At 34.8% G+C, this 121,896-nt stretch overlaps 6 protein-coding genes across 13 annotated transcripts in view; 3 read left to right on the top strand and 3 right to left on the bottom strand.

Moving 5' to 3' along the window:
- Positions 1 to 2,275, top strand: part of LOC106063737 (calmodulin-A-like) — a 7,975-nt gene extending 5,700 nt beyond the window's left edge. The window contains exon 5 of the mRNA XM_013222190.2: positions 1,692 to 2,275. Coding sequence (XP_013077644.1) covers positions 1,692 to 1,804 — 113 coding nt within the window. The 3' untranslated portion in view covers positions 1,805 to 2,275. The remainder of the gene's footprint in view (positions 1 to 1,691) is intronic.
- Positions 2,276 to 3,966: 1,691 nt separating this feature from the next.
- LOC106063736 (uncharacterized) lies at positions 3,967 to 7,787 on the top strand. Its single transcript, XM_013222188.2, has 2 exons — positions 3,967 to 5,861; positions 7,262 to 7,787. Exons 1-2 carry the CDS (start codon positions 4,337 to 4,339, stop codon positions 7,588 to 7,590), a joined length of 1,854 nt encoding a protein of 617 aa, XP_013077642.2. The 5' UTR covers positions 3,967 to 4,336; the 3' UTR covers positions 7,591 to 7,787.
- Positions 7,788 to 35,746: 27,959 nt separating this feature from the next.
- LOC106063735 (legumain-like) lies at positions 35,747 to 58,631 on the bottom strand. Its single transcript, XM_056022182.1, has 13 exons — positions 58,328 to 58,631; positions 55,703 to 55,800; positions 53,396 to 53,477; positions 51,800 to 51,891; positions 51,371 to 51,446; positions 50,300 to 50,362; positions 45,029 to 45,098; positions 44,786 to 44,904; positions 43,752 to 43,841; positions 40,677 to 40,766; positions 40,231 to 40,344; positions 37,709 to 37,876; positions 35,747 to 37,096 (listed from the first exon to the last, which is right to left on the bottom strand). Exons 1-13 carry the CDS (start codon positions 58,442 to 58,444, stop codon positions 36,977 to 36,979), a joined length of 1,299 nt encoding a protein of 432 aa, XP_055878157.1. The 5' UTR covers positions 58,445 to 58,631; the 3' UTR covers positions 35,747 to 36,976.
- Positions 58,632 to 65,848: 7,217 nt separating this feature from the next.
- LOC106063734 (nuclear pore complex protein Nup133-like) lies at positions 65,849 to 92,724 on the bottom strand. Its single transcript, XM_056022183.1, has 34 exons — positions 92,410 to 92,724; positions 91,042 to 91,172; positions 90,842 to 90,948; positions 89,880 to 90,098; positions 89,526 to 89,591; positions 89,280 to 89,390; positions 88,792 to 88,923; positions 88,633 to 88,692; positions 88,462 to 88,523; positions 87,960 to 88,027; positions 87,771 to 87,850; positions 82,459 to 82,564; positions 81,895 to 81,954; positions 81,670 to 81,748; positions 81,504 to 81,555; positions 81,259 to 81,363; positions 80,987 to 81,146; positions 80,767 to 80,876; positions 80,577 to 80,683; positions 80,342 to 80,441; positions 79,447 to 79,566; positions 77,610 to 77,738; positions 75,940 to 76,153; positions 75,642 to 75,775; positions 72,657 to 72,696; positions 71,447 to 71,571; positions 71,067 to 71,126; positions 70,858 to 70,930; positions 70,015 to 70,076; positions 68,647 to 68,703; positions 66,944 to 67,024; positions 66,770 to 66,831; positions 66,183 to 66,268; positions 65,849 to 66,075 (listed from the first exon to the last, which is right to left on the bottom strand). The coding sequence occupies exons 1-34, from the start codon at positions 92,499 to 92,501 to the stop codon at positions 65,942 to 65,944; spliced, it is 3,384 nt and encodes a 1,127-aa protein (XP_055878158.1). The 5' UTR covers positions 92,502 to 92,724; the 3' UTR covers positions 65,849 to 65,941.
- A 4,869-nt stretch (positions 92,725 to 97,593) lies between these two features.
- Positions 97,594 to 113,082, bottom strand: LOC106063733 (uncharacterized). Of its 4 annotated transcripts, XM_056022189.1 has the most exons (9): positions 112,975 to 113,032; positions 112,152 to 112,190; positions 108,826 to 109,400; positions 107,189 to 107,279; positions 104,259 to 104,356; positions 103,846 to 104,026; positions 102,527 to 102,684; positions 101,928 to 102,105; positions 97,594 to 101,322 (listed from the first exon to the last, which is right to left on the bottom strand). In XM_056022189.1, the coding sequence occupies exons 3-9, from the start codon at positions 109,030 to 109,032 to the stop codon at positions 100,928 to 100,930; spliced, it is 1,308 nt and encodes a 435-aa protein (XP_055878164.1). In that variant the 5' UTR covers positions 109,033 to 109,400; positions 112,152 to 112,190; positions 112,975 to 113,032; the 3' UTR covers positions 97,594 to 100,927. The 4 variants fall into 4 exon arrangements, with proteins under 4 accessions (XP_055878164.1, XP_055878165.1, XP_055878166.1 ...); XM_056022190.1 differs by lacking the exon at positions 112,152 to 112,190 and having other exon boundaries at positions 112,975 to 113,082; XM_056022191.1 differs by lacking the exon at positions 112,975 to 113,032 and having other exon boundaries at positions 112,147 to 112,171.
- A 28-nt stretch (positions 113,083 to 113,110) lies between these two features.
- Positions 113,111 to 121,570, top strand: LOC106063732 (uncharacterized). Of its 5 annotated transcripts, none has more exons than XM_013222182.2 (10): positions 113,111 to 113,259; positions 114,139 to 114,428; positions 115,546 to 115,668; positions 116,082 to 116,140; positions 116,240 to 116,343; positions 117,158 to 117,237; positions 117,382 to 117,403; positions 117,510 to 118,834; positions 119,316 to 119,408; positions 120,943 to 121,570. In XM_013222182.2, exons 2-10 carry the CDS (start codon positions 114,212 to 114,214, stop codon positions 121,086 to 121,088), a joined length of 2,169 nt encoding a protein of 722 aa, XP_013077636.2. In that variant the 5' UTR covers positions 113,111 to 113,259; positions 114,139 to 114,211; the 3' UTR covers positions 121,089 to 121,570. The 5 variants fall into 5 exon arrangements, with proteins under 5 accessions (XP_013077636.2, XP_055878161.1, XP_055878163.1 ...); XM_056022186.1 differs by having other exon boundaries at positions 113,112 to 113,259; positions 114,049 to 114,428; XM_056022187.1 differs by lacking the exon at positions 113,111 to 113,259 and adding an exon at positions 113,504 to 113,814 and having other exon boundaries at positions 114,049 to 114,428.
- Positions 121,571 to 121,896: the final 326 nt, after the last annotated feature.

Below are 121,896 nucleotides of genomic sequence, written 5' to 3' on the forward strand. Positions count from 1 at the left end.
AGAAAACTGAGAAAGGCTTTCTTATTAAGCTTGTGGCTGTCAGCTGTCAAAATAATGGCTTTGAGCTAGAATCCATTGACGACTAAAAGTTTGAATGGAAACGAGAATCCTGAAATGAATTACTTCAATGGATGCCTAGAAACAAATGAAAAAGAAAAAGGAAGAGGCTAAAAAGGAAAAAAAAAGTTGGCTACAGAAACGATTCATTTCACATCATTTTTTTTTTACTTTGAGTTTAATTTTTTTTAAACCATTAGTTATGCAAATGTGTGTGGGTGTGGGGGGGGGCTAGTTCCATTGGAAAGTTGGGCATTAAGATGGGTATTGGGAAGAAACACAAACGAAAGTTTTATTTCCTTTTCTTTTAAATAAATGTTATAATGATGTCATAACTATGACATTGTTATCATAGTTTTTTAACCGAAAGCGAATAGCTATGACAAGTATAACAAACTATAATTGAAAATGTTAAGCTGTAATGAACTGAAAAAGCATAGATACTGGTCCAAGATGGGAAAATGTACAATCAAACATTCCACACTACCCGGAAGAAATTAAGATAATAATAGGGAGTAGAATAACAGAGAAATGGACCATCTCTTAGCCCAAATTTTAAGAAAAACGATGCTATTACTAATTGTCCCGACACGTCTTGTAAAGTTTCCTTTTCAGACCTTGTGGTCTATAGGGCAGATGATGTAAAGGTCAGATGTTTCTGTGGTCCATAGTTAACAAGGGTGCCATGTAGCCAGCACAACGCCCAACCACCTTAACTTTTCTCCAGTGTCAGGTACCCATTAAAGCTGGGTGAACTCAGAGGCGCCCTAAAGATCCCGAAAAAAAAATCAGAGTTTTCACCAGGATTTGAACCTTGGACTACTCGGTTCAGAAGTACTTTACCACTTAGTATTCTGTCCAGACATAAATGGGGTATATTTTTTTTTCATCCCAGAATAGTTACGCAGATTCAGAAAATATTTGTTCTGGAAGCTACAAATTTGGACTAGTGAAATTTACACTTGTGGAGCGTCCAAAGAGAATGCTGATCGTGTCCATCAAAACTAGATACTCTAACAAGAGGCCAGGGTTAAGGAGGAATGCAATATTGAAATTTGCTTAATATTGCATTTCCTCCAGGCTGCGCTCAGTATTTTTAAAGCAATGATTGGCTTGCGCAGGCAATACCACTCTTTATACTAAATGTCATTGACAGTGGCACAGAAGTCTGAGACGGCTATGAACAAAGAGTAGTTGTAGGTTTTATTTCGGAGTTTCCATTTCCTAGACTGGCTGCCGACCAAGACTATACACTGGCTTGAAACCCTCTTAAAGGAGCAACACTATATTAGAGCTGCCTCATCTGGACACCACTGTTCAGTTCATCTCAGATATATGACTACTCGTCTGAACTCTCCAACAATAAAATGAGAAGAAGCAATAGAGTAGACAGGCAAGCGAAGAATCTTATTGCTGAAATAGACCACAGATATATACATCTTGATGTCTGCGCACAGTCTTTAATGTGGAATTATAGCTCTACATGTGTGTACTAGTCCTTATAGCTTCAGTCTTCTAGGGTCGTGAACGATGGTTTTTCATCATTTACTTGTGTACAAGAACCTAATTATTGATCTCAATCATTTGCATTAAAATAATTCTAAATAATGTCTTGTTATTACTGAAATCTCCAGGGGTCAATCTGAGTACACCGGAAGCCGAAGCAATGTTAAGTCCTTTCTTCAAGAACAATGAGAAAAAGATTTGTTACGACGATTTCCGAATTTTGATGCAAAGATTTATTTGAACATTGACGTTTTTAGTAGTAGGAATACAGACTTGTGATAGCAGTAGGAATACAGACTTGTGATAGCAGTAGGAATACAGACTTGTGATAGCAGTAGGAATACAGACTTGTGATAGCAGTAGGAATACAGACTTGTGATAGCAGTAGGAATACAGACTTGTGATAGCAGTAGGAATACAGACTTGTGATAGCAGTAGGAATACAGACTTGGGATAGCAGTAGGAATACAGACTTGGGATAGCAGTAGGAATACAGACTTGTGATAGCAGTAGGAATACAGACTTGTGATAGCAGTAGGAATACAGACTTGTGATAGCAGTAGGAATACAGACTTGTGATAGCAGTAGGAATACAGACTTGTGATAGCAGTAGGAATACAGACTTGTGATAGCAGTAGGAATATTGACTTGATTTCGTACGGTTATTTTGTTTCTGACCAATGCAAAGCAATAAAATCGTAGACTGCCTGTATCTTGCCTTTTTTATATCTTATTTGTGTTTGTAAAGCTTATTTGTCATGCTCAGAGCTCTCTGGCTGTTTGTCATGCTCAGAGCTGTCTGGCTGTTTGTCATGCTCAGAGCTCTCTGGCCCAATCTCTTGTGTGAGCGTGGGACGGGAAGAGGTATCTGGGAGAAGGTTTTGGAGCTGACTTTGGACGCTCAGCAAACAGATCTGCTGGAGTTAAATTTCTATTTAAAATTCACTGCCCTGTATCGGGGTTGAACTCGAGCACCCTTGTTAGTTAGCTAACGATCTATGCTATGCTCCCCACACACAATAAAACAGAGAGACATTTTGTCAGAACATCTTTAATACCAGACCATTGTTTTAGAACATCTTTGATACCAGACCATTGTTTTAGAACATCATTGATACCAGTCCATTGTTTTAGAACATCTTTGATATCATTGTCAAATGTCAATGAAATCTTCTTTTGCTCTTTAATGCGACGCTTGATGTAAACTATTTTAATTGTAGACATTTATAAATCGTTTATCTATAAAAACAAGCGACTTCCTCTCACTCTGTGTGGGTGGAATCTTTAACGCGTTTTTTTTTTCTTTCACTTCCCATTCTAGGATCAAGTTGAAATTTCGCACAATTATTCATTATCGATGACAACCCATAATTCAATCATAAAATTAACCAATTAGTTAATCAATTAGTCGTAGCCAATTAATTGAGTTTTATATTTAAAAAAAAGGTATCAAGCTACGGGGAGATAAACCTTGCAATACTTAGAGACAGTAAGCAATGGAACGGTATTCTCCATTCACTCATTATATGATTTGTTGTTTTTTAAAGTTGTTGTTTTTTTATTTTAATTGTTTAATGGCATGTTATTTCCTTCAAATAAACTTTTTTTTTGTATAGGTATGATAATTTTTTTTTTACATTTTTCTTATTCAGATTTCTGAGGTACCCGCATAACACACTTTATTGTCTGCCTATCTATTTCATTGGAAAATTAGTTACGATACATTTCAGATTTATTTAAACAATGCCAAGAACACTATTGAAAGATAACTGCTGTCAACTAAATACCGGTATACAAATTAGTTTACGCTATAGGCAGAATAGTTTAGAAATGTGATTGTCCAGTGCTAAAAAGTTCACACAATGTATCTTATACCTACTAAATTACATCGCTAATCAACACTACCTATTTTCTGTACACTGGATTCACCAAATAGCTAGCTATTTATACATATCAACCATAGATTTTTAAAAAATCTCCAATTTTATCAATTTCTATGTATAAATTTTTAAAAATATTTCTTGATGTCATGTATGTTTCATATTCTTCTCATGCCCTGCACTGCACATATGTGCATTGTAAACATTCTGGTTGTTATGTTTTAACTTGCATCAAGATGATTGGATTCGATCTGGAAATGTCAAAATGTGTTACAGAGTATCAAATATTTGTGTACAGGCTCGTGTTTATGTTGGCGCCAGTTTTACAATCTCTTAACGTTCTTCAAAATAAACAATCTTTTCTTTCGTTTATTTTTTTTTTTTTGTTTATTTGTCCTTTCTAGCAGAAGCAAAACAACAATATATTTTACGGATGTGGATTTTATGATGTCAGATTAGTCACTGGATAGCCCAGGCTAATAGAAAACAATGTCACTGGAGATCACATTTCTGTGATTGGCGCGACGGAAATGTTTAGCGGAAGTCAGCTTTTTTTTTTCACAGACGTCTAAAATGTAAAGAAAAATTCCCAGCAGTCTCTGGGCGATTTCATGAATATATAAGAACAGGAAACATGCTTCAGTCGTCTGACGTCTGCTACCCACCACTTTGTACATTGCACCAAATTATTTGTCAGAATATTTGTTTCTGCATTCGTTTGCGTCGAAATATTTTGCGTGTGGGACAGTTTCACTTGAAAGATGTCTGAACATTCTTAAGTTACTAGACAACAGAACATTAACGTAAAATATAGATCTGCCATTTGAATACAATCTTAGTTTCGGAGTTTTGTGATTGTAAAATTCTTTAAGCATGGTCAAAATTAAGTTATCATGTATATTTCAAAGGCGTTAGCTTTTCCGTTGACATTATTCTGTTGTGTTCAGTTTCACTTTGATCAGGTTGACTCTACCAAAGTAGCATTACAGTACAAGTGTTGGAAGACTTGTGGATTAAATAATGATACCTCCTTGCTCTCTCCTATCGCTTTGGTGAGGAGGTCGCGCCTTGACTGCGCCACTTCCTGTTCCAAGTCTCCTTGGTGCTTGAAATATGTCTTCGCCATCCCAGGAACATGTCTCTTGCTTCTCTCACAGGACATTCCTTGCCCCGCGAACGTCGCTGCTCTGCCGGGCTCGCAGGTCACCACGTGTGTCAAGCTTCTGCCTGCAGCTCTCGCGCCATGTAGAATGACCCGGAAGCTGATCTCTGACGGTGGCGCAAACGTCGTTGACTACGAGACGATCCTTCAGATGCTTATCGTCGGGAGTAATGTGAAACTCCGGTACAGCCAGGGAGACTCCACCTACGTGGCTAGCACGAACTCTTTCACGCTGTCGTCCACCCTGATGCCTCCTGTGTTGGCCACTGTCCCTGTCTACATGACAGGTATGTATAGCGCCAAAGTGTCGGTGCGCACTTTCTATTCCAACACAAGCACGCTATTGGAAGAGCAGTACAACGACGGCAATTTACCCAGCAGTACACTAGTGGCCAACATTAGCCAATGGCTAGTGCAGCTCAGGTGTGGAAACAGCTCTGGAAACAAGGTGAAAGTCTTATCAAAGTCGTCCAACACAACTTCCTTGACGGAAGCTGTCGATAATGGATCGACCATTAATATTGTAATGGTAGACAGCACTATCAGGTTCCTCGCTGCCAATATCATTATCAAGTCTGGAAGTATCGTCCATGCCCAATCCTTATACTACGAAGGCAAGAAAGTCAAACTCCTTACCGTGCGCTCATCTGGTATGCCTGACCTCGCCTCGTGGGATTATATAAACAAGGTTCGCAATGAAAATGAATCCGTAACGACAGACTTCATCTGGTACGCTGATCCTTGTTGGGCCTTCATCGCGTCGACACCTGCTGGAAATATGGCGGCGCTGAAAAGCGCTATTCTCTCTGGAAAGAGAGTGCGAGTCGCTTTTAATGCAACTCCATCTGAGGTCATCTATGCCAACCCAACTTACATCGGCGTCAACTCTTCGGACATCATCACCGCCCATGTGACAAACTACATTGACCGAAAATACCCCGGCAGCTCGCCTGTCTCCTCAAGATCTCACTATATCATGTCGACGGATGGATTTTTGCAGCAGTTTTCGGTACAGTTTGACTCAGAAATAGTCCAGGCCACTGACAAACCGACCTCAATCATCACGTGGTTTACCGACCAGCAAAACTTTACTCTTGTCCACTCCACCGTCGCCCCGTTGATCTCTCCCAATCAGACGACACTGGCTCGGCTCAAGGACAAGGTTGCTAACGGAAGTGAGATCAGGGTGAAGGTCTTTCAAAATTCGAGCTCACTGCATTTCTTCACATGTGAAAGTCTGCAGATTTCTTACGATGGTAAGTTTGTTGTTGAATTACCAGACGTTTGATACTTACATTGAAACAGTCAAAATGAGCAATACTATTTCACAATGCATTTGTTTTCAGTTCTCCAGTCAATGAAATGTCTAGACGATAAATACGTTAGAACTAAATACCAATGGAACAATGGCATGCCAAGCGAGGAGTGCGAAATACGCACGTACGAGACGTTTTGGTGCGAGACGTTCTGACGATAATTTATAAAACAAAAAAACTTTTTTTTTCACTACACTATTAGTATACTTTAGTCATTGACATAAAATATAACTATAGTACATACATTATTTTTTTACATAGATAGTACATTCTCCTTCTACGAAAAAAAAAAACAAATTAAAAATAAATTTGACGGGGTGGCTGTGGCTGAGTGGTTAAGCGCTTGGCTTCCGAAGCTGGGGTCCTGGGTTTGAGTCTTGGTGAAGATTTGAATTTTTGGGCGCTCCTTAGTCCACCCAACTGTAATGGATACCTGATTTTAGTTCGGTAAAGTAAACCGGTCGGTCGTTGTGTTGGCCACATGACACCCTGCTCGTTAACCGTTGGCCAAAGAAACAGATGACCTTAATATCATCTGCCCTCTAGACTGCAAAGCTTGAAAGGAGAACTTTACTTATATGAACGCATGTTGCTAACTATTGATATGGCTATCTAATCATTTGGTATGTGCTCGGGACATGTCTTTTCGATGGTCCCTAGTTTGTACCCCGCTAATTGTAAAGCATAATGGAATAAGTTGACTACCTTCTGTTTCTAGGCTTAGGCTTACTAGTTGATAGTTTTAGTGCTCAAAATTGACATTACAAATAAATTCGAAGTTAGTCAAATCTATTTTAAGAGGTGTAATTAACGCATGCGGTTAACAACAAATCTCTTTTTTATGAAATATTATGGTAGACCACAGAAAGCCAAATATAAACTATGACTGTACATAACCAGAGGTCCTCAAATAAATTTAACTCTCAGCCCTGTACTAATTATACTTAAATAAACGTCACTGCCCTACACGCTATTGTACATAAAGTTCAGCCTTGTATTATAGATGTGTCTAATATATTTAGCCCTATGTAGGTATGTCCCTTATAGAAATCAATAACGCATGACCAATCTGGATGAAACTTGGGACGAATGCTTCTTAGACCATTGCGGAGGCTATAAGATATATTAAAATCCTCCACCTATTCCCGGTGAGTCCAAAGTTAATGAACATTTATTTACGTCAGTTTTTATTAGTATTTGTTTTGGCTTTCAGAATAATCCCTGGGGCGCCGGGTATTTCTGCTAGTATTCGAGTAAAATTAACTTGCAACCTCATATGACTGAACACAGTTCTGCTCCATCCAAGTTGCTGATGCTACTCACTGCTTTGTCCTTTATAGGCTCCCTAGTCAAGTGTAACGTGAGCGGACAGCTAGCAGTTGACTATTTTGAAAGCGCCATGACGGTGACCCAGTCCAGCTCGGGCACGAGCGACACATTAATCATACAAGGGGTCTTCTGCAGCATCACGAGCTTCTTGAATCCTTGCGCTACCACCACTACCACCACCACCACCTACAGTCCCACGGTGAATTCCAGTTGTCCACAGTTTTTGTCCATCAGCAGCGATGGAAAGATGACCAGCACCATCTCCTGCCTGGAAAGTGGTGCCACGCCAAAGAGCTATAAGGAGATGTCTGTATCTGTCGACTGGTTCGCTGCAGAGTAGATTCCCTTAGAATATCTTGAGGATCTCACTTAGGCGTAATCTGTTCTTTGTTGATATTATATATTACTGGGCGCCAACAAACTAAATGTTCAATGAAATAATAAATATTTTTAAAACTATTGAATTTAACCAATTAAAAAAAATTAAGTAGCATCAATGTGCGTTTCTTTTTGGTGAATTTTTAGCATCATTTCAATCTTATTATTAAATTAACTGTAAGTTATATATTTATCTTATTACCAGTTTTGGGAAAGAATTGCATTTAAATAATAATAAACACATAAAAAATACTCTAATAGATAGATGATAAAAGACTGTCTTTAGGTAGCTTAATAATGTGTTTTGTAAGCATTATCTATATTATATTTCTAAGTTACCACTAACTGACTGATTGATCAAGAGATCTCTTAAACTGTCGTACGGATTCGCATGAAATTTCGTACATTTGTTGTTGTGTTTTTTTTTTTACCTCCTAGGCGCTTGCTAAGAACCGGTTTTGATAGATTCAAAACCTGACCACCGCAATACACACACAAAAAAAAACGTAAGCTTTCTATCATACCTTTTTAATTTTTTTTTTTTCGGTATTTTCCCAAAAGGACGCATTCTATATAAAAAGCATAAAAAAAAAAGAAATAGCATACAAATCCGTATTTTTAAGCAAATTCCTTCTTTTTCGTTAAGTCAACTTACTTTCAAAATGCCTTGCGTCCTTTTCGCTTCCTTTTAGACGCGGTGCGAATTTAAACACAAATACTTCTTATACTCCAAAATCATAACAAAAAAAAAAAAGCTAGACGTAGAATCTTTTTTTTCCGAGAGAGACAGGAAGGAATGATACTTTGTAGCACTGTCATTTCTCTACATTGAAAAGGAATAAAATATATTATGCAATTCATAAAATAAAATTGAGATTTCTCTATATTTAGAAGACAACATAAATACATAAATGTAGTGTAGGGAACTGGAATGTGCTGTTCACTTGGGGCCTTAGGAAAACGCATTCCCCCCCCCCCCCCCCCCCAGGCCTGAAATTGATGATGTAAAGAAATGCCATTGCTTGTTTTATGATTAAATGATGTAGATAAAAAAGGGTAAAACTAACCAAAGGTGCTATATACACAGAGAATTTACAAGCTGAAAAGTGTGTGGTAAAGGGTCGATCGATCGGAGGTTACTTAAAAAGTTAAGGGCTAACATTGTAGTAATAAAGAAAAGAGCCGAAAAGTGTGAAAGCAGATGTGTATGTGAAGCTGGGGGGGGGGGGGGGGGTGAGGGGGGGGGCAACAGAGGGTACATAGTAAATATTGAATTGAAAAGAAAAGCAACAGAGGGTACATAGTAAATATTGAGATGAGAAGAAAAGCAACAGAGGGTACATAGTAAATATTGAATTGAGAAAAAAAGCAACAGAGGGTACATAGTAAATATTGAATTGAGAAGAAAAGCAACAGAGGGTACATAGTAAATATTGAATTGAGAAGAAAAGCAACAGAGGGTACATAGTAAATATTGAATTGAGAAGAAAAGCAACAGAGGGTACATAGTAAATATTGAATTGAGAAGAAAAGCAACAGAGGGTACATAGTAAATATTGAATTGAGAAGAAAAGCAACAGAGGGTACATAGTAAATATTGAATTGAGAAGAAAAGCAACAGAGGGTACATAGTAAATATTGAATTGAGAAGAAAAGCAACAGAGGGTGTAGAATATTTGTATTACACAAATAACAAACTAGTGTTTAAGAGGGAAGACATATTAGGAACTCCATTTATTACGTAAACACAAGCGGTGTTGCACTGACGCGCTAGTGTGCAAATGTACATATAATACTATTATGTTACATCTCTCTTCTTTAATTCAGAAAATCTATTTATCAGAATAACTAACAAACTAGTCAACTAAAAAGTCAATTCACAAATCAAGTCTCTTGGGTTTGTTAACTATTCTGCCTGAGCGTGTAACGTAAGGTTCATGTGGTCTAGCGGTGTTGGAAGAAGCAGTGTGTAGTGGCGGCTCAAAATCTAGTGTAGTTTGTAATCTTGGACTCTCTAGATCTAGTGGTTCTGGTTGTGCTGAGATGTCATCTGGTTGTTCTGAGATGTCATCTGGAAAGTCATAATTATTGTCAAATCTGTTTGCTTTCTCAGAAGACTTTCTGATGTGTTTTCTGTTTCTTCTGTAGACCTTATTTCCACTTTTGACATTATATGATCTAGGCTTAGAATGCTTCGAAACTACTGTTCCTGGTTTCCACTTAGAATTAAGTTGCATTCTGACTGCCGTTCCGTCTTGTAGTGGATTATGACTCTTAACTCCATTCCTCTTATCATAATAATGTTTCTGAGACTGTTTCTCGGAGTCAAAGTGTTTCTTCACCACCTTGAGATCTGGTGTCTTAGGTGTGAGTATTTCCTCGCTCGAAGGTAACAAATTTCTCGGTCGGCGTCCCATGAGTAATTGTGCTGGCGACAAATTAATATTACTCAGTGGAGTAGTTCTGTAGTCTAATAGCGACAGAGATTTGTCTTCGCTTTTCTTCCAAAGTTTCTTCACTGTTTGAATAGCTCTTTCAGCCTCGCCATTAGAACTCTGAAAATGAGGACTCGACATTTCATGCTCTATTCCGTATGATTTACAGAAGTTCAGGAATTCCCTTGAAGAGAACTGTGGCCCGCTATCTGACCTTAACTTTCTAGGTATTCCATGGCATGCGAATATACTCTTCATTGCTTCGATGATATCTGATGTAGTTTCCTGTGACAGTTCTTTGACATCAATAAACTTTGAGAAGTAGTCAACTAGAAGCACATACTTTTTACCCTCAAAGTTAAACAGATCACACCCAACCATGCTGTATGGAAGGTCTGGTGTCTTGGTAGGCATTAGCGGTTCTGACACATTTTGATTCTGATGTTCAGCACACCGGCTACAATCCCTAACTGTCACTTCAATGTCTGCATTCATGCCTGGCCAATACATGACTTCTCTGGCTCTCTGCTTACACTTGACTATTCCTAAGTGAGACTTGTGAATCAGATTTAGCATGTATTTACGTAAGCTTGGTGGCATGACTATTCTCAGACCTTTGTATATAATACCATCCGAAGTTGATAACTGGTCTCTTGAATCCCAATATGGCCTGACTTCAATTGGAGTCTCGCTTCTTGTGTCTGGCCAGCCAGTCATAATTACTTCCAGAAGCATTGAAAGTTCCTTGCTTGTACAGTCTTTAATTTCACTGTATTTCGAATCACTTACAGAGATCATATGCACTGAATCATCTGTAAATTCACATGTCTGTGTATCAGTATTTGGTAGATGTGCACGAGAAAGTGTATCAGAGATAAACATTTCCTTGCCTTTTCTATAACAGACTTTCAGATCATACCACTGCAGTCTTATTAGCATCTTCTGTATTCTCATTGGTGCTGACAATAGAGGTTTCTTGAAGATTTGCTCCAGAGGTTTGTGATCATTATAAACTGTTACTTCTTTACCAAATATGTAGCAGTGAAATTTGCTTGTACTATACACAATTGAGAGCATTTCCTTCTCAATTTGAGCATATCTTGTTTCTGTATCGGTGAGAGCTCTTGATGCGTATGCAATTATACGACCTTCCTGGAGTAATACTGCTCCCAGTCCATCTTTACTTGCATCACATTCTATCTCTACGTTCTTGTTGACATCATAATATGCTAAAACTGGAGGGTTTGTACAAAGATGTTTCAATTCTTTGAAACTCTTGTTTTGTTCATGATTCCATTGAAATTCTATATCATCTTTTAGAAGCTTTCGTATTGGAGCATCTGCTTGACTTAGATTAGGAATAAATTTTGCTAGGTACTGAATTAAACCTAGAAATCTTCTGATTCCATCTTTGTCTTGAGGAGCTGGCATGTCAATAATTGCCTTTATCTTTGCTGGATCTGGTTCTAAACCTTTCTCTGACAAGATGTGACCCATATAAGGTACTCTGTTTTGCCTTATCTTGCACTTGTCATAGTTCAGCTTTAGATTGTACTTCGTTGCTCTTTGCATGACTTGTTTCAAAATGTGATCATGATGCTCAACATCTCTACCAGCTACTAGAATGTCGTCTATGATGACATATGCTCCTTCAATTCCTTGAAGCATTTCATCCATAATTCTTTGGTAAATTTCTGGCGCTGATTTGATTCCAAAAGGTAATCGTAACCATCTATATCTTCCCAGAGGTGTGTTGAAAGTTGTGAGAAATGAAGATTCTCTTTCAAGCTTTATTTGCATAAACCCTGACTTGGCATCGAGAACTGAGAATATCTTCGAATCTGGAATATTAGTGATCACATCTTCAATAGTTTTCATCGGGTGATGTTCCCGTCTGATTGCTTTATTGAGATCTTTTGGATCACTACATATTCTCACTTTGTCATTCCTGAACGAAACAACCATGGAGCTAACCCATTCAGTAGGTTCATGTACGGCAGTAATAAATCCATCAGCTTGCATTTCTTTAAGTTTTTCTTCAACTTTATTGCGTAGTGATGCTGCTAAGCGACGTGGTGGATGGATAACTCCTTTAGCATTTTCCTGTAACTGAATCTTGTATTCTCCTGGCAGTGTTCCAGTTGTTTTAAGCATTTCAGGGAACTCTCTTTGTAACTCGTCTTCTGCCTTGGATTCTATGCTATCTATCCGTTGTAGTAGTCCTAAACATTCTGCTGTGTCACCACTCAAAATGTTCTCTTGGCTAATGTCTACTACCTCAAACCTTGCTTTCACCTCTTGGATATTATTTTTCAAAGGTAGCACTACTGCTCCTAAAGTCTTAATAACATGATTAGAGTAAGACTTGAGCGACTTTGCTGAATAAGCAAGTTTTACTTTGTCTTTGAGCTTTTCAAACTCTGACTTGACAAGAATGTTACATCTTGCACCAGTGTCGATACGAAAAATTAATGTCTTGCCATGCACAACTAGTTTTACAGTCCACTTGTCTTCAACGACATTGATGTTCTCAATATTACCCTTTCTATACTGGCTACTTGCAGTGCTAACAGGTATAATATTTTCATCACTGTGACTGTCATCTTCTACTAGATTGACGTTGCGTCTTTTTCTGCACATTTGAAACCAGTGGTTTTTCTTCTTGCAGAAATTGCATGTGGTTCCTATTGCTGGACATTTTCCCTTTTCGTGGTTCTTGCCGCATTTACTACATAATTTATCTGAGTTATCTTTAGACTTCTGCTTCAGTACATTGTGTGACTGTCTCTTGATTGCTAGAACTTCTTGGCCCCTAAACATTTTCACTTGGCTTTGCGACATCTCATATTGTTGTCCAATTTCAATAGCCTTGCTAAGGGTCAACTTCTGTCCCTGATCAAGTAGTCTTAACTGTACCTTTTCGTGTATGACTCCACTAATAATCAAATCAATAAGCATATCGTCTGGGTTGTCATACTCACAGTCCATAATGAGAAGCTTTAGGTCTTTAACAAAGTTATCAAAACTTTCTCCTTCTACCTGCTTTCTCTGATGTGCTCTAAATCTAGACACTCTTTTATTTTGTCTTGGCCTTATGTAGTCTTCTATTTTCTTTAATAGAAATTGCGGATCTCCCTCTTCACTATCAGTAATATTTAGAGTTTTGTAAACTTCACGGCCTTGTTGACCTATCCACATTCCCAGCCATCCGGCTTTTTGTTTACTATCGGCACCAGCTAACGGTCCTTTGAAACAAAAGCTCACCTGCTGTTGAAACCTTAAAAACTCTTGATACAGATCTTTAGCATTCCAATTCAAGATTGGTTGCTCAAAATAAAAAGAAGCCATGGTAATAGGCGATATTATGCCGCCCACGCCTGATCCGGTTCTTTCTGTGGTCTTACTGTAGACAATAAGCTCCTAAACCTACCCTCCAAAGCTGTACCATCGCAAATTAATATTAAGCCGAAAAAAAAAATAATTAGTTTTCAAGTTCTTTTATCATTGTTGTAATGAAAAATACGCCATTTTGTTTACTACGTTCTTAAGATGATGTAACTCTCCATCCCAGAAGTTTAAAAAACAATAAACTAAGAGCAAGTATCACTGAACTATATATTATTTTGATGGAATTTAGTATGATCAAAATTTAGATTTAGTGCTAGCTTTAGGGTTAGGGTTAGAATTAGGTTTAGGGTTAGGTTTAGGATTAGGTTTAGAATTAGGGTTAGGGTTAGAATTAGGTTTAGGGTTAGAATTAGGTTTAGAATTAAGGTTAGGGTTAGAATTAGGTTTAGGGTTAGGTTTAGGATTAGGATTATTAGGTTTAGAAGTAGGTTTAGGGTTAGAATTAGGGTTAGGGTTAGCATTAGGTTTAGGGTTAGGTTTAGTGCTAGGTTTAAGATTAGGTTTAGAATTAGGGTTAGGTTTACTGCTAGGTTTAGGGTTAGGGGTTAGGTTTAGGTTTAGAATTAGGGTTAGTTTTAGGATTAGGGTTAGGTTTAGAATAGGTTTAGTGAAACCTAACCCTAACCTTAAATCTAACCCTAAACCTAGCACTAACCCTAAACCTAACCCTAAACCTAGCACTAACCCTAAACCTAAATACTAAACCTAACCCTAAACCTAGCACTAACAATATCCCTAAACCTAGCACTAACCCTAAACCTAAATACTAAACCTAACCCTAAACCTAGCACTAACCCTAAACCTAACCCTAAACCTAGCACTAACCCTAAACCTAAAGACTAAACCTAACCCTAAACCTAGCACTAACCCTATCCCTAAACCTAAATACTAAACCTAACCCTAAACTTAATTCCCTAAACCTAGTACTAAACCTAAACCTAAATACTAACCCTAAACTTCATTCTAAACCTAACCCTAATTCTATACCTAATTCTTATTCTAAACCTAACCCTAAACCTAACAGTAAACCTTTTATTTTGATCCTACTAAACCTAATCCTAAACTATAATATAGTGCTCCAAACGATATATAGTTCAGTGACATTTTTTTCTTTACTTCCTCTCCAGAACATCATAACAATATGGCGTTGCCTCTATTACAGCAATAATAAGGAACCGTAAAAACTAAATTTTTTTTTTTCGGCTTAATATTAATTTGCGATGGTACAGCTTTGGAGGGTAGGTTTATGAGCCTATGGTCTACGGTAGGACCACAGAAAGAACCGGATCAGGCGTGGGCGGCATAATATCGCCTATTACCGAAGCCATTATTAGATTAATAAAAACCTTTGTCTGGACAGCTTTTTAAGTTTTATTCTGACACCATGTAGAATATTCGTATTACACAAATAACAAACTAGTGTTTAAGAGGGAAGACATATTAGGAACTCCATTTATTACGTAAACACAAGCGGTGTTGCACTGACGCGCTAGTGTGCAAATGTACATATAATACTATTATGTTACAGAGGGTACATAGTAAATATTGAATTGAGAAGAAAATCAACAGAGGGTACATAGTAAATATTGAATTGAGAAGAAAAGCAACAGAAGGACATAGTAAATATTGAATTGAGAAGAAAAGCAACAGAGGGTACATAGTAAATATTGAATTGAGAAGAAAAGCAACAGAGGGTACATAGTAAATATTGAGATGAGAAGCCGAATAAAAGTCAGAGATTCTACGTAGGACTAGCTTTTTGGTTGTGGTGAAAAAGAAAACAAAATCGTGGTTTCAAAGAGAGAGAGAGGGGGAGAAAACGAAAAGGAGGAAAAAAAAAGAGAGAGAAGTGAAGAGAGCGGACTTTTTCATTTCATGCGACGTAGGGGGTGTTCCGCCACAATATTCAATTTAAAAGCCTGGGAACAAATCGATGGGCGTAGCCGGTGTGTACTGATAGTGCTACATAGACCCCAAAACGATATCACAAACTAATAGTAGGTGGGATTTTCATAGTTAAGTTTAATTACAGTGATCAGCTCTTTGTTTACATATTGATTGGCACATTCCGCTTTACATTCAAAAGACATCACTTTAAGCAATAAAAATATAGCGAGATAAAGAAGAGAGAGCGATGTGGAGAATGAAAAGAGGACGATTTCAAAAGATTGTTGAAATATCACTGTTCGCAACTAACTAAAAAATGACCAAATGTTACAAATTGAAGATCGAATTCTACAATTCTAAAACGATTGAAAAAATCTTCTTCATAGACTGAAAAGTTAACATAAAAAGCTAGTTATTTATAGATATGTATTGTTCTTTCTAGCCTAAGCTTTCTAACCCTTGTGGTGCGCACCAGCACACCGTTCAACGCGAGGAATAGGCACTGGCGGATCCAGAACTTTGGAGTGGGGGGGGGGGCGATTTTTTTCCAAACCCTAACCCTAACGCCCAGTAAACCCTAACCCTATGCATAAACGTGCGTACAGCATATATATATATATTCGATATATGAGAATAAAATAAGACTGTTTCTCAATCTTCGGCAAAAAAAAAAAACAGGAAAAAAAAATGTTGAGGCCTTTCTCTTGCACGCTTGGGGGTCTGGGAAAGCGCTGTAAGTTTCCTCAGTGGGGTTCGAAGCCCCGACACCCAAAAGCGCTTTCTTGCATTTTTCACTGCAGAAACGCATTCTCCTGACATCTACAGCTCATTATTTATCAGTGGGTTCGGTCGCCCCGACGCAAAAAGCATTTTCTTGCATTTTTCACCGCAGAAACGCATTATCCTGACATCTATAGCTTATTACTTATTAGTGGGGTTCGGGGCGAAGCCCCGACGTTTTCTTGCATTTTTCACTGCAGAAACGCATTATTCTGACATCTACAGCTCATTGTTTATCAGTGGGGTTCGGGGCGAAGCCCCGACGCAAAAAGCGTTTTCTTCCATTTTTCACGGCAGAAACGCATTCTCCTGACATCTACAGCTTATTACTTATTAGTGGGGTTCGGGGCGAAGCCACGACTCCAAAAGCGTTTTCTTGCATTCTTCACTGCAGAAACGCATTCTCCTGTCATCTACAGCTTATTATTCATCAGTGAGGTTCGGGGCGAAGCCTCAACGCTAAAAGCGTTTTTTGGCATTCTTCACTGCAGTAACGCATTCTCCTGACCTACAGCTCATTATTCAATCTATTATAAAGGACCTTTTGAATAATGTGGAAAAATATTCTAATATGAATTTATAGTCCCTTAATACATTGAAAAGATAAGATACCCAACATATTTAGATTAAGGCTTTGAGGATCGCCGCTGAAAAAAAAAATTCGATTAATAATATTCAATAAAATGTAAGTATAAATTGTGAGTTATAGTCCTAAATTTACTTAACTAGAAAAATATGAGATAGAGTAAAGGTTGGAAAAAGTCGACTAGGAGAAGATTATCTGGCTTTTGAACTCATCTCAACCGTTACTGTTATATTGAAAAATTTCGTTTGAATTATAACTTTTCCAAAGCAAAGTCTTTCTTAAAATAGTTATGATAAATTCATGTGAAATTACACAAACTCTGTCTGGAAAGGGGAAGGGCGGTAAAATGAAAACGATTAATCCTCGCTCCTTTTTATAATTTCTGCTAATGATTGCATTTTGCAATAAAGAATAGGGGTTGGGCGACTCGATATAAGAATTTACTTTATAGCATATATAAATTATATTAGTGGCAGATTTTTTTTTATTTTGTAATTTCTTACTATAATACAAAAAGAAAAAGTATTGGTTTGTCCGATGGGGGGGAAGGTGATTGCATGTATCGCACTTCCACCTGTTTATATTATATAGATATTCGACTAATTTTGTTCACATACTATGATTTCTCCATAAAAGTAGGACCGCCCCCCCCCCCACTCAAAGGGTTTAGATGGAAAGGGCAGTAGAGGTATTCGCTCCTCCACTTCCAATCGGCCAAAGATGAACGACATAATATAAAGACCTGTTAAAATACCAATAAAAAGTTTTAATCATATAGATATTTAATTGATTCTGTTAGCACGCTGTGATTTCTACAAATGAATAGGACCGCCCCCCCCACTCGAAAGTTTATGGTGGGGGGGGGGGGGGCGGATTGATGCCATCGCCCCCTCCCGACCCTACCAAATGGGCCAAAATACTAGAAAGGGGGGGGGGCGAAATAATCTAAAAATAGGTTGAAATATAAATAATTAGTATATATTATTAACATAAGTAATAAATTCGTAATAATTGTGTGAATTCTATACTAAAATTCGGAGGGTGGGGGGTTCGCCCCCCCCCCTTGATCCGCCAGTGGGAATAGGCAACATATTGGTTCTAGAGGAAGTACTGTTATAGTGAAGTTATCTGCAGGTTATGGGAGTCTGTGCTGTCTGGGACTAAACGCCGTCATTCGGACTACCTGTGATCTGTATTGAGGACGTGTGTCGGTGATCTGTATTGAGGACGTGTGTCGGTGATCTGTATTGAGGACGTGTGTCGGTGATCTGTGTTGAGGACGTGTGTCGGTGATCTGTGTTGAGGACGTGTGTCGGTGATCTGTGTTGAGGACGTGTGTCGGTGATCTGTGTTGAGGACGTGTGTCGGTGATCTGTGTTTAGGACGTGTGTCGGTGATCTGTAGTGAGGACGTGTGTCGGTGATCTGTAGTGAGGACGTGTGTCGGTGATCTGTGTTGAGGACGTGTGTCGGTGATCTGTATTGAGGACGTGTGTCGGTGATCTGTATTGAGGACGTGTGTCGGTGATCTGTATGGATGACGTGTGTCGGTGATCTGTATTGAGGACGTGTGTCGGTGATCTGTATTGAGGACGTGTGTCGGTGATCTGTATTGAGGACGTGTGTCGGTGATCTGTATTGAGGACGTGTGTCGGTGATCTGTATTGAGGACGTGTGTCGGTGATCTGTATTGAGGACGTGTGTCGGTGATCTGTATGGATGACGTGTGTCGGTGATCTGTACTGAGGACATGTGTCGGTGATCTGTATGGATGACGTGTGTCGGTGATCTGTGTTGAGGACGTGTGTCGGTGATCTGTATGGATGACGTGTGTCGGTGATCTGTATTAAGGACGTGTGTCGGTGATCTGTATTGAGGACGTGTGTCGGTGATCTGTGTTGAGGACGTGTGTCGGTGATCAGTACTAACGTTTAGGTACAAAAAGACTTGTAGAACTTAAGCCAAGACTCCCTGTGACTTGATAACTGAAGTCCATGTCTCACTGTGTATTTATAACTTTTTAAACAAATGTAGAGTAGCCCATTTGCCTTAGATTTACTAAAGTATTTAGAAATACCCCACACACACACACCCCTTACCCCAATGTTACCTAAATCCTGAGCAAGGTATGACCTACACACCACGTGGACCAAAGAAGAGATATGCTTGCACAAGGTAGGTTGACAGAGTTTAGAATTGATTGTGACCATTCATTACTGAATGGATATCATTGTATAACTAGTTTTGTAAAGTAATCAATGGACTAGTATTTAAATTAATTATTAACATGGCCATCTCTCTCTCTCTCTCTCTCTCTCTCTCTCTCTCTCGGTTTAGTTTGTGTAACAGAAAACACTTAATTTAGTAATACAGATATTGTTTTATTTTATAACAATTTTTAGAAAAGCTTAATTTTTATTAAATATTCCGAAACTAGCTGTACACACCGGCTAATCCCTTAATCTGTTTTCAGGTTTTATAATGTTTATTATGGCCGGAACACCATTTCTTTTTTCTTTCTACGGTGTCAACTACCGTACATTGCTTGCTTTAAGACTAAAAAAAAAACCTAACCAAAAAGAAAGGGGGGGGGGGGGAGTGGTCAGGGTTGAAACATGATCTATATAGATTGAATTGAGGAGCCGAGGAAAAGTCATAGAGTGTACGAAGGACTAACTTTTTGTTGTTGCGCGGAGGCGGATAAGTCAAAGTGATACTAGAATGAACGGACTCAAAATATGAGTGCGTGTATGTGTCTGAAGCGCATTATGAAGCGGGTCTTTCCAAATCTAGTCAAAAGTCTATGTCGGAGAAATTACGATGCGCAGGTAATAAAAATGAGAGAGAAAAAGAGAGAAGGGGTAGGGAAAGAGAGAGCCGGCCGTGAAATTTCATATACTCGAGGGCTTAAAAAGTATGTAATGTTGCTTGAGGGGGGGGGGGGAGGATGTGTACTGGTTATATCGTATAGTTGACTATTTCCAAGGATTAACTTCCTGTCACGTCTTATTTTGCTAGGTTCTACAGTCCAGTGTTACGTATCTGGTCAGTTGGCGGTGAACTATTTGGGCAACACGAAGACTGTCACTCAGACCAGTTCGGATCCACTTTTGAACCTTGTCGACTGTCTCATGGGCGGCTGCACTACCACCACTACCATCACCTACACCCCCACAGTGACGTCAGGCTGTCCACAGTTTCTGGTTATAACCACCAATGGGCTTATGACCAGTAGCGTCTGCTGCCTCGAGACCAACTCAACCGTGAAGAATTACACCGCGCTAGCCGTCTCAGTGGACTGGTTCGCTGCAGACTAGTTCGAACACAAAACAGCGCATACACTACTGGTATTTGTCTTCGTAATGAAAATAAACCTAGTTTTTTATATTGTCTCCCCAGGACACGGATTCTGAAATACAAAAACTTTAACCAATGACTAAAAGGAGACAGTGGAAGTGTACTGTGTTCTCTGGGTTTAAACCTAACGTATTGTATGTGTTATTTATATGTTAACATTTGTTTAAACCTTAGCTGTCATGTGTATCATATTTCAATACATATATCTAGGGCTAATTGTAGGCCATCATAGCATTTCTCAGTTTCCTTCTCAGGTTCACACATAGTTTTTTGTGTTCCCAACCGAGGTCCATTTAATATCTAGACTTGAAAGATATAGGAAGTAATGAACGTTTTAGGAAAGGTCCAAAGACGAATGAGTGAAATACGTATTCCTAGTTCCATATGCTAGGACAAATTGGTACAAAAGCTCCTTCTTCCCTAGTGCTATTAGACCATGGAAGGGGTTTCCCTGAACCAGCCAGGAAAAACAATGACTTGACTTGACGTGCGCGCCCCAATAATAAATATCATATAGTCTGCATCCTTTAATCTTCGGAATCGAAGACATTGCCATTAGATAGCACACAGAGCGAAAAGAAAATGTGTAACTCTAGGCGTGAAGAACAAAAAGAAAGGAAGAAATCGGTTGTTTTGTAATTGTAATGTCTTCAAACAATGTCTTTGGTGAACAATTCTGTGAACTTGTAACGCAACATATTCATTCTAAGGTTTCCTCCTTTGAACTCTATATATACTACCTAGATAAAGAAGAGAACGTAGGGGCAATGACTCTCTTAGACAATCCCACCTATTTAGATCTGCTCTTTTCTCCTTACAAGAACCAACTGTTTGAGATTTCCTACTAACGGTACGTATACAATTTCATGTACACGCAGTCTTCCATTACAGCCCATAGCCAGTCTATGTGTTAACACGATCAGCGTGCTTACAATAAAAAGGAAATGGACAAATTTCGATGACTATCGTCAATCCTTACAACAACAGAAACACTACGACTTCTCTTTCAGGGGATCGATCGCGGTCGAATATTACTCAACGATAAACCCAGATATTTTACCCCGGTGTCACGAATATGTTGGCTGTTTGCTAAATTTACAACGCCAAATTTTAATGGTTTTTTTTTATTGACACTAGGAATTGATGGTGATGCTGAAGGTGATTCCAATAATCTGATTACTTTGTCAAAGTACAGTGGTCTAGCAATCTAGACAAAGTTGTCTGTACCAGAGGTTCTCATCCTTTTAAAGAAACACTGAACCCCTTCAATTACTGTTTCACCTCAGAATGTGCAATGCGTCCAGTGAAATGAAATGTTTCCTTGCTGCTCGTCGACAACCGGGGAAAAACAGTGGAACCCAAATAGGTGTTATGGTGTGTGTTTGTTCGTTTCTATGGTGACGGGGGGAAGAGTTTAACGGTTGGTTCTGAATGATGCAACATAGGTGGCATTGTTGTCATTTGATCTTAGTTAGGACAAACGACTCCAGAACGTGAGACTGAAAGGTTGTGTTATTGTATTGAGCTAGATTTTGTTTAAAATATTATTACTAAAGTCTACTACAGTTATTTCACTTTATCACAAGTCGTTTGTGTCAATATTATAAATAAAGTTCTATTTAGTTTGTTCACAAAAGGAAGTTATTCAAGTTATTTGCAGTTTTATTACTTAAGATATATTACGCGCCTACAGCGGTTTAGTTTTCTTGCGGCAGTTTGGTGCTACAGTACAACTACCGGATCTTTGTCCTCTTGAAATAGGTAATTCTTTCATTCAAAGTACAATGATTGAAGGGGGAGGAACTTGATGGCTACATGGAAAAGCTGTTGGCCGAGGTCTTGAGCTGTTATCCAAATGAAAGCTTGGGGGGTTTATTTTTTTATTTCATAGTGTCTCCGAGTTCATCAGTTTCCACCTGACTTGGTTCATCAGTTTCCACCTGACGTGGTTCATCAGTCTCCACCTAACTTGGTTCATCAGTTTCCACCTAACTTGGTTCATCAGTTTCCACCTGACTTGGTTCATCAGTTTCCACCTAACTTGGTTCATCAGTTTCCACCTAACTTGGTTCATCAGTTTCCACCTGACTTGGTTCATCAGTTTCCACCTGACTTGGTTCATCAGTTTCCACCTAACTTTGTTCATCAGACCTTTTGGTGGAGTGGGAAATATTTCTGGTCGTTTTTGCATCTCAGGTAGACATTACACCTATGGTATTCTTGATATTTCAGATAGACTTTAAATCTCAGGTATACATTACACCTATGGTATTCTTGATATTTCAGATAGACTTTAAATCTCAGGTATACATTACACCTATGGTATTCTTGATATTTCAGATAGACTTTAAATCTCAGGTAGACATTACACCTATGGTATTCTTGATATTTCAGATAGACTTTAAATCTCAGGTAGACATTACACCTATGGTATTCTTGATATTTCAGATAGACTTTAAATCTCAGGTAGACATTACACCTATGGTATTCTTGATATTTCAGATAGACTTTAAATCTCAGGTAGACATTACACCTATGGTATTATTGATATTTCAGATAGACTTTAAATCTCAGGTAGACATTACACCTATGGTATTCTTGATATTTCAGATAGACTTTAAATCTCAGGTAGACTTCACATATCAGATAGACTTTATATCTCAGGTAGAGTTCACATATCAGTTAGACTTTATATCTCAATATATATCTGAATACACCCAATGCTTGATGTCCTGCATGTCGCCTGTCTAAATACACCCAATGCTTGATGTCCTGCATGTCGCCTGTCTCAATACACCCAATGCTTGATGTCCTGCTTGTCGCCTGTCTGAATACACCCAATACTTGATGTCCTGCTTGTCGCCTGTCTGAATACACACAATACTTGATGTCCTTCTTGTCGCCTGTCTAAATACACCCAATGATTGAGGTCCTGCTTGTCGCCTGTCTGAATACACCCAATACTTGATGTCCTGCTTGTCGCCTGTCTGAATACACCCAATACTTGATGTCCTGCTTGTCGCCTGTCTGAATACACCCAATGATTGAGGTCCTGCCTGTCGCCTGTCTGAATACACACAATAGTTGATGTCCTGCTTGTCGCCTGTCTGAATACACCCAATGATTGAGGTCCTGCTTGTCGCCTGTCTGAATACACACAATACTTGATGTCCTTCTTGTCGCCTGTCTGAATACACCCAATACTTGATGTCCTGTTTGTCACCTGTCTGAATACACACAATACTTGATGTCCTGCTTGTCGCCTGCCTGAATACGGTCAGTGTGAGCACTGCATTGGACACAGAAGTTTATCACAACATTGATGTGATTAAAAGAGAATAAAGTGTGGGGGCCAAGATAAAGAATCTATTGCTACATTCCTGGCCTCTGGAAGACTACTCTAATCAGGTAGCGGTATTTCCCCTTAAAGAAGCAACTAATAATAATATTTTTAAAAGTATCAAACTTCACATGTTAAAGTCACTTGTAAATGGTAGATCTAATACGTGATAGCTTCACCAATGCAAAATTAAAATAGACTTTCATTTTATTCAAAAATTTGTTTTAGAAAGTAATTGGGAAATGATTCTAGGAGTTTTTACAATGATATATATGTGTTTAATTAAAGAAGATTCTTCATTTCATGCAACTACATAATTTAATTCATACCATTTGTTGTCTTATAACATTTGTGTTTCAAACAATTATTTCATAACAAATTTCGTGACAGACAGACATTGTGACTTAACATAAGATTTGTAAAAATAAAAATAAAACAATTCCTACTTTATCTTGAAATAATACACTAAACATTCAAATTTTTGTGTGTCATTAAAAAATAAAGAGAAACGTAGGCCTAGGAGGCGATTGAACCAACAACTTTTGCTCTATTACCGCGACGTTTTATCAACTTAGCTACAAGGTGTCTAATTTTAACTGGAAATATTTCAAATATTCAATTTTTCACTAGAGTTTTTTTTTTTACTTGTGATATTAATTGGAGTTGAACAAGAGAGTCACACACACGTGCCCCCCCACACACACACGTGACCCCCACACACACACACACGTGCCCCCCCCACACACACACCTGTTGCAAACAGCCCTGATCAAGTAGTTTAAAACAAGCAAAATATTAAAAAAATAATTGTCAAAAGCCCAAAGCTTATCTAAGGAGAAAAATGTCAAATTTACAACCATATATCTCATTACTGAGAGATCTATTTCTTCTAATCGATATCAACATGGTTAATTTTGTTTTTATTGATTGGTGTTTTAAGTGTTTAGTTGGGAACGTTGAAGACTTGTGCAAAGTTTCATTTTGATCCGAGAATGGGACGTGGGAGAAACAACGTGTTCCAAATTTGAACCAGACAGACAGCTTTGTAAAAATACAAGTTTAACGATAACCTGGTCCACCATTGACCCAGAAACAAAAGAATTGTGAATGCTATAATAGGTTTCATAAAAGATTCTTACACGAATAGCTAGTTTGGCAGTATGCCTGTAGAGATAACTCGAGTTAACACTGACTGTTAGTACTTCCTTCATTTCGTCTTTTTGTGGTTTTCAAATTATCCTATGAATGTTTGTCTTATTTGGATAAGGGTCTTCCGTATCGTATTTTGTTCCTTCAAGAGAAACTGGGGCGCAGGGAACCCCTAGCTGCGACTGGTGATATGTATTGATGTAAGAAAATGAGAAAAACAAACATCGTCCGTGCCCTTGGGTAATGAGTGAGAATGGAAAAGAAGAGAATTCAAAAATTCCCGTGCGCGGCTTTCGTGGCATTTCCTTCCCATCTTCACTTATCCCGGAAATGAAAGTGAGTGATTATTTTATACAGGAGTGTGTTTTTTTCTGTAACCTTGACCTCTTGTTGACTGCTTCAAGAAGTAGGGCCAGGTAGACTTTTTGATATTTGATTTGTTTTGATCAACGGAGGCTGCGGTTAGAAACAAAAATATTTTCTGTGATTGGCTTTGAATACTAAGTGGTGTCACTGACTCACTGACACTGATAAATTGTGTGTCAAAAAAGGACGTTAAATCGCCCTAATGATCAGATTATACATGCACTCTGACCCCAACATGTGTGCCAAGCAACAGTTGTTCAGTCTGATGCAGCTCAGAATGCATCTCTATTCTCTGGATGGTGGAAATTTTCACTACAACCTAAACAATGTCAAGGTTGAGGTCCTACCTCAATGTCATGCTAAATTGAATCTCAAGGTTACCAACTATATGAAATTGTGCTATAATTTTAAGTGTAATTTGTTATTGAATGTGCTATCCCATAATTTTAAAATACACAAATTATCCGAGTGCTGCTAATTATCCTATATTCTAAAGCCAGCAATTCTTGTATGTATGTATATATGTATATATATAATATATATTAGGGGTGCACCGGATAGTCGCTCCGGCTCCGGCTTCTGCCGAATATCCGGCGTTTTTTACTATCCGGTGCTATTCGGCTCCGGTCGGATATCACTACCGGATAGTAAACCGGATAGTAAAAAATACACCTATTTAATATGCATAAAGTGGACCTCGTTCCATTAATGTCTGTTGTAGAATGTATTAATGTTTATATTAAAACAAAATAATGTGCTTAAAAATAGAGCCATTATGAATATGTACTAAACATCCTTTATTATAAAGACAAGGCGTGTTAATAACTTAATAACTAAATAGAAATGAAACTTTACATCATTAATGGGCTTTACATACAGAGCTGCAATGGCTGGCACTTTTTTCAATTTGTCTTGACCTTTGAGTAGGTTAGTTAACATGTTAAAATGCTACATTCCTTGACTACGTCATGCTGACCAGACGTCTGTCTAGCTGTGCGGGTATATCTCCAGAGGTAGTGATGAACAACTCCCACCCCTTTTATTTGTTTAGTCCATCACATTGAGTTTTTTTTATAGGTATACGACCCAATGTAAATACGATGGACGTAGGTTTAATGTCAGCGTAATGACACTCTCTAAAGGTCACACCTTTCGAGGGAACTAAGTTTGTTTACTTAGTAGTTAATCTTTATTAGGGGGGCTGGACTACAAGAGCCACACCTCTAATTAACTAGGCATTTTTCCAGATGAACAACTCCCTCCCCCTTTTATTTGTTTCGTTCATCACAATGAGTTCATTGATTGACAGGTGACCCCAAGTCAGATACGATGGACGTAAGCCCTCTCTAGAGGTCACACGAGGGAACTATGTTTGTTTACTTAGTAGTTAATCTTAATTGGGGGGGGGGGGACTGGACTTCAAGCCAAACATCTACACAGGTATCCGGACAAAGAGTTTGCTAATTTGGAGAAAAATCTTAATCACGTGGTTGGGCTAGAGGCCACACCTTTTCAAGTATGCCGAGTTACTTGAAATATAAATCTCAATTATTAAGCTGGACTAAAGATCAAACGCATCTAAACGAGTGACCTTTAGCTACACAGAACACAAACCGCGAGATTATATAGCCCAGTAAGCCAGTAACTAATTATTTTGTAGAAGACACGACCAGGGCTATTTTTAAATGGAGAGCTAAACACCCCCTACTCTTTATTTTATTTCTTTGGTCCTTGACACGCAATTTATTGATAGACATTGACCATTTATAAGCCAGAATGAAAAAACACAACGTGCTAACAAAGGATATTACACTGTCAATAAATATTACGGTTAAATAATTTTTCTAACGTGTTAACTTGAATATTACTCCTGCAGTTAAGTGTCTTGATTTTTTTGTGCCTTGTATTAAAACATTTAGAAAGAAAGCTAATTTCTTTGTTGAATTCTTTTGACTTAATAAATAACGAAAAACCTTACAGTACATTTTAAAATCGCATAAAATAAATTTAATAATTGTACCGCAGTTAGATCTAGCAAACAAAGAAACAATATGCTGGAGCGTAAAAAAAAAAAAAACAACCCTTGACCTCTAACTAGTGGACGGGTATAATTTATCTATACGCTTGACTGACCATGCCAATGTGTTATCTTTTTTGACTGACACCCAACTCTATTGCGTGCGTATGCTCAAGGAAAAAAAACAATGCTTGATGGTTAACACAAACAACTATACACACTACAATAGGATTACATGTGTAGGCTCACTAGGTATATCTGACCACGTTGTTGGTCTGAAATTCATAAACACATACATCCGACCACTATACAAGGCAGATTGTACATTACTTATGAGATTTACATTAGTAACTAGCTAAATATATACTAACATTATTTACATTGACCTTCCTACACACATCCTTTACAGTGGGTGGCATCGTACATACACACAGACACACTTATGCTATACATATTTTTAGAAATACTGTTAAGTTTAAATAAATCAATCAGTAACAGAGTTTAAAACAATAAGGTATATAAAAGAAAAAAAAAACAACCAACCAATATAGATATGTTATTTAACAGTTTCGTAAAATGTTCAGTGATACAAGATATTTACAAGACACTTAGGTATCCGGCTCCGGCCCCGGCCGAATATCAAATTTTACTATCCGGTCATATCCGGCTCCGGTCGGATATCAAAAAGTACTATCCGGTGCACCCCTAATATATATATATATATATATATATATATATATATATATATATATATATATATATATATACATATATATATATATATATTATTTCCAAAACGGCTCTAACGATTTTCTTTAAAATTTCAAGGTATGTGCATATTAGTGAGAAAAAAATTCCCAATTCATTGGCCACATCGGGAAAACTCGAGATCGACCGTTATATTGGTTTGAAAATGTTTCATTATGAATGAAATTTTTTCCATGACGTCAAAGGGAAGAAAACTTGACACCGCTTACGTCACTAGGCTTACAATAGTACACTAAGACATTTCTTCGCAAACAAGAACATGTTTTAATGAATCAATTGACCTAATTAAGCATTTGATCTATTATGTAACTATGGAAGAAAAATAATGAAATTAAATTTGTTGATGTATCAAATGTATGATTAGTTATTTTGTTTTAAAGGCTTTATACATTGTTTACACTTTAATTGTGTAGACCCATAGGCCATAGGTAGCTTTTACTTTGTTATTATTTTGCTGGTGAATTATTGAAATGTGTTCAAGCTTCGAAGTCTACTGTCCCATACCAAAACATAGGAAATGGTCATAACACAGCTTATCTATGCCTTAGTTGCACACACTGAACATGATATCCAGGGCCGGCCCTAACATTTGCAGGGCCCTATGTGAAATGGATTGCGCGCGGCCCAGACATGGTAGGGATAAGGATAATAAATGAAAATTAAGATTTTGTATTAGAAGATAAATTCGTCTTTTCATTACATTTTTATTAAATGAAAGATGATAATGTCGTTTTTTCATCACGCGTAGGATTGGCGTTTACCATATGATTGACACCCTAAAATGACAATTTTGTCTAAGGACATTTTTATGAGTTTCAGGAGATTTCCGGGAGCTCCTTGAAAACAAGGAAACCACAGGAACCCTATTATAAGTTATAATGGTTTAATTTAATAATTTACACATAGAATTAGCGCTGGGCTTATGAAAGTTCGGGGCCCACTGCGGCCGCATAGGTTGCAGTGGCCTAAGGCCGGCCCTGATGATATCCAGCTCGCGGTCAACGAATTTTCATTACGCTGCCGCCCCTCGGTAAAACGGAAGTCATGTTCGAGAAGTCAACCAATAAAACCTACCCAGCCCAAAGATCACCGCGCACAGACATCCCTTAACGTGTTAGATAACTTCACATATCTAGGAAGTATAGCATAAAATGACGCATTGCTATAAAGGGAGGTTGATATGTAATCAGGGATAGTCGTGCTTTTGGACGCCTCCAAGCGAGAGTGTGGCGAAATAAATCGCTCCACCTGCCTATATAAATCAGTGTCTACCAAGCAGTGGTTCTCTCAACCCCTCTTTGTGGATCTGTGACATGAGTACTTTATAGAAAGCAACTAAGACTTCTTGAACGCTTTCACCAAAGATTTTTGCACACCATCATGGACATACGAAGGCAAGACTGCACTACAGAGATGTACTTGCGAATGCCGGCATAAACTTCTTATAATCCGACAGTCACGCTGGGCAGGCCACTTATCTCGTATGGGGGACGAACATATGCCAAAGGCAATCTTTTTTTTTTTAGTGAGCTGAAAGGTGGTCGACGTAATAAAGATGTCCCACAATAACGTTTCTTTAGAATACTAACGCGATGGTTTTAAGTCTCTTAGGTAAAAATGCGACATTTTACTTTGTTACAAGGTGCACGTTTTACACTATAACGTAGAGATTTTGCATCACGTGATGCTTCGTACTAAAGCCATAATGAATATATTAATTTCAATTCAAATGTCAGAACGTAACCAGTTCCTATACTTGTAATACCTGTATTACCTATCATACCTATACATATTTAAGTCAATGACATGATTTTATAACATAACTGGTCGAAAATGAGTTCTTTGTTGATATTTTAAGTTTCTCAAAAATTGTGTGTGTCAGGTGGCAACGAATTATTGAGTACAAAACCTATAAACTTTTAAATCTATTCAATTTGGATTAAAGTATGGGCTATCTATGGACTATATAAGGACTATCTATGGACTATCCATGTATCTATGGACTATCTATGGGTTATCCATGTATCTATGGACTATCTATGGACTACCCATGTATCTATGGACTATCTATGGACTATCCATGGACTATCCATGGACTATCTATGGACTATCTATGGACTATCTATGGACTATCCATGGACTATCTATGGGCTATCCATGGACTATCCATGGACTATCTATGGACTATCTATGGACTATCTATAGACTATCTATGGACTATCCATGGACTATCTATGGACTATCTATGGACTATCCATGGACTATCTATGGACTATCTATGGACTATCCATGGACTATCTATGGACTATCCATGGACTATCTATGGACTATCCATGGACTATCTATGGACTATCTAAGAAGAAAGGGTCTCCACAAAAAGAGATACAAAAATATATCCAAATTTCAATGGGCAAGAAACATTTTTTTTTTTTTTTCTAATTTTATTTTCGCGTTTTTACGGCTGGCAAAAATAGATGCACAAATTGTAAGACAAATTTCCTTATGGATAATAAAGGTTATTATTATTATTATTTTTATTATTATTATTAAGTAGTGCACGCTTGTTCTATGCTCGGAATTAGAAAATACATCTCCTGATTTACGACAGTGCATCTACCAAGAGCCTTACCCTTCACAAACTCAAAATATACACTTTTTTAAAACTAAAATATGCAAATTAAATATTTTTTAAAGGAAAGTGAGATTAAATATACAAATACTCTATTTTTTTCTTCTAAAATATAAAAGGCTTTTAGATAGAAGTATTTTCATTGATAAGTAAATCTTAATTAAAGAGTTCGAAAAATTGTAGGGACCTCCACAAAAAATCCTGCCCTGGGGCCTCCACCCATGGGCGTAGCCAGGATTTTTTTTCGGGGAGGGTTTGGGGGGTGGGGGGGATTTCCCACCCCCCAGACCCCCCCCCCCCCCGCGGAAAAAAATTATATATATATATATGTGTGTGTACATAATTAATCTTTATTACATTCTGACCCTTTCGAAAGACGTTTATTGTTTATTGTAGACTCCCCGCCCTTGCTAGCAAGGGGGTCTGGGGGAGTTCGCAGCGCTCCTCCAGCGCGGGGCGAAGCCCCGCCGCCGAGCACTATTTCTGGTATTGAAAGCCAACAAAATGCATATTCTGAGGTATCTACAGTGCATTATCTTGCTATTAAAAAGTTTTATTTCAAAAACCTAATGTGCTATTCTTACTGCGCCGTTCAGCGCATTTTCCGGCAAGCTGTTTCCGCAACTCTTATTTTGCGTAATTCATTTTGTGTGAGAACATGTCCCGCAAAACCTCATGCGACGCTCTGTCACAACCTTACTAAGGATTCGACTCCCAGTTCGGCATATGATTTCTTTGATTTAGACCCGATCTCTATGACTGACTCCTAAAATCTGTCTTAGCCATCTTTGTTGAGACATTAAATGATTTTCAATTTAGGCAGAAGACTATTCACACTTTATTAATGGAGCCCAAGCCACTGGTAGAAATTTGTAACCTTTCTTGACTACACTCTTGGAATTACATGCCTGTATTTCGCTTTAGATTTTATATCGAAAAGGAAAGTTTTTTCGTCAAATCATCTGTTGAGGGGTTTTAAACTAAGAAATCTCTGGAGTTTTCTTGTTTTGTTTTTAATTCAAAACCCCATTTAGCTTCGATCATAGAATTTGGTGACTGTAGTTTGCTTTAAAATAATATTGAAGAGAGAGGTTTTCAACTCTAAACGCTCTGTATGGGAATTTTAAACTCAAAACCATCTGGAGGGGTTTTAAACTTTAAAGAAAAAGCCATCTGGAGGAGGGGGATTTAAACTCAAAACCCCTTTGGCTACGCTCATAGATTTTATAGTGTGTAATTTGCTTTTTTTATATTGAAGATGGGGTCTATCGTAAATTTTGGAGGGGAGTTTAAAATCAAAATCTCCCTCAACTGTTGGAATTTGGGGATTGTTGTTTGCATTTTTTTTGTTTTGTTTTATAGAAGAGGGGGATTTAACTGCAAAAAACCTCTGGTAGGGGGTTTACAATTCAAAACCCTCAGTAGGGGGTTTTTAAACTCAAAGCCCCCTGGTAGAGGGATTTGTATCTCAAAACCCCCTGATAGGGTTTTTTTAAATCTCAAAACCCCCTGGTAGGGGGATTTAAACTCAAAACACCCTGGTAGAGGGTTTTTAACTCAAAACTGCCTCGGCTGTGCTGTGGTAAGTGATGATTTAGTATTAAAATCTCACCTAAAATAAACAAAATGAAAGCAAAAATCAGTCACTTAATTCCGTTCCTCCCCCCCAGGGGGGGGATTGAACCCCAAGAACCCCCCCCCCCCTGGCTACGCCCATGCCTCCACCTACCTAAATCCGGCCCTGTAGATCTATATGAAGAGAGAAGTTGCTATTTGGTGGTATAAAGCCACGTGACATATTTTAAAAAGCGCCACAATACTTTGCGACAATATGTTTTGAGACGATGTACTTTTACCTCTGCATGAAGCGCCCAATAAGATGAGAGTTTCTTTCTCTCGCTGTCTGCTCCAGTAGATTTTCAAAATTTCTGCAAGACTTTTTTTTTCTTCAGAGGGGAACTCTTGTTTTATGTCGCTTTGTTCAACATAATATTCTTAAATACAAAACCAAAACATCTTTCATTCAAATGCATTCTTATATCAATTGTGATTATAGATCCTATCTATGACTTTGTCCTTTGTATGAAATGGTGAAAAGGTTTCTATTGTTTAAAATAAGAAACTAATGTTACATGTATTGTGAAATACGATCTGATGTATTTAAAGTTGTACATGTCTGGTGCATATTTTAAAGACCGAAATAGTTTCGTTGATTCTCCTGGCTGATTCTATCATTCTATATATTTTATCAATGGTAGGCATACATGATTCTAAATAATTTACCAATAGTACATGATTCTATCTATTTTACCAATAGTACATGGTTCTATATATTTTATCAATGGTACACGATTCTATCTATTTTATTGATGGTACATACTTCTTTATATTTTGTTCTGCCTGGCACTAACAATGTAATCACATAAACACGATTTGAGCACAACGGCTCTTGGGTCCAACAAGTGGGGAGAAAACAGAAAGCCGGAAAATATGAACATGAACAAAGTTTCAAGTCTTGTACATCTAGACATTCGTTTAACCAGGGGGGTAGAAAGAAAGTGGCGGGGGTGAAAAAATGTTACTTTTTTAAAAATATAACATTCATTTGTTATTAAAAGCAAAATACTCGCTCTCTAAGAAACAAAGACTATTGAATCAATTTTGATGTTCTGCTCTATAAGTTTCACTTGTCATTAATCTTCGGACTCGAAGACAAACTGCATTAGAAGTTGTATAAAGCAGTTATTGCATTTTGTAAAAAGTATTTTTCATCCATTCTTGTGTTAAAAGGTATTTAACAATTTACCACTGCAGAATCAACATTTCTCAGCCACTGACCTATATAATATATATATAGGTCTGTGTTCTAAGCTTTTTGTTTGTAGCACAAAATACTGTCAATATGGAGGAAGCGTTAGAATTACATTTTGACGCAACATAAACTTATTTTAAAACAAATGGGCGATTAACTTGCGGTACGCTTGTTATAGCGTTATACGTTTTACTGTTTAAAGATCAGGATTATACCAGATTTGACCATATTTTACGACGGAGTTAACAAAAAAGCTAGCTGTGGTATTCATACTCTCCCGCCTTGACTATTGTAACGCTGTACTATCAGGTATACCTGATGACAAAATCACCAAACTGCAGCGAATTCAGAACAAAGCTGCACGATTAGTCCTACGGAAAACAAAACAAGATTCTGCCACTACTCTCTTGCGCACACTCCAATCGGCTTCCAGTGAAAGCAAGAATCGACTACAAGGTGATCACACTTTGTTATCAGTTCATTTACAATAAAGAAATGCCTTTGTACCTTAGTGAACTGATTACTCCATATGTCCCTCAGAGAACACTGCGCACCATGGACTCAACACTTCTAGGCCACGTTTCTCCCTAAAAAGTCTACGGTCTGCGGGCTTTTTCAGTACAGGGACCAAAGGTTTGAAACTCTCTCTCCATTTATCAGACAACATGCTTCACTACATTCAAGAAGAACATTAAGACCTATCTGTTCAAAACTTTTGTTATTAAAAGCAAGTTCTCGTGTTAATGTTTGTAATGTTATCACAGCGTCTTGAGCCTACATTATGTTTGTTAACAGCGCTCTATAAATTAAATTATTATTATAAATTTAATTATGATTATTAAAAGAGTTTAGCTGAAAGCTTTTCAAACTCTAGGCTTGTAAGCCTCAAATAGCAAAACGCTTTGTCTGGAAAAGGTCCAAACTAATGTCCATTTTATCACAGCTATGTCCAATGGGTCGGACACTCCGCACTAGAATACGTGGTCGAAGGTCGAGCACCCGGGAACAACGGCCACTTTCCTATAGTTTACCAAGCTAACCATGCATGACTCGACATTGATGAAATGGTCTCTTGGGCAATGTCGCCTGGATTATTGACAAGTCGTGGAAGCTCTCTTACAAGTCTTGTGTTGCTACCCATTTAGCTTAACATCTTCCTTTAGCGATCGTTTCCACCAAATTGGAGGCAGGGCAGCGTGCCCGGGATAGTGCTGTCCAGAAAAGAATCTAGTTCTAATGTGAAGGAAATGGGGGATATTACCCTGGTATGTCGAGTGTAACTACTATAATAATTGAAAACTGCAAATGCTTGGTGCCATTTGAAAAACATCAGGATATAATTCTGCATTTATTTTCTAGTGCATTCGTTTAAAAAAAAAACTTGAATAGCACTATTTTTTTTAATTTAGCGGTCAACAGTGACCTTCAATTTGGCGTCCTTGACGTTTAGTTTGCTGTGAAAATTCCTATTTGCCTCAGAGCCGTTCAGAGTAAGAACCCTGAGGCGTATCAACAAAGTGAGGAAGATCTCGATAAGAAAAGGTACAAACCTTTTACTCGCTGGGAATAATTTTAATGTGCACCAGTCAGACAGTGGGGTGGGGGCGGCTTTTTTTTTTTAAATCGGCTTATATTTTTAGATGCCCCCCGCCCCCCATTGTCCCGGTGTAAATCTAGACCTACTATTCTCAATGTTTCAACTAACTTAATTGTGACCTACATTTCAATTTTGCTTTTCACGTGCGCATAAATATTGAAATCAATCTAGATCCATTTGTGGAAGTCTGGTCTTGGTCATGGGCTTTCCAGATTGAGCAACGTTTAAATTAGTCTATTTGAAAAATTGGATGAATAATGTCAAAGCTTTATATAGCAGTAGTACTGTGTACGGGTACTATAGAAGTGACTCAAACCTGGTGGATGTCTAATTAGAAGTCAACAATCAACTTGAAGTCGAAGTAAAGGTAGGTCATGAATCAGATCAAAGAAAGAAGGAACAAAACGCTTCACTTTGGTTTTCATTTGGTTCACTCTCAAGTACAAGGATTCCTTAGTAAAGAGACCTAGCCCACTTATGTACTTTTCATTCTTATATTTTGTGTGTGTGTGTATAAACTGGGAAAATATCACCATAACCTCTAGTGAATTAAATACGGCATACACACACCCAACATGGCGGTCTTTTACATCGATCTCAGCATTTATAAAAACAATTAATGAGAAAATAATTTCAACTTTGAGCAGTCTTAGATGGAAGGTGAAAGCTCCAGAGATGTGTCCCATGCAGATCTCTGTCCCATGACATATGATTGAAACATGGCATTTGAATCCTGAACTGAACAAGTGGAGGCCTTTTGTTTTCTCAAATCATGTCTTTCCAAAATTAAATATTTACACTTTTAATAAGTAGCACATAAGTTTGTTTTTTTATTAGGGTCTAACTTTTGATTGAGTTAGAGTTTTCGGCACATCGGCACAATTTAGGGCCATGTCATGCCCATAATCCTTCAAGGATTACTCTCCCTTCATATCACCAGAGCTAAACTCCATACAGTTAAATCATTAAAAGCAAGGTCTATTCACAGTTAAAATAGTAAAGTTAGTAAAAATTTAATAATTTAGTAAGAATCTTTTGTAATTATTATATATTCACAAGTTCACAAATCAAATTTTGGTAACTTTAGATTGGTGATAGGTCATTGAGCACAATGCAATAGTGTGATGTCTTCAGTTAGATTTATTTATTTATATATTTAAAAAATGGCGAAGCTTATTCTGAAGAAAAGTTATCAAATAATTATTTCAATTTCTTTTTAAAAGCTATTGGCCTCCTTCAGGTATAAGACAAACTCTTGACTTATCTCATGGAAGAAGAAATGGAAGCCTGTGTATTGGCCAATACAATTTTGGGTCAGAAGTGTTGCAGGATCTGCCAGAATGTAGCACAGTGTACAGTGTGCAATAAGCTGCCTAAAGGTGTTTGTGTGTTTAAGGGAGCAGAGGTTTGGATTCAGCAACTTAAAAAATTAGTACTACAAAACAAATGACTTTCAGTTTTTGAAACATTAAAAAAATACAAATTTTATTTACATTGAATTATGACATGAAAAAAAAAAGTACAAAGCTAATAAAAAATGCTTGGGACACAAATAAAAAAAAATACTTTTGATTGTTAAACTTTAAAATTGTTGATTTCAATCATTATTAGAATCAATCCAACATCAACTTGTGAAAGACATTTTACTTTGTAACAAGAATACAGTGTATAGATTTCAACTAGGCCTACTTCCTGAGAGATTAATTTCTATTAAAAAAATTTTTTCTAGAGATGAAGGTTCTCTAACAATAATCACTTTGGTCAATTTAAAATGTGATACCACATCAGTTCATTTCATTACATGAGCAGCTCACTAATCATTTATTACAAAATTACTGCCTACATATACAAATAAAATCAGAATCATGTACTATGATTACAGAAGGAGGCCTACACTATTACAAAGTCTGAACACATTAGGAACATCTTACCTCATAACAAATCAATCATCTTGTTTTGCTTCTAGAAATCCTTTATCATCACAAAGTTTTATTGCTCTATAATAGAATAGCTGATCAATAAATGCTGTATAAAACAGATCCACTGTATAAAACAGATCCACTGTATAAAATAGCAGAGTGAGATTTTGGTTGTTCTTCAAGTAACACTGAGCCTGACCTACACAAATAGCTGCTAGCAATAAAAAAAAAGTTTTTAAAAAATTCAACTCTTGAGAGACTTAAAAAAAAACAAGTCAGCTCAAAATAATTCTAAGGACCTATGCTGAGCAGAAGCTGGATTGAAGGGACACCTTGACCACTGCTGACCAGATCTTTTCATCAATATCACTTTCACATAAATTAGCAAGAACTCGAAGTTTTCTTAGAGCATATTGATTCTGAAAATAGATATTAGCATAAAAAGATATATTTGCATAAAAATATTTGATGCTTTAATGCTAAGAATCCAATTATAAGAGCTCTGTCTGACTGGACATAATGGGAACATGATTTTTAGATCATTTATTGTTCAAGACATAATGGGAACATGATTTTTAGATCATTTATTGTTCAAGACATAATGGGAACATGATTTGTAGATCATTTATTGTTCAAGACATAATGGGAACATGATTTGTAGATCATTTATTGTTCAAGACATAATGGGAACATGACTTGTAGATCATTTATTGTTCAAGACATAATGGGAACATGATTTGTAGATCATTTATTGTTCAAGACATAATGGGAACATGATTTGTAGATCATTTATTGTTCAAAGCTTCTCTTTGTATTTCTACCTCCTTATTAACAAAATCTACACTGAAAACTGATTTTTTTTTCTCTCTTAGCTAAACAGTTTATGCTATCATCCTTTTTTTTTTTTTGATTGACAGTGACAGTCCATTAAGTTAACTCCCCCTCATTTCCTTTTACAATCAAAAAGGTCACAACTCTATAGGACCAGACTGATGCTAGGATGCAGCTTCAACATAAAACTAGATACATACCTGCACCAACTTCATGCCTGGACACAATTTCTGTACAAGATAAATACTCTGTCTGTAACATTTGAAGCTACTGAAGTGAAGTGGAGCACTCACAAAGTAATCATACAAATGAGCGTCAGTCACATTGGCCACAACATTTTTGTAAAACTGTTCAATATTTTTCCTTTGCTAAAAACAAAAATAAAAATTGTTGCCAACATTACTGTAAAAAGTTAGTAAAGTTCCCCTTTCAGACCTTATGGTCTATTACTGTACAATAAAATATTGTTCTTTAATTGAAAAATATTTGCAATAAATTTTGTTTAATTGTTACACTTTAAACCAGTGATGCCAAACCTTATTCTGCCAGCGTGTCATTTTAATTTCTGACACTCATGTCATGGGCCACATGACGAAAATGTGCAAAAAAAAAAAAAAAAACAGAAATGAAAATGACTTGCAACATTTTTTTAGAACCCCGTGGATGTAATACTTGTAACAAACTTCAAAATATCCAGTTACATAAATGAGACATCAAGTTGGAACACTAAAAGTTGGCGTGTGAGATGATTAGCCAGTGTAATGTTTTTACACATTTCATCACAGAAAAGTAGGTTTACACAAGTCAGTCCTTGTAAATACTACAAACATGCTGCAAGCAACAGTAGGAGTAGAATCGATTGTTAGTATTGCTCAAAATCTCGAACTTTTTCAAGTTCTAATTGCATGTCTTTTAGGGTACTGTACTTGACACATTGACCTCAAATGGATTTTTGAAATGTAAAATCATGAAAATCCACAAAGCATTCTCTGAAATGATTTTTAAGATCCACAGAAGTTGGATAATCTTTTCTATGGGTAAAGTTTTATTATACCAAAAGCATATGATTCAATATGCAGAAATGATGCCTTGTTTCACACAAGCACATGGTCAGCTCAAGAGAAAACTTCCAAGAACTAAAAATAACTTCAACTCATCTTGCCAAAAACAAAAAAACGCTGTGTTCTCTTACAAGAAAAAAAAATATTAGAACACCCTTGAATAAAATCCATTTTAGAATGACGAAGAGCCTAAAACTTTAGAAAGGATAAATTTTTTTTTTTTCCACTTTGTATGATATTTCGCCACCCAGATAGCACCTTGCATCAGGCCAGCAGGTCTTCTTCTTCTTCTTTTAGCCAGCTTTATTGCTGCTGAGCTGTGAGCTCTTTTGCAGACTGTGCCAAGGAAAAAAAGTGTGCTGTTTTCTTCAGTTGTTCAGCACTGCCGTACAGGGTGTTGGTTATGTTGGGCTGTAGTGGAAGTAGGGTCTGCCTAAGGTGGATTAGGGAGGGGCATTCAAAGAGGATATGGTTTATGGTTTCATAAGGGTGGGCGCAGTGTCTACAAAGGGGGAGTTGTGTGGAATTTATTTTGTTAAGATGGTAATTTAACAGAGGTGTGTGTCCTGTTCTTGGAAGATTGTAGATTTCTCTTTGCGGGGGAGGAAGTTAATACTGTCCAGCTTGTTTGGCACAGTCATTTCTTTATACATAGCTCTGCCTGTGTTTCCTGATGTCCATTGTGTTGGATTGGATCAGAGTTCTTAGCTTTTTTTTTTTTTGGTTGTTTTTTCCTATTTTTCTGTGTTAGTAGTTTATTAGGATGATCGTCCTCCAACCTTCTGTATCTCTTAATAGATTCTAATGCTGTTCTGTTGTGGCTTAACTTAAGAGGTACAATATTGGAGTCTATTTCACAGGCTGCTGTGGGAGTAGTTCTCATACCTCCACTGATTAGACGCAAGGCTTGGTTTTGGATTGTGTCTAATGATGATTGATAAGTTTTGTTGGCAGCTACTTGTATGGACAGTTATCCATCACAGAACTGACATATCCAGTGTAGAACTGTCCTAAGGTTTTCTTTTCGACTCCCCAGGATGTTCCTTCTAGGTGTTTTATTATGTTTTCTTTTCAGACCTTGCAATAAATGGGGGCAGAAGGTGAAAAGCTTATCTGTTTCTATGGCCATGGTTAAGGAAGGTGTCATGGCCAGCACAACAACTAACAACCTTTATTTCCTCAACATATGTCAGGCACCTATCAGAGATGATTCAGGGGCATCCTAAAAACCCTGAAGTTCAAAATCCTAGTCTTCACTTGGATTTGAACTCAAGGGCCACCAAATCAGAAGTCAAGCGCATTATTACTCAGCTACCATCCCCCCCCCCCCCAAAAAAAATTAAGGAATGTGGCAAAGCAGATCCTATTGAGATCTACATATTTTGTGACTGACACAACAAAGCTGTTGTCAGCAACTATTTTTAGTTCTGCTTTCTTGAATAGCAACTTTTCAATGAATGTTCCAATATCTTTGTAGACACTCTCCCGCGGTCTCTTAGGGAAGCCAAATGCTGGCAGATGCCAACAAAGAGAAAACTACATTACCTTTACACCACATTAATAAACATCATGAAGATGTTTTGTGACTAATTAAGAATTTAAATTTCATTAAACCATACTTTCTAACTGTGAGTCGACTGAAATATAACTAGAAATTTTACCTGCATTAAAGACTCTAATTGTGTCCTGTATTTCAGCTGCTCCAGTCCATTGGAGTCTGAGAGTTTTCTTTTTAAAATCTCAATATCTATGTCTTCAGCAGATACTGCATCTGCCTGATAAAACAACAAGTCACATCAATTAAAAAAAAAAAGAATGAGTTATGGATACTTGAAACTCTCAGAACTATTTTGATAGAAAAAAAATCATATCAGTTTTCCTTTAATAATTGCTTTTTTTTTTTCTTGTGCTCTACTGGATAACTTCTTTTACTTGAAGCGAAATCTTTTCAAGCAGCATTGTACCCATTAAAATAACATTTTTAACTTTTATCTAACATGTTTAATAACTTTTTAAATGTCAATCGTAGAAAATGAAAAGTGAAAAAATGACTTGATTAGGATAAAAGAGCTTTAGATTCTCAATGAAAAAATCTCAATGAACTTACTGTTGGATGAATTCTTCTGTTTGGAATAAATCGCAGGGCACCTTCCGTAAGGTTGCCTTGAAAGTCTGCAACTTTAAGTTTTCCCAAGTCCTGAAATCAAAGATCAAGACACTTGTGTTATTTGAAAAAGATGGTTAAAATTGGCTTCATAAATGGCAGAACTGCCAAATAGATATAAACAAGTATCACCCACTAGATGCACCCACTAATTTGTTCCCAGGCTATGTTTTGTTTTGTTTTGTTTTTTGACATTGTCCCATCCCTTTTTTTTTCTTACTTATAATAAAAATATAAAGGGCCATAAGAAAACACTCCCCCATACATTTCTTTGGCTAGCTAATTCTAGTGTCTGTTACATCAAATTGGACCATCAGATAAATTAATTGGACCATTAGATAAACTCAAGTATCAAATCTTTTCCCGCACCCCAAAGAAATAGTCTTATTTCCATTATCTAACTATTCTTCTTCAGTTCTCATTCAAAATATTTGATAGGCTCCATCTTATTTTTTGGCCTGGACCCTTAGTTTTCTAATTGCATCCTGCAAATCATTTGATATTAGGGTTTTTAGCGCATTGGCACAATTTAGCATCCTGCAAATCATTTGATATTAGGGTTTTTAGCACATTGGCACAATTTAGCATTCTGCAAATCATTTGATATTAGGGTTTTTAGCACATTGGCACAATTTGGCATCCTGCTAATCATTTGATATTAGGGTTTTTAGCACATTGGCACAATTTAGCATCCTGCAAATCATTTGATATTAGGGTTTTTAGCACATTGGCACAATTTGGCATCCTGCAAATCATTTGATGTTAGGGTTTGTAGCACATTGGCACAATTTAGCATCCTGCAAATCATTTGATATTAGGGTTTTTAGCACATTGGCACAATTTGGCATCCTGCAAATCATTTGATATTAGGGTTTTTAGCACATTGGCACAATTTAGCATCCTGCAAATCATTTGATATTAGGGTTTTTAGCACATTGGCACAATTTAGCATCCTGCAAATCATTTGATATTAGGGTTTTTAGCACATTGGCACAATTTGGCATCCTGCTAATCATTTGATATTAAGGTTTTTAGCACATTGGCACAATTTAGCATCCTGCAAATCATTTGATATTAGGGTTTTTAGCACATTGGCACAATTTGGCATCCTGCAAATCATTTGATGTTAGGGTTTGTAGCACATTGGCACAATTTAGCATCCTGCAAATCATTTGATATTAGGGTTTTTAGCACATTGGCACAATTTGGCATCCTGCAAATCATTTGATATTAGGGTTTTTAGCACATTGGCACAATTTAGCATCCTGCAAATCATTTGATATTAGGGTTTTTAGCACATTGGCACAATTTGGCATCCTGCAAATCATTTGATGTTAGGGTTTGTAGCACATTGGCACAATTTAGCATCCTGCAAATCATTTGATATTAGGGTTTTTAGCACATTGGCACAATTTGGCATCCTGCAAATCATTTGATATTAGGGTTTTTAGCACATTGGCACAATTTAGCATCCTGCAGATCCTATTGCTGACATAATACTTTGTAACCCTCCCTTTATTTATTTTTTTTTTCACTTTCCATAAAACAGCCCACATTTCAACAATCCCTGTTTGCCCACATTTCAACAATCCCTGTTCGGCCACATTTCAACAATCCCTGTTCGGCCACATTTCAACAATCCCTGTTCGGCCACATTTCAACAATCCCTGTTCGGCCACATTTCAACAATCCCTGTTTACCCACATCTCAACAATCCCTGTTCGGCCACATTTCAACAATCCCTGTTCCGCCATTGTGTTACGTTTAATTAGAATGAACTGCTTATAAACGCTCCTAAAACAAACTCATTTCTTGCCTGTGAATTCTATATCACTTTTCACTTCCCTTGAATTTGTGTATCTGTTAATTGGCATGGCCACTTTATAATGCTACCCCTCCCAAACAAATACTTTTCACCCATGAACTGAATGATCTATATCACTTATTTTCCCCAACCCTACACCTTAAAAAATAGTTTTACATTAACATACCATAACTGAGTATTCACCTTTTCAGTTATTTATCAAAATATTTGAAAGACTCTCTCACGCTTTTTGTCAGGAGTCTTTTTTATTTTTGCATCCTGCACATTGAACGCTCATATAAAATTTTGGTTGGACCCCCCCCCCCTTTTTTTTACGCTCCCATAACATAATTTTTCACCAATTATTTTTAATTATATGTTACATTGAATTAGAATGACCCATTTATAGCAATCTCCCACAAAAAAATATATACTTTTAGCCTGCGAATTCAAGTATCACTTTTCTATCTTTTCCCCATCACCACCTCTAAAAAAAATAATTTTACATGCAATCACTGGACTTTTCTTGGCTTCTTTCAAATTTCAATGTCAAAGTATTTCATTAGATCTATGTTGCTTTTGGCCAAACCCTTTTTTGTTTTCACTGTGGCATTTGAATGAGGCATCCCTCACTTCAGAATTATCTTATTTTTTTACCTCCACCATCAACACGCAAAATAATAGAGTTATACAAAATAATAGAGTTATACCTACATTTCATTTTGTTCTATAGTTTTAACTACATTATATTTTGTTTCTTTAGTTAAACCTACATTTCATTTTGTTCTATAGTTTTAACTACATTATATTTTGTTTCTTTAGTTATAACTACATTTCATTTTGTTTCTATAAATTTTAATACACAAAATCATGTATTGAGTCAATGTTGTCTTTTTAAAAATAAATAAATAAATAAATAAATGAGAGATAGTCCAAATTATATACAAATATTTGGATTATATGCATAACAATTAATAACTTTTAAAATGGTTTCAATGTATGTGCATACTTGATTTAAAAACTTAAGAGTATAAGGTTAGAGTTAGGACTATGTAAAGACTTTGTACATATTTAGAGCATAGAGTGGATAGTAAAATTGACTTTTAAATAGAGCACATGTTAATAAAAGAAAAAAGGTTTTATCTAAATGTTGTTGGTTTTTTGAATCAATGTTACAAATATTTTAAACATTTTCACTAATGCCAATAACTTACAGCTTGTCCGTACTTGGACACATGGCTTGTGTTGGTTTCTGCTCGCACAATATTAAATTGATCATCCAGTGTTTCTATATTCAAATTTTCCTAATAAATAAATGAAAAAAAAAAAAGGAATTCAAAAAGCTGGTTATTGCTTGATATTTCAAAAATACATTCAATAACATAAACAATGTAAATAAAGTGATACATTAAAAAAGAAACAACTAAAAAATATCTCCAGATTTTTTGTTTAAATTAGGTGTACATTTAAAAATTAAGCTTAGTCAACCGTAGTAACTTAATTATTTTAAATAGAGTTTTTAGCATGATTTTTTTCTTCTTTCTGGGACATTTTTTTAGCTCTACATAATTGTTGTTTGCGAAAAAAAGCTTTCAAACTAATGTTTATATCTAGGAAGCTGTCATGGAATCCCAATATTGATGAAACTATAAAAAAACAACAACAACAACATTAGGATTTATTAAAAGAAATTTCTATGAATCAAATCAGAACATAAAACTAAAATGTTATTTAACCTTGGTTAGGCCAATAATAGAATATGCATCCTCTGTTTGGGACCCATCAACCCAAGAAAACATAAAGAAACAGACACAAAATAGAGCAGTGAGATTCATAACAAACGAATCTGTGTCTAATATGACTTTGACTAGACTAAATTTAGGAAGCCTTCAGGAGAGAAGGCTAAAAAGTAAAGTTGCAATTATACATAAAATGTTGAACCATAATCTCCAAATACAAAAACAAAATCTAATAAAATACTCAGAAAGACACAAAGATAAAGGCACATTCCTCGTTCCATATGCTAGGGCAAATTTGTACAAATACTCCATCTTCCCTAGTGCTATTAGAGCATGGAATGGGATGCCGGAGCCACCAAGGAAAACCAGTGACTTGGCAGAATTTAAGTCATTGGTTAACATGCATGACTAGATGCATGACACATAGGACATAATTATCTTCTTCTTTGAAGTAACGTCTGTATTATATAAGATAAGATGAGGGATGTAACTCCTTAGTTTTCAATTACCACTTCAGAGTCTGCCATCCACATGACACTATAAACATCTCCAAGATAAGTGCTGCGATGACTATCATAGTAACAACCAAAGGAAGATTCTACTGAGTTGGCAGCAGTGGTGACATATACTGAAAGAATATTGGTAATTAAAAAATGTACTAATTGTTAAGAATTATGTGAACTAACTATGAATTATAGTTATTTATTATATTTTATAACAGCATGGATTTAACTGTTTACCATATTACTCACCATTTAGATTTGATTCCAGAATTTTTTCAAACATTGAACCAGACTCACAGGCTTCAACATAAAACACCATCTTCAAGAAAATTTGAGAAATATAGACACCGTTAGTTAGGGCTAATTACATGCATTTTTTATAGACACCATTAGATACAGATAAGTTGATGCATTTTTTATAGACAGTATTAGACACATATAAGTTGATGTATTTATTTATTGACAGTATTAGACACAGATAAGTTGATGTATTTATTTATGACAGCATTAGACACAGATAAGTTGTTGTATTTATTTATACACAGTATTAGACACATATAAGTTGATGTATTTATTTATTGACAGTATTAGACACATATAAGTTGATGTATTTATTTATTGACAGTATTAGACACAGATAAGTTGATGTATTTATTTATAGACAGTATTAGACACAGATAAGTTGATGTATTTATTTATAGACAGTATTAGACACATATAAGTTGATGTATTTATTTATTGACAGTATTAGACACAGATAAGTTGATGTATTTATTTATAGACAGTATTAGACACAGATAAGTTGATGTATTTATTTATGACAGCATTAGACACAGATAAGTTGATGTATTTATTTATAGACAGTATTAGACACATATAAGTTGATGTATTTATTTATTGACAGTATTAGACACATATAAGTTGATGTATTTATTTATTGACAGTATTAGACACAGATAAGTTGATGTATTTATTTATAGACAGTATTAGACACAGATAAGTTGATGTATTTATTTATAGACAGTATTAGACACAGATAAGTTGATGTATTTATTTATGACAGCATTAGACACATATAAGTTGATGTATTTATTTATTGACAGTATTAGACAGATAAGTTGATGTATTTATTTATGACAGTATTAGACACATATAAGTTGATGTATTTATTTATTGACAGTATTAGACACAGATAAGTTGATGTATTTATTTATAGACAGTATTAGACACAGATAAGTTGATGTATTTATTTATAGACAGTATTAGACACATATAAGTTGATGTATTTATTTATTGACAGTATTAGACACAGATAAGTTGATGTATTTATTTATAGACAGTATTAGACACAGATAAGTTGATGTATTTATTTATGACAGCATTAGACACAGATAAGTTGATGTATTTATTTATAGACAGTATTAGACACATATAAGTTGATGTATTTATTTATTGACAGTATTAGACACATATAAGTTAATGTATTTATTTATTGACAGTATTAGACACAGATAAGTTGATGTATTTATTTATAGACAGTATTAGACACAGATAAGTTGATGTATTTATTTATAGACAGTATTAGACACATATAAGTTGATGTATTTATTTATTGACAGTATTAGACACAGATAAGTTGATGTATTTATTTATAGACAGTATTAGACACAGATAAGTTGATGTATTTATTTATGACAGCATTAGACACATATAAGTTGATGTATTTATTTATTGACAGTATTAGACAGATAAGTTGATGTATTTATTTATGACAGTATTAGACACATATAAGTTGATGTATTTATTTATTGACAGTATTAGACACATATAAGTTGATGTATTTATTTATGACAGTATTAGACACAGATAAGTTGATGTATTTATTTATTGACAGTATTAGACAGATAAGTTGATGTATTTATTTATTGACAGTATTAGACACATATAAGTTGATGTATTTATTTATGACAGTATTAGACACAGATAAGTTGATGTATTTATTTATTGACAGTATTAGACAGATAAGTTGATGTATTTATTTATTGACAGTATTAGACACATATAAGTTGATGTATTTATTTATGACAGTATTAGACACAGATAAGTTGATGTATTTATTTATTGACAGTATTAGACAGATAAGTTGATGTATTTATTTATTGACAGTATTAGACACATATAAGTTGATGTATTTATTTATGACAGTATTAGACACATATAAGTTGATGTATTTATTTATTGACAGTATTAGACACATATAAGTTGATGTATTTATTTATTGACAGTATTAGACACATAAGTTGATGTATTTATTTATGACAGTATTAGACACATATAAGTTGATGTATTTATTTATTGACAGTATTAGACAGATAAGTTGATGTATTTATTTATTGACAGTATTAGACACATATAAGTTGATGCATTTATTTATGACAGTATTGGACACAGATAAGTTAATACATTTATTTAGTCCTTCATTCTGCAGGTGTGGCCTGCCGATTGCAAATAAGACTGCATCACTATTGCCAAATATGTAGGTCACAGTAGGGTTTCCGTAACATAGGAATATAATACTTGGCACTATTACTTTGATCTTTGACTCAATTGACCAACCAATATTGTGTATGCATAATTCACATATCAATATGTGTACATTACATGATATCTGCTGACCAAGGGACCTGAACTGTCCAATAAGGTCACTTTTGTGTGTGAGTGTAAAGAAAAGAGTTTATTGCTATACCGTACAATCTAGCTGACCTTGACATAGATAAACGTAATTTAGAAACTTTTAGAACTAGATAGAACTTCAAGGAACTGGAAGAATTCACTAACAGTGAAATAAAAAATCCAGAAAAACGTTTTTGGCATGTTTTCTATACACTGTCCACGTTTCTGAGCCATAGAGCAATGTAGGGAGGATGACAACTCGATAGACCCCTAGCTTTGTGTTTGTGGTGATACCTTGTCTGTTCCAGACATTTTTAGAGTCTGCATTAGGCACTAGCCTTGGCGATACGCAGGTCAATTTCATAATTGATCTTTCCATTTTTTGGAGAAAGTGTTGCAAAAGATAGGTGAATCTGTCCACTGCATTTTCTTTGAATGCCCCTCCCTAACCCATCTTAGGCAGACCATACTTCCACTACAGCCCAACATAACCAATACCCTGTACGACAGTGCTGAACAACTGAAGAAAACAGCACATTTTTTTTCCTTGGCACAGTCTGCAAAAGAGCTCACAGCTCAGCAGCAATAAAGATGGCTAGAAGAAGAAGAAGTAGTCCACTGCATTTATTTCATGTCCATTTATCTTGATGCTTGGATCTGAGTAGGCTTTCCCTGGAGCCGGCAAATATAAGACTTCAGTCTTTTTGTGTTGATGGTAAGGCCAAAGTCTGAAAATGCTCTTGAAAAGTCACTGATGATGCTCTGCAGATCATTTTCAGAGCAGGCATTTAGATCTCAGCTAATAGCAGTTCCCTGATTACTGCAGATTTTGTTTTTGATTTTGCTTTGATTTTGCTTTGAGCTGCCAAAAAACTCAATCAGTTCCACATGATCTGTCTCAGAAGAATACTAAATGTTAAATGGCAAGAAAAAATACAGATACTGAAGTTCTTCGAAGAGCAGGTCTGCAAAGCATCCACACAATCCTGATGCAGTCCCAGCTGGGATGGGCAGGACACATCTGCAGAATGGAAGACCGCTGCATCCCTAAACGACTCATGTATGACCAATTAAGGGAAGGAAAGCGCTCACAAGGCGGACAAAGAAAACGCTTTAGGGACACCCTCAAAGCTTCTGCCACTTGGGAGACAGAAGCACATGACAGAGCACCAAGGCATCGCACTGTGAAAACTGGCGCACAAATATGCTGAGGAAAAGAGAACAGCGCTGGCAGAAGAAAAGCGCCAGAGAAAAAAAGCAAGGCCAATGACACTAGCTCCAGATGGAATAACCTGCCCAATGTGCAGCCAAACATTCCGGGCTCACCAGCCACATGAGGAGGCACAAAAACCCCTTGGATGACATCAAACCACGATGGACGAACTATAATAATATGAAACGTAAAGCTAGCTATCGGGGTGGTCATGGTTTCAAATAGATTGTTCAGTGTGCTTATTCTCTGATGGAACATTACTGACTAATATGTCAAGAAAATGACAGAAATGATTTGAAACTTGACAGTTTGTTTATGACAGAAATGATTTGAAACTTGACAGTTTGTTTATGACAGAAATGATTTGAAACTTGACAGTTTGTTCAGTCCCACTCAGCATGAGGTATTAGGAAGATGTAAGAGCTAAGCAGTTTGAAAGAGTTTTTAAAGAGTGGATTGAGTGGATGAGGGAATTTAAACTTTTCATTCAGAGAGTTCATTAGTTTAGATCTTAGAAATATAAGGTTCTAATCTGTTCTATTCAATCTAAGTAGCTCTTTTTTTTATTTAGGAAAAGTCTGAAAACAAAAACCTGAAAATAGGTCAACACATCACAACTGATAAATTTAGTGTGTTAATCTTATGTAACAATGCTTGACACTTTGATCCCTTGACGACAGTGCTGGAGAATGTTTTTGGTTATAGATACTTCTATGCTTTTGGATGGGTGCCTGAGATATTTTGGGGAAGTAAGGGTGGTTGTAGCAATAGAAACATATATTTTATATGCTATATAAAAAAACTGCTTTTCTATTGTCTTCCTTCTTTTGGTCAGCTATATCCTGGACATAGTGTACTGCACTCATCGCTAGTTCCACTTCCTCATTCTTTCAGATCTTCAATCCAAAACAAAAGTAAGCTGCTTATATTCCATAGAATATGGTAGCTTTTTTTATTTTTAAGACAAAGTCTTACTTTCATTTAATCATTAAAGAGCTTTTCTGGCTTTATACCATTATAATATAATAAAACCTAATTCATAACCTTTAATTATTAAGCCCTAGAATATAAATATTTTTATTCCTTCATTTTTTAAGATTGCTGAAACATTGAGGTCATTAAAATATATAGTTCTATGAAAGACTTGAATAATGAGATTACAGGGCTTTATGATACAAAGTAGATTCATCCATAAGATCATCTCAAGCAAACTATTAATTTAATATAAAGAGCTTAACTGAAGCCTTTTTCCGAACACAATCCTATTCATATTAGTGTTACCTTGTTTGTATTAATATAAACATATATTTTATATACTATATAAAAAAAACTGTCATGCATTTTGACAGAATGTTATAAAGCACTTGGCTTCCGAACCATGGGGAGCCTAGTTTCAACCCTGGTGAAGACTGGGATTGTAAACATTAGGATGCCCATGAGTCCACTCAGCTCTAATGGGTGCCTGAGATATTTTGGGGAAGTGAGGGTGGTTGGTCATTGTGCTGACCATGTGACACCCCCTCGTTAACTGTTATCCACAGAAAAAGATGAGCTTTACATTATATGCCCACATAAATTGCAAGGTCCCAAAGGGGTAACTTTTTTTTTAATGAAGACTTCAAACAAAATCTGACCTGTTTATAGAGCTTCTTGGTGTGCATATACTTGATAGTTGCATGAAGCTCATCAGCATGAAGCTAAGAGTAAAAAACAAACAAAATCTAATGTAGAAATCTTTAAGTCTTGTCCTGACAAAGGAAAGGACAATTACCTCCCTTTATATTACCACAGAATCTAATTATTTTATAAATGTCTCTGAAATTTGTTTCTTGTCAGAAATTCAAGGCTGGAACTCGCTTTCCAAGTATTAACCCTATATTCATTCTCTGAATTTTTTGTAAGCCCAGAAAGCATAATACATAGAATTCATAATAATTAGGATAAAAAGTTCCAAAATCAAAATTTAGAGAGAAGTGTATAAACAGTAAAACAGTTTAATTGAAGTGTATCAAATTTTTATGTTATTTTAACGGCTTTTATAATGTAAGAAATTCATACACAAAATAGATGAACCAATCTGGAAAAAAATATATAAAATCTAGATCTACTTTTTCAGGTTTTCTTCACATCCTATAACTAGAAAATATATGTCTCTATATAGAACACAAGGTCTATGATAAACCTTAGGTTATAGATGAGACTCATTATAGTATACAAGGAGATCCGATGTACTTATGAATGATCAGGCTGAAGCAGATAAGAATGAATGGTCCTTAGTTTATGGTGTAAGTGATGGTGCATCTGGTGTCTTGGGTTACTGAGTTCATGCAACCTTGTCAGCACTAGTGAAATGAACTGTTTATAATTGACCTTTTATGCATTTATCATTTTCACATTAGCTAGTGAACTGATCAGTGAATTTTTTTTTTTTTGAAAATGTTCAAAGAAAGTGAAAAGTTGAGATTGGGTTTTGTGTACATGTAAAATATGCATCTAGAGATGTGGGGTGAATTTGTTTTTTTTTTAATGAAGTGGGCAAACATTGTGTTAATAGAAAAAATAATTTTAATACAGTCATCAAAACTTAGGTTTACTGAAAAACTAATACTTCTGATCTCAGTAATTTAACTCAAATGTTTTTAGAAAGCCTTAGAATTGTATATGATAATTTGTTTTGTAAAATATATTAAAAATAAAACATTTACCACATCATTGGGAAAGCAAAGGATTCCAACTCCACCATGGTCAACAAAATTTACAAACACTCTATCATCAGGACCACTGGAAAAATTCATGTACTTAAGTTAATATTTCAATTAATGCATTACTCTTGCTGTGTGAATTTCTGAATCCTTTAAGTTAATATTTGAATCAATGTGTAACTCTTATGCTTGATTTCTTTTTAAATGAAGCTAAAAAAAGACTATTACACTAAAGTATCTAAGTTGATCCCTTTTGAAATTTTTGTTTACTTGTACATATTTCTGCTATATAATTTGCTTAAAGATTGTCATCAATTTTTAAAACAATATTTTGTTTTCATACTCTGAGCAGTTCGAGATTAAATTCCCAGGCATGATCACAAAGACTGTATCATAAATAGTTCCACCTGTTCAAGAAAGTAAAACGAGTACCTGCCAATGACCTTGCCCTCACGTCCCAATAATTTCTTAACTCCTGCAGCATCGCCAGTTAATACTTTCAGAAAAACTTCTGGGGTAAGGTCCTGAAAACAGACATTTCACATATATCATAAGCTACTGATCCTGCTATAATGTGTACGCAAAAGTAAAACCGGAATAATCAATGAATGAGTTTTCAATTTTGACGAATTTCGGATATATCATAAACTAATGATATTTGCTAAAATTTATGCAAAATTAAAACAAGAATTATTAAAACACTGATTTTTTAAAAGTTTAAGTCAGTTCAACCAGCATTAAATCGATTCTGGCAATTCTTATTCGACTGATTTGTGATTCAATTTTAACATTCTCATTGGTCTGATGCATTAATAAATGCGGCATGCTTTACAAATGGGATTTGGGAAGTAGCTTTAGTGCCAAAGCAATATCATGCATTCGGAGCCACAGAAACAAATTTTTCTGGCATCTCCGGTGCATAAATCATTATAGTAAAAAGCAAGCAGCTCAAATAAATAAGAGGGCCTGTAGATCTGCAAAGGGCTTGATCGTTCTAATATCATTTTGTTAAGTAATGTCTTATAGCAGGTCTATTTTGATCTTGTGAAAGACACCAACAGACTGATGGGAAGGCTTTCAGTAAAAACATTTTGGGATTAAGGTTAAGATGGGTAGAATCAAACTTGCAATCACACTACATCTGTATCTGACATTGGGCTCTATATGTAGACAAATGTAAGCATATGCCACAAGAAGTAATGCATTAAACTTTTTTTTTTTAAATCAGAACTCACTTTCTGTACATCTTTCTATGCAAAATTGTGTAGATCCTGAGGTGTATATTATCACAAAGCTGATGGTATGTGATTGAATTACTTTAACTTTGTTAGAAATGTATCATATTGTTTGCATACAACGTAGTACACTTTCTGAACAGCTTTGTCTTTTGAATATTAAAGTCACTTATAATATGGTAGTTTCCTTTCACATACATAGCAGTGCATCTATTTGTCTATTATTATAAATACATAACATCGTGTTTACTAATAAACACAAAGCTACCTAATTTTTTAGACCTACTATACTAGTTTGACAGATTTTCCCAGCAAAATAATTTGTTAAAAAATTACAAGATAAGATAAAATCATATGTCTGATTTCTTAGGTTATGCGCCTTGTCCTATTATTTAGGCTATGTACCTTTTAGATATGTCAGTTTTTGAAAATGTTTTGCTCTATTTGCCATACAAAAATAAACTATTTAATGAAAAAAAATGGCTTAGCAATAAAATTCTCAAATATGCTTAGACAGGCTAATAAGAACTAGAATGAAGGGAAATCTTAAAGTAAATAATTAATGATAAAACAATAGAATCTGGTTAATTGGACCACATAAGCACACAATCTTTTAGTCCTATTAAACTGATCCAATTACAGAAACAAACCCTGTTACAAGACAATTTGTGTAAGATACTTTTGGTCCAATATTACATTTATATATAGGATTTGTTTCAAAACTTAAGGATTTGGTCCAAATAAAAATGCTGGTCCAATTAACCATAATCGACTGTATCTGCAAAAAAATTACCGTATTTGTATAATCTTTAGGAACACCAGGGTACACATTAGGACCATCAGGATGATTGATAATGTTTCCCTTCTCTGGATTACTGATAAAATTAGTGACAAAATGAAAGTTTTAATCCTAAAAATAACTGTCTAGTCTAATGTCTAATAATGGGCAAACTAAAGCCCTGGGCAGAGAAGAAGTTTTATCCAGCCGGACACATGTTTTGCAATAATAATTTTAAATAAATTCAAACACAATGTAAAAATTCAAGTTTTAAAAATGAGTTGAAACATTGAAGTAAAATTGAAAAAAACAAGCCTGACTTGTTTGCAATGAAACCATGTCATTCATAAGCAATATATCCCTATACTTCACTTCCAAACAAAACAACATTTATGCATCCATGACATATGTAGAAAAAAACAAGATTACAAAGAGAGTTTGTGTTATCAAACAAACTCAGAGGCGGCCCCCGTCGGAACCACCTATTCGCAAGCAATATTCAAGACGTAATTTAATTTTGATGGTCAAAAGAAATAATGTTTCAAAAATTCATTTGTCGTTGTAAAAAAAATTTGCGACTTTTATCCTGATGGGGACACTAAACAAAAATGTATAAAATCTGATTATTTAAAAATATTTAAGAAATTAGTTTAGCACCATAACATGTCGCGGTGTTACGCTACTGCATGAAAGTCGCTGCATAAAAAGTCCATTTTAAAAAATGTGCGTGATATTTACATACAAAGTCCATTCTTAGCCTTTATAAACAAACATAAATGCATTCTTTTAATTTTAGCAGCTAGTTGACCAGAAAAAACACCTTTAACTAATGTTTACATTTGTTGTGAACATTTCTTGTACATTTTATAAATATATTTGACTTAGTGATACTGAAAATACACAAATAATTGTCTTTCTTGTTAACATATTGTAACATTGCCTCCCTTACATTTAGGTAATTGTTTTAGAATTGGTTGGTTTTTTTTTGAAAAAATCGATTGCATAATTAATTTTATAAACTAAACAGTTTGCTTTTAGAAAACCAAAAGTAGCTGTTGCACCTAAACTTTTCAAGCTGCATCGCATGGTGAAATAATATTTTTCATTTCTCTTCTAGTTTTCTAGATCTGAGTGTGACAGACAGACATTTTACACAAACCTAAAAGCGGCTTTTCCTCTTACGGGGCCAGCTAAAAACCTAAAGATCTCCTTAACAATTTAGGTCTATCAGGCCAGCTAAATCTTTTTTAAAAAGTTTATAGTGCTCAGAAATTTGATACATATGTAAGTTATATTGTTCTGTATTGTTAAAAGTAATTAATATAACACGTTGCAATATTGACTTTGTTCAACTACATATGATTTAATATGATTAAACCTTTTCAAGTTTTTGGGTATTTTCAGAAAAAGGAATTTATAACTAGAAGTTTATCTAGAAAAACTAAAACACCTAGAGTCAATTCAATACCAAAAAATTATTTCTAAATATTCTTCAAGAGTTTTATCAAATTCCAGTTTTCCAATTATATCTCGTTCAGAGAATTTGTTCAATGCTTGCATCTTCATATATTTATGAGCAGTCCATAAAACTCTGAGGCAGAAATAGATTGACTATGAATAGCTTACTTTATTTTTAAGAATAACTATTTTCCCTAATTGAACTGTTATCAAAACACTTGTAGCTTGAATTCATACAAAGCTTCAGATAAATTCTGATAGCCTTAGATTTAATTCAAAATTTCTGTATTTTCTTTATATATATATATTATGGCCAAAATTTTTCATTTAAGTCTTTGGCCCATTGCTAAAAAAGTTTGCCCATTACTCGTCTAGTCAGAACATGTGATCAGTTTGACAGATTAGTTTGTCTACTTTGTCAAAGGAATGCAGGATATGTTTTTCTAGTTAAATCTAGTGGTCAAGACAGGTAAAGAAACTCACAATCAAGGAAAGCCTGTTAGTATGAACCCTGTCCAATGTTAGAACACAGTATCAATTTGGCTAACATAATTTGATTCATTATTCTGTTACCACTATATGAGGGCCTATTTGTCCAGCATAAACAGTTTCGTATATAAATAATACACAACAATTAGTTCTAAGTTCATTGTAAAAAAAAAATATTTAAAAGTTTGTTCTTGTTTTTCTAATATTTTTCTACAGCTTTTCAGTGATTTTTTGTTTTCAAATCTCAAATGGAAATCTCATTAATAATGACGTTTTAAGATTTACATGTAAAAAATGTGTGTATACTTATGAAAAAAAAGTAAATTAAAAAAATCAATAAATATAGTTATCCAGTTGTCTTACTTTAATACTTACTATGGACTGTAGGCTATATCATCATACATCATCACAATGATTCTTTCATCTGGGATACCATGACTCTTTATTACATGATATGCATGGCAGACGTCAGCCTTGATTAAATAAGATAAAATAAATATAAGTCTTTACTGGCTTCAAAATTGATAATAATGTACAATAAATTTAAATAAAGACCTACTGACAGAAAAAATGAATCAATAGCTGGAGGCAAAAGAGTGTTCTATAGCACCCCCCCCCCCCATTTACTTAAGAGCAAAACAATATCAAGGAAAACTAAGAAAATGATTTTTTTAAATCCATCATAAGACCAGTAGCCATTTAGGCAAGTGAGACCTGGACACTGACTAAGATAATTGAAATTCTAATTAATACTTGGGAAAGGAAAATACTTAGAAAAATCTATGGTACTATTCAAGAGGAAACTGGGTGGAGGACATCCACTATCCACTAACCAAGAGATATATCAGTTGTATGAAGACCTCCTATAGCGACAGAAATAAAAAAGAACAGACTATGTTAAGCAGGTCAGCTCGAAAGAATGTCAAAGAACAGAGGAGAAAAAAGTTATAAACTGGCAAAAAACAAAAAGGCAGGCGACCCAAAGGCAGACCACAAATGTGATGGATCGATTGACGATGTGGAGGCAGATCTACAACAGCTTGGAATTTGGGCATAAAGATGAAAGGCTCAAGACAGATCTGAATGGAGGGATGTGCTTAGGCCCTCCATGGGTTGTAGCGTCCCTGGGATGGATGGATGGATATGGGTGAATGTTACCATGATCGATTTTTTAATGCATTTTACATTTTTAAAAAGTTGTAAAACTTGAATTCAAACTTCCTCAAGCCAATACACTACACAACGTATAAAGGGAACTAATTCAAATTATACCACCACACAAACAAAAAAATTAATTACCTAATTGTTAATTAACTAATTTTTTTTTCAATTGATTCTTGTTTCGTAAGGTACAAGAGATAATTGTTCTGAGATTGGGTGTGGGACCTATAATGGTTACAAAATTTTTACCATACAGACATAAAAAGTATTTTTAGTTTCTTTTAAGTGTTATATAGAATTTATAGCTTAGTAAGTACTTTAGACTTCTACATCAAATAATTATAGAAGACACTAATTAACATGGAAGAGAGCACCTCATTGCAAGCAGCTTCAGAGACAAGACAGTTGGAGGTCACTTACAAATACACATGAGACCTAAAAAAAAATCTGCTGCCAAGGACAGACATAGATGGCGAAAAGAAAGTCTACATCGACCATCGGAGGACAATGGTTATGTCTGCACTGGATTTGGCAAAATATGTAGGTAACAGCTGGGGCTGAGCAGTCACAGGAAATACTGGATTCCTCATTAATCTTTGGACTCAAAGACAAGCCTTATAATATATATATTTTAGTCATTAGACATATCTATTATGATGAATGGAGTCTAGATCTATCTAGATTAAATTATGTGTATATTTTAGATTCTAACTCTTGAGATTGATTGAATATAAATAGATCTAGATAGTAATAGACCGTCGTATTATTGTCAATGGAAATAAATTCATTATGGACCAACTCATGAACACTTACTTCGAACAGAAGAAAGTTAACAATAGAAAAGAGAATAGTTCAAGTTCAAGCAGGAATTCAGAGATCCTGATGCAGCCTTTGTAATGAAGTTCTCTCTGTCGTATGTATTAAGGTCGAACATACGTCCGAGCTTTACCGTTAACGACATCCAGTAGTTTAGTTTTGAATCCTGATGAAATTCAGACTTGACTCAGATGGAAAGTACCATAATTAAAGCATATTTGCCTATGAAGCTTCTTATTTTGGTGGCTCCTAGAGTCTAGAAACCTCACTCCATTACCAAGGAGTTATTGTCAGCGGCCAAATTTAGTGCAATTTGCATACATTACAGCGAGTGATGTAACTGACAAAGTTGGTTAAATTTGAAAAGTAAAAGACTTCTTGGAAAATTATTTATGGTGTCTGCACTCATGGTGCTCTAAGTATGCTTGGATGTCTGGATTTTAATGTTTGGTACAGAATGAGTCACCATAAGAATCCATTGTAACTCATTGTATGATTCATCGACATATATTAGCAACGTCAATAGCAATGCATCTAAATATTTCTCTTCAATGTCAGTTACACTATTTTGGATCAAGTGTTTGCTGTCATTCTGTTCTATATGAGATTTTTTCTAGACTTCCTCTTCCATTTCCAACACTGTAACATTATGAAACATGTTTCTTTCTGACTGTCAGTTATCAAGTCTTAATACAGAAACAAACTTGATGTGAATTCCTAATCTAGTGAAATAAAAACAAGCTCAAATACTGTCTCAACGTTTTCCATGATTAGTAATACTTTTTAAATTGTAAAATATGTATGTAATGTGAATATTATTAACATACAATGATTTTTGAATGAAAAGTAAATAAATAAAAATCATAAAATCTGCTTTTAAAAAAAATTAAATCACAAAATCAGATTTTGGCCTACCTAGACCTATGACAAAAAAAAAATTACGGTTGGGGTCGCCACCTAGTGGAAAATTGTATTAGGGGGTCGCGGAGCTAAAAAGGTTGAGAACCGCTACTTTGACTTTACCTGATGTCTGTAATTGTCATATCCACTGGAACCTGCAACAAGCAAAGCCCAGTGTTGCTCGCAAAGTACATGGGTGACGAAGCACAGCAGCAAAGAAAAATATAATAAGCTTGTCATCGTTGATATTCTTGAACTGAACAACGATGTCTTTATGTTAGTGTGACGATCAATAAACTTTAACCAGGCCGACAATGTGGATTAGACTAGACTTTCGCTTATTATATGGGCTCTGAAAAAGATTAGATCGAGACTCGAGCCTCTATATTGTTGTCATTTTTTCGTGCGAATTCATACTTCAATACTAAGAGGTCAACTACAAATACGCGATACTGAACTCATAATTGATTATTATTGTAACTTTTTCTAATAGACGAAGATAACATACCAGTATTTTTTATTAATAACTTTGTTTTTGTTTTTGTTTTGGTAATGATTTATGAAGAAATTTTCAAATATCTAGCTTTTAGTAAATATTATTAAGCGTAATCGATTATTCTATTATTTTGTTTTTGGGGTCTATGCAATGTAAACAGATCACATGCATTGGTCACATGACAAAGTTATATTAAGAAATGGGGACTCTCCACACTGATTGGTTGTGTCACGAGTGCTTATAAAAGTATCATGTGTCTTGTTAAATTAAGTCCCTATAACCATGTGTTCGTCCTTACGTTAGTGTCGCTATAAGATCTACTTGTAAGCTTTAAAAAATGGCATAAGTCAATTTTTTTTAAAGTTTTGTTGAGTGCGGGGGTGAATATACATTCATATATAATATTAAATATATAGGTGACTAACCGTGACTTATAGGTCTATAGGCCTACTCTATAGATGTCTGAAGGTGTTGCTGCACTGGTCCAAAATTAACTGGACAGTTGACATGTGAAACGAGATTACATAATTTATATCAGGACTATTACAATTATGCCCATTTGAACTATATTTATTTATATAGATTTATAAACTGTAAGCGCCACTGCCAAAATACGTAGATCTGTGAAAACCACATGACCAATTGTTAATTTGCTGAGAATTCAGATGTAATTAGGCCTACTAGTAAATACTAGGACGTCGATTACAATAGGAGGGGGGGGGGGGGGGGGCTACGTGATACTGACAAAAAAGAGTAGGCATACAGTGACTTCCAGACGTTGTTTTTTTTTTTTTTTTTGGCCAGAGGGCAATAAATAGGTGTGCCGTGGTAGGGCCTATTGTAGAAATTTACAGATACTGGATAGCGCCTCGTGACGTTGAGATGTTCACGTATGACGTATGGTTCGAGATGACCGCATCCCTTTTATGAACCATGTGACCCGGGAAAGGATTTTACCTGTGGCCAGGATGAGGAATCGGCTCTTCACCAACCCCTCTGTATGGAGTCCCCCTGCAACTAGATGATCATTTAATCTCATCCGTTTGGTCATGGGATACAGTCCCTGGCCCCAACCCTCTTTGGAATACTCTTTTCAATGCTAATCCACCACGCGTTTGACAAATCCACCGAAGGCATATATCTTCATTCCAGATTCGATGGCAAACTTCTAAATATTGCTAGACTGAGGGCCAAAACTAAAACCAGAACAACCCTCATAAGAGATATGCTCTTCGCGGACTATGCAACGGTAGTGTCACACTCACAAGAGGAGCGTCAGTCACTAATGTCCTGCTTCTCTAAGGCTTGCAAAGAGTATGGCCTAACCATTAGCACAAAGAAAACTAATGTTATGGGACCACCTGCTACAGCACCACCATCCAGCCTCATTGGCGATAACAAGCTAGATGCCGTAAACGAATTCTGCTACCTCGGATCTACAATTCAAGGTGACCTGTCTCTAGAAGAGGAGATCAAAAAACGCATTAGGAAGGCCGCATCAACCTTTGCTAGACTCCGACCAAGAGTTTGGGAAAACCAGAAGCTCACCTTAGCGACCTAAATGGGGGTCTACAAGGCATGCGTTCTAAACACGCTACTGTACGGCAGCGAGTCGTGGACAACCTACACAAAACAAGAGAGAAAACTAAACTCATTCCACATACGCTGCCTTCGAAGAATCTTAAAAATAACAAGGAAAGAAAGAGTGTGTAATACTGAGATCCTCGCGAAACAGGCCTTCCCAGCATCTTTACGGTCCTCAGGCAACGCTGCCTGCGCTGGCTCGGACATGTTCGCCGGATGGAGGACAATCGCATCCCGAAAATCATTCTGTACGGGCAATTTGCGTCTGGCTCAAGAAAAACTGGTCGTCCACACCTCCGTTACGTTGATGTGATAAAAAGGGATTTAAAATCAGTAAACATTGATAATGACCATTGGGAAGAGATAGCCTTAGACCGCACTAGTTGGAGAGAGACGGTGACCAAGAAAGCTATAGACAGCGAGAAAACATGGGCATCGACTCTTGAAGAAAAGCGTGCCACACGGAAAATGGCCAGCTCCTCTACCACCAAAGCGAAAGCCACATTGACCTGCAATATATGTGGACGGGTGTGTCTCTCCAAAATAGGGCTCCACAGCCATATGAAAAAGTGCTCGAGTCGTTTCACGACTGAAGGAGGCCAATGAACGAAAGAGTGCAAGCTATCACGTGACGAACCTAGCAGCTGTCACTACATAGGCCTATTTGTCAATCTTACACAAAAAAAGCTGTTGTCTGCCGGGGAATAAATGATATATTATGATATACCTAAATCTTAGATGTATTATTAGCATACATGGGCGTAGCCAGGATTTTTTTTCGGGGGGGGGGGTTTGGGGGAGATTTTTTCTACCCCCCCCCCCCGCTCTCTCTCTCTCTCTCTCTGTATATATATATATGTATATATATATATATATATATATATATATATATATATATATATATATATATATATATATATATATATATATATGTGTGTGTGTGTGTGTGTGTGTGTATGTATAATTAAACTTTATTACATTCTGACTCTTCATTCTCTCTCGGAATACGTTTATTATACCCTGGAATAAGTTCTTCCAGGAGTTAGTGAAAAAATTTTAGACTTCCCGCCCTCACAAACAATGGGCTCTGGGGGAGCGCTGCGAGCTCCCCCAGCGCGGGGCGTAGCCCCGCCGCCAAGCACTATTTTCGATATTGAAAGCCTAAAAAATGCATATTCTGAGGTATCTACAGTGCATTATTCTGCTATTAAAAGTTTAATTTTTAAAAACCTGTGCTATTCTTATCTTATCTTATATAATACAGAGGTTACTTCAAAAAAAGAAGATGATTACGTCCTTCAGTCATGCATATTAACCAATGACTTAAATTCTGCCAAGTCACTGGTTTTCCTGGCTAGCTCAGGCAACCCATTCCATGCTCTAATAGCACTAGGGAAGAAGGAGCATTTGTGCAAATTTGTCCTAGCATATGGGACGAGGAATGTACCTCTATGTTTTTGTCTTTCTGGGTATTTTATTAAATTTTGTTTTTGTATTTGAAGATTACGGTTCAGTGTTTTATGTATAATTGCTACTTTACTTTTTTAGACTTCTTTCCTGAAGGCTTTCTAAATTTAGTGATTTTACTAAAAGTGTTACTCTAGTCAAATGTGAATATTCGTTTGTTATGAATCTCACTGCTCTATTTTGTGTCTGTTCCAGTTTCTTAATGTTTTTCTTGAGTTGAGGGGTCTTACTGACTTAGATCCTCCCGCGCCGTTCGGCTCATTGGGCGGCAAGCTGTTTTAAAAAAATCTGTCGCTGGCAATGTCTGAAGCCTCTTCCCACCTGCTCTGAGGACCTCTATGAAAGTGTGGCGTGAAGTTGTTCTAGGATGTTCCTGTTTGCGATTTCCTCGTAATGGCCTCCATCTCATTGCAACTCTTCTTATGCGTAATTCTTTTTGTCGGAATACATGTCCCGCAAACCTCATGTGACGCTCTGTCACAACCTTACCAAGGGGTCGACTCCCAGTTCGGCAAAGCATTTCCTTGATTGAGACCCGATCCCTATAACTGATTCCTAAAGACCGCCTTAGCCATCTTTGTTGAGCCACATTTAGTCTTTTTCAATTTCGGCAGATGACTATTCACTGCACTTTATTAATGGAGTCCAGCCACTGGCAGAAATTTTGTAACCTCTCTTGGCTACGCTCTTGGAATTAGGTGACAGTAGCTTGCTTTAGATTTTATATCGAAAAGGAAAGTTTTATCGGCAAAATCATCTGTTGTGGGGTTTTAAACTAAAAAATCTCTAAAGTTTTTTTTTAACAAATTCAAAACCTCATTGAGCTACGCTCATAGAATTTGGTGAGTGTAGTTTGCTTTAGAATAATATTGAAAAGGGGGTTTTCAACCTCAAAACTCTCTGTAGGGGGATTTTAAACTCAAAAACATCTGGAGTGGTTTTAGACTAAAAAAAAAAGCCATCTGGAAGAGGGGGTTTAAACTCAAAACTCCCCTTCGGCTTTGCTAAGCTCAAAGAAATTTAGTGTGTAATTTACACTTTTTTTATATTGAAGAGGTATCTTTTTAGCATCAAAGCCCGATGAAGGGGGGTTTCAACTCAAAACCCTCTTTGGCTACGTTCATAGGATTTTGAGTGTGTAATTTGCTTTTTTTTTTTTTTATAGAAGAGGTACTTTTTCGATTCAAACCCCGCTAAAAGGGGGTTTAAACTTAAAACCCCTTTGGTTAGTCTCAAAGATTTTTTAGTGTGTAATTTGCTTTTTTTTTAATTGAAGAGGGTTTTTTTTTAGCTTAGAACCCCACTGAAGGGGGTTTAAACTCAAAATCCCTTGGGCTACGCTCATAGCATTTTCTGTGTGCCCTTTTTTATATTGAAAGGGGAATTCATAGCAAATTTCGGAGGGGGTTTTAAAATCAAAATCTTCATTAGTTATGTTTTTGGAATTAGGGTATTGTCGTTTGCATTATTTTTTGTTTGTTTTGTTTTATAGAAGAGGGGAGTTTAACTGCAAAAACCCCTGGTAGGGGTTTTAAACTCAAAACCCCCTTGGCTGCGTTGGGGCAAGTGATGGTTTAATATTAAAATTTCACCTAAAATAAACAAAATCAAAGCAAAAAATCAGTCACCAAAGTCCGTCTTCCCCCCCCCCCAAGGGGGGGGGGGATTTCATTTCGGGGGGGGGGGGGGTTTGAACCCCAAGAACCCCCCCCCCCCCTGGCTACGCCCATGTTAGCATATATATATCTAGCGGCTCTAGACACATATCTCCCGATCTGTGTCGAGGGAATGTGTAATGACGGTGTGCGTAACCAAAGGTCTCAATTCTACTCGCTCCAGACAATTAAACCTTTCCTAGTATTCACGGTGTCCCACCAGATTCTTGATGGTGATGAGAGTCCATGCTACGCCTCTTCGGGTCCCTGGGCCAAAGATAAGGCTCCATCCATTGAACTAAAGTCCTGGGCCAAAGATAAGGCTCCATCCATTGAACTAAAGTCCTGGGCCAAAGATAAGGCTCCATCCATTGAACTAAAGTCCTGGGCCAAAGATAAGGCTCCATCCATTGAACTAAAGTCCTGGGCCAAAGATAAGGCTCCATCCATTGAACTAAAGTCCTGGGCCAAAGATAAGGCTCCATCCATTGAACTAAAGTCCTGGGCCAAAGATAAGGCTCCATCCATTGAACTAAAGTCCTGGGCCAAAGATAAGGCTCCATCCATTGAACTAAAGTCCTGGGCCAAAGATAAGGCTCCATCCATTGAACTAAAGTCCTGGGCAATTTTTCTGTCTGAGATAAATAAACTGAATAATGAACAATAACAATTCGTATTTATTGACAGTCCGTTCAAGTTGTCCTGATTGATGGCACCCTACTTTTTTAGTTTTCCTCAAGGCAAATTAATTTTCTCTCCATAAATGTGTATATATTGAAATATTCAATATGTCGTTAAAAGAAAAGCGCTTCAGTAATCTATTTTCACTATAGACCAAATGTTCGTCAAGCAAAAAAAAAAAAAAAAAAAACAACATATTAACTTGCCTTGCTTACTAAACTGTGTACCCATAAGCGCCGCCCATGAGTTTAAGTTAAAACTAACTCTCTTTGATTTTAATTATCAGACAAATTGATTAGATGGATCTTAGGGATTATTTGAGGAGTTCCTTAAAGAAAAATTGTCGATAAGATCAAGAGGAGATAACGAACCGTATGAACTGCTGGATTAAGGTTCTTCCTTGGCTATCTAAATAGGGCCTATTTGTCTACAAACTTATCTGTTAGTGGTGATAAAACCTGTTCTTACAGATCTCACTTTAATGTAATGTTGTTTTTTAGCCAGTCAGCATTAATGAACCACATCAATGAAACCTTTTGGTCAACAAGCTACTCCCGTCAGTAGATCTAAGAAGATCAGAGAATGTTATGTAACAGAATTTAGGTAGTTAGGCCCTATATTTCAACCTAATTGGCTGGCCTAATAGTAAGCCTAGCTACAGACATAAAAAAAAAACAACAACTAATGAAATAATAGATTTAAAACCCTATCCCCGCCCACGAAAAAAAAAATCTAATCGTATATAGGTCAACGGGAGGCGCTGAATTGCAATACAGGTTTCCACAAGGTTAAGGCTGATTATCAGACCTACTATTCTTTTTAGTCAAGTTCATAAAAATAGCAATCTCTTCATAGTGATTGTTTTAGACAAACTTTCTGTGTAAACTGTTTTGACCCCCCCCCCCCACCTAGTGGCGTAGCTAGGGTGGGGGAGGAAGAGCAGAATTTTAAATCCCCCTGGGCCAAATGAGTGGGTTTTTTTACATTAAATATTACGCAAAATGCAGAGGCCTTCAAAGAGGTCAAGCCCCCCCCCCCGGGCCCCCAAATGATGGCAAATTCCTAGCTACGCCACCCAACCCCCAGCACTTATTACGCCTTATCTTTAAGTGCCTGTATTACTTGATTTGACCGGGTCAGGGTGTCCATTTTTTTTTTCATATCTGCCTCTTCACTAAGGAAACGCGAGGTCAGTTTGATGACCAAGTCAGCTATAAGCACCGTGTCAGTAAAACTCAGCATGTTTATACACAAGGTGTAGGAAAGTTTCAACAGGACACCACTGGGCCAGGAAGTCGAATATGTTTCAGTGTGATATTAGGCCAAAGTTATATTGAGCCGGAAGAAACCACTTTACAACACCAGAAAACGTTTCAATTTAAACTTTGGCTTAGAAACCTCAAAGTTGAAGCTTTGATGGAAAATTCGATAAAAGAAGATTAAGTGATCATCTGAAACTTCAGCTCAGTCAGTCCCTAGTTACCAGTAGTGGTTTACTGTGAGAACCTCCCTTGCGCCACTGGAGGATAGTGAGGGGTGTTCAAGCAATTAATTCCCAGAAATCATTGTGATGAAATGAGTTTTCATTGGCTCAAGTCCACTGGTCAAATGGTCTCAAGCTTTAATTTAATTTAGTGGTCTAAGGATTTTAACTTCCACAGTGGTCAAAGGGTTTCAAGTTCCACTCTGGCTTCAACTCTTACATACACACACATTTGAATAAAAACAAGAAAAACTTAATGGAAACATAAACATGTAATATTGATTTTAAAACATTTATTTAAAAAAAAAACTGTACAAGTTGATATCCACCTAACAAGATTTTAGAACCATTATGAACCAATGTCAAACTTGTCACTGTAGAGCATTCTCTATGTGTTCATATCCAGCTCTCATCAAAAAAACAAAGTTGGGCTGTCTCTTGAGATGAGCTAACTCACTGGATGACAAGAGTGTCTCAAGGTCAGGTTTAAACAGGTCAAGTTCACCTGAATCAAATAAAGAATGGAATAAGTCACATGCTTTCAATGATCACATGTTCCAAAATAAACTCCCATCACATGCTAGTTTATAAATGAGCACAAGAACAACTCACCATCCAAGTAAACCAAGTCTAGAGTTCTGAAGAAGATTTTGTCTTTGTTGACCTCTATTGGATCTGTGACATCTGTTTCATCCCAACTGAAACAGAAAGTATCATAATTTTATAGCATTTCAATGAATTTTACTATGAAACTGGTAAAGAAAAACTTGTAAGGTTTTAAACCTACTATAACACAGATTCTCAACCTAGTGTACATACATTGGGTAACTAGAGAAATTGTGAAATGTACAAAAAGGTTTACAAACAAGTAATAAAAATATATATATAATCATTTCCTACATTATGTTCCAATCAATATGATTGGATCAGATCAAATCAGATAAAGATATTATTGTACTGGTAATTGAAAAAAAAAAGCCAGTATGTGGATCAAAACCCATGACATTTGCATTAATAACATGACACTATAACCTTCACTTCAAGTTTAAGACATTTCTAGATTACACACCCAACCTCTTCCAATGAAGAGAGAAAACAAAATTTTTGGAACATTCTCATCACTGAATTCAATAACCTGTAATTAGGGCTTTTAATGGGATACAACCTACACATAACATATAAAGGTAAATATAACTTACCTGTCCATTAAAATTGCTCGACACCAAATGTGAGATTTCAGTTGTTCATAACTTTCATCATTCTAAAAGCCAAAATAAAAAGGGGGTAAAAAACAAACAAATCAGTTTTAGCATGTTTCTATATGCAATGTTGTACTACCAAACAGTGCAAGAGAAGAAAGTAGAGATTCTGACCTGATCTACATGATGAAGTAGATCCAAGGCTTTCTTCACATCTAGTTCACTGGCATTGCTGTTATGTTCACTTACATACAACTGCAAGAGAAAACTTTTGGTTAGCTTTTCACTTTTCCCCCACAAGCAACACAGAGTGAATATTTGACAAAAGTTGATATCATCAAGATCTATGAATAAGGGTTAATAAGATAAACTTTTTTTTTTGGAAGGAATAAATTTAAAGAAAATACTTAATAATGAGGGGTCAGGCTTTATGCATTGTATATATAGCTCCTCCTGCGTGATCGATGATGAGCACATTTCTCATATCCTATGAACTTGAAGATGACTGTAAAGTCCAATCCTCGCTTTAAAAAGACGGCTGCATACGTGGAATGGGTGGGTTAGGTCAGTTGCAGATAGGCCTGCTTCTTCTATCAGCTTTTTGTTGGTTTGATGCTCTTTCATGCTTCATATCTCGTGACTCCGAGACTCGTCTTCACGCCATGAGGAGCGATCGAGAGCTAGCGTTTCCCAGCCGTGAATGTCAATGTCATACTCATTGAAGGAGCTCTTAAGGGTGTCTTTATAGCGCTTGTATTGATCCCCCCATCCAGAGCGCTTTCCTGCACACAGCTCCCCGTACAGAAGTTGTTTGGGAAGGCATGTTGGGACCTTTTTACTTTGGCATTGATACTGTTCATGTTAAACAACTGTAGGATTTCAGTATCTGGTCAGACCAATGCACCTTATGAATTTTCCTTAGACCGCGTAGGTGGAAGGAGTTAAGCTTTTTGAAGTGGCGGGAACATAAGGTCCAAGACTCTGATGCATATAAGCTCGGCATTCCAGTACCACCTCATCGTGGTCGCCAAGTGAACACCTCGCTCTCCAGAGGGGTGGCCAAGGGTACTGGTTGCTTGCCACTGATGAATGAGCAATCAAAGGTGTTATGTCCAGCCCCCCCCCCCTCTCCCTGTGGGACCCCGGGGCAACGGTGAGTAAGAGACTTAACGGAATCTCCGAAAAGCGGATAGCACTGGACACCAACTCGAGGGTTGGGTTGGGTTCATGGCTGATTCGCGGGTCTCTCTTTGGACAAAGACTGGACTCACTGGAGCGGCCTTAGTGGGCGGACTGGTTGGCGTCCACGAGCTAGGCTCTAACTAGCCCGTTCCATGGTGCGCTAGTGGAGGAATTCGCCGCGATAAATGGTAGTTCCAATACTGGGAATGTAAAAAAACATGCGCCACCCTACTCATGCCCTGCAGGAAACTTATATGCTCAGATGCATATAAGAGTGATGGGATCACTACAGCACTGTAGACTTTCACTTTTGTGGATACGCTGAGTCCTCTCTGTTGCGACACTTGTCCTTGAACCAACACTGGCACATGCAACACGGAAGTCTACCTCATCATCTAGGTTGGCATTGGCTGATATGGTGCTTCCCAGATAGACAAAATTTTTTATTTATTTTTTTTAATTTCCTAGTTTTTGGTCCTCTATAAGAATGTCTGGCTCTGTGACAGATTTATTTGGAAGAGGTTGGTGCAGCACTTCTGTCTTTTTTACATTTATGGTGAAGCCAAATTTTTGCAGGAGTTTGCGAAGAGGGACAGGCTCTTTTGTAGGTCTACAAGAGCAAATTCTCCATTGTCAGTTTTTATAACTGAGCTGTCTTTTCATTTATAAGGATCAAATGTTATGAATGGACTAACCTGAATAAGTTCTTCAGGGGACATCACTCTCATGTTGTCTGGGTCCATTCCAAGATTCTAATGTGAAGACAATAGAAAAATTCAGGGTTTTACTTAAAAGACTAAGGGTTCTAACATTATGCAGTTTCTACTTCCAAAATCCCCAATGACAAAAAATCCTTAAAAAAAAAAACTCAGAACAAAGGGCATAACTCCACCCTTACAAGCAATGTAGAAGTTATTTCCCTTATTTGATATCAAACAAAATCATTACCTATTTGGTTAATTGATTCAAGTTTTGTTAGGTACAATAGATAATTGTTTAAAGTATCAACTTGATCTGATAATGTGTGTGGAAGAAAAAGTGTAAAATTATCTAAGGGGACAAAACCATAAAAATTTTGCCATATCTGTGAATACTCTAGGATTAATTTCCCTTTTTGGTATCAAACAAAATAATTAATTACCAGTAATAAATTCACTAACTGGTTAAATTTGTTATTGATTCATGTCTTGTCTATGCCAAAAAAATTGTGTTAAGTTTCAACTTAATCAGAGAATGAGTGTGGGGAAAAATAATGTGTACATGAAGCTTTGTAAAAAGAAATGTAGAACAATATAGATGTAAGTTCATAAACATGATGAATGCATAAATGAAATAAATAACAGCCACAGTTGAGTAGATCACAATAATAGTGTAGATTTAGTGACTTCATTAAAAATGGGGTTGGTATAAGTGGTGATCGTGGCAACAGCACAATACCAAATTTTCGATTAAAAAGAATGCCCCAGTAATTTTAATTACCTACCAAATCTGGAAACCTTAAGAAAATTAGAGGAATTAAATACTCAATTAGAGATATTTAACCACAACAGTTCCATCTTGGATAGTAACTGCAGTACTAGAGAAGAGGATACTAGCAATGGAATTGAGATGCTATAGAAGGATCCTAGGTATTCTGGAAGAGATTCTACTTAAGGCAAAAGACAGGATGACAGTTGACAGATCATGTGTGGTACCCCAAGGGTTCAACAGACTACAGGATAGGTGAAGGCATAAAAAAAACAGAAAGAAAAAAAAATAACATTGATGTTATTATGAGTCTGATCAAAGTCTTCATTTGCTTGAATCCACTACATTGAAGACAAGAGCTGGTCTAAAATAGTTTGATGTCTCTGAAGTTTGTGCATTTGAGGAAAAAGAAAGGGAGGGGCGAGGCTTGAAAGGGGTTTATGACACAAACAATCTTACACTTGTAGCTTTGTTCCATAAACAACTTTACACTGAAATTGTGACAACAGCAACCTTTATGTGAGTTATTTTTAAGAAATGTTGCCAAGAAGTTTTAAGATGTATTCTAGTTCTCTGCATACACATGACCTACTTACATGAAAAACTTCTGGTGGAACTACTTCTTGGTGGAGCACTAGTGCTAGTTCTTCGTCAATAGCTGCACAGAAATGTTCAAATACATTTGTTACTTTTATACATCTATTTTTTTAGTTTTCATACAGCTGAGAAAATATCTTAGTGGAGCTTTAGATTACACAATACCCCCTAACATGGTGATAATTAGGCTGAGTGAATAAAGATGCTTATGAAAGGGAAACTCTCATGGTTTCGACAATTTTTAAATACTATGATACATATATAATATACCATAGCTACGGACTAAGTCCAACAGCCACTGTAAGAATGAAGCGATACAATTGGTTAAATCTAGATCGCTTTCAGCATTGTCGAGGGAAGTTATGTACGCCTAACCTAAAAACAAAATCTGAAAGAACCCCATTTTTGTTTTTTTTTAGATGTCAAGAATTTACTGCTTAATTTATTAAATATAAATGTTTCTAACATTTAAATAAAAAAATGGTAAAATGTTTACTACTACAAATTTGTAAGCAAAATTTAAATATGTCAATAACTCAAATTTAAAAAAAAACCATCTGAGTTTCCCTTTAACATAAACTTAGCACTAAACATTCTAAAGAGGTAAGTTTGACTAATGATTGTGTCCCACTCATAATGTTTTTTCCAGAGACACTGAACATTATGAAATGAAAGTCATCACTGGATATAGCTAATGATAGGGATATGTTGAGCAAATACCAGGACACAGCTAAGATCTAAGATGCACTTCAAAAAATTAGGAACTGCAAGGGGTGGATTCAGTATAAGGACAAAATGTAAAAACTTTCCAGGAAATATGATTCATGCAAGCTTTGTCCTACCTTCTATATTTTCTTGCAAATTATCCTCATCCTCTGATGCAAGTGCTGCCAATTTACTTAAACTTAATAATGTCTGGAAGAGAAAACATTGTTAAAAAGTACAAGTCATTTAAATTATAACATCTACTATTTCAAAATATAAGGCATGCATATTAACAGTACATGGTTTTGAACACTACAATTTAGGCCTACTAAGACATATACATTACTTTTTTCTTGGCTAGAAAATTTTTCTCCACCTTGGCCAAAGCAGCAAGTGAACTATGCGCCTGTTAGTACAAAAGAAAAAATAAAGTCATAATGTTAATGTAACTTACATCTTTTATCTTTCTAAAAAACTTTTTTAAAAACATTGAAGGCAGAAAAGAACACAATAAAACTTCTTTTAAATATTTTCTTTTGCATTAATTCTAGTTCTTTTGATAACTTTCATATCATAATACATTTCCTTTCAAGTCAGATTTATTTTTAAATTGTTAACTTTAAAAAAGATTTCCAAGATCTTAGCCAACTAGAAACACATGGATATTAAATGCACAGAATGTTTCATTTTTTTAAAAGCCCTATACAATATAACAAGTAATCTTACTGCTTCAAAATTGCCTCTTCTGATCTCATGTAACCAACTGAGGTATTGGACATTGTCAGAATTTAAAAATGCACTCAGCTCATCCCCATCAGCCAGAGATTTAGACAACAAGTGACCTCGTTTACCTGGAAACACACAAGCATGGATCAAGTCCATGATTTCAAGTACAATCCATATATCATGTTTAAAATGTAGGATAATGAGCTCAAGAAAATCATTTATTTGTTTTTAACTGTCTTACATAAAATGAGTCCTCGCTTAACAATGAGTCTATTTAAAGATAGTGGCAGCACAGCGGTGTGTTGTGTACAACAAGATTGGCTGAGACAGCTAATCTAGGCAACAAGATCATTTTTTCTCACACTGAACGCACGCATGGGAACTTTGTTCGTTTTTTTTTTTAACTCTACTATCAAAACATCATATCCCATCAATATGTTTGACAAAAAGAAGAATACATGTATGCAGTAAGGGTCTACACTTCAAGGATGAAACATGATACCTCCTTTATTAGATATTTACTACTAAAAGTGTATACACAACTGTATCTAAAGAAAAAAGTTATTACATACTCTACTATTAAAAATGATTAATAACTAACCCAAATCTAGGTTCACACTTAACAAAACATGCCTAACAACAGACTTTCTGGACCCTAGCCCTTTCATTAAATGGGGACTCACTGTCAGTTTTGTAAAATATGAAAATGTTCTACACAAATAATTTTTATTAATTTGGATTATAATATATTTCCTAGATCTATTCTAGAGTAAAAGCTGTTGACTTGTCCACAGTTTGTCAGGTTTTTTTTTCCAATGGTAGTGACATGGATAATTTTATGTGGTTTAAATCTGTTTTATACATTAAGTTTTGTGACAAAATGGATAATTATTTTTTTTTTTTTTCAATTTAGAGCCTAAAAATTTTCCTTGATCTAGAATCTAGTCTAAATCAAGATCCTGGAGACTTCTCCACAGTCAGTATGTTTTTTATTTTCAATGCTAATAAACCAATATTAAAATAATTGTTGGTTTTATAAAACTTCATTTGTGTTATAGGAAAAAAAAAAGCATGTTAGTTTTACTACAACTGATCATCTCAACGTAACTACTGTAACAATGACAATATTCTACACAACTCAATTTCACATTTTCCTAAACTCTTGTATTATGCAATGGACGACATTCAGACATTAAATGACATTACTTACCTTCCTTCAGATACCAGTTGTATAAAAATTGAGAAAAGCCCTAAAAGGAAAAAAAAAATGTCTATATTAAAACTAAAAAGAATTCAAGTCCTAACAAAATAATTAATTTTAATTAAAAATATTAGTTTCTTATCTTATCTTATATAATACAGACGTTACTTCAAAAAAGAAGATGATTACGCCCTACGCGTCATGCATTTAGTCATGCATATTAACCAATGACTTAAATTCTGCCAAGTCACTGGTTTTCCTGGCTAGCTCAGGCAACCCATTCCATGCTCTAATAGCACTAGGGAAGAAGGAGTATTTGTACAAATTTGTCCTAGCATATGGGACGAGGAATGTGCCTTTATCTTTGTGTCTTTCAGAGTATTTTATTAAATTTTGTTTTTGTATTTGAAGATTATGGTTCAGTGTTTTATGTATTATTGCTACTTTACTTTTGAGCCTTCTGTCCTGAAGGCTTTCTAAATTTAGTGATTTTACTAAAGGTGTTACTCTAGTCAAATGTGAATATTCGTTTGTTATGAATCGCACTGCTCTATTTTGTGTCCGTTCTAGTTTCTTAATGTTTTCTTGAGTTGAGGGGTCCCAAACAGAGGATGCATATTCTATTATTGGCCTAACAAGGGTTAAATAACATTTTAGTTTTATGTTCTTATTTGATTTATAGAAATTTCTTTTAATAAATCCTAATGCTTTGTTTGATTTTTTTGTAGTTTCATCAATATGTGGATTCCATGACAGTTTTTCATTTATTATAACACCTAGGTATTTTGCGTTTTTAGTCTGTGTTACTGGTTTGCCATGAATAAGATAAGTGGAATTAATTTGTTTTAGTTTTTTTGTTACTCTTAACAACTGACATTTTTCTGGGTGGAAAGACATGCTCCAATTTGATTCCCATTTCTGTAATTCATCTAATTCTCTTTGTAAAATATCTGTGTCTTGTGTTGTTTTTATTGTTCTATATATTATGCAATCGTCTGCAAATAATCTGACTTTTGTTCCTGAAGTAATGCAATTTGGTAAATCATTTATGTAAATTAAAAATAGTAGTGGACCCAAGACTGTTCCTTGAGGTACACCTGAGTTTACTGTTATCGGTGTTGATTTAGAGCCATTTATTATTACAGTTTGTTCTCTCCCTATCAGAAAGTCTTTAATCCACTGATGCAGTGGACCATTAATGCCGAAATATTTTAATTTTTTAAGCAAACTATGGTGGTGAACTTTGTCAAAAGCCTTAGAAAAATCTAGTAAGATAGCATCTATTTGTTCACTATTATCTAAACCTTTTGAAAAATCATCAATTAGTCCTATTAGTTGTGTTTCACATGATCTATATTTCCTAAAGCCATGTTGGTATGGTGTGAGGACATTATGTTTGTCTAAGTGGTTTATGATGTTGCTACATATTATGTGTTCTAGGATTTTACATGTGATGCTGGTAAGTGATACTGGTCTGTAGTTTCCTGGGTCAGATTTTTCTCCTTTTTTAAATAGGGGGGTGACATTAGCTTCTTTCCAGTCCTTTGGTACTCTGCCCTGGTTAAGTGAAGCCTGAAAGAGTATTTTGAACACTGGGGCTAGCTCATTACTTAGTTCTTTGAGTAATCTAGCTGGAATACCATCAGGTCCAGAAGCTTTATTTGGTTTGGTGTTGGCTAATAGTTTTTGAATTCCATTTTCTTGTACTACTATATCTTCTATGTTGTCTACTTGGTTCAAATTCAGTAATATGTCTTTGTCTCCTGGGGCTGAGAATGCTGATGCAAAGTATTTGTTTAGAATGTTTGCTTTAGTTTCATTATCATTATGTATTATGTTATGTTCATCTTTTAATGGCGCTACGCCTGTTGTTTCCATTTTCTTAGACTTAATGTATGACCATAGGTTTTTGTTGTTGTCTTTAGATATTACATTGTTTATGTATTCACTCTGCAGCTGTCTGCTTACTTTTTGGGTTAAGTGTTTAATTTTTATATACTTTTTGTAAACTCTTTCTGCATTAGTTTCTTTAAATTTTCTATATAGGTTTTCCTTCTCTTTACAAAGCTTCTTTAGTCTATTATTAAACCAGCATTTATTTATTTTGTTTGATGTGTATTTAGTTGGTATTTGATTTTCTATAATGCTTTTAAGATGGTTTTTAATGAAATTCCAGAGGTCATCGACTGGTTGGTTAATGTCTTTTTCTAATAAGAATGTTTGTTGAAAGTTTAATGCAGCTTGGTGTAGTTGTGTTAGGTTACATTTATTCCAGAGTAAGATTTTTCTTTTGGGTTTTGTATTGGCTACTGCTTTTATCTGACTGTGTATTTTTATGATCTCATGGTCTGATAGACCAGGGATAATATCATAATCAACTACTAATCCAGGTCTGTTGGTTAAGAAGAGATCTAATGTGTTGTTTAATCTAGTTGGCTTTTTAATGATTTGATCTAAACTTAGGTTGTGTAAAGTTTCTATGAAAAGCTCATTTATGTCCTTAAGGTTTTGGTGTTTATCTATGGTTAGTGTTTTCCAATTTATATCAGGTAGGTTGAAATCACCCATAATCCAAAAAACTGCATTTTTATTTGTCTCTTTAAGTGTCGTAATCTGATTACATAGTTCCTGCATGTATTCTAAACTAGAATTTGGTGGTCTGTAAATGCTGCCTATTATTAGGGATGTTGAGGTGGTATTAATTTTACAAAATGTTGATTCTATATTTTTTGAGTTAGGTAAGGTAATTTCTTCTGCTATAAGAGTGTTTTTTATTGCTAAAAGAACTCCTCCATGATTATCAGCCCTATCTTTTCTAAAAGAAATCCATCCCTTTACACATTCATTTTGATCCTCAGTTGTTTTGTTTTTACAAATATATTCTTGATCAAAAACAAAAACGTAAGCTAAATTAATCAAGCCTAAATGTAATGTTAATGTGGAAATACTTTTTTCATTCATTTCCATATCAACTCAACTGTTCAAGCTGTTTACCTTCTCAGCAAATTGACTTCTATATCTCTGAAGTCTGTCCTGGTTGTCTGTCATGTCACATATCCTGACCAGAATCTCAAAATCTGCAAACTTCTCAGCCAGTGATGCAGCTCTGTCAAACTGTTTATGTTCTACTGAAGATGAAATGGTCAAGTGAAATAACTAATGAGCGTCTAATTACGTGACTAATTAAAATATCTCAGCGAAACAATTAACTAATTTCTAGGCTCAGCAATTTTAAATATGCCTACTATCAACTCACTTTAATTTGTACCAAAAAGATGTTATTACAACTCACACAAAGGTAAAATAAGTTTTTGCCTCTCTCTGTCAAATTCACGCTCAAGCTGAGAATATTCTTCAGTTTTGTTTTCTTGCAGCTCCAGGGATTTGAGTTGACTGGCATAGCCATCCAAGAAAATATCTGCAAGGCCAACAATGTTCTGATACATGGTTCCCTGCACATCTACCTCACGAGCTTCTGGAAGACCCTTTTCAAGTATCAGACCAATCTAGGAATGAAACAAGCAGTAAGAGTATAGCTACAGAATCAAACAAGAGTTTAACAACTTGGCTAAGTATGAAGGGGGCTCGACACTCGACTCGAGCAGAGTTGTGTTTACTAAGCGCCTAAAGGCAAAACCTTCTCCCAGATACCCGCCTCCACCCACTGGTCCACAAATGAGATTGGACCATAGCACTCTAAGCATGCTATAAGCATGAAAGTAGCGCTATATAAAAACCATAATTTATTTAACTCATCTTGAATTCATGAGTCAGAAGCTGTCAGATGCCTCTGCTAATAATGAAATACTGGTTCTATTACTTGCCTACTGAAGGAGTCTCTGTCAATCTATTTTCACAAGTGTTGTGAACTGTTAGAATCATTAGCTACATGTGTCAGACATGGCATGAACTATTTACACAGGTGTTGCTTTAATATTATCATTGTGTCAATAAACATTTACAATAGAGCAAACAGGATGTTTTATAACTCTTTTGTCACTACATAATTTTTTGTTTCACAAATATCTAAATAAAGTTCAGTTACAGAAAAACAGGAAAATAAAAATAATAAAAAAAAAAAAAGACTGTCAGTGTAATAGTTGTTATTATAAAAAAAAAAAAACTATTAGATCTAAATAGTTTTGTTCCACAAACATGATACTTTGCATGTGCGGTGCCAAGTGTAAAGGAAGAAATGCAGTGCCAAGTGTAAAAAAAGAAATGCAATGCCAAGTGTAAAGGAAGAAATGCAGTGCCAAGTGTAAAAAAAGAAATGCAATGCCAAGTGTAAAGGAAGAAATGCAATGCTGACTGCCAGTATTGAGGATATAAGCATTGCTGACAGATAGTATTGAGACTATCAGTGAGTGTAAATGTGACACACACAAAACACATTAAAAAAAAATAAGATCTCGTGCTTCCATTGATGTGAGCTTTGTTAAAACCCAAAATTTCAACTACCAAAGTGCATTTTTAAAAAGCCTGCTCATTACATTTTAACTATCTTATGATACTGCTGAGTAAAACAATTTTTTTTTCACAACTAATTTGTTCCAATGTAAGAATGTTGTAGTTGTTATATTTTGTTCAGAACGAGAAGGAAAACAGATACTTATCAAAGTGTGAACTAATGACTCTACAAAATGAAATCTTCAGTCAAAGCTTTTACCTAGTTATAAACCAATGGGGGATATACAGACATGCAGTCATACAGACAGGCAGCAGACATCTAAATATTATATATCATTTATCAACATATAGATCCAACTTAAGTGTCCAAAAAGCAAATTGAGCAGAGGCAGCCAGTAAGTTATTCTCTTTGTAATGTATACAAAATCACATAGTAAGTACACCAGCCATACTATAAATGCTGATAAAGCTCTATGACTGAAAATATGAGGCCTTATGCTAGTATGTTTTAATGAACACCAGTTGATATTTAAAGTAACATTTTAATAGTACCTGGTCTTTGATGATCTTTCTCATGGCTGGGGTGGCTGTCCAAGGTATAAATTCTGGCAAGTCTGTAGTGTTTCCTGCATACATGTCACAGTGATCTTGTCTATACTTCAAGGCACAATACAACATCCCCTGAGAACACAATACACACACAGACTTATTTGACATGAATGCCTTGTTGAAAAAAATAAATATTTTTTTTCAGGTATGACATGACTTAACTCTTTTGCTCCGGAATTAATTCGGAATTATTTGCCACTTTTGGACGGAATTAATTTTTCCGCCATTTCAGAGTGCGCTACTTTGCTTCGATATAACTTGTATAACTTTTTTATTTATTATTGGAAAATAATAAACTTGATATAGAATTAAAGAGAAATGAATGCTCTTTCCATTTCTTATGTTTTCTAGTTTGCAAATTATGTTGTTTTTGTAATTTTGGGTTTTGAATATAAAAATTAAAAATGAAAAACTCACCAACTGACATTGAAAATATCCATCCAAGTGCATGTTTAAAGAAATTTATTGTTCAAATTGAATCCAAATAGCTTTTTTTCTCATTTTTATCCATTTGTTTACAGAACACCACAGAAGAAACAGCAATAGATGCAAAAAATAATAAACTGGAACTAATAATCCAATGTCACTACTTTAACGAAAAAGCCCATAAAAAAAGCAACACGCTTGGAACAAAACACTTTTACCCTAAAACTAGTCCAACTGTACAGCATATATATATTTATAGTATTTTCTTCTAAAGTTCTTCATGTACTTAGTATATAAATATTCCTTCTAGTTGTGATATTCATGGAAGCAGTCAATATGAATGTGTGGGTTCGACTCCCATCCAGCGCAAACATAAACCGTTCTCCCTGACCCAAAGTGTTTACATACTCTGTCTTTCTTTATAGTTATAGGTCTCCATTCTATGAAAATGGATCTTATTCTAGCAGGGGTGTTCCATTTAATCCTATGGTCAGCAGAGCTATTTATTTTGCTAACAAGACTATCAACAATGTGATTGTCAATGAAAAAAAAACATTCCATCTCAATAGATGCAGTGCTGACTAAGTCTAGGTTGACAACCCAATTTCTTGGTGCAATAAATCTGAAATTGTTCTGTTTCAGTGCCTAGATGATAGATCTAGAGATCTACATCTATCTGATTAGATTTAGATCTAGATAATGTAGAGACAGCTAAACTAGTTCTAGATCTACATTGAACATTAGCTGGGGGTGGAGCTGCTTCATCAGCTGATAAACTTCATCATTACTAGACCTAGGCTTAGGCCTAGGTCTAGACCTATAAATTAATTTACTAGATCTAGATCTATATAATTAGATTTATCAATATCACCATCAGATGAAACAAAACCACTGTCATCTGAATTCTTATACTTCTTTATCAAAGAAATATTTAGATCTACAAAGTTTATATGGCCTTGGTTGAAGCTCCATGTTAAAAAAACACGCACACAGAAAAAATAAATGTCATCTCTTTACAAACTTCGTACAAAATAAAAACACGTTAAATGAAGGAAATTCCGGATGTTTAGCAAAGGGAAACTATTCTAGATAAACAATTAAGCAATAAAAAACAAGAATCGGAGAAATGGAAACGAAAAAAATAAATTTGAAATAGCCGATGCCCCCAGCGTTGGTCCGACTCTTTTTCCCTTTTTAAAATCAACGCCCTGTGCGTTGGTGCGGAGCCAAAGAGTTAAATAGAATTGAAATGCCCTAAACCATTTTATGTCAGTCTTTCATAACAATTTTCGTAGACATATGTAGATACTTATAGACCTATCCCAATCTCTATGGTTCACACTAGATCTCTTACCTCAAGTAGAGCATTGACTGCTAAAATTGTATTGACAACATTTGGACTCGGATGATCTGATGATACAAATTCACTTTCATATTTGATCAGTTGTTGGGCTATCTCATGAATACTGGAAACCTGAAAACATTTTTGAATCCCTTAAATACATACATAAACATACATACATAAACATACATACATAAACATACATACATAAACATACATACATAAACATACATACATAAACAATGAAGCTATAGTTAAAAACAGAAATAATGACACAGTTGAAACACATTATAACAAGTTTTAAGAAACAGTTCTAACTGTATAGTATTTAGTCTTGTATAGTTTATCCCAACCAGCCCTTAGTGCCTTGACCTGTTCCCTATGATTGAGTTCCTGACGGTCGTGTCCTCCTTTACCTCCTTCATTTCTAGATCTAATAAAGATCAAATATTTTTCTATCCAGCTCTCAGTTTCTTTCCATTGACGTTAAAGAATTCTTAATAAAATTATGACTTCTAAAAGACTAAATCAAATAAAATATTCAACTTTCTAATTTACAGAAATTTGTCAAATAAAACCAAACCAAACCAATTCAATGTGAAAACAGAGGAAAACGTTTGCAATGGCTAAATTGTGGTTTAATTACGATCAGTTGGCAATGTGTAGATTCTGACACAATTTTAAATAAAGAAAAAATAGGCAGATATAAAGAATAGGTTCACTGGCATGTAATTTTGAAAATCACAGAAAAATCAGTACAAGGTCTGGTGGAGTTAATACAACTTTAGTATGATTGTAAAGAGGTTTAGCCATAAATTGAAGTACAGCTGCAGTAAATGACAAAAATTAATTGCCAAAGAAATGTTTACTCAGAAGAATAAAAGACAAGTTTGTCTCCTTGACTTACCTCCCTGTAAAACAGATCCTGTGCAGTTAATGTTGATGGTATTGCTACCTGTCTCAATTGGACAGCTTTCTGAATGCACAAGTCTAAAATTTTGCAGTACCTGGATATAATAATAATAATAAAAGAACATTTTATACATACAGTTAAATATATATCATTGGAAAATAAAAAGTTCCTGTCACTCCAATGCTTAACTTTTTGACCTAGACCCAAAATGATTACACTAAGAACATACTTGGAATGTGCTTCCCTCAAGGCTATGGCAGCTTCCAGTTTCTCCACATGTTCACAGAGTAGGAGCCGTGTTGGCATGACAGAGTTTCTGACACCAACCAAGTTCATCTGTAAATAATTTCATCTGAACATTTATTTCCTCTATCATTACATAAGACTTGCTAGAGTGAGTCACCAACCATTTTACTTACTTGATTCCATAAGCCAAATCTTTTGAGGAATGCAACAAACAAGTCATGTGCCTTCTGTTTATCTTTCAACTGCTGTATCAAGATGACAGAAGCTGTGCTGCCTGTACTGTCTGTAAGCAGTGAAAGAAACAACTGCTATCAACATTATGAAACCCAGACAACTTACTAGGACAGGACAAACAATAACGTAAATTCTTCACTTATAATGAAAAAAATTAACCTTGCTTATCTGATTCAGCCCAACGAGGGTCAGCATTGGGATAGTCATCTATCAAGTCTTGACTTACTCCTGCAACTATGGTGTCCAGCTCTGATGTTTGAATACCAGACTTTGGATGAGTAGTCTCTAAAATTTCTGAAACAGTGGCTTCTATCTGATCCTGTTTTACAATCAATAAAAAAAAAATCTTCAGTTTGTAAAAATGTTTCAATGTGTTAAAAGCAACAGTTCTCAGGGTCACAATTAAGTAAGCAAAGAAAATGTTTAACTACCTGGTCATTACTAAGTGAGGCTATGAATGCTCCTTTCAGTTTCAGCTTGTTGTCATTACTTTCTATTAACTCATTCACCTTACTGCCAGCCATCATAAATGTGGTCTAAATGTCAGAAAACAGATTAGTGAATACAAAATTAGAAACAAATTTTAAAACAAGATTTTATAATACATACATACATTAAAACATATTATTGAAGAAATAGTTTAATACTGTCCAAGTTAGAAAAAGAAATAGCTCACAAACTCTGTTCTTGAAGCTAAACTCAAGTTGCTAGTTGATTCATCAAGAATACTGAGGACACAAGGATACAACAATAAAAAGATTAAAATCTAGTCTACCCCAAAACAGTCAATAATGTTTGTTAATCAGAAGTTTTTCAAATGTTCATTGAAATAATAGTCTTACCTTGACTCTATCTTTGGTGGTGAAACACTGAAGAATCCATAAGCATTGGAAAAGAACACTGCAACACTGTTAACACATCCTTTTTTTAAATAACAAAACAGATTCTAGTCAGGTAAGAATCATGAGACACAACCCTAACTGAATCTTAAAGATCTCATGCTCTCAAGTTCAATATTTATCAACAATAATCACAATCTAAACCTAGACACATACAACACAAAGTACCTGCTCCCAATAAAACATCTCCAGTTGTCTTCAGATCCATTTTGTCCAATGCTAAGTTACCTGAAATATGGGGGAAATAGATACAAGGCACATATTTACATATGAGATGAATAGAATACAAATGTTCTTGGTATTGAATGTTAAATGAAAAAAAAAAAAGCAAATACAAAATTCTTCCTCAATTCAAAATTCAGTTCTGAAATATTTGTCAGTTTTATTGACAGCACTTGACTGAAATTCCATAACTTTTTGTGTGTGTGTATTGGTGTTAAGTAATTTTTAAACTATTAACAGGTAAAGAAAAATAAAGGCAATGAAAAAAAAATGCTACACCAAGAAGGTATTATCTTTATATATAAGTATGGAAACAAAAACAATTACACATGAGTCTTCACAACCAGGTAAGACAGCATTCTCCCTTTCTCTTTGGATTCCATGCCTTATAATGTTGTAACATTAACTTTAATAGGTGCCTAAATGTTATGGTCACAATTTATAAAATAAAAATATCACTATAACTATATTTAGTCTAAGAGTACTCCAAATATTTCACTACCAACTCACTACTGAGCATCAGAATAGTGCTAGAGTTGAAGATAAATGCAGTATTGGCTTTCTCAGTGGATACAAAAAGTAACTTGTAGGATGATATCTGGTCTTCCATTTCCTCCTGCAATTAGATGGACATTGCTTTATTAAGTATCTTCAATTAGAATATGGAGTTAAAGATTTTACAAAGCATTGCCAAACTGGTTATTCATTTTTAAATTCCAGGCCAATTTTTCTTATGCATAGCCTACGTGTGAAATATCTGAACTGGATTCTCATAATTAATTATACCAGGGTTCCCCCACCATTCTGAGATTAGGATTTCAGGAGCGGAAAAACACGAACTATATCTATATTTAGTAATAAATATAAGAATTACCATATACATGTATACAATTTTTTTTTTCCTTTTCAAATTAGCAAATTCAAAAGTAACTGATTAAAGAGTAAAGAAGTACATATGTAAACCAATAAGCCTATTTGCACTACTCTCTCTATATATGTATTGCTTGTATTAGTCAACATTAGGAATTAATTAAAATCTCTAAAATTAATCAAATTGCAATGTATACAGGGTTCATAGCCAATTTCATGAATGATTTTCCAGGTATTTTCCAGGTATTCAAGGTAGAGTTTTAGATTTTCAAGGTATGCATCGCACCATAGCAAGCAATATATATGTATAAATATTTACATACAACTTTTTACATACATTTAAAAGGGGGCACGGTGGTCTAATGGTTAAGCGCTTGGCTTCCGAACCTGAGGTTCTGGGTTCGAATCCTGGTGAAGACCGGGATTTTGAATTTCTGGATTTTTAGGGCGCCCCTGAGTCAACCCAACTCTAATGGGTACCTGACTTTAGTTGGGGGAAGTAAAGGCGGTTGGTCGTTGTGCTGGCCACTTAACACCCTGCTCACAAGAAACAGATGACCTTAACATCATCTGCCCCATAGATCGCAAGGTCTGAAAAGGGAAACTTTACTAATACATTTAAAAACACACACAAGCTTGCATTACAGAAGAATAACTTTTTTAAAATATGAGATGTAATTTAGCTAAAACTGTCGCAATCTGAAGTTGTAAATTTTCTTAAATTGACATAGATTTGTAAAAAAAATATTTCATTCTTACTATAGCAGTTGACTTGCTTTCCATCAGTTTTAACCAAAATAACTCTACGGGCTTTTCTACAGCTGTGTGCGAAATATTTTCGTTAAATCTACAGTAGATCTAAATTTAAGTCACTAAATTCGCGGACTTTTCACGGCTGTGAGAGAATTATCTTCACTCTATTCTATTGGATTAGCGTAAATTAAGTCTCGATCTAAGTCTAAGTCACTAAATTCGCGGACTTTTTCGAATTATCTTCACTGAATCAACATAAATATAGTCCCTAAAATTCGCGGACTTTTCACGGCTGTGTGCGAATTATTTTCACTGAATCTACCGTAAATCTAGAGTCTAGATCTAAATCACTAACTTCGCGGAATTTTCACAGCTGTGTGTGAATTATTTTCACTGAATCTACCGTAAATCTAGAGTCTAGATTTAAGTCATTAACTTCGTGGACTTTTCACGGCTGTGTGCGAATTATTTTCATTGAATCTACCGTAAATCTAGAGTCTAGATCTAAGTCACTAACTTCGCGGACTTTTCACGGCTGTCACTGCTTCTACAGTCTAGATCTAATTAAGTCACTACATTGGCGGACTTTTCACGGCTGTGTGCGAATTATCTTCACTGAATCTATCGTAGATCTAGACTCCATAGATTCTAACTCAATGTCACTAAACTTCGCGGACTTTTAACGGCTGTGAGAGAATTATCTTCACTAGATTCCAGTGATTTAGCGTAAATCTAGTGTATTTCTAGAGCAATCTAGACATTAGATGTACCTGTATCTAGATCCTTAAATTAACTAAAATTCACGGAGTTTTCATGTTAAGTGCGAATTATCTTCACTAGATCTAACTAAGATCTAAATTTAGATACTATTTCTAGCTAGATGAGAAGGATGGATGGTGAGAAGATTCAAAAGTAAAGTACCGGTAGCAATTATACTTAAACACTGAATCATAATCTCCAAATACAAAATCTAATACAATACTCAGAAATACACAAAGATAAGATGATATACGGACTTTCCACGCGAAGTGACTCTTACTGTTACAAGAAGAAGATTTTCGGCGAGGGAGGGCCCGGAGGGGTGTAGCCTTCACATTAGGCTCTAGTTATAGACAATAGTCACTACAGACTAGATCTAGCGCGTCTTCAGTCGTAACAGTGAAAGGAAAACATTGCTAAGTGAAATGCTTGCTTGAGCCAAGGTCGTTTTCAATCACGAGGTCGCGCTTCACAAGTGGGTGAAAGGCGGTGTAGACGCGTCGTCACTGGTCAGCTCATTGTAACCGGGGAAAATACGAAAATAAACACCAGGTGTCGGGAGGGAAAGAACTCAAGGTCCAGTTTTAAAATTCAAGGTTTTTTCCCGTTTTTTTACGAAATTCAAGGCTTTTTCAAGGCCTTGAATTTAATATGAAATTCAAGGTGTTTTCCAGGTTTTCAAGGTGGCTACGAACCCTGTGTATAACACATTAAATTATCAATATCAGTTTCCTATTTCAGTGGAAATCTCTTGCATTGATTTTTTTTATTAACAATAGGTGTCTTTAAATCTATAAAATCTAGCCCTGAATCATAAAGCCAGAAGTGAGTTTGATAGTAAAACCATGAATAGTTTAATTTTATATAGCAGCTTAAATACTATATAGACCATATTACACTATACTCTAAGCCACATCTACTTCACAATCTAGATTTATAAAACTAAAACTAAGAGAGAGATTCAGAATCTAAGTAGATCTCTATTAGATCTAGAAATATAATCTATACCATTAATCATATATAGATACTCTAAGTCTAAGGCCTCCACCCTAAAAAGTACAGTAAAAGTAGAATAGTAGGCCCTATATTCAGTATATTGATTATTGGCTATAACTATTATATACTGTCTGTAACTATATCACTATCTATATCACTAAATCTGTCTCTATCTAGATTGACTAGATATATCTATCTCTATCTGCTATCTAGATCTGACTAGAGATCTACTAGTAACTAGTACTACTACTAGATCTAGAAGATAACTAGTCTAGCTCTAGATTGACTAGATCTAGTATTCTAGATCGTACTGTCTAGTACTGATCATAGTCATAGTTACATAGACATAGTATGAAACTATGATAGTAGATAGTAGACTAGATATAGAATAGATCTACATAATATTATATGTATAGTAATAGATCTAGATCTAGTCATTTCTAGTAGATTTAGAATTCTAGATCATCATCATGATCATATATGATCTACCTACTACGTACTAGATCTAGATCTAAAACTACTACACTTACAAGTACTAGTCTGTCTAGGCCAGGCATGGCCCAGGCTAGAATCTAGATTTACGGTCTAGTCTTAATTATAATATCAAGTCTTTCTAGATTTAGATCTAGATAAAATAATTCTAGATCTATAAAATCTATGTAGAGTAGATCTAGATTTGTTTTAAAAAAAAATCACTTTTGAGATCGAGATAGACTTAGAATACCGGTACTTAGATCTATGTTTATATATGCCAGTGACTATTAAGTAAACAAAGTATTAGAACTTCCGTTTTAGGCTTGAATTCGGCATATTATTACATTTTTATTAAATGAAAGCCGACAATGCCGTTTTTTTTTTCTTAATCGCCCGTAGGATCGGCGATTTTCATATTGAAGGACACCCAAAAGACAATTTTGTCTATTTTTCAGGAGATTCTTATGACTTTTCAGGAGATTTTTAATAATTTCAGGAGATTTCCAGGACTTTTTCATATATTTTGCAATTTCAGGAGATTTCCAGGAGCTCCTGAAAAATCAGGAGGCCGCGGGAACCCTGTTATACAATGAAGGGAGTGGGAGGGACCTAAGGAATGTAGTATGCATTTATAACCATCATATAACAATAGTGGGCATAATCCATTGCAATATCTCTATTCTCTCTCTATTGAAACCAAAGAAGTGCAATATATATATATGCAATTATAATCTTGAAATAACAATATTGTGCAGGATTCCATTCTTGTATTTACTGTCTATACTAGCTAATTTAATAATTTGTATTGAGTATATATAGTATATATTAATTATAGAAAGGGTCCTCTCCATATTCTAATTATCTGATATTTAAGGATTCTAATAAAATAATTTAATGACAACAAAAAATGTGTCACATAGTTATTATAGTATGCACCGTTTTTGCCATGTGGTCGTTTTCGCGTTTTAGACACATTATAAATGTTCATTTTATTTTGCCAGGCGAAACCCAGGGCTAATTTGAAACTAAAAAAAATCAAAGTTAATGACTTCGCCTATTACAAAAAAAATACCTTGGAAAATAATAATATTCCTCTAAAATCTAACTATATAATCATGCACATGCTGAAATGTTTGAATAAATTAAAAAAAAAATATAACAAACTTAAACACATATACATGCATAAATGATAAGCCATATGGACAATATCAGAACCCATACAATAGTATGGTGTGAAGTGGCATAACAATAATTACACAACTAACTTAAAGCCAAAATCTAATGGACAAAAAACATTGTTTTTTTCACCCCAAAAATATGTTGAAACTCAAATGTAAAAATTAGATGAGTCTCATTCTTTTTAAAGGCAAAATAAAATAAAAATATAAAATGTATTTAAAACAAAATTGCCAAAATGACATTTGTGCCACAATGTCCTGCTTCGTTATTATAAAGAAACAAACTGTTTATCCCTACTTGGTTTTTTTTTTATCAACTAATGAAACTTCACCATTAAAATAAAAATGATTTTTTTTCCTCTAAAAATATGCATATACATTCATTTTAAAAGTGCTTTAAAAAAAAAAATAAAATTACTTAAGATTATCATGGAAACACAATTTATATAACCAAAAGTAAAGTGTAATTATGTGATAGAATGATCAATTCTTCTCTGTTCATGCAACATAGTAGACTGGATTTCATATACTTTTAATATATTTATGTGTATAAAGTTAGTTAAATTTTTTTTAAGTGTGAAAATTTTTCAAGAATAATCTTTTCTTTTTTTTTAAAATAATTCTTAAAAATAGTCGCATTAATTGCTTTTTGATTACTATGTTTCCGAAGTCAGCTAAAAATAGTCTCTTGCTCCTCTATGGGCCTCTCTTCTGGAACCAACTAGCCTACTTTTCTAATGAATTCAGCAATTAAATTTATTGTGTCATAATTGGCTCAAGTATACAACTTACCGAATATTTTTGTGTGTAGTCCAACACCACAAGGTTGTTAATATTTAAAGACCGAGCTTCGTCAGAAGTGTCCAGAAATGCTAGACAGAAGACAAAACAGAAATATATTCAATAAACAAATATAAAGTGCAAAGTCTAAAAAAAAAAATAAATAAATAACTGCAGTCTTTTATAAAAGCAAAACCATACCTAAAGCATAGTATACTTTCTGATCAGCCTCCATGTTAACCCCAGCAGCTAGCATGACAATGCCATCTCTGCCAACAGATCCATGTATATGTTAATTGTTGACATTCATATACATTGTCAAATATTTTGTTAATATCATCATAATAGAAATATCATTCTCAACGTTTCAGAAACATGAGCAGGAGAAATGAACAGCAAGAAACTTTCAACTATTGAACCAATAAACAAATAATGCACAATGATTGTCCAAATCATGAAAGATTAATTAATCTAAAGTAAATTTTTTTTAGTAAAAAAAATAATGAGTCATAATATTCAACTTCAAGATTAGGACTACAGTTTTGCTTTAGTATATAAAAGTTTATCTCAGAGATAAAATATATTTGTCTATCAACTTCTAAGCATACAAACTTTAGAAATATCCCCAACAATAAATGTGAAAAAGAGAGAGACATGGGGTACCTAAATATGACCAAACACTTAAGTTCAACAAACAACAAACCTTGTCAACTGTAGATCTATCAGCCAGGTTTTAAGCTGGGTCAGGTGAATGGCATCTTGGCCCTGAAATGTCAATTCAACTTTTAGTTGTTTTTTTTTTCATTTAAAAATGTTTCTAGTTTGTCATAAATGAGGCTGCAAAAAAAAAAAAAAAAAAAAAAAAAAAACTTACCCAAAGTTTCTTGGCTAAAGCATCTCTAAACATTCTTTCAGCATCTAGTTGATAAAGTAGCTGGGCGACAGAGGATTGTGAATTATTGGTTGTCACTTTCAATGTGGTAAAAAAAAATAATGTACCTTACTTACAATAATAACAAATACTATATTGTACCTTTTCACAACCAATGCCTGGTATTTGCCATTTACACAAGCTGTTTCCAGACAGAACATAGAAGGCTCTTATTTCTTCAGCATTGTCATCTTCATCATCTACATAAGGTGCAGCCAAAATGGCCTGAAGAGGCTAGATACAAAATAAAATATTTGTAATTCCAGGATGTTTTTTATTTCACTTCTATTGTATGATACTACGCAGAGATATAAAAATTAACAAAATACACAAGAAAAAAAAATGACGACATGCTAAAACAGAGTTTAAATTTTGCTGACCAACAAATGAAATGAAATTGTTTAAATTAATATAAAAAAAAAAGAAAGAAACAAAGTAGGAAAGAAAATGTCATCAAACAGTATATATTCTAAAGCTCATTAGAATTCACGTCCATGACTTGACAAGAGATTAAGTTGAGCTAAGTAAAAAAAACTCATCAAATATAAAGTAAAAAGGAAAAAAAAGACTACAGTGGATGTGTTACTTACTATTCCATTGGTCTGTATTTGTGATGATCCAAATATAAAAGAGGACATTCGTCTGCTGATACCAGAGAACAAACCTTGAGAGGCTTTCAATGGTTTACATTGAAGACTAGCCTGCAAGGGAAATAACAGAATATCATGTACATATAGCATGCCCTATACAGAACCTTTTGTATAGTATATTTTATGTATTTATGAAATTAAAAAAGGTACATTACAAAACTAATAAAAAAAATAACAAATATTTACTTGTCCAGCTGCAGGTACCAAGAGCCAGAGAGAACTTGTAGTCGTGGCCAGTAAACATCCATGAGGCTGAAATCATGCAATGTTATTAAAAATACAGCTAATAAAAGGCACATACTCGTTTATGTATAGTAAAAAAAAACTGGTCATTGCAATAAATCATGTGGAGCTTGTAATGCTAATATAAAACCAGTGCTTTCTATTTAATAGAATCCGTTTTTTTTTTAAATATAAAATAACACTGAATAACTGTTTCTTCCAAAATCAGATTCATTCCTTCCAAAAAAAAAACAACACACACAGCCTCATATAATGCAACTCTTTTAATACCTAGAAAATAAAACCAACAACACTCACTTGAAAATTGATAACTCTAGCACATTCCTCTCCCCTAAGTTCAGCACTGATCTCTGCTATGTTGGATTCAAAGGCTATGTTAGGCCAGTATCTGACAACTCCTTCAGGGGACACAGCCACACAAGCAGCCGGCTGGTTCTCATTGGGTATAATACAGACTCTGTCAGCACTGTGAGCTAGATCACTTGGGGGTAATGTCAACTCTTTGCACTGGACATTCTGTGGTAAGTGATAAGTGAACCTGTTAAATGTTTGCTTATATAAATCTACTCATATAAATTATTTTTTTTTTACAAGGGGCAACTGGGTAAAAACATTTCTGAGCAGTTAACTATAACAAAAATTTTATGCATTTCTTTTTTCTTTTTTTTTACAATTATATTCAAAGCTTAATTTTTGTAGCCTTTCATTGGCCATGAAATGGTCTTTCACTGAACATTATGATTTTTAATAAACAAAATGTGTGGATTGTAAAAATAAATTGAAAAGACTAAAGCAATACTAGCACCAATGCAACTTCATAAAGAATTAAGGAGTTTTCATTTATTTAGAACAGATCAAATGTTTTAGTTATAAAATGCTCATACCCTTCAATAGTGGTGACACAATGCACTCTATTATGTAGTGCCTAAGTGTATTTGCATTATTATTCGCTATTTTTGTTGCTCTTAAATTGTATCTGAATTCATTCACATTCTCTCTAACATATGTGAAAAGTGAACTCAAAGCTTTGCATAAATATACCAGAATCAAAATAGTGAGACTTATCCATTACAAAATTTGAAGCAATTTTTCATAAGGCAGGTAATAAAATTTTATCATCACTAAACTCAAGTTTTTTGTTTTTTTTAAACGAATTCAGCTGTCCCCCTTCTATGCCAGTTTGGGTTAAATTAAAAAGGTTTGATCTAGTCTGAAGAGCAGCAGTGTCTCAGCCAATAAACACACTATCTTTTTAATACCTTAGAGTTATTAAAAGGCCTATATCTCCAGACAAACAGTTTGCGTGCTCCAACAAGCCATGCCCAGCCCGAAGGATCTATGCGAGCTGTTATTTCTGTTGTGCTTCCTGGAGAAAAAAAAAGATTAACTAACATTAAATTTAATTTGAATAAAAAATATTGAAATTTTTCATAGAACAAAATAACTTTTTTTTACATACGATCAGAAAGAGTCAGTGCCTCTGTGATAAGAACTGGTAAAGGAAGTCCATATGGTTCTATTTTATGCAATGATGTTTCATCCAGAATCTGTGTTCCATGGAAAGATTGGATGGACAGAGTTGATTGATTTCTGAGGATACAAATATATATGCCAGACTGATAAATCTTGTGAATTCTTTTTTAAGTGCAGCGACATTTGGCTATCCAAATACTTAATATAAATAACAAAAAACAATTAGGTATGATAAATACGAATGTGAAATTATTCATATTCAAGGCAGATAACTATTCATATATATATATATATACATATGCTAATGAAAAAACTCACTTGAGACACAAAGGTAGGCTATAATATTATCTTAATAGAGTTTACAAACTAGATTTTCAATATTCAATTTAATAAATAAAATAATTCTAAATTAAATTAAATTTTAAGCACTATCAGATCTAAATCTGAAGTATTAGATTAGATTTGAGAATAATTTGTTGATTTTTATCGATCTGAGTCAAGATTAATTCAAATTAATTTTTAGATTTTATATTAGTAATTAGATATCTACACAAAAAAAAACAGATGCCTAGCGTCTAGACCTCTAGTTTAGAGATAAATCTAGAGTGGGAGGGTAAAGCCTGGAATGGCCAAGGGCCTAGAAAGAAAAATTATTTGCTAGATTTATAGTTCTAGATTGGAGCAATCTAGACTAAGACTAGTAAGACATTCTAGAAGTAGAATGTATTGTAGAGTCTAAAATCTAATAAATTTATGATATGCCTAGCGAGATGCCTAGCGTCTAGACCTCTAGTTTAGAGATAAATCTGGAGTTTGGAGTGGGAGGGTAAAGCCTGGAATGGCCAAGGGCCTAGAAAGAAAAATTATTTGCTAGATTTATAGTTCTAGAGTGGAGCAATCTAGACTAAGACTAGTAAGACATTCTAGAAGTAGAATGTATTGTAGAGAGATCTAAAATCTAATAAATATATGACTATAGTTAACTATAGTATATATAATTTAATGTCAATCATAGAATCATAGTCAATGTTTTAGATTAAGGATGAGTGGAATGTTTCACATGACTCTACTCTATGCATATGAAGTAATCCAACTGAAGACAGTCACACAAAAGTGACAAAGATGTCAGGGACTGGGTGTCTGCAATATTTTGACAATTATTCACAATTTTGTAGTTTTCTTTTCTCTTATCTACCGGTACTTCTTATTCTTAACTGACTTAACTCTAGTTCTGCACCTGTCTTTAGGGTTTAGGCTTAGCAAAGCAATGGCTTTTTTTTTTTTACTCTAGATATATATTATATAGACTCTAGACCTGAATACATTTAGACTAACACTAACTATCTAAACTAACTTAGGCTTTGGGTTTCGTCTTGATAATCTTGAACTGCTCGGTGAGTAAAATGGAGATGGAGCTGCTGCCATGGGAGTTCTCGGTGAAAACATTTTCTGAACTTGTAAATCTTAATCTATCTAAGTATCTATCAAATAAAATGCTTTTGTTGATGGTCTAAATTAATGATAGATCGACATCTAAGGATCTCGATCTTGTGCTAGATTATACTAGATATAGATCAAAATCTAGATCTAATCTTGATCCATTCCTAGAAAAATAAACAGAAAGTACTCATGGAATAGATCTATTTTGTATGAACCAAAATGCGCTCTTCCTTGCCAGATTTAACGATTAGTGGCTATAGATCTAAAGTTTAGGGTCTAAATTAAATCTAGATTGACGTTGAAATAGTACGCGTTATTGATAAATATAACAAAGCATTCAAGAGCTAGATCTATAGTATATATTTAATCTGTATTATGTAATTTTTTAAAAATCTAATTTTAACACTCATAAAAATTAATGTCTTAGTCTGAAAATAAAGGCATTATTTGAACAAAGCCAAGTTGGCAGGAAAATAAAACATTTCGATATTTTCGCACGAATCATTAACTTAATACTACGTAATAGTCTCTCAATGTGTTCTGCTCCCATTACAATAGGCCTACTTGGTATATTAGTTCTTACCTTATATACAGACGACGTTACTTCAATCTACAAGCCATGTTTTAATTCCAAAACAACCACAATTAAAAACAATTTTAGTTAATCACCATCGACTGCTTACACTTTCGCTTTGTTAAGTTTCACATTTTCAAAACTTTGCAAGCTTATATTGTTCTTATTCATAGGTTGTTGTTTTTTTTTTATTACCGGCGAGATATTTTTTCGTGTCATGTGCTAGGGATAACGCATAGCCTATGTTTTGTAAAATGTTTTACATGTTTCGGATGTTCCTTCAGAGTTGAAGATAGTTTACTTCCTAGTCCAAACCTTCCGCAGGACGACGGGGGATGGGAGCGGGCAGGATTTGAACCCTCGATATTATAAATCCGAACGACAGTCCAGCGAGCAAACCGCACGACCAGGCAGCCTATATTAGAACGTTCTCTTTTTTCCTCGAGTGTCTTTCATTTAAAGTATGTCATGCTCAAATAGCCCCCCCCCCCCAAAAAAAAAACAAAAAAAAAAACAGATCACCTAGAGTATTTCTTTAAACTCAAATTTTTAGGAACCATAGGAGCTAGCCTATCTGATATCATCTACTATCCAAATCAATAGTTATCTCAATTTCGAAAAAAACCTCTTCAGTTGGTCTTTAAATTTATAATTGAACATACACTACAGTTTATCTATCCTAAAATTCCCCCATGTTTGGGTAAGCCTATAGGCTGCAATAGAGGCTTCTATAGAGTCAGCCCGAGGAAAAATTGGAAGCCGGCGACCTTTAGCCTTTGCAGTTTTCAGCCTGGTCGTGCGCGCGCTGGACTGTCGTTCGGTTGTCTCGATGGTCCAGGTTTCCTATCCTGCCTGCTGCCATCCCCCGTCGTCCTGCGGGAGGTTTGGACTAGGGTGTAAATTATCTTTAACTCCGAAGGAACACCCGAAACATGTAAAACACTCTACAAACACAGTGCTATGGCCTGGCAGAGCCTGACGATGCCGCTGATCCCAACTGTATCGTCTCTTGCCGAGAGGGGTGAACGTTTTAATTGTATGGGCGACATCGCTCCAACCATAATATAGCTAATGCCCAAGCATTCTTCTCATTTCTCCATGAGATGATATATAGTCGTTTTACAACTGAAGGAAGTGCCCATGGCCCCATGCATACAGTTTATCACATGGATTAGCTTTGCGAGATCCTTGCGCACCTAGAGGAGGACATAGAAGAAATGTACCCAACGAAAGACACCAAAAAAAAAAATTAAAAAAAAATAATAATGAAGAAAACACTAAAAACTATTTATTTATGTCTATGTGTATTTCTCAGACGTAAGGAATTTCCAAGCACATTTTTGTTTCAGACTGTAAATTGTGAGAAGAATCTCGGACACTGAAAGTTTAAAAATACCGTTGCTTACAGTTGAAAAATAAATTTGCAAACAAATTTTTTTTTTCATTGAAACTATTTACAACGCAATGTATAATGAAGCATAATTTTTAAAATTCTTCCCAAGAAGGCCCTACCAGTCAACTTTTAATTAAGAGCTTATACTGTGTGACTTGACGAATCACAAACACTACACCAACGCAGCAGTTGGAACACCTTAGTTTCCTTCCTGCTTGAAATACGGCGCAAAGCTTCTATTTTCCAGACAACCAACACACCATCATCTTTTGCTGGCATTCCTTGACATTTCGAGCTACAACTGCATCACAGTAATCTTTAATTTCATGGAAACTCGTAATATCTATCTGTTGATGTTCCACGCTTCCGACACTTGGCTTTTAAAAAATATTTTTGTTATTATCCGCTCTCTGTGGTCCTATTTAAAAGAAAATTTGGTCCTAATAGGCAGACTTGACTTTCTTAATCCTGCGTACTTCAGGTGGCGCATAGGGCTGGAACCACACCTCTTCACCGAACTCGGTTATAGGCCTAAGCAGATTGTTTTCAACTGTTACCATGTCATTCCAGTATCCTAAACTTCGTTGATAATTACACGTATATTATGGAACCAGTAAATAATAGAATTTGTTTAGTTACTTTAGGATTCGATACTAATAAACGGCTGGTCCGATTAACCGTTAGTCAAATTAACCGCATTTGATTATTTATCAAGCAAATATGCTTTTTTTTTTTTTTAACTAATTTTTAAGAGAGACGTTAGCAACAACATTAGTTTGAAAGGTTCTTTTGAAGAAGACATTTCAATGCGTCTTCGCCCACGCAATTCTACCTAGAGTCTACTATTTTCCACTTTTTTCTTTCGTTGGGACGTTTTTTTTTTTGTTTTGTTTTTTTACTTTTGGGTGTAGAATTAGTTTAATGTCTTGCTCAGGACAGTTTTTAAATGCTGGGTGTTGAAGAAACTTAATTGCTGGCTGGTCGTTCAGACTTCTCGATGATCCCAGGTTCATACCCAGGCCGCTGCCCTCCCCCGTTCCAGCGGAAGGTTTGGACTAGGGAGTAAATTACCCTCAACTCTGAAGGAAGATAACAAAATTGTAAAAGATTTTACAAAAAAAAAAACATTTAATGTCTTGCTCCTGTTAGTAGAACCATCTACTTGAAGTGAGATGTTAATTTGTTATAATGACTTGCACGGACGTCATAAAAAGTAAAATACTACAAGATGTGCAATAAATTCTTAAATCGTTGTCATTTAAAGAGACAAAACATTTCGTAAACAAAACGGAACTATACGGTTTTATTTTCTAACATGTTAAAAAAAGAAAAAGGCCTGCTTATTTAGACTTTGGACCCTTTACCATGGTATTTATTTAGATTTAGACATTGAGATTTAGAAAACGATTCGAACACTGGACTGTCCAGAAAGATTTTTAGGCCATACAAAATCGACAATGACTGTAATATATATATCTCAACAAAAAAAATCAGCAGCATCTTTATCAAATTCCATTTGAATGAGGGCTTGAGAGGTTCTAAACTTCTCTTGGACAGGAAACCCGGTGCTGTTGTGCGTAATTCACGTATCTCACCGTACAAGTCAAGAACTTAATGGTTACCTAGACCTGTCGAGACGGAGAACAGTAGGCACTCAAAGTTTGGCATGAACCATGCGAATCAACACATTCTAGAAATCAAATCTAGGGAGCCTCCATAAAGTTCTTTACTTGTTTCCCTTTGCAAGTTACCGTATTCTCAAAAACAGACACAAGAACTCTTGTGCTCTTAGCTATTACAAAAATAATGAAACCATTGAATAAAATCCAACGTTCTGAAGTCAACTTCCAAAAGGTAATGCTCCAGAAAATGTGCTTTCATGTTGTGTGCTTAGAATGTATTGTTCTGTGTAATGTGTATTTCTTTCAAGCGAATACAAATAATTATTATTGATTAGGGGCCTATATCAGTTCCAGTAGTTCATTTGTGTAATGTATATTTCTTTCAAGCGAATACAAATCATTACTATTGATTAGGGGCCTATATCAGTTCCAGTAGGTCATTTGTGTAATGTATATTTCTTTCAAGCGAATACAAATCATTATTATTGATTAGGGGCCTATATCAGTTCCAGTAGGTCATTAAAAAAAAAGTTCTCGCAAGCTATGCAGTAAGGTAAGTTTCCCTGTCTTCCGAGAAATTGATATGCCCTAATTTCTTCTCCAGGGAGCATTTCTAGGCTTTTCATAAAGGATCATAGACTATCCATGCATCTAGATCTAGCCCCCACTATTGATCTTGTTATCATGATCCAAATAATATAGCAGGAAGCAAAAATTAAACTATACTACTTTCATTGGAGCAGTTTTCTAATCCAACTGAATACATTCTGAATAAATCATTTAAATCGCTAAAAACTGTGTTGCCCAAAGCTAAACAATTATAAGCTTCATGTCAAAACTATTATAATTCAAATATATCAGCTGTCTTAGGGAGGACAAACGACTTCATATTGCCAGACTGAAAAGACGTGTTATTGTAGTGAGTTAGATTTTGTCCAAAATACCATTTTATAGTATTACTAAAGACTACTACAGTTAGTTCATTTCAAGTTGATTTGTTTATATTGTAATAAAAGTTATATTTAGTATTGCTTACTAAGAAATTATTCAAGTTTTTAAAGTTAAGATATAATATGCCTACAGCGGTTTAGTTGTCATCCAGCAGTTCGGTGCTACAAGTCAACGACCATGAACCACAAATATATTGATACTTAATTTCCAAAATGAAATCAAAATCTGGAGCCAATCATATATTATAAAATTTAATACCTAAATCATTCCCCAAAATATACTGAAATTATACTTCTTTTGAAAATCACCAGTTACAGTATGTAATCTTATATAATAATTTGTATTCATAAAGCAAGTTAAAACTTTGAAACAATATAATATTATAATGGCAAATAGAACTTAAATAGTACATTGACTTGCAACAAAACCTGTGACTGTGTGCTATAATGTCAGTGAAATCAAATGAGCAGCACAAAACATAGTTTATACCAAAAAATGCACACACAAAAAAAAGATTATTTTTGAACTGAATGATATAAATAAAACATACAACTGTAATAGGCATGAACAAAATAAATTGAATGTAATTAGCCATAGTGATTTAAAACAAAAGTGAACAGAGACAAAAGATGCCCAGTGCAATACTAGGTCCACTTAGACACTAAATACACCTGGAAACTGAATAGTGATTCCATGCAAATGAGGAGAACTCACCAACAAATGTTGAATAGCCCTGAGGAGGAGGTGTGGAGCTTTCTAGAGAATAAAAAAGGGATCATGCTACATTGTGAATAATTTCAATTCTACCTCCATTTTTTTTTTCAGTTGTACTTAAACAAAAAACCTAATTAGAGAAAGTCTATAACATATTTATTGAAACAATGCATTGTACCGGTACTTTCTTGAACAATGTATTGAGCATAAGCTACTAATAAATAGTTAAGAATAAAGTAAAGTCAACTTACTTTTCAAAACAAAATTGTAAATAAAACTAATTTACATAGTCCTGAAAAATTTAGCCCTTATTTGTTTTGCTTCTTGGACTAATTAGTCACTTTTTAAAATACTTGATTTAAGTCTATAAATAAGGCTGAACATAATGCATGCATACAAAAAGATAAATAAAAAGTGAAACTCATTTGAGACATTTTGTCACACACAAAAATATATTTTGGCATAACAAGGAACAAACTTTTTGGCAATCAAAATCTTAATTTAAAATATATTTTAAGGTCAGTGCTAGCAGGTAGTGTGAACAAGGTAAGAGATGCACACAGCCACCCAGTGAAAGAAAATGTCTATTGATGCTTCAAATTTATGAGTGAAATTATGAGTTTACAGTTAAATATAAGGTAAGTTTCATGCACACATGAACAAAACTACAAGCTGCATCAGGTCAAAGTGATGTATTTATATTGCTTTGAATGGTGAAAGATCCTTTGATTAAATGTGTACAAATAGAACTAAATGACAAAGATAAAGTCTTTGAAGAACAAGTCATATAATAAATACATAGACACAAACATTATCACAAGTTAAAAGTGAATATTAAGTTCATTAGCATCAATATTAAACTTCAACACATATTCAAAATACAAAATCAATGCCTACAATTTAATATCACTTGAGGTGGTCTAACAAATATATTCTCAATGAACCAAGGCCCAAACACACTTTGATCAATACAAAGTGGAGCAAGTTTGACAGCTTTGTTTCAGTGAACTTTTTCAACTGAAAGACTCAATTGTGGGTATGTTGAACAACATCAAGGATTTTTTATTTGAGAATAGACAAAAAAAACAAAAACATTTTGAATTTCAGTCAAGACTGATTAGGAGAAAAAGCAAGATTTCAAATGGCACATTTTTAATAAAAGCGAATATCCAACTCTGTTCATGCCATTAATACATGGTTTGGTTTTCAGGAAGGCTGATTATAAATAAGTTTAATGAGAAATTTGTCAGAAATATTCAAATAGAAAAGACCTCAAAAATGTTGTACACAAAAAAAAAGACAATACAATAAAGAACACAATGGAAAAATTATAAAAGTCTTAAGGAGTTAAAGGTTTGTCTTTGATACCCAGTGGTCCAATGGACAGATGATGTAAAAGGCATCTGTTTCTATGTTCAGTTGTTCTCCAGATTGTCATGTGGCCAACACAATCAAATCCCAGTATTCACTGGGATCCAACATTGAGATCTCTGTTTGAAAGTCAGGGGCCGTATCACTCAACCAATCCCTCCTTCATAATGAACTTAAGTACATAAAAATAGACATTGTAACTTAAGAGTTCAAAATGAGGTCCTGTTCTGTTTCAGAGGAATAAAGAGTGCACTAATATCTTATCTTATAAATTACAGACATTCCTTCAAATGAAAGATAATAACATTGCAAGATACAGAATGTTTATCTTTCTTCTTCATTTACCCCCCCCCCCCTGTTTTTTTTCCTTTCCTAATAAGTTTATTATTTATAGAGTTGCTTGACTTGTTTCTTCAAAATTTGAGAGATCTTTTATCTAAAGGAAAATATTGGGCAGCCTAGTTTGAAATAAATGAGAGACCACCAAATCAAAAACAAACATAAGACCACAAAATGTGTAAATACAAGCATGTGGATGTGACTATAAAATATAAACCATTAATGCAAAGCTTTAGATGTCAGCATAAAACTACAGTCGAATAGATGCAAACATGAACTGTAGGATTTCAAACATAGGACTTAATGAAATTAAGATACTTAGTTTTTTAATTATAAGCTGACAACATGGCAGTGGATTGCAGGCATGGGAGCGCAATGATGAAGCTGTAATGTCATCATGACCTAAGAAAGTGAGATCAAAGATATTCAATCAATTTTAGAAGAATTCAAACACAATTAAATTGAAGCCAAAAAATAGGACAACACATTAGAGAACTGAGATTGCTGACAAAAGAGACTACAAACCAGGGAATGTAATCAACAACACAAACAAATGAAACAATGCCCTCACTATTTCATGGAACTTCAAATGAATACAACAAAAGTGACTTTTAGACAGCAAGGAATCTGCACAGAGAAGTATAGTATTGGTTCACACATCAACTATTATTCAAATAACATGTGACTAGTCAAAACAGAGCCTCAAAAGCATTAGGGTTTAAAATCTTAGGTTAATTTAGATATAGAAAATGCTGGCAGGTTTGCCAGATTACATGATAAAAATATACTAAAAAATTATTTTCAATATTGACTGTACTGTCTAGAAGACTGCAGCAAACAAAAGACAGAAAAACCCAGAGTCTTGTAGCAGACATGGGGAAGTAGAGAAGAAAACACGATTGAAAAGAATGTGCCTGTACCAACTATCAAAACCAGAACTAGATAGAAGGTACACTGTACTGTGCACCATTTAGGCACTATTAATCACATAAGCACAGAAATTCAGTGTCAGATCTACATCTGCCCTGGATAAAAACAGCAGCTCTCATCATCAACTATCACATGCTGAACAAAAAGTATGAGTAATTGTTTAAATATTAATTTATTAAGTTTTTATTCACATGACTTTTTTTTTTTTTTTGGCATTTTTATAAAGTTTATTTTCCAAGCAATAACATTAACACTATTATAAACTGAAAACAATATTTACATATCAAAAAAAATAATTAAATTAAGGTTATGATGAGAAATATCCCTTCGGTTTAAACATTTGTTTAGAGATTTCAAGTTTTGGAAGCCAAATATTTCAAGAGATTAACATATCACATTAGATAGTCATTAGTTTTGTAAACATTTTGGGTTGGAAAAAAATATTTAAATATTCAAGTAAGGTCAATTCTTTTTAAAGACAAGCAATTCTATTATGCCTTGTCCTGGTACCCTGAACAACATTAAATTCGAAAGGCAATCAAGAAATCTCACATCCGCATTTTGATTTTACAGATGACCCATGGTGCTTGTGTTTTTTACAAGACTTACGCCCTCTCATCAAGCTACTTTGACAGGCAGGCTTCAGATGACTGTCTATTAGGTCCTCCTCCTTCCTGCATGAGTGCTCACAATCCGACCTCCTCACTGATGCACAGGACAACATGCTGTAGGAGTGGTGACAGGTGGAAAACTTTCTGATGCAGTCTCTGATGTAGATCTCGTAACGAAGGTCCAGCTCCCTAGCTGCAGATATCTGCTCCAGCCTTGCTGGGATCTCCACAGCTTTAGCACACTCCCGGGAACACGCCCAGTGTTGGAAAGGCACACATGTATTGCCAAGGTATGGATTTTTAAAGGTAATCACCTTGAAACCTAATGAGTTTTAAAATGGTCAATAGATCAACTTTAAGAAAAAAAAGCCATACAAATATTTACTTAAATTAACAATTACCTGATATTTGTTTAACTCTTTTTCTCCTGAACAATGCTCCCATCATTGATTTGAAACAGCCTTTTCAATATGATTGAAGCTTTAAAAAAACTCATTTTTTTCCCCTCCCAAAATGTTTATAATTGTTTAAAAGTTTACCTTACATAGTTTCCTTTTGTTAAACATCCAGATTTTTTCAAAATGTTTTTACATAGTAAGTTGCATTTGAAGCAAGTTACTTAAATCATTATTTATTTTGTTCTTTAATTTGATTTTTCTGATTAGCTCAAGGTTTCCATTGTGCTTATTTTCAAATGCACTTTCAATAAGACAAAGCAAATACTTCCTTCAGAAAGTGAACAATAATTTTGAAGCGAGAGAAAAAGTAAAAAAAAAAAATTTATGACAATAAAATTCAACTTTTGAAAGACCTGTCTTTGACACAGGGTCAAAAAGTAGTTTGGCTCTGAGGATTAACCCTATAAAATATTTAAAACACAAATGCCTTTTAAATATCTTAAACTCACATGCAAACATCTGAACCTACCATTAGAGTTAGTGAAGCAAGCTTTATTACAGTGATGACAGATATTAAAGAGCCTGTAGATGTCTGCTATGTAATCTTTCAGAACAGGAACTATTGTTGGGTCTTCAAAAAAATTATGTTTAGAACCTATGATAGCCTTTGCAGCCCAAAACTGCAAACTCTCATACTGTCCATAGGGCTGAAAAGAAAATGGGTAGCTGAGAGATTCATGTATTTGTATGCATGATAGGTGCTCTAAAGATAATTAATAAGGAACAAATTTGTTATTCTTAAAGATATTTAATAAGGAACAAATTTGTTATTCTTAAAGATAATTAATAAGGAAAAAATTGGTTATTCTTTTGAGGTCTAACAATCTACCAAATGTTATAGCTACGTATTCCATTAATAAAATATATAGAGAGAAAATTATGTAAACATAGATAATAATTGGAAACTGATTCAATCCAATTTTTTCACACCTGTCCCTGGATGACAACTGTATATAATAACCAACCTTTAAACAAAAAATATACATTAAAAAATAACTTTGGAGTTACATTTATTAAAAGTGTGGTTATACTAATGCTTGCACAGTTAAACTATGCAAGTTCACTTACCTGAGCCTCACATGTTACAGGTATGATACGCAGATTAACATCTGTATGGTACCACATGAAGGTTGACTTGAAGTAGTTGTGGTTACCATGACGATGGACTGTCTCTAGTGTTGACATGTAAGGCAAGAACCCAGGAAGTGCATCAAGTAAATTGTTATCTAGAGAGAAACGGTACAAAAAGAATGTTAGAAATTGAATTACTGACCAAGTTATAAGTCTTAAGTCTTCTAGGCTTAGGTGTCAAAGTAGTATGAAATCCATCCATCTCTAATTGACTCCCAAACTTGACATCAGGTGCAGAAGAATAACAAGTGTGTGGGTCATTGTTTTCAAAATAAAAATCAGTCAACAAAATCAAGTAAACTATTACCTCCCTTTAAAAAAAAACCCAAACAAACTTTTTTGTTTATATGTATCCTTTTAATCTATAAGATTAAAAAAAACAACACAAAAAAAAACCAAATATTACTAACATTATACAATGACAAACTTAGCTTCCTAATATTAATGATAGAAACTTTAAGAAAATGTATTTTAAAAATTGTATCCAATATGAAAAGTTTATTCAATGCAGAGGCAGACAGGATAAGTCTTGTAGTTTACAAGTCAGTAGCTATAATACATAAAACACTTAACCATAGAAAAATAAAGACACAAAGATAGAGGCACAGTTCTTATTCCATACACTATAACAAATTTGTACAAGTGCTCCTTCTTCCCTAGTGCCATTAGAGAATGGAATGGGTTGGGTGAATCAGCCAGGAAAACCAAATTAACATGCATGACTAGATTGACACATGAAATGCCAAGGACGTAATAATCTTCTTTTTTGAAGTAACGTCTGTTGTATATAAGATACAAAACCCTAGACTTGTGTTCAATTTCTGATACAGATTGATATTTTTACTCTATGTTGGATCCTTCAACTAAAATTTAAGAAAAATACATGGCTACTTGGTCCTGTGGTATGCACTCTGGACTGTCATCTTGAACGCTGTCATCCCCTACCATCCTACAGAATGGTTTGGATGAGGATGTAATCACATTCATTTCTGAAGAAAAATCATTACACTTTATATATGGATTGTTGGACAGAATGCCCCCAACTCTCAACGAATACCTGGCCCATCAACAAATACCTGGCCCATCCAAGGAAAGTAAAGATGACTTGTCATTGCACCAGCAACACAAGAACCCAAGTCAAATTTGTGCTTGGTCTTAAGCAATGGGTGAATTCTAAATGCAAGTTTTCTACAAACATGAAAGTCTAAATGGGCAATCTCAACCTTAAAACACTGGGCTACTTGCCTACTACTTACCTAGATACAAAGTACGTAGCTGAGTGAGAAATGTGAGCGAGTAGGGCAGAGACCAGACAGACAGCTTGTTGTTGGTTAAAGCTAAATATTCCAGTTTAGACATCCGTCCTACATCACATGGTAAATACTCTAAACTGTTGAACTTAAGGCTCAAATACTTAACATTGGGACAACGGAATATCTGAAAGTAGAAAGTAATATAAATTAAACCAGTCTGACTTCTCTTGATGGTGTCTATAGCTAATAGATGTTTGTCTTGTGTTATGTTCTTAGAAAGTGATGTTCTCAATTCAAACCACTGTTAGAGTGGGTCAACAAAATGAGCTTGAATTAATCCATTGTCTTGTAAAATGTATCAGGGTGAAAAAAACAACATTGTTTAAAATCTTGAATTTAAAAAAAAAAGAGTTTACTTCTCTGGGTAGGCGTGTATCATCCCCATACTTAAACATACTGTCTAGACTGAGTTCAGTGAAGTTGTGCAAATTTAAATAGCGCATCATCAGAGTCTCTGGAATTAAAGCAAAATCATTTGTGGAGTATAAATTATTAAAGATAATAATGAGCACATCCAGCAGTCAAAATATCTTTCTGTTCTGAGGAAGCCCTCAGTTAAAAAACAAAGACAAAAAGGAGACAACAATATTCATTAGTCAAATCACTCTGTTCAGTTTATGGGTAAACATAGTTTGAATTATGACGAATGTAAAAAGAAGACAATGATACACAGTGGTCAAATCACTTAGTCCAGTTTAAATAAAAATAATCACATTTTGAACTGCGATAAATGTAAAAACAGTGATACCCAGTTGTCACAAAACTCAGTCCAGTTTAAATAAAAATAATCACATTTTGAACTGCGATAAATGTAAAAAGGAAACAGTGATACCCAGTTGTCACAAAACTCAGTCCTCCAATTAAGAATATAGTTGAACATATTTTGGAGTGTGGTGAGTGATGTCCTGACAGAATTTGTTGTAAATTATGACACAAGCTCATAAGAAAGTAGTGTCTCCAATATTTACATTTCAGTATTCTTATGTTAGAGTCACATATATAGGAGGATAACAATTTTAAAATTTACTTTCATACAATCATAAAGTATCCTAGAATGAGCGAAGGAGAGAGATAAGTTCTGTGAAATAGAGTACATAGACTAATATTACAGAGATGCAGTTATAGTCAGATATGCAGAACAGTGAATTTCATTAGTTTAGTCAGTTTACTAGTACAGCACAATGAGTCACATCGAATGGCTAGTTCAAGTGGGTCAATTATTTTAAACTGAGCCCAGAAACTTTTTAATTTTAGTGAGTGAATTAGAATAATGGTAGATCATGGTGGCAGAGCGGTAAAGCGCTTGGCTTCTGAACCGAGGTCCCAGGTTCAAAACCCGGTGAAGACTAGTATTTTTAATTTGGGTATCTTTGGGTGCCTCTGAATCCACCCAGCTCTAATGGTTACCTGACATTAGTTGGGGAAAGTAAAGGCAGTTTTCCTTGTGCTGGCCACATGACACCCTTGTTAATCATGCGCCACAGAAATAGAGGAACTTTACATCATCTGCCAGATAGACCGCAAGGTCTGAAAGGGAAACTTATACTTATTTTCTTATTCACCACTTTTGTGTTGCAAACTTATGGGACTATTTAAAAAAAAAAATAAAGCATGACGTAGCATATGCAGTATTAAAATCCAAATTTTCAATGGTCTAAGGCGACCCCTGGAAAACCGTTATTTGACCCCTAAGGGGTCTTGACCCCTAAGGGGTCGTGACCCACAGGTTGAGAACCCCTGGTCTAGAACTTCTAACTCAATTATATTATCGGTTTTATTGGCTGGTTCAGTCAACCAGATCAGTGCATTAATATTTATATTTAGGAACAGGCTTACACTAGATAAAAAAAAAAAAGTTAAAACACAGTTAAGTCAAACATTCTACATGGCAGCAAAAGATAATATTAATTTTAAAAATTGGACCGTCTGAAACTATGAAAGTATTTCACAACTAATTTTTTATTTCATAACAGTTGATGCTAGCTAACCTGACTGATCTGTTCAGTTTATGGGTAAACATAGTTTGAATTATGACGAATGTAAAAAGAAGACAATGATACACAGTGGTCAAATCACTTAGTCCAGTTTAAATAAAAATAATCACATTTTGAACTGCGATAAATGTAAAAACAGTGATACCCAGTTGTCACAAAACTCAGTCCAGTTTAAATAAAAATAATCACATTTTGAACTGCGATAAATGTAAAAAGGAAACAGTGATACCCAGTTGTCACAAAACTCAGTCCTCCAATTAAGAATATAGTTGAACATATTTTGGAGTGTGGTGAGTGATGTCCTGACAGAATTTGTTGTAAATTATGACACAAGCTCATAAGAAAGTAGTGTCTCCAATATTTACATTTCAGTATTCTTATGTTAGAGTCACATATATAGGAGGATAACAATTTTAAAATTTACTTTCATACAATCATAAAGTATCCTAGAATGAGCGAAGGAGAGAGATAAGTTCTGTGAAATAGAGTACATAGACTAATATTACAGAGATGCAGTTATAGTCAGATATGCAGAACAGTGAATTTCATTAGTTTAGTCAGTTTACTAGTACAGCACAATGAGTCACATCGAATGGCTAGTTCAAGTGGGTCAATTATTTTAAACTGAGCCCAGAAACTTTTTAATTTTAGTGAGTGAATTAGAATAATGGTAGATCATGAAATTAAAATAAGCAAAATATCCCCAAAATATATTTAAAAAAAAAATACTTCAAAAAAACAAAACAATCCTTCTTTAAGAGAAAGAAACACAAAATTACTGCAATATCTCTCAATACTTTAAGATTTATCTTTTCTATTTAAAAATTAATTAGCACTAATTAATCAACTAATTGGGTTTTTAAAAACTGATTCTTGTATTGCTATAGACAAAAAATAAATGTGCACATTTAAACTTGATCCGAAATAGGAAGTGGGAAAAATAATGTGCACAAGATTTGTACCAGACAGACAGATTTAATATATAAGTGCTGTAATAAAAAAATATAATACAATAAAAAAAAAAAGCCTAATACAAACTCTATCCAAGTTTAAAATTGCAAGTTACTACAAGCCAAACTGACAATATGAATATTAAGTCATTAAGTATTTTTTCCATTGTACAATATATATATAGTTAAAAAATGTAAGGGTTATTGATAACCTTTATATTTTAAAGCCTAAAAGAGATAATAGCTAACCTTAAAGGAGCAATTACAAAGGTTTTTTGCTTTATCCATATGTAATGGAAAATGAACACTATCTAGACACCAAACTAAGAACATCATATTTACCTCCATATTTAGGAATTTTTCTGCGATGCTCCCTGTCAATTTCTTCTTTGACAAACTCAATTAAATGTTTATGACGTTTGTGAATCATATCCTGGAAAATTGAACACTATTTTAAAACATAAATCAAAAAGAAATGTAAGCACTTAAAGAGCAGATAACTACTTTTCCTTCTAGCCAGATTTTTGTTGCTGAGCTGTAGGCTCTTTTGCAGCCCATGCCAAGGAAAAGTAGCATGTCATTTTTGTTCAGCTGTTTCCCATTGCCATGCAGAGTGTTGGTTAAGTTGGGATTGTCGTGGTAGTAGGGTCTGTATAAGGTGAATTTTATTGAGGCATTCAAGGAAAGTTAAAAAATGAAGAGAGGTATGTACAGGTTTAAAACATGAATTAAACCCAGACTATTTAGGCAGTAAAGCATTTGTTTTTTCACTCAACCATAATGCCTATTTTTACATTTATATTTTACAAATACATACAAATATTATTGAATAAATTATAGATTTTCCACTCATGTTAGTCTAGAATAGCGGTTGTCAATCTTTTTAGGTCGGGGATCCCCATTTACGACTCTCCACTATGAGGTAATCCAACTGTAACAATCAGAAGCCTAAGTAACTGTACTTTTCATAATGTTCTAAAACAGTTCACTTTATGTAAATATTTACTATGCATTGCCAATATTTTGGTTTAATCACGAACACAATTATCATTGTAGTCTTGAAATAAATATTTCTCACTATGATTAAATTATAAATAAAAAAAAATTGCATCTTTGTGACATTTATCTACTATTCTATTTCTTAGTCAGAGACATGGTGGCAGAGCGGTAAAGCGCTTGGCTTCTGAACCGAGGTCCCAGGTTCAAAACCCGGTGAAGACTAGTATTTTTAATTTGGGTATCTTTGGGTGCCTCTGAATCCACCCAGCTCTAATGGTTACCTGACATTAGTTGGGGAAAGTAAAGGCAGTTTTCCTTGTGCTGGCCACATGACACCCTTGTTAATCATGCGCCACAGAAATAGAGGAACTTTACATCATCTGCCAGATAGACCGCAAGGTCTGAAAGGGAAACTTATACTTATTTTCTTATTCACCACTTTTGTGTTGCAAACTTATGGGACTATTTAAAAAAAAAAATAAAGCATGACGTAGCATATGCAGTATTAAAATCCAAATTTTCAATGGTCTAAGGCGACCCCTGGAAAACCGTTATTTGACCCCTAAGGGGTCTTGACCCCTAAGGGGTCGTGACCCACAGGTTGAGAACCCCTGGTCTAGAACTTCTAACTCAATTATATTATCGGTTTTATTGGCTGGTTCAGTCAACCAGATCAGTGCATTAATATTTATATTTAGGAACAGGCTTACACTAGATAAAAAAAAAAAAGTTAAAACACAGTTAAGTCAAACATTCTACATGGCAGCAAAAGATAATATTAATTTTAAAAATTGGACCGTCTGAAACTATGAAAGTATTTCACAACTAATTTTTTATTTCATAACAGTTGATGCTAGCTAACCTGACTGATAAGAAAATAATTATAAATCACATTGATAGTGCCAATAAGTTATTAAAAAAATAGGCTAAAGAATAATTCTAACAGTTTCACTATTTAACACTCAGGTACAAAAACTTACACGTATAATATCCAACAATTCACTTGGGAAAGATGAATCATCTTTACTGAATAAAGTATTGAAATTTGCACAAGTAGCTTCCAATTCATTAGCTGATTGAGAAAGTATTTTCTTTTGAATGTGATCTAGCCATTCATACCATAAAGAAGGCTGTTGCTGAAATCGTCGGAACAGAAGCAATTCAACTCCATAAAAAGGTTCTTCCATTATATTTGTAAATGTAAACAATCCCAGTTGTTTACTTCTAAAGTTAAATGCTTATATAATCTAAAAGAATAGTATCAAACACTAATCTAGATTGTAAAACTGTCCACAAGCTTGGTGTTGGAGCTTGAAGCAAGAATCAGATCTATTTGCAGTTAGATCTAGATTAATATTTACAGTCATATATCTCTGAATCCATTAGAAACATCCGTCAAATTATTCAGTTATCAATATATTCCTGCACAGTGTACAGACAGTACAGTTTTTGAGGCTGAGAAATGATATCTAGAATCTAGATAGATCTAGAACTATTTAACATTTATTCTCATATTCATATCTCTGGTTATGCATTGTCTTGTTTGTTGTTAGATCTAGAAAGGAGAAAGATTTTGAATTAACCATTGCTATAGATAGTATAAATTAAATTAAAAAGATAAATAGATTCTATTCACTTTTTTTAACAGTAACTATACTGACTATATATATATATATATATATTTATATATATATACTGTTACGTCTCTGGCTATCCAGGCTCTCTGCTAACTGCACCACACGACACAATGAAATTAAAGAACCTTACAACTCTGGGCTTCAAAGTAACAGTAACAGTTTAATTTCAAATACATCATACAAATACTGTACAGTTGGCAACAACATTACACTGACTGTTCAAAAACCTTGCTTCTGCTCTGGACTGAATCACACACCGTGCTGGTTCTGACTTCACCTTATACTGGTCACATTGCAAAGTAATGTGAAGTGTTACCCTAACACACTCACTCTAATATAGGGTCCCTACAGGCCTTCTAGAATCGGATGGAACGTCGCTTGACCACTGGTTGATCACATTCACTGTGACTCAGCATTAGGTTTCAGTTAACTTTCTTGACCATCATCTGGGCTTCGCCCTTTAGTCTCAGCAGCAGACCACTCGTCTGTTGGGTTCAGACCTTGTGGATGACTTTCTGGTTCAGACCTTGTGGATGACTTTCTGGTTCAGACCTTGTGGATGACTTTCTGGTTCAGACCTTGTGGATGACTTTCTGCTAGCAGGGGTCCACCAATGTTGTCGTAATCTATTTGGCCGACTGAAGTACTTACATCAGGTACATCTGTAGCAAAAGTGTTGGTTGAACTATTGGCCTCTTCTCTTGTTTCTTCACCTGTCTCTTTCTGCAAGTCACCATTGATCACATTCTAAAATTCAGCCAACATCTGTTGTTTAAAGGTGATAATTATCTCTACTACGTCGGGTTCTAACTAGAACAGATAGTTGTCTGATTTTGACCTTCTTCAGTTAGTTCTTCTTGGAGACGTGCTTGCAAAGTTTCCTTATTTCCGATTGCCTTCAGCCCTTGATCACGGAGTTCTTGCCTCAGTTTTTTCAATTCCAGTTCATACAGCAGTTTCAGACGAGCCATAGTAGATCAGATCCCACTTCTTGACGCCAGTTGTAACGTTCTCCACTATCCAGGCTCTCTGCAAACTGCACCACATGACACAACGAACTTAAAGAACCTTACAACTCTGGGCTACAAAGTAACAGTAACAGTTTAATTTCAAATACTTCACACAATACTGTACAGTTGGCAACAACATTAAACTGACTGTCCAAAAACCTTGCTTCTGCTCCAGACTGACTTCACACACTGTGCTGGTTCTGACTTCACCTTGTACTGGTCACACTGCGAGGTAACGTGAAGTGTCTTGACTCTAACGCTGTTGGACCAAATAATAACTGACCATAGGGATGTCACCTTCATCTGGATCCCCTCCCATGTGGGCATAGAGGGAAACAAAATGGCAGACAGAGAAACAAAAAGAGCCCTTAATCAAGCGGTGTCAGGAACCCAAATTCCCTGCTCAGACCTGAGACAGAGTATTGCCTCTGCCACCTATCCAGAGTGGCAGGATCGGTGGGAGGCTGAGACCCACAACAAATTCAGACAGATTGTGGCGGATGTCAGGTGGCGGCCAAGGCATGGAAGCATGACCATGTCCAGACTTAGGATTGGCCAAACCTGCATCATGCACTCCTTTGTGCTGAAGAGAGAGGAGCCCCCAATTTGTGAGTACTGTGACTCTTGTCTCATCGTGGAACATATCCTCATTGATTGCCCCAGATACCAGGATACTAGGGGGAAATTTTTTAGACCGTACAACTTAAAAACACTGTTTGACAGTGTCGATCCTGGGAAGGTACTGGGCTTTGTCCGGGAGGTGTGGTTATCTGCGATGGTTTGATTTGTGAAATCGTGAATATATAAATCTACAAAAGATTTTTATTAAATTATTAAATTTTTACTACCTTTACTGTTGTGACTGTGAATGGACCTTGATTTTAATGGCTTAACTATATAAAATTTAGCTCTTGTGGTATGAAGGGAGAGTAACCCTTGAGGGATTACGGGCACAACATGGCCTAAATTGTGCAGATGTGCCAAAAACTCAAACTCTTGACTCTAACACACTCGCTCTTATATAGGGTCCCTACAGGCCTTCTAGAATCGGATGGAACTTTGCTTGACCACTGGTCGATCACATGTGTGTACTGTCACTCATCGCGGTCGACCATTTGTCTAGGGCTGGCCTGGGGCAATTAACGTAGTCTAAAAACACACAGAGCACTACCCCCATCTGTGTCACCACCAGGTTTATAATAATACTATATATATAGTCTATAATATACTTATATTAGTTATATAGTAAATATACAGTAAATCTAGTAACAGTATAACAAGTTTAGATCTATAACTCTATAAAAATTCTTCTCATACTGTTGTACTAGATTTAGATTATATTCTATATAACTAATATCTTAAACTCTGATGACTTAGTCTTAGTATCTAGATTGACTAGATCTAGATTCAGATCTTTCTAAGTATAGATCTAGATTCTAGATCTAGTCTAGTCACATCTGAGCCTAGGCCTAGACTCAAGTCAAAGTCTATCTATACTATAGATAGACTATAGATGAACTAGATTAGAGATCTAGAGATAAGTAGAGTAGATATACTCTAGTTAGTAGTTTAGAATAGATTTTTATTTGTAACTTGATTGTCTTGAACTCACATGGCTAGTGTACAGGACTATCTTATCTTATAAAATACAGACCTTACCTCAACTAGATCTAGATCAGGATTGATCTAAAAGACAATCTAAGTCACCAAGTGGTTAGAAAAATAGATATAACCTGTTATAAGTCAAATAAATAATTGTAATACTAATAATAGGATTTAGAAAAGATTGTTAAAAATAACAGATAAGACGGACTATGATAAGAGGACTTGTTTTGCATTGGAATATCATATTAAAACCCCATGACTACTGAGACTCAGACTACTGTAGACTGTACTGATAAATCTAGACTCTAGACCTATTATTTATTATTATATAGATCTAGATTACTACTTTACTAGATCTAAGTATAGATCTAGTTACCATAATAATTATGATAATTAATTGGTAATCATTCCAAAAATCATGATAATAATGATAAATCAAATGATTAAAATGACCCATACTGGCCCATAGACAATTTTAAAATAACAATCACAATGAAAAAATAAGTCAATAACTTCATTCTTCAATAAGTTATAGATCTATAATGATAATCTAATAAAATCTAATATAATATTAAGTTAATCTAATTACAATAAAGAATAATAACTAAGTCTAAACTAATAAGTAAAAACGTAACAATAAAATAATGTAGACTAGACAGGCGCTGACAGGGTATACGGTACGGTATACCCTAGGCCCTAGACTGCCTTAGACTGTCTAATAAAGACAGTGAGTTGAGTGAGTAGTACTAACTCAGTAACTGAGAGAGACAACTAGACTCTAGACCTAGAATGGCTAGATCTAGCAGACTTGGTCAATCTAGATAAGATTGAAGATTCTACTACTAGACTAGATTAAATCTAGATTAGAATACAATACCTAGAAATCTAGATTTAATCTAGATTACTCTAACTATGATATGATATTTCTAAATAGATCTATCATCTAGCCTGCTTTTTTTTTTGTTTACATTTTCTTCCTTAAAAATCAATTCTGACTTTTGGAAAAGCCATCATTAAATAACTTCCGGTGTGTCTCAACCATGGCAAAATAAACATTGACTAACCATTGCTAGACTGCTAGGCATTGCTATTAACAGATCTAGATCTAGATAGATCTAGTTATTACATTTAATAAAACTTCATAGATCTATATCATTTTCTTGTTAGTTCAGCTCTAAACTTAATCTGAATGTTTAGTCTATCATCACTCTATGATAATTTACTTTTAGAATCTAGATCTCTATTTTCTAGTGGGACTCTAGACTAGGCTATGACTAGGTCACTAGATTCTAAATGATAGGATAGAGATTAGATTGATTAGATCTAGATCTAGTAGTTGACTAGAGTTAGAGCTAAGACTAGACTAGTAGAGATACTCAGATAATCATATATAATCATAAAGTATGATAAAATATGATTATTTATGATAGTACACACAGTGCTGAGTGTAGTAAATTTAAGTAAATAGATGTAGTACAATAATGTAACAATAAACTTGAATAAACAATTAACTTGAATTAACAAAAGTCAATATAATATTATAGACATTATTATGATTATACTATTATACTAATTATAGTGATTGTCTGAATAGTAGATAGAGACGTAGAGTTAGAGTAAGAGTTAAGTAGTCTTTCTAATTACTAGATTAGTCTAGATTTCTAGATCTGTCCACTAATCTAGAATCTAGTAATTTTTAATTAGTAATAGAAGACAAGTAAGACTATATAGAATATACATAGTAGTACTAACTCTAGTTCTACAGTCACAGATGTAGTTTAGAGAATTTAAATATTAATTTATAATAAAAGTTTAGACTTAAGCCACTTAAGGTCATCTCTAATCACTAATTTAGTGACTAATGTAATGATCTTTCAACAAATAAACTTTATTTAGATCTAGACTCTGAGATATATAATAAACATCTATGACTATATTCTAATATATATAGACTAAACTACTAGATAATGTTCAAGCAACCAAATAATGTAGATCTAAGAAATAAGACTAATGCAAATGACAATGTTTTGGATAAAAACAGTAATATTACAACAACCAAAACAAAATCCAGACCTAGATCTAGTCGAACAACCAAAGATAATGGATTGAAACTCATGAAAAATAGCAAACAAAAAAACTTACATGAAGAATTTGAAAAGAGCACCCCTCTTGTAAAGGCCAATTTAAGAGACAAAAATAGTTTAGAAGTGCTTTCTAATACAATTGATTTGCCAGCAAAAAATGTTAGCTGTTTGACTGCTGATGAGCCCTGTGATGGAAACAGTAGTAATGAAGACTCTTGTAAAGGTGATGAATCAAGAATCTCTGTGGGTAATAAAATTATTATACTGATCATGCACTTTTTGGTTTTTCAGAGTTTTGTTTGACTTAATGACTTAAACTAAATACTATCACTACTATCAGACTTACCCAGACTTCTTTACTAAACTACTGTCAAATTATTATTACTGGGCTTAGGTGAACTTAATGGTTAAAGACTTTGAATTAACCAAATAGGTCTTACTATAAAAATGCATTTTTGGGAAAAGTAAAAATAGTTTGGTCTGTGTCCCAGGGTTGAAAATATAATATATATATAAAAAAACAAAAGTATTTAGGTATTTTTTAAAATACGGTATCTTAATTGTGTCTACTTTAATATATTGTTAGGACATGGGATTTAACTAAAGAAAATAACTCACCGATTCTCAGGATCGCTGGTATTTCTCTGATTGCAGAATCACAATCTGACTATGATCAAACAATATCCCAGATAAAAAGAAATAATGTCACAATCTCCAAATCAAATTTATATATTCCGATTCACTAACACAATAGAAAACAATCCTCAATAAAAAAAACCAAACTCACAACTCTAACAGATTTACACACTAGTTAAGGTCATTTACGCCCAACAGCATAAAAAAATTACCATACTTTGCAGGTGGAAAAAATGGTTAGTCAGGAAGGAACAGGGTTACAACAATATAAAGAGAAAATGCAATTAGATACGATCATAGTTTCAACCATTTATGGGACTTACAAATATCTTTAGGCCCCACTCCTCACACTTTTTTTTTGGAAACTTATAAAATATGAGACTCCCTGGAATATGAGTTTAATATTTCTAGTCATTTTGAAAGAAACATAACTGTGTGCTAGAAATTATAATATTTATTTCAAATATGATACCAAAAATAACAACTTTGAATAATGGTTAATCTGAATATTTATAACTTGTGTTTTGCTCACTCAATGCACTAAAAATATGAGATTTTAAAATGTTAGTACAATACAAAAGAATAAAAAGTTCTAAATGTTTGAGAAGTTAGGTCTGTTATTAGCTGAAAATATGGACTTATTTATAAACAATAGAATTCAGTAAAGGGACAAGCACTTTTATACTTCAGTGAAAACATGTACTTTTAATATGTCACAACATTTTCAGATGAAGACCTGACCCTAAGGTTTAGTCAAGATCCAATCATGTCTGAATCTCAGGATGGTGACCCCATGTGTGATGTACGCTGGGACTATGGGTCTCCAGAAATTGTTAAAAAAGTGAAGAAAAGTAAGCAACTTTGTTGATAAACTGAATACCATCGATGCATGTAGTGTTAATAATGTTTGAAATTTATCAATCTAGCATCGGGTTGAAAGAGTTCACTTTATTTAAGTGTTGACATGTGTTGAAAAAGTTTTTTTTTTTAACTTTTAACTATAACGTTTATTGTAACAGTTCCCTTTTTTTCTTTTAAGTTTTAACTGTATTTGCAATAGGTCACTTTATTAAAGTAACAATCATAACATTAATTGAAACAGTTTACTTTGCTAGTGTTACAACTATAATGTTATTGGCAAAAGTTCACTTTATGAAAGTAATAAGTTAAGTAGCAAAAGTTCACTTTCTATTATAAAATTTGAAATAAAAAGTTAATGAGTGAACAATTTTTTTTTTTAAATCTCACACTGTTTTGTTAACAGGGAGAGGTCACTTCAGTGCAGAAAGTGTAAAAATGGCCCTTGCAAATTTCAGCGATGCAGTAAGTGAAACCATTAAGTACATTCTTTAGTTTGTTGACTGTTTTAATTAAAAAATTTATTAGACTAACACTACCCATTGGCCTTCACTTGATCTGCAGCATATGAAACCCCAGAAGGAGTCCTTCAACTATGTAGGAGTGATGCTGCAACATCCAAGTTTTTTAAAACCAGAGAAAAGTAAAGTCAACAGAGCTAAACAGAGGTCAGTCTGTTTTTTTTTTTTAGTTTGTTTTGTAAAGAAACTATTTTGTTTTTTAAAAGGATTTTCTGGTCTCTTGGCGCTAAAACCTAGGTCACTTTGCTTGTCTTTAGTTTCAATTCAGGCAACAATGGCAGAGTTGAAAGCTTCATTTTTGTAATCATATAAACACATTTTTTGACATTTTCACTTTTAATCAGTGCAATAGATTAGTTAAATAGAAGTTTGGTCAACAGAAACAGCTGGTGTAGTGAAGGGTCTAGCTATATAGACTAGCTGAGTGTATATACTGTGTTCTACTGTACTGACTAAGTGGATAGAAAGATATGAATAAAATTAAACTTGTGTGCGACTTTGGAGGTTTTGAGATAGAGCTAAATCCTGACTATTGTGTCAGTGAATCTGAATGTCTTCAGTGATTTAACACTTCATCACTATTTAAAAAAAATATATTTATCTTTCTCTCTATCTATAAATACAAATACTCCAAGTATTTAGGAGAACAAAGTAGCAAACTTAAGCCTTAGGTCTATTATTATATGACAATTAGGCTTAAGTCTATCCTCTTAGCTAAAACACTTAAAAGATGACTGGATACCAAAGTTTAACTCTACCAGAATTTAAATAAAATAAAAATATTAAAGATACGGAGAGGAGAGGAAAGAGCTGGGAGGCCATTAAAAAACTAACGAGAGACCATGGAGAGTGGTGTGTTTTTTGTGAGGCCCTATGTTCCATGAGGAATGCAAAAGAAGAAAGATGATGATAATAATTAAAAATTGGGATACATTAAAAAAAATTTTTACTCTTTATCAAGGGCTTTAAAAAAGAATCAACATGGTTTCCAGGAAATGATGGTCAGTTTCTTGCAGGACTTAACCAAAAGACAAGGATCAGGTAAATAGTTTCTTTATTTTGTTTTAGGATTGACTTTTTTTGTCCATTGTCCTGGAATTGTTGTTACAATTGAACATTGTTTACTTCTTTCAATTTATATTTCATTTCAAAAGAAGATTTAAAATTTGTTTTGTTTTGTTTCAGTTATTGACTCTAACAATGCCAGGTAATGTTTAGATATTATTATTTCATACATTTAAATAAAGAGTATATGGTTGAATTAATCCAGAGTTTTTTTTACTGTGCTTCTAAAAATGAAATATTTTGTTTAGCTCCACACAGATCTTATCCACATCTGACCAGCCAGTTGATGACAATCTTGCAGAAACTGGCAACCAGGAGCTTGGGGATTTAGACGTCAACTACTGGTCTGATGAAGATCTGTTTAAAGACAACTCATTGTTGATGGAAGCCACTTATAATCCTGAAAAGTTTGTTACAACCTCTCCTGGTGTAGACAAAAGACTGAGCTCATCCATCAGTGATAGCAATGCAGCTGACTTGACGTTATCATCCCATGATACCTCCGTCATTCCATCATCTTGTCTTGCTAGCTGTGTGGATAACACATACAAACCAAAAAAATTACACTGTACTTCTTCTACACCTCAATCACACAAACCCATACAGTCACATTACACACATAGTAATAAAATACAGTTGAGCAATGCTCCAGTGAAGAGTTGCAATAAAACTAACACATCTTCCACTGTGGTTAGCAGTAACACTTGGACAAGAAATACTACCCCATCAAACACTCTGAGTGGGAAATCTTCCCAGAGTAACTCTAAGGTTGCTTTAAAAAAATATAACAGCTTCCATATTGATGCCCCCAATGCATCTGCGAACAATCAGACAGACAAAAGCCATGTAACCCCACTCAGAAAAACCTTGAGCTTCGACTACTCTCACTCTAGTCAGTCTTCAGTTCAAAAACCATTATCTAGCAATTATGCACCAAGTTTAACAAACAATACAGTTAAGCTGAATGTCCCCAAGGTAAACCTCTTTTCCAGCAAACAGTCTGTCAAAATGACTGGCCAAACTAAGACTCTGACCCCCACTGAAATTCGCACATTCTCTCTGGAAGAGGATAATCTACCTGAGGATGTGATTCAACAATTGCTAGAGCCAGATGAAATTCTGGACAGCCAAGATTACAATCCTGTGAAACCAAGCTCAATGATGGTGTCACTGCCCAAGCCTGAGAATAAAACCACATTCCAGTTCAAAAGTGTGAACCAATGTGATAACAAATCAGTGAACTCCAATCCAAATCTGAACCGTTTGACAGGTTCCAATTTAAGCAATAGACTACACTCTGTGACAAACTCCAGCTTATCAAAACCTGTTCACACTCGTTCTTCAGTGAACCCTAACCAAAGAGTGCAGAGAGTCTCTTCTAATCCTGTGCAAGCACTCGTACCTCCAGCATTACAGAAATCCCCCAAACAGTTTTATGGACAAGCCCCTCCACCAAAGTTTATACAAAAGTCTAGTCATCACACCTCAACTCCAGTCAAAGGTGATCATGCTAACAAAGGAGCTGATGGTCCAGAGCAGTCAGACACATCTGCTAAAAGTCAAGTATTGTCTGGTTAGTTGGATCAACATTCACTACATTATGTTTACCATTTCTTTATCTTACTTTATACTTTAATGTTTCCCTTTTTTATCTGTAGGTTAAAAACATGATCTTCTTAAATAAAAACAAAAATGTTATTACCATGACTTCTATATGCACTGCAAATTTTCATATCTTCTTATCTTAGAAATGACAGAATCAGAGAATTGTCAATTAGTTCAAAACAAAAATAAAGTGAATTGACTGAAGTTATAAATTCTTTAACTTGTAAATATAAAAATTTTCATAAAAATGGTAGTGAAATAATTATTCTTGTTTTAAATATAAATTTATCAAAAAAAAAAAAAAAAAAAAATTAGGCAAATAATTTTAGGAATCAAATATTGTATGTGTTTCTGATAAAATGAATTTAGTAATGTAAAAACTTTTAATATGTTATATAAACACTAGGCTTCTGTGTTTCACATATTTTCAATGTTATTTCTATCCACAGATTCCTTCATTGAAAATGTTTTCAATGACAGTTTCTTGAATGATGAAGCTCTTTATGAGTCTCAGATTTTACCCTTACTGGACCAAGTTGAATGTAAGTGACACAGAGTTAGTTCAGTCTTAACTTTTAGCCATCCAAGTTTTTGAGTCATTAAATATTCTCTCTCTAGGGTGTGTTATCCTTTTGAGACTTGAAGTTAGCTTGTTATCAATTTCTTAAGACATGTATGGGTATTGAATGGAATTTTTACTTATCCTCAAATGTTGAGGTCAGCTTTAAAGCAGTTTCTTAATCATGATGAAAATTCCATCTGCTAAAACCAAATCAGAGACTTTGGCCATGATGACTCATATCCTGCTACAAGTATCATGCACAATATTTGCTATTAGATGCATACAATTTCCATATCACACACTAAGTTAGAAATGTGTACAGCTGTATTTTACATTAGACTCTGCCATTACACTTGGTTTTCAAAGTGAAGGTTTAGCAAACTCTGAGCTGTCATGTCAAGGTTTTAGAAAACACTCAACATTTTGTAATAAACATTTTTGATATGAAAAAAATAAAACATGAATATTTAAGAAGAACAAAAATAATAGTTTTTACTTTAAAAAAAAATGTTTTAAATATTTTATGAATAGTGCTAACTTTAATAAGTGAGAATCATATCTGAAACAAGATGAATGCACAATGAATGAAGCTATCCTCAGGTAGAGTACAATAGTACTCCCTTCTATACTTCCAAGCCAGCTGGTTGGTATCACATTTCAGCTTAGGTCTTGACCTACACCTGTTCGTCCTTTATATTGACAGGTTAGAAAGATGGGACCAACCATCTTTAAATAATCACAAGTTATTGTGGAAACTTTCCTTTTATTGTCTTATAAATAATTTGTACATGTCTCCAATCTCATTCTGTTTTGTCTGATTATTTGTATTACTTTAGTAGTTTTTGTGAAAAAAAAAATTCTATAGATTTTTTTTTACAATTGTTTTATTAAAGTTTTGCTTGTAAAATTCTATTAAAAAATATTAGCAAAGCAATGACAATCTACTGGTATTAAAAAAAGACTAATTAGAGAAAATGAACAGAAACAAAAACACACACATAAACACAAAATGAAAATCCTCTTAATATATTCTTAATGAATTATATTAAAATCCTCATAATTTTGACATGAAATGACCATATATAGGCACAACAAACTATAATTCAAAATCTTAAAGGAAAAAGTTTACACATAAAAATACACATAAATGTAACATATACTCGTACACAACAAAAACATGTATTAATTTTTTGAAAGACTATTTAATTTTAATTTACTGGTACATTATCAGTCTATATTTTTAGTGTGAAAACATCTATTTGCCAAAATGCTGTTGCGAAAATGTCCTGTAAACTACTATCCAAATTGTTTTGAATGATTGTTGCATTATGCTTTCTTTAGGAGATCCTATGTTATGCCATTGAATCAATATACTCATCATCATCATTGTTAAATATTTGATTTTTAAGAGTGAAAGCTAAATTTATCTTATTAGTATTTTTTTTTAATGACATGCCCTTTATCACAAGGGGTTGAATCCTAACAGTTGAGTCATATCAGTTTACCTGTTTCAGCTGAGGCCATGAGAGAATCCCAGAGTAGTCAGCAGCCCAAGTCATCTCCCCCTACCCAGTGTTCACCAGATGAGATTGAAAGAAAGAGACAGGCTGCACTACAGAAGAGAATGTTCTCTTTGAGCCAGAGGAAAAATCTTCAGTGATCTTTGAATGTTCTCTTTGAGCCAGAGGAAAAACCTTCAGTGACCTTTGAATGTTCTCTATGAGCCAGAGGAAAAACCTTCAGTGATCTTAAGAACATTCTCTTTGAGCCAGAGGAAAAACCTTCAGTGACCTTTGAATGTTCTCTATGAGCCAGAGGAAAAACCTTCAGTGATCTTTGAATTGTCAAATGCTCATTTAGCTGTGTTTAATGCCATATATAGTATGTTAGATACTGTTCAAAATCTCATGACTTATCATACTTACCAGTTTATCTTAATTTGACTACTGCCCCAAAGCACCCCCCTTCTCCCAAAATGTTCTTGATTTGTGTGATGTCCCATATCTATTAGTGTTTCTCTCCTCTCCCTCCAAATAGCAGTAGCACGCACAGTATAATGTTTTATATCTGCAGTGGTTGTGGACATACTTAAAGCAAGTGATACAAACTTCATGGTGTGAAAAGCTAAAAATAATAATTTTTTTTTTTAAATTGAATAATATTTAAGAGCAACATTTCATGAGGTAGAACTGCCATGTTTATATGGACTGAGAGTGTGGCTAACTTTTCATCTTGCTTTCAAACATACCCCCCCCCCCCTCCCCCTCCCCCAGACCTATTTGAAAACATCCATTATTGCTGTTGTATTTATTTTTTTGTGATACCAGTTACACAGAGGAGTGTCAGCTAAACACAAATTATTTTTATATGTATTTTGTTTTACATGTATATCATACTGAGTTGCTGCTGAGTGTATTATAATGAAAACTGTGCCAAGAGGAGCACACAACTACATTGGACATATTTCT

Source organism: Biomphalaria glabrata, chromosome 3, assembly GCF_947242115.1.
Source record: "Biomphalaria glabrata chromosome 3, xgBioGlab47.1, whole genome shotgun sequence".
NCBI classification, from domain to species: domain Eukaryota; kingdom Metazoa; phylum Mollusca; class Gastropoda; family Planorbidae; genus Biomphalaria; species Biomphalaria glabrata.

Excerpts from the sequence above, each read along its gene's own strand:
- LOC106063736 (XM_013222188.2), top strand. The coding sequence starts at position 4,337 with ATGTATATTTCAAAGGCGTTAGCTTTTCCGTTGACATTATTCTGTTGT. Across the intron at positions 5,862-7,261 it reads TCTGCAGATTTCTTACGATG|GCTCCCTAGTCAAGTGTAAC; the intron begins GTAAGTTTGTTG and ends TGTCCTTTATAG.
- LOC106063735 (XM_056022182.1), bottom strand. The coding sequence starts at position 58,444 with ATGACAAGCTTATTATATTTTTCTTTGCTGCTGTGCTTCGTCACCCAT. Across the intron at positions 51,447-51,799 it reads GAGGGCAAGGTCATTGGCAG|TGGTCCTGATGATAGAGTGT; the intron begins GTACTCGTTTTA and ends GAATTTTTCCAG. Across the intron at positions 37,877-40,230 it reads AATTAGAGTCTTTAATGCAG|CAAAGGAAAAATATTGAACA; the intron begins GTAAAATTTCTA and ends TTTTGTTTTTAG.
- LOC106063734 (XM_056022183.1), bottom strand. The coding sequence starts at position 92,501 with ATGTTTTCACCGAGAACTCCCATGGCAGCAGCTCCATCTCCATTTTAC. Across the intron at positions 90,949-91,041 it reads GGCACTGACTCTTTCTGATC|GAAGCACAACAGAAATAACA; the intron begins GTATGTAAAAAA and ends TTTTTTCTCCAG. Across the intron at positions 66,269-66,769 it reads CGAGCAATTTTAATGGACAG|TTGGGATGAAACAGATGTCA; the intron begins GTAAGTTATATT and ends TTTCTGTTTCAG.
- LOC106063733 (XM_056022190.1), bottom strand. The coding sequence starts at position 109,032 with ATGGAAGAACCTTTTTATGGAGTTGAATTGCTTCTGTTCCGACGATTT. Across the intron at positions 104,027-104,258 it reads ATACACGCCTACCCAGAGAA|ATATTCCGTTGTCCCAATGT; the intron begins GTAAACTCTTTT and ends TTCTACTTTCAG. Across the intron at positions 102,106-102,526 it reads CTGTAACATGTGAGGCTCAG|CCCTATGGACAGTATGAGAG; the intron begins GTAAGTGAACTT and ends TTTTCTTTTCAG.
- LOC106063732 (XM_056022186.1), top strand. The coding sequence starts at position 114,065 with ATGTTCAAGCAACCAAATAATGTAGATCTAAGAAATAAGACTAATGCA. Across the intron at positions 116,141-116,239 it reads TTGCAAATTTCAGCGATGCA|CATATGAAACCCCAGAAGGA; the intron begins GTAAGTGAAACC and ends CTTGATCTGCAG. Across the intron at positions 117,238-117,381 it reads AACCAAAAGACAAGGATCAG|TTATTGACTCTAACAATGCC; the intron begins GTAAATAGTTTC and ends GTTTTGTTTCAG.